Below are 144,179 nucleotides of genomic sequence, written 5' to 3'. Positions count from 1 at the left end.
CAGCCCTTTATTGTGCTATGCTGAGCCATACCAGCTGTAGGGCCACCGTGGAGTGTTTCTGCACAACCCTCTGAGCCTGGGACTGGGGTACACAGGAGACCAAGGGAGGCTGGGAGTCCAGACTCTGCTTCATGGGCCACGACAGAGTTAAGACTACCCCACCCTACTTTCCCCTGCCATACTCCGCTCACCCACAAATGCTGGTGTGAGCGATTTGTGCAGCATACTCTGCTCCTGAACTGCACATTGCTGCCAGGAACACTCCTACAAGAATAAGCCACTGCATCAGAAATCACACCCTGGCAGCCAAGAGCTGGTCATGGATGTGGCAATATGCAGGGAGTGAGCTCTCCCTAAGCAAAACTGACCCAACAGGCATTAGATGTCCTCACTACCCAAAACAGGTAATGAGGGAACAGGAACAGGATCAAGAGGTGCTCTTTACTTGTTCAGTCACACTGGCATAACTAAGCCTCTGAAATGCCTGTCTGTGCTAGCCACCTGTCCTTCCAACCCTGCTAGTGATTTGGCCAACAGTGATGTGTCATGACAGGGCACCCTGGGCACACTGAGTTGTTTCTGTTGTTGTCCAAATTGGTGTTGCTTTTATTTTTAGATCAGACTGGCAGCTTTTAACTGATTTGAGTGAGAGGTTGATATTAAATTCATATTTTGGTGTAGAGTGGTGTGCCACCTCCTTTCCTTCAAGGTCCTGGGGAGGTCCTTTTGGTTTCTTTCCTTCCCTGTTCACACGAGTGGGCACCTCCAGGAAGGACAGCTCTGGGCTGTACCATCACTTGAGTCTGGGGGAAACATAGGTTCTCTATATAGGGCAGAGATACAGGGGCAAAATGGTACTGCTCACCTGCCCAGGGAAGTTTGATGCTAGGTTTAACGGAGGCCTTCTACTATATATAGACATGGTACTTGGCATTTGTGAAGGAGTACTTTTGGCCCTGTGATAATCTCATAGATGAAGGAGAAGAACTTCTTAGCATGGGACTTGGGAAAAATGCTTGTTTGCAAGTGGGAAATATATGAAAACCTTTTCTATGTCTTCAGCATGTCTGTGGGAAAGAGAGGATAGACACTTGTGTTTCTGTGTGTGAGGGATGGTGTTTTTATTTTACCACAGGGCCAGGATGCTTGTGCTTTCTGGGTATGTAGGATGGGGAGACAGAGGTCTTGCTTATATCCTGCATATCTAGGAGAACAATGCTCTACTGTGTTGGGTGAAGACAGGACTACTGTTAGATATGTGAGGGTAGGATTTATGAGTGCTGATAAGGTAGCTCAGTTTAAGCTGAGTAGACCAAGGTGTTGTGTGTTAAGACTATTTTGGTTTTAACTCTGAGCTGTATGTGTGCAGATGGCCTTGCACACTTTCTCCCATCCCAGGAAACAGGGTTGCCTGTATTAGCAGTGCTCATATGTACATAGGTGAATACAGACTGACTTACAGACTCCTGACTGCTCCTGAAACATCTGTCTTATAGGAGTTCAGAGACCTCAGTATCCAGGTACACAACCCATGGCAACAACAGTATTCACTATACCCTGACACTGTGAGAGCTAGTATCCCATCGGGAAGAGAGGGTGATGGCCTTTTCCCTTCAAACACATCCTAAGTTGTGAAAAAGTTGTAGATCATAGCTGTGATCCAGATCAGTGTCAGAGGGGAGAGACGATGAAAAAATGTTTCCGGTTTCCAGCAAACATGGTCTGTGCAGGTGTGAAATGGCCCCAGAAGGGCTAAATCTCACCATCCAGGAAGGACTTGACATCAGACTTGCATCCCATATCTTTGCATCTCAAACCACAGGAAGAGAGCAGCAGCAAGGAATATGTTTTTCCCAAGTGGGTGGTAGATGCCTGAGAAACGGATGGCTGAGAGCATGCATGGTGGATGGGCACTATATATATAATGAAATCAGGGGGTGTGCGTGAGATGGTGTGACCGACCAATAAACCAGATGGAAGAGTAGGAAGCATGGTGTATAAAGTGTGCTGAAGAGTCCTGATCTGTGTAGATGCAAAGAGTTGTGGGATAACCATCACAACAAAGTATGCTCCAGCTGGGATAAGGTGCAGGCAGTGGCTGGAGCACGCTCCTTGAGCCAGGGACCAGGGTTCTCCCTAGGGCACACATTGCCTGGCTGTATGAATCCTTAGCTTTTGAACCCCATGCTTGCACATATAACTCCTCCTGCATAGGAGCTTAGGCTGCCTACACTGGGATTACAGGTTCCTGGAGGCATCTGAGCATCTGGAAATCCAGCACTGCAATGCTGCATCTTCATCCCATGGTGGATCTAGTCCAGAGAGTCTCACATCTGATTTTTCCTCAGCAGTTATTTTGGGATGGCAGAGGTCCTGGCCAAAGTATCAAGAGGTGATTCTGTGGGGAAGATCATGTTGCACTGCTGTAGCAGCTGACACACAAAAAGCATGGCTTAGAAGTCCATGAAGGATTGCAAACACAGGTGATTCACATCTCTATTGCACAGAGTAACTGTAGATATTTAAATCACTCTTAAGCTTATACTGCAAAGTCTGTTTTAATTATTTTCCCAAATCATGCTAGAACCATACATATTTGGGGGATTAAAGTGTATCTTTGGTACCTAAACTCTGCATGTCATCTTGTGGCTACAATGTGGAGAAATGACCATGACATATTTTAACTTTATTCATGAGCAACACTTAAGACTCTAACACGTACTTATAGCTAAGTCATGCTGGTGACACGAGGTTTATAGGGATGAGTCATACTTTATTAGGTAGATGACAGAGGTGGAAAGAAATGGACTTCCTTTCAGGCATATAACTCCATCCTCCAAGCCAAAGCAAAAGCAACAAACAATAAGCATACCCCTTAAATCACAGCATTTCATTTAATGAAAGATTTTACCTCTCCCTGCACACCTTTTTCTCTTATATTTTTATTGGGGATACATTACTACAAAATCGTTTGGCACTACTGTGCTGGAACTGAATGGCCTTTGCAAGCACAGAGGCTACGCCAAAACAGGAGGTGTAGGTATGTCACCAAACTCTGTCTTCCTGTGCACTGTTCCTGGCCTCCTCGCAAACAGAGCCATCTCAGAAAGCTTCCCCATTGCTGAAAGAGTTAAGAACATCTTGTCAAGGATATGCAGTTATCTGGAACTTTTGTTTATACAGAGAGGCAATAAAACATTCAGTGCCTCAGACCAGTGTAGGAAGGGTCAATACAAGCTCCAGCAGTTGTATATAAATTAACCTTTTAAGTATGGTCTAATCCATAATGATTCATTGACAGGAATTATTCCAGGAGGCTGAGCTGCAACAAATTGTAACATTTGTAGCTAACTGCTGCACCTCACAGCTGCTGAAAGCTGGGCTGCCTCTTAAGATGAGGTATCTAAGGGAACATTTTAAAAGACTTTGACAATGTATTTCCACAATACTTGTTAGAACTAGGACGTCTCCAATGATCTTATGTTCCTAAAGTGGAATAAAAGTATGAGGAATCTGAATATATACATGAAGGATGTTTTGAAAGATTTTTGCTGTTACTGTAGCACTGACAGAATATGAAAAGGATGCTTCACTCCTACACGCTGGAGTGGTCACCCAAGAGAGCTCATTTCTTCTCCGCACTAGGATTTAGCCAGGATAGTGCAATGCGCGTTTGAGCTGAGAAGCCTGCAGCGTATTTGCAATTGTCAGAACTAAAAGTGAAGGAAGACAAAACAACCTCTCCCCTCCCACCCTCTGTCAAACTTGCCTAATGAACAGCTCTACATGCACTGTATCAGAAACCCCAAACATTGACGGCAACACGAGGCACTAATTTGTTAGCTATCATATCTGACAAATTGTCATCATGGTCCCACTCCTTCGGAGGGTGTTGTGCGTGTGACCTGGGGAAGGGCTCTCAGGCTGGAGCTATTGGATGTATGACTTGGAAGAGAAGATGATGTGCCAAGATGGGAACCACAGAGTGGGCTGCCAAAAGAGAACAGTATAATTATCTGTGCATAATTCACGGCCAGAGAATAAGCTTTCCTCAAAAGTTGTCTGCTGTTGAGCTGTACCAGATTCATGGCTTTTTCAGTGAGTATTCACAAAGTATTGACAATCTGTGCAGAAATGTTCCCTTCTCCAAACTTTTTTCTTTTCTTTTTTTTTCTTTTTTTTTTTTTTTAACTAAAATAGACATTCCTGTAGCTCTCTTTGCTCTCAGAACTGGTCTGTTAACACAATTTATGACTCACAGAAGTATATGCTTATTTCCTTGGATAGTTACCTCTCCCTTCACATCACCTAATCCCTTCATTAATGTGATTTGGGGGGGAGGGGGAAAACTCTGCAAAAAAAAAAAGCATAAAAATACAAAATGTTGTGAGTGTTGGCTCACTGAATCTTTAGAGTCGCTGCTATACTGTGACAACAGTGGTCCTAGTTCTCAGGTTCTCAAGACAAGCAGCCAGACAACATGAGCCAAAGGAAAAATTCCTTTAATTCCTAGTTCTTTTTGAATGTATGCAACACAACTTAGCAGTTCAGAGTCTATTCAGCAGGTGGCAAGGTATGAACGCACCTGTGAGAGACCACTTATACAGCCCACTGCTCCTTCGGCCATTACTGGATTGTATGAGTTATTTCGATCTTTTACCCACATCAGAGATACCACCTTTTCATCACTGCATAGAAAAAAGATATTCTATCTCAATAATAAGTAAAAACTGTTTTTTCAAAACTGCATTCACTTTATTGAGGGACATTCAGATTCCAAAAAAGAAAGTTGAGGAAATTCTCTAGAGAGTAAGTCCTTTTGGAGGAGATCAGGGTGAAGGACTGAATGTGCTGTTCCAAATATAAGGGATAAGACTCTTAGAGAAAGGCAAAGAAAATGGAAAATGTTCCTATAATTGCTGGCAGGGAAGATGTAGATTTTGCCTGGGCACATTTCTTTTTGAGAGCCGATCCTGTTTTGTAATGGTAGATAAGAAAGAGTTGCCAAATTCATAGGACAACGAAGTTTGAAAAGTGATGGCAAAATATGTGGAACTGGATTATATTTGACAAAATGTCATATTGCTTTTAAGGCTTCTCAGGGTGTCCAGAACCATTTTTGCTCCATGTGGTGCAGATTTCCCCTAAAGCTTTGGCGCTGCTGTCTCCAACCTGGGATGCTCTAAAATGATGCTACAGCCACCCCAGAGCCCCTACAGGGCCTGGTCTCACACACTTTTTTCCAAAGAATCAGTGTTGAACTCCCGCTGACCTATGTGTAGGAAAACTCCAGGGAAAGTCCTTGCATTGCGTGGAATTTATGGGCACATGCATGGGATCTGTGCCATGCATTGGCACTTGGGCAAAGATCACTGGCTCCAGCCAGAGGCCCAGACTGTTCAGAGCTAAGAAGTGTATGTAAGAGTTTGGATCTGGGAGTAATGTCATGCACAAATGTGCTTCCAGGCCCCAATTTGCCAGTTCTGGAATTAGCAGTGTGGAGTGAGATGTTTGTGCACTCATGGTGTAAGCGCACCATGTGTCCCTGCCTTATTTTCCACTGCTTTGACAATTTATAATCACAGAATGAAAAAGCAGGACAGGAGAAAGGTGTCCTGGTTATAGAAGAGCACATCAGTCAGCAGGATAATTTATAATTTTAAGCACATGCTTAATTGCTTTGCTGGATCAGGGTGCAACATTCTTGGTAGACACTGCAAGACTTTCGCTTTCTGAGAATGTTCTTGGAAGGAGGAAACAAACACATTTCCTCTACAAATGTTTGTGGAAAATGAATAAAAAATGCATGAATCTGCCATCAAAGTCAATTCCCACTTCTTTATTGTGTTCACCAAAAAAATTGACATAGCAATAAAGAACTAAGTTGACATGAACCATGAAGAATTAACTTTTTGAGCTAGGAGTCTGAGTGAGGAAACCTTTGGGTATGGACAAGCCCCACAATTTGCATCCATATGAGTATCTTCATCACACTGACCAATAGCCCAGGGGGCATCAAACTGGAGTTACTTGAGGGGCTGTCTCTTGGAAACATCCCAGGGACATGTTCATGCCACACCTGAAACTGCTCTGGGGATAACCAGATGGCCTCAGTTTCCAGAGATTTCAACCAAAGAGCTTTCATCAGCATTAAATTCACAGAGATGAAATTTAAAAAAAAAAAAAAAGAAAGAAAAGTACTGGAAAATCAGGTGCATACATGTAACCAGCTCCAGCATTGATCTAGCTTAAATAGTAGCACTTATGAGACAGATAATCCAGCTTCTCATTGATCTTGGCAGTACTAGTAGGGGGCAATATTTACATTTGGTTGAATTGCTCTTAGACAAATTTTCTCCACAGTATTAAATACAAAGAAACCTTCCATTAACATCAGGGGAGCGGGTTTTTTCACTCATCTATGTTCTTCATCTATTAAAAAAAAAAAATGTATGGCCTGCTTCTTTATTCTGTTGCTGGTTTTATACTGGGGTAGCTGCACTGAGTCAGGGAAGTAGCAACTACATCAAAGGTTGCAACACAGAAAAGTTGTCCCCTGAATATTTGCCGCAGACAGCAGAAAGTAAGTTTTCTACTTTTTTTATGTACTAAGAAACAAGGGATTATTATCCTTCTTTCATGCAGCAGAACAGGTCAGAATGAATCTTCTTTCCTGGACCATTCCTCCAAGGTTCTTTCTTTTCTAGATCTCTCATCTCATGCTAACTCCATTCTGGAGCTTGATCCTGAGCTCAGACACCCTCCAGGAGGGACAGGTGGGATAGGCACACCAATATATTCACCTGAGTCTGTGGACATGACTAGAGTCTCCTTCACCTCAAGTAAAATGTATTAATAGGGTGTTCCTTGCCATCGTGTACTTGCAACAAGAGGTATAGGAGATGAGGTGACAATATTGGAAGCACCAGCACTAATCAGCAGGTGCCAAACAGACAGACCAGGGACAGCCATCTGGCCACATGCAGGCAGCAAGTTCCTCTCCTGAAGAATGGAGGGAAACAAGCATTTGGGTGAACAGTTCTTCAGATGCATTTTAGGCTGAAGTGAATTGCACCCTTAAAATGCCTATTTCTCACCAGTGATGATAGAGTTTAGACTCTGTAGACATGTGTGTATGATCAGACAGGCCATACGCATCATGCCTGGCCAGTCCTATCATGTCTGGCCAGTTTTGTCCTGCAGTCTGGTTCAAGACCCAGGCCCCGACCCTGCACTGTGTCCAGATGGAAAATGAAAGAATGGAGGAGTCGTCATTGCTTCATGTCCCACACTCACCCCATCACTGCTGGGAGCAGCTCGGGGCTGCTATCACTGACGATGCCTCGCTAGATGCTTCGAGCAGCCTCCTGGGAGCATGGAAAGGGGACACAGGCTGCAGGGCAGAAGACCTTAGTGGCACCAGGAAGTCAGTGTCTGTAGCATATCAGTATAAACATTGAAATTGTCTTAACAGAGAACCACACCTAGAAGTACTACAGCCCTCTCACAGTATTACCCAGCATGTGGTACATGAACCCAAGCGGTGAGACCCACAGCAAAGAAAGAAGAGTGAGTTTATAGAGCAGCAGCTAGAAACAGAGCAAACAAGTAATATGAAGGGAGACAAAAACCTTGCAGGAGCATGGAAGCCAGAACCAAGTCTGTATGCAAAGCTGACCATGGGAGATAAAGATGAGAAAATGAAGGTAAAGATTTTTACTGTCTCACTGGGAATTAAAGGACAAGAAGCAAGTGAGATGCTGTTGCCAGGAATAATGCATGAAACACTGGAATAGCTGATAAAGGTGTTTGATTAGAATCACGACCCCACAGACAGAATGAGACTCTGGAGAAATATTGTATTTTTTGCCCCACCCCAAGAAAGAGGAGCTGAGATAGACACCTGCATTACAGAGCTGCAAAATCTGTAGCTTTGGAGATGTTAAACATTCCCTAAATGGAGACAAGATCATCTGTAGGACACATGATTCCATCTCACAGAAAAGTATAAAAAGAAGAGATCTAGCCCTAGAGAAATACCTCCAGAAAGCAAGGGAACAGCTGTCCCAGGAAAAGGTCAAAACAAGGCAGCGGAGGAACGCTGCGAGCAGGAGGCAACCCCCTACAAGTAATGCAGGCAGCAGAGCCCTGTGTAGGCTCTCTGTAGCAAAACAACAAGAAAGGCTGAAAGAAAAGTGCCTGGCAAGGGCAAAGATGCTAGAGAGGTGGAGAAAGAGACATTTGCCTGGTCCTGCAACTGCCTGGGGAATTAAAAAGCAGAATATCTTTCTGTTATCTGCAGGGTGACTTCAGCAGTGTGAGGGCCCTTCTGAGCACACACCCAGCGGGACGTGGCTGCCCGCCTGCGGCACCGTCCCTGCCCCTCCGCCCGTGGCCAGGTCAGTTCCAGCTGGGTTACGAAGCCAGCTGCAATGTCATTTAAAGACCTGATAAGCAGCAATTCTAACCTGGAGAAATGTGACCACATTGTGGTGATGTAAAATAAAACCATCCTGAGGCCACTGGGCAATGCTGGCAGTGATAATAAATCCATGAAACTAGAGATGTTATCGCTTTGAGTTTATAATAGTTGGCATTCAAGATTACCACCCGGTGCAGAACACCAGGGCAGTGCACGGCCTTGCTCCGATCACAGTACAAACCCCGAGTACCCTCCGTCTGTCACAGGAGACAGCCTGTCTCTGCGGGCCATGTCCAGGATTCAAACAGGACAAAAGGGCACAGCTCTGTTCCCTTTGCCCTGTCACGATGGCGAAAAGATATCATTGCCCAGAGAACCTGGCCCAGACACTTTCTGCACTGCGATCGGAGACCTCCTGACTGTGCGTTGCTGTGCGTCTTGTATAATGGGTAAAGCAGGGATAAAACACTCTATACTGACCTGGTAGCTTTTTACACTTGTTTTTGGACATGTGTGCCTGTCTGAACAAGGTACAAGACAGAGATAAATCAGGTCCGGAGCTTATACGTTACTGTTTCAGAAAGTGCATTGTGTATTTTGCAATAGATCTTATACTGTTAATTTATATAATCATCAAAAATTATTTCCTTAACTTGTATTTTAAATAGATGGCTAAATTTGTGGTTTGCCTACTGTGCCTGGCACGGGGCCACATGTTTTCACATATCTCGTTGCAGATTACGTGTTGAGTTCTAAAGCAGTTATGCCATCTCATACCTGAAGCAGCTCCATTTGAACCAGTTCAAGGGAAATCAGAGTGGGACCGGCCGTCTCTTTGTTTAGCATCAGTACATATAAACACCTATAACCTCCTATACAGGTATGATTTATTTCAGTGTAACTGACATACTAAAATTATCAATGAAAGAAAGATAACACAATAATCATCACTTTCTCACAGTTGCACTTTCAGAGAAATCAGCTATACCCTTTTTAATGAAATCTGATTAAAAAAAACTTTGCCTAAGTAAAACTTGCCTCTCACTATCAAAATAGCTCAACTGAGCTGTGTTAAAGACTACATAAAACAATTCCTTTGATAAATAACAGGAGGGAAATAGGCAGAAATTAAGATGTGCCATCTTTCTGATAAATTTAAGACAGCACAGATAACCTAACTCTAAAACATGGCCTCATTGAACATCTGTATTTTTATTCCAACACATACTAAAAAAAGCATAAAACACATATTTAAATGTGTATTTTGTTGCAAATACAATTTTGAAGCATGAATTAAGAAAAGACATCTATGCAAAAACAGTGGATAAAAAATACATTATTTAATTCTCTTTGAGTAGTTCTGTTTCTCAATATTCTTCAATGGAGATTTTTTGTGCTGGCAAGATACAAGCAAGATTCAAGAAGACAGTCCCTCCCACAAAGTGCTTATACAGCATAAATCAATTTCTTGTGTACTGAGAACAGTCATCTCCTTCTGTTCTAAGTAATATTTAACCTAGAATCTAAGAAAAAAAAAGAAGTTTGTTAAGCTGGATGCTGATACTGATGTTGACCATGGTTATTATGAAGGGCACCTGCTTCTCATGGGTCCCAGCCCCATGCTCTGGCCAGCACAATTTTGGGGCCAGATTTTGAAAGGTATGCATATCCCTAAAAAAATGTAATTTACCCCCTAGTGGTATCTTCAAAGGGCAGAAGTTGCTGAGAGAGGAAATCCCCTAGGCACCCTCTGGCTTGAGACAACGTGCAGGTAGTAACTGAAGAGAGGGAGGACAAGTGAAACCACTTGATTGTGCAGGCAGGAGGAGAGTCAATGGAGATGATATGGACGTGGATATGGGGGCTCTGCAGTGATGTGGCTATTCCCTTAACCTGGGGCAGGAATATCTCTCATTGATTAGAGCTAATTAGGGAGGAATAGGGTTGAGCCTTTTCAACCTCCCCAGTAAATCTGCTTTTGATGCAAATTGGTTATAGCATGGCTCAGTGGTTCTAAAATGGATTTTGGAAGTCCTTCCTTTGCTGGTCCATTTAAATAAATAAAACAAGTTCTCTAGGACTGTTATGTACAGTAAATCTACTTTGATTGATTTGAATGAATTTGACTGATTGAATGATTTCTTTGGCTCAGCTAACAAGGTGAGGACACCAGTTTTGTTTCTTTTTAGCAGTGTCAAGGAAGTCTTGTGCAATTTTATGAATGCTGGAAAAAGAGGAAAGGGCAGCATTTTGACTCTGGATTCAACACTTTTTACTGAGGGGCCAAAACTGATCTATTGATGAGAAAGTTCAGAAGTTTTCTGACTAAAAGTATCTGTATGGGGAAAAGGATATAGTTCTTTACTCTAGCACAAACCAGTTAGTGAGATCAGTCTGTTGGGAACTAAACCTGGACAAATTCAAGCTAGAAATGAGGTGCAATTTTTTAATAGGAAAGTAATAAATTATTGAAAGAATTTACTGAAGGTTGGTGTGTTCTTGTTGTCCTCAAGTCAAGACTTGGATGGTTTTCTGAAGCTCAAAGGGAAACCATGGCCTTGGTTGCATGAATGTCTGTGTGAGTTTCTGCTGCTTTTATTATGCAAGTGGCCTCTAGCCTTCAAATCTAATAATCCACAGTACTTGAGAGCAATGGGCAGATCTCAGAAAGTTGAAAGGTTTGAATTGCACATGCCCCAGAGACATGTAATTTGAATACCAAATGGCCACAGAGCTAGCCTCTTTGGGGAATCCAAATGTTTCACAATATTCATCAGAAAAATTAAGATCTTAAGCATATGAGAGTATGCCTTTGGTGATGTAAGGTTAAATCTGAGTGGTATCCAGCAGCATACAAGTGCTCCGTCAGGGAGCAGCAGGTACTTTGCACAGCACTGTGCAATGCAAACAGTCAGAGAAGCCAAAGGCAGGTGAGCGCCAGGGGCATCAGGCCAGCCTTCTACCTCCTGGGTGCGTTCATGCTGTTGTGGCACTGAAGCTCACCCACCAAACTCTGCTCTGTGAGAGGAGCAAGTACAGTTCAAGCCTGGCCCATCATGTGATGGGCAGGAAAAGGTCAGCTTTGCTACTCTGCTGTCATCTGTTGTAACCTGGTGGGATGGAGATGGTTTCTGGCCAGCCAAAGCCCTCCTGCTCTGCATGTTTCTGTCTTAGCAGCTGCTGGCCAGTTGGGGAATGGTGGGGATGGTTTTCAGCGTGAATATTCTCATAAGCATGTGAAGCCCCTGCTGATAAAGAAGAACTAGGTGATAACCACAGGCACTCAGGATTCCTGAAGTAAGCCTGAAACACTGACTGAAGAAGCATTTGCCGTTTTAGTTCCTTTTATTGCTTTTAGTAAAGTGTCCTTTTTTGCTCTGGAATGCTGAGCCTTTTGGTTGGCACAGTCTGGGCTTTTGGCACATTTTAATTTTTTTTTTCTCTGCAGTTAGGAAAAGCTCTTTTTTAAATGAGAAGTTTTCATGAAAAAAATGCCCAAATCTTAATGAAATCTGAAGGTGGCAGCAACGAAACAGTGGCAAGGCTGCGGGTATGGCTTTTAGGGCAGGTTTGCATCACACAGTAGGGTGTGCTTACGGAGACTCCCAACCTACCGCTAACCTGAGTTTGTGAGTTCTCATGACTCGGCACAGTGCCTGCAGCTTGGTTTGGGGGGATCTGTGGCTGAGCTAGTAAGTCCTGCCTCTCTGATGGGACCGTTTAGCCCTTCACTCGGAAGAGCTGTGCTAGCCCAAAGGTACAGCTTACAAACACAAGCCGTCTGCATAGAGCCAGCCCACAGCTGTGCCCAGCCCTTGTGTCTGTGTGCAGCTCTGCAAGCAAAAGGAAGTCAGAGGTGCAGGGATGAGAGTATTTGCAGGTTTTGTCTGCAAAAGCTGATGTACCACAAAGTCATTTTTACATGATGCTACTACTGGGTTCACGTTTTATACCCTTTATAATATCAGCGGGACATGTTATGCTGAAACGATAAATTGATTTGCCTGGGTTGGTCATCTCAGAACAATGTCCAGCGCAGCAGGAAACAAGGAGATACTCTGTACTCAAGTTCAGAGATAAAATGTCTCTTGGTTCATCAGAGCCATGAGTACTATCACTGGTGTTGCTGGCCCTTATCTGAGGTCCAGAAAACCCCACCTTTCGTCATGCTAGTCCTGCAGTTCCTCCTCTCAGACTTCTCTGCAGGACGAAGGCAAGCACGGAGAAGTTCAGCAAAGTTCAGGTACCACTGTCAGGAAGCAGCAGAAGGGCGCAGCCCTGGCAGAGACTGGTAAAGCAATAGCTATCATCCCCATATTGCCATGGATAACCAGCACTGGCTTAACCATGGTAAAAATCCACCCTGAAGAACGTGTCTGTGAGGCTTAATCCTGAAAAAAGGACACAGAACAGTTAAATATCCTGGCAAGCTGCAGCAGAGAGCAGGGGATAATACTTCCAAGTGCTTCCTGGAGGCTGTTTGAGTGTGTCCTTCTGCACTGCCTGATTAAACTGCAGGCACAGCAGCAACGGCAGCACCGACTCGCCTCGGTGGGGTCTCTGGGACAGAGCGCGGTCAGGAACACCCACCCGCTGCCTAGACCTCGCACCCTCAGCCACAGCACACCCAGGAAGTGTCCAAGAAGCCCGGCCAGGTCCCCCAATTAGTTGTGTGCCGGTCGGTGGGACGGGAGCCCGAGGGGGAAGAGCGGGTCCTCACGGGCTGCGCAGTGGGGGATGATTAGGCAGGGACTGGCAGCGTGCTGCTGCCGCTGCTACTGCGACCGTACGGTGCTTCACGGCGTGGGTGCAGAGGCGTAGCAGGCAAGCAGCAGGAGAGTAGGATGCCACATGGCGAGGAGGAGGAGAAGAAAGGTGGAGGAGTAGGCAGAAGGGAGATTCAGTTTAACATGGCATGCCAGGCCTCCACTGCTGCTTCCCTCCCTCAGGCCTGCTCATCATGAATTTAATTTGAGCATGGGGTGAGGGGAATTTTGTTGGCATTGTTTAACTCTTATTCTATGTGCTCCGTTACATGGCAAACGCTGTGCGCTGTACGTACAGGCAAACGGGGTCTTGGGTGTACTTCAGTCTAAGGCCCTGATTCCGCAAACACGTGAATAATCTAACATGCAAGAGGACTTACTTATGTATGTAAAATGACACCTGCTTTTCTCTTCATTTCTGCTTATCTTCCCCCTCCCAATATACTTTTGCTTCTGGATAGCTAAATTTGAGCTCACAATGTCAATTAAAATTTGAATACAGAAAAGATAGGGTTTTTTTTTAACCTCAGTTTAGAGGTTGACCTCATCTACATATATTCAGTAAAGCAAACAAATAAATGTGTCCATCGTGTCCAGTCCCAACTACGATTCCATGTACACCACCTTCTTTAGGGGGAAAGGCCTAATGTTGGAAGGGTCAGGCTTCAAATGACAGTTGATATGCAAGGGCATTGCCATTTGAAAAGACAATCTAACCTGACTCAGAGGAAACGGAGCTTTGATTCTAGGTGTGTACTTTGGAAAATATTTGTTTGCTTTGCATATGGCTATTAACTAACTCTCTTAAAAGCTATATTTGGGGAAATGTGTTGAATTCTTGGATGACTTGATGGAAGACAGTGCATTCCTACCTGTAATTTGCAAGTGGATTCAGAAGTTTGGGAGAAGTTAGAATGAAAAAAAAAAAGTATATATAATATATATATAAGCTTAAAAATAGACTTAAAAAAATGGTTTTGGTGTGGAGGCTTGCAGAGACAGCAGACGTCTCCCTCTTTTCAGTAGATACAACATCATTACACAAAAATACAGAGACCCAAGGAGCCACTATTCAAATGTAGCCCCTCAACTTTACGACCACAAGTGGGTTTTATTTTGGTGCTTGCTTTTGAGGATGCTTTTGATGAAGCGATCAGAGTTTTTCAGATCCCTTCTATTACATGTTGCTGTTGACCTCTACCTGCTTTTAGCTTTTAGAACTTTGTTTCTATTTCCATTTCTTTAGCGTGAAGGTCGGGGATGGGAATCTCTATTTTTAAAACTTTGGAGCCAACTGCTGCGTGCTGTTGCACTGTGGCTGACTCTTACCTTCTTTATATTTCCTGTTGTGCTTCTAGATCTGAGTTGTCCTAAGTGTTTGCTGAAGAGTAAGGCTTCTGGACCCATTTATCTTGGGAATCTGGGACATAAACTTCTGTAGGGTAAAGCCTGTGCCACCAACTTGATAAATCACCAACAGATCCTGAAAAATTATTTAGGCACCTAATGACTACTGATTTCAATAGGTGCTAAGCCCCAAACTGAGAATCTGTGCACTAGTTTACCTGTGGGTTGATGGGTCCCCTTCAAAATTAGCCTCTGAGTGTTTCTCTCCCTGAGAGAGATGTGTGATGCTGTGAGGCTGTGTAAAGACCTTAAAAAGGTAGAATTTGATATTTCCATTTGCTAGTATCTCTGGCAAGCCACTGGCAATTCACACCTTTACTCAAACTCTTCACAATAATTTCCTTTCTCACTAGCCAGCTTCTTAATGTCATCACGTTAGCTATTCCTCATGTCTTCTGGGCTTTCCTGGGCAGCCTGCAGCCCCAAAGCCTAGCCTGGCTATGTTCTCTTCCCCCTGTCCAGTTAAAAGCAGTGTCTAATCTGACCTGACTAGCTTGGACTCAAAACTCTCATTTTCATTCACCAAAACCTCCAGTCTCACCTTTTTCTTAGCTGCCTTTTCTTTCCTCCCACTCTGAATTCTGGGCAGACCTCAGCTTTCTGGTATCCCCTCGCTGCTGCTGCCTGATCCTCAGATAAAGTTTCCAATGGGTTGCCAGAAGTCTTCAGCTCTGTTGTATTTCAGGTTTTTCTTCAGGTAAAGGCAGTCTGGGTTATGGCACTGGCTGTGGGGAAGCTGGCAAGTGTGTGAGACCGCGCAGCGGGTGTCTGCAGATACAAGGGTGCACAGAGGCAGGAATGAGCCTTGAGTATTACCCCTGTGTGGCGCTGGGGGAGCTTGCTCAAACCCAACCCTCTTCTTGTACAGCTCAGTAGTGCAGTACTGAGTAGTAGCATGGTCACACATATTTTAACATTGCTATTGTTTACAAAAATGATGTTTAAATATAATTGACCATGATGCTATTTGGAGATGGATTTTTGACAATTAAGAGAACTGGCTTTTAGCCTTTGTAATCTTGCATTTTCACATCTGTGCCCCAGCTTGGGTGGGTAACCTTTCAAGGTTATAGTGAAACCCTTTATGCCTCCTTTTGCTCATCACTGCAAGAAGTATCTCAGTCCCTACCCACCTTTATGAACCACCTGGTGTTGCCAGTGAGATGTAAATGTAAAAATAGTACTATTGGTTTTGTATTACTATTTTTCCCAAGGAAATCACTGTTTTCCACAAAGCATAGCACATGATTTCATGTTTATTGTGTAATAATAGCCCTGTGTTGTGTTAGTAAGTAGGACACAGATACAGCTCTTCAGTGATGTACAGTACTCCTTCTTATCTTTAATTAAATGTTATTCCCTTGTATTGGAGTATATTCTGTGATTACACATGTTTACAGTCTCTTAGTAACTTACCATCAAATACACTAATGAAAATCAGTGCCCCAAAGTGACTTATTCCTTTTGTCCTGTACTTTCCCACACCTCTCTCATGTTTTATTATTGTTTCCAGTTCCCGTTTTAAAAATTAAAGGGTTGAATTAAACACTCTTGCATGAATTTGCTCCAGCCATCTCTGCTTTTGATCTAGGGACATGTACCTATCTAGCTCTCTGCCCTTCCCCAGAACCGTAACCCCTGGGGATACCATAGAGCATGAGATGATACAATTTAATAAAGTCACAATAAAACATCCAAGGCCTTTCATACTTTTTCACTTTCTTTAACTCAATTTATTTTTCATTTCATGGACAGAGATTTAGTCCTGGTATTAGTTTATGATTTTGCTGAAAGAATTACTGAACACATACAAAAAGGAAATATTATTTTTATTATTTATTTTGTGCCATGTATACCATAGGAAAAAAAAAAAGAGTTGAAATCACTTCAGTACCGCTGTGTTTTTCATTACAAAGTTATTACATATAGAAATTACTCCAAATTATCTGAAATGAATGGAAATTATGAGGTTTAAATTCCCCAGGTTACTGCAAGCACAGCACTGGAAATTTATTTTGTCATCTTGCTGAACATAATTGCTACAACAAAATTTCTTCCATTTTACAACCGCAGCATAACTTATTTATACCAGTGTTGTTGTAATTTTACATCAATAAGTTGCATAGGAAGGAGTACACAGGTGGTAATTGAAAACAATAATTTGTAGTGGGGTCCAGGTGGAACAGTTGGCTCAGAAAAGACTTCATTTGCTGCTCAGTAAAAGCTTTGCATCTCTGTGGCCTTTGACTATGGTGCTATCAAACCTTTGGTCCATCCAGCACTGAGGCAGCCTGATCCTCCTAAATTACATTTCCAAGTGTCAGCCGAGGTGAGAGGAACAAGTGATCTATCATTGTGGCATTGACCTGTAGATCACCAGCAGAAGCAAAAGCAACGTATCTGGGGACACGGCGAAATCAAAACCGGAGAAGCGGCAAGCACGACGGGGAAAGCGGGAGCGCCTCCCTGTTGGAGCGGCGGGGGTCACCTTGCGGAGAGCCGAGGTGAAGGGAAACACAACCCCGTTGGGTGCGCGCGCCCGTGCTGGCCTGCGGGGATCTTGCGGCCGGTCTCAGCTGCTGCTGCGGGCTTTTCAGCTGAGCCCTCTTCGACGGGCACGGCAATACATGTCGTTTGTTTGTCGAAGGGAATGCTGTTATTTGATCATTTTCAATTAAGATGTGAGTAGTTGCCTGAGACACCAGCAATGACGTTCGTGTTCATACTTTGCTCCACTCTTTATGAACAGGAATGTGTAATTTGGGTGCAATACACAAGCACTCCCAGGCCAGACATCCGCACTTCTCTGTTCCCTAATTGTCAACAGGAATAATGAAACTGCAGAGGCTGGTACTGAATCTAGAAACTGATGAATTTCCCTGTTTGAGTCCACTTGCCCAAGTTAAAATAATAAAAATAATAATAATGATGCTGCATTACTATGGTTATACCCTATTCAAATAAAATACAGGAGGAAGAACATAGAAGAGGAAGGAAAAAGAGGAATAAATGAGGTGCCTTTCTCTGCTCATGTTCAGATTTTCATGATTCACAAGAGACAGGCTGAAACGTTTCTGTCATGAGTTCAAGCTGATGATTTCATTGCCACGCTCAGAGCTTAGAGGCCTTTGTTATTTTAAACAATTCAAAGATTTCAAATCCTCTTAAAATCATCTGAGGAGGTAAAGAGAAGAAATTGGTCAAAACTTACACTTGAAAGCAGAGGAGAGCTCTATGGCTCCCAAATTTCAGGATTTGTAAGTACTGAGGAGTATGTATAGATGAGGATGGAGAAGGGATTGTTTTTGTCCCCTCCCTGTGCAAACTGTGTTGCAAGTGCACCTCTAGACACAGACAATGTTATATATTTACATAATGGAACAAGTTTTAAAACTACCTCTTAAGAGGAAAATATCCCTCAATTTCTGGGAGTGTTTCAGGGTTTTTTTGTACAGTGAAACTCGTGCTGGTTCACAAAACTCAGCTTATCGCACCAAGTAGTGATGGCACTTGTTTTCCAAAGACACAAACCATCCTTGGACTGAATTTGTTAGAGAGTATGTGCCAGCTTTTTTTTTAAAAAAAAGCCTCCCCAGCAACAGTGGATTTTGCCCACCTTCCCTCAATTTATTTATTATTATTATTATTATTATTATTATTATTATTATTGTTGTTTTAAATACGGGTGGGAGCTATGAGGATTCGCAGGTGGCACCTCGGCGGGCCGGAGCTGTAGTGGAGGGGGCTGGAGGCTGGTGTCCGTGTGCTCCCCCGGCCCCAGCACAGCCGCGCAGGGTGCGGGCTGACCCCTTTGCTCTCCCTGGACGCGGCTCGCGGCAAAGAGAGGCTGCGAGAGGGTGCTGAAGAGATTTGTCATATGACTTTCAGAAAGACCCACAAATTACAAATGCAAGCACGGGTCTTGCTCTCATTGCAGCCCAGGAGGCTCCTGTGAGTGATTTCAGTGGGGACACAGCTGAACTTCTACTGTCTGAAAGTCTGTAGCACAAACAGACCAAAATGTGACTTTAGGAATGTGCCTTTTAAACTGAGGATAATAGCCAAATAGGGCCCAATCCGGCATTTTTTCTGAGAAAAAAAACAGCTGTTCTTCTTCTGCTCTTGCTTGCTGGTTCTGTGACATTTGAGGTGGGGAGGAGGAAGTATTGGTTTGGTTTTGTTTTAATTGAAATGGTTTTGTTTGTTTTAATCAAAAAAAGGCAAAAATAGGGCCCCAACACTTAGACTGTTACTTACTATGTTTAGAGCCTGGAAAGAATTTGAAAAAATGAGGGACTCTGCAGGAAAAAAAAACAAAAAACAACCAAACAAAAAACCCAACAGAGCACTGACTAAGCAGGGGACGCTGGGGAAGGTTTAGAACGTAAATATTGAGAGAATCTTGTTTTCTAAATTCAATGCTGGAAACATCAGCAAGTGACAGCCACCAAAAATGAGAGGATGCCAAATGTCTTGAAAACATGTTGAAACCTGCATCCCTTTTGCCTTTCTCCCCAAAGTCTTGGGAAAGGAACAGGGGATAATACATTATCCTCTTAAGCCTTCCTTTCACTGCACCCTGAAATACACCAGTGTCATGGAAAAGGAAATCAAGTCAATAAATGTTGCAATTTATATATTTTTGAATAGATAACAAGAACAATTTTACTGTTTGCCATAAATGAAAAAAAAAACCCTCACCAAATCATTCCTCTGATTGAGGTTCTGAAGCTCTGTTTATTGCTGCAAAGTGATTTGATACAAAAAAATTACACATTTTGAGTTATTATATCACCCAGAAATTTGATGCCACTTAACTATGTAATTTTCAGAAATGATATAAAACCATTGCAGAAAAATATTCAGGGAAACCCAAAAGACCTCTTTTTATCTTTTTTTTATGGGTCTAAAATGAGAACTCGCAGAGATCCTTGCACTGTATGCAAAGGCTGAACTGCCACCTCGGGAGCTTTATTAATATGTATGTAAATACGATCTGGTTAGATCCTGTGTTTCTGTATCTTTTCACAAGGTGGAGCGGCTAACTAAGCCGATCAGATCAACACCCTGTGTTTATCCTTATTTTTTTCCAAATAACAACATCTAAAGATTCAAAGAGAATGAGAATAGCAACCTCATTTATATCAAGATTGTCTCAAACCTACCTACCTACCTTCCTTCCTTCCTTCCTTCCTTCCTTCCTTCCCTCTCTTCTCCTCCCCACAACTCCTAGATCTGTATCAAAAACAATTTACTTCTAACTTAGCATGAGCTTTCTCAAGTAAAGCCTGGGAAGAAACTAAAATCACATCACACAGAATCTGCAGCTCCAATTTTTCTTCCACTGAAAAGTTATTTGAGCAAATGGGGAGAAAGTGGAAATGCATTCAAAATGAGTCCAAGTGACACATCAAGCTTACCCTCCGTGAGGATATCGGGACTTCCTCTTTACACTGGAGCCACTGTTATTTACGTATCTGTATCTGTGCCAAATTTCAGCAAAAGGCATCGCATGGTTTCAAAAAAGAAAAAGAGAAACCCAGACGCTAAACATGGGAGTGCTGAGAGTTCTTGACTCAGCATGCCTTGTTGTATATAAGATAAAATGGAATATTTAACATCATATTAGGCTGTTTTCCCCTATGATACGGATGGTGTTTCTAGATGAGAACTCTTCAAATCTTGGGCATATTACGAAGACAGGAAAGATGATTACCTTAGTACAAGACATTTGGTGCGCGCGAGTGCATTTTTGCCTAATTTAAAACGAGGCGCTACAGCACCTTCACAGCTAGTGAAAAGCTTGCCCTCTCCTTGCGGGTTTTGCCTCTTTTGCAGTGGGGAGCAGCCGCCGCGGCGCGAAAGGCGATGCGGGGCTGGCGGCCGGGCACAGCGGACCGGGCCTGTCGCGGGCTGCAGCGAGGGGCAGGGGTCAGGCGCGGGGCTCGGCGCTGCCGGCGCCGCCGAGGCGAGGGGCCCCGCAACAGCGCGGGGCGAGGCCGGGGGGCAGCACCCCCGCCCGGCGGCGGCCCCCGGGGACCCCGGCCCCTCTTGTTTGGCTGACGGGGGAAACAGCGGCGGGGGGGGGGGAACGAAACGGCGGGGCCAGCTGCAGATGGAGGCGGGTCGAGGGATAGGTCAAGGTTAGAAAGAGCCTGCTATTGATCTGGCTTTGAACGCGAGACAGGGAGAGCAGAGAGACTAAAGGGGGAGCTGTGAGACAAGACATTAACAGCTTTCAGTGCTAATGATCACAAGTGCCAGACAGGGGAGGAAAGAGGAGACTGAGAAATCACTTTGGAATTTTTTTTCCCTTCCCTATTGGGATGTATTTTCGGAGGAGGAGGAGGAGGAGGAGGAGGAGGCAGGCTGGGAGCTCACCCCCAGCAGCCCTGCCCGCAGCCTGCCGACGCGGGCGGCAGGGAGAGGGCTCCGCACCCCCGGCGCGGCCCGCCGGGTCAATCATTGATCGCCCTTATCTCCGGCTCCCAGTGCCCGCTGGAAGACACTGGTTAATCAACAGAAGCTGCCCAGTAACTTCCCGATAAGCCTCGCTCCGAAGGGGCGCAGCTTCCTGCAGCTCTCTGAGGCACGGCCGGAGCCGCTGCGAGCCGGACTTTGCACCCCCAAGAACGGAAAGTGACCCCCCGCCCCCTCCCCAGCTCACCCCAGGGGCAGCCCCGGCCCTCTCCCCCCGCCGGGTGCCGGCCCCGGGCTCCCCCTCGGGGCGCAGGGCGGCGGTCTGGGCCGCGGCGCCCCGAGGGGCCGGGCCGGGCTGCGGCGGGCGCCCGCAGCCGGGGGCCGGGATGGCCCTGCCCGGGGCCCAGCGGCGCTGCCGACCGCCCCGGTGCCCTCCCGGCGGCGGGGAGCCGCTGCTGACACCACGCTGACTTTTTTTCGTAGGACCCCGTAAAACTAACCGAACAAACAAACAAACACGGCGAAGAATCTAAACAAGCTTAAGCGCTGTTAAACGTCTTTTACATGTTTGCTGTGTGTTAATGGAGGCTGATGCCTGCGCCGGGGCAGGGGAGGGCACCGCGGGGCTGGCCCTGCGCCCGCCGGCGAGCCCCAGCGCCAGGCCTCGGGGGCTGGGGGGCTGGTCTGCCCTGGGAGCGCGGGTCGGGGCCGGCTGCAGAGATCTGGGGGCTGACAGAGCCGAAATGCGAGATGCGAGCGGGGCGTGTGTGTGTGCGTGTGTATAGGCAAAGGCAGATTTGCTGGAGGAGGCGAGAGTGTTGCTGTTTAGCCAAATTCTACTCAAAGCTGATTAAGGGCACCGAGATGAATTCTGGTCCCCTAAGGCTCTCATGCGATTTAATACAAAAATATTCATTTAACGTAGAAAGTAAATGACACGAATGCAGAGCGGCTCTGCTAGCGTGCTCCGGGTGGAGGCTGGGTTTCTTGGGTTTCTCTTCCATCTGCCTTCAAACCCCCAGCCCTCCCCCTCCCCGTTTCCCTCGCCCTGTCCAGAGCTGGTGCTGAAAAGCACTTCGCACGAAACTATTTGCTTGCCTGGAGAGAGAGGAAAAAAAAAAATCAAAGGAGATGGGGCTAGGAGAGCGGAGGTAGAGGGGAAAAAGTTGGTTTCCAAGAAGCTCCCAAGTTAGAAGCGCACGCAGTTGGGGGCATTTACCTGCGTGTGAAATTGGAGGAAAAGTGCATTGAGATGCGGTCCCTGGGAACTCGGTGTCTCTCGATTCGTGGCTGAGACTAATTCCTCCAAGAAAACTCCTCACTGCCAGGCTTTTTTTTTTTTGGGGGGGGGGGGAGAAGAAGGTCGAAGAGGATTGTGTGTGCGTGTGCGGCTCGGGAGTGTGTGTGCGTGCGTGTGTCCCAGAACGATCACACTTAGATTAGGGAGAGAGGAGGAAAAAAAAATCTCTCCCCAACCCACACAGATATTTGTGTTGTTGTAAAACTGTTTGAAAGAAACGCAGGGGGAACGTGCTCGCAGCCGAGGAGCTGTGGCGGAGTCGAAAGGAAAGAGCAGTCCGAGACCTCTCGGGATCTCACGCCGGACACGGACCGCGGAGGAGCAAGACCCAGAGCCGAGCCAGGACACGGAGACCGGGCGGCGGCATGAGTAGCGGGCAGAGAGCGGCGGGCAGCCCTCCGCAGCGCTCCCGGGCTGCCGGCCGCGGCGTCCGGCCGGGGCAGCAGCGCGGTCGGAGCGCGGCCGCGCAGCGCCGCCGGCCCGGGAGCCGCTGCCACCGCGGCCGGGGCCGCGGCCGGGGCCGGGGTCGGGGGAAGTTTCGCTGTGCGGGAGGATGCGGATTTATCCCTCCCCCCCTTTCCTGCTAGCACTCAGCGTACCCGAGAAACAGCACTGCACAAAGCCCGGAGCTGCTCCCGATCCATGCATGTGCTTTAGTTTGTGTGTGTGTGAGTGTGTGAGTGCGAGTGGTGTTTCTTGTTCTCTTGCAGGGTACAATGTTAAAAAGCCACCGCTAGTCGCCCCCAGTGCTCCTACTCTCTGGGTCTTTTTGTCTCTAGTGCAGATTAAACGTCACGTCCGCACTTGAACTTGAATTTTATCCCATTGTACAGAGGCAGCCCCAGCCATAGAGAGACAGAGCGCTCCCAGAGAACCAGGACTCCGCCATCTTCACATTGCAATATATAATAGTAATAGCCAGCACCAGCCCAGCTGCACTGGGGGCTTCCTTCCTTCCAGTCCCAGTGCCAGGCGAGGGGGGAAGAGTGCAAAGTGGTGCAGGAGCACTGGCAATCCAAAAGCACCAGGGCAAAGCAGTGCCACTTGAACTGGGAAAGAGGAGACACAGTTTTGGCTACCCCTTTTCAAAAAAATTATATATATATCTACCCAGCAAGGGTCAATCTCTGAAAAACAAATTTTTGGCATTTTTTTTGTGTGGGGGCAATCCCAATTCCAGTACTTTTTTGATATTCCTGCTTCTTTTTTGATTTTTTTTAATTTTTATTTTTATCCTCCTGGTGGAAAAGCGCACTTGCCAATTTGTCAAGCACTCTGGAAAGAGGGAAAGAGAAAAGTGTCACTGGCGGTGCATATCCTCCTAAGTTCAAGAAGAGATTTGGAAGTCCAAGTGGCAGCAGCAGTGGAGAAAAGACAGTGTTTGAAAGAGAAAAAGCAGAGCGAGAAAGCTTTTTCCTGATGATGATGATGATGATTTTTAATTGAGAGGGGATCCCAGCTAGTGCACCACAACAGCAACAGAAAGGAGTTTTTTTTTCCCTTTTATTTTTTGAAAGAAGAAGAAGTCGATAAAGAAGAAGAAGAAGAAAGAGGAAAAAAAAAGAGGAGGATCGCCCCCCCCCAACACATCTCCCCAAACCAGTGCAGCTCTCCAGGCGATGCCAGTGTAAATGCCAGGGCAATGTCCCGTCGCAAGCAGGGAAACCCGCAGCACTTGTCACAAAGAGAGATTATCACACGTAAGTTTGAACTTGGAACCAGACCGAGCCGAAATCAAGGAGCAAAATTAGAGAAGGGGAGGAAGCGGGGGGGGGGGGACTCCAGGAGAAACCAAAGCTGGTAAATGACTTCAGAGAGAGGGAGAGGAGCAGGGAATTAAAGAGGGGAGGGGGGTGTGCGGCTCGGGGGGATGGGCTGGGGGTGGAGGGGGGGAGAAGCCCGAAGTTTGCCGTGAATTTGCAGCGGTGCGGAGGTGAGGCGGGCAGGCGGGCGGCGGGCCGCGGCGCGGGCGCTGCCGCCGGGGCGAGCGCGGCGCGGCGCGGGGCTGCCACGGGGGAGCGCGGCGTGCGCGGGGCGCGGGGCGCCGCGCCGAACCGGGCCGCGCCGCGCCGAACCGAGCCGGCCGCGCTGCCCCGCTGCTCGGCCCCGGCCCCGCTCCCCGCTCCCCGCTCCGGGGGCAGCGCGAAGCGGTGGGAAAAGTTGGCCGAGCGCAGTGCCGCGGCGTGACAGCCGGGGCGGGGGGAGGTGGGCAGCGCAGCGGCCGGGGGAAGTCGGTGGGAAGCACATGGAGGCGGCGGGTCGGCCGGGGCAGAGCGGGCCGGGGTGGCCGCGGTGGGGCCGGGCCCCGGCGCGGGGCAGGCAGGCTGCAGCCCTGCTCGACCCAGGTGCATCGCCGGGGGTGACTCTCCTCCAAGGCGGCGGGGGGGAGGATGAGGTCGGACGGGGCTAGAGGCCAGGCAGGGGCTGCGGAGGGGCTGGGGGGTCTCTGTCGGCGGAGGGAGGGCGCGGGCAGCGCCGAGGCGGCGGACGGGGCTGCAGGGCACGAAACGGGGGCCGGGCAGCGGCGCCAGCTCCGGTGCTGGGGCAGGAGCGGAGGCTGCACTTTGCCGACGCTCCCATTGTCAAATGAAAACACACACACCCCCAAAAAAAGAAAGAAAAAGAAAAGCGGAGGGAGGGAAGGAGCCCCCCCCCGCTCCAGCATCCCCCCTCCTCCCCGTTCCCCACCCCTAAAACCTCGGGAGAGGGGCGAGCGCCGGCAGCGGAGCCGGGGGCAGCTCCCCGCGCCGGGCGCCCCGCTCCGCCGCCCCCGGCCCCGCGGGGCTGGTGCCCGCGGGGGGAGCCGCCGCCGGGCGCGGGGCCCCAGCGCGCCCCGCCGCCACCGGGGCACGGGGGGGGGGGTGCGTTACCCTCCGGAAAATCCTTAGGATCGGACCGGGGGGGGGCAGCCCGCCGCGGGCAGGTCGGGGGGGCGGAGGCCGGGGTGGCCCCGCTCCCCACCGCGAAGCCGGCCGGGCCCCCCCGGCGGAGTCCGCAAGTTGCTGTGCTGCGGGGGGCGGCGGCGGCGCCGCCGCGCACGGAGCCGGCCCGGGGCTGAGCCTCAGCCGCGGCGGATCCGAATATTTATGTTCAGATTTTAAAGAATTTAAATAAATAAATAAAATATTCCCCCGGCTTCTCTCCCCTCCCCTGAAAGCCAAGAATAGGAGCCATCTGCCAGGAGCATTTGGTGCTTGCGAGCTCCTCTCTTTCTTTGTTACCGGTGATAAATTTCTGTTTGTAAGATTTCCTTGGGAATCGATATATATATATATATATATATATATATATATATATATATATATTTCCACCTCCTGTGAGTTTTTTTTCTTTTCGTAGGGGAGGGCTGTGGGGGGGACGTTTTGGCTCCCGAAATTTCAATTTCTTTCGCTCTGTCTTTCCTTTTTTTTTTTTTTTTTGGTGTGCTCCTTTATTTTTTAACCCGTTCCTCCCCCCCCCCCCACCTCCAGCCCATCAGTTGGTGGAACACAAATGAAGATGCATCTGGTATTCAGCTCTGTTTCGGAGGGGGGGGGAGTGTTTTTAATTCATTGTTATTTTGGAGCCAGATTTGCATCACCATAAAAGGTGGATCCCCCCCCACTCCTCCCCTTCGTTAATTGCATTTTGTTTTTAACCATCCGGTTTGGAAAATGCGTTTCCCTTTTTGTTGGTGGCTTATTTTTTTCCTTATTTTTTTCTTTTTTAATAAGAAAAGCATCAACAACCAAACCCTCTGAATCGCCCTGTGCGATTTCTCCCACTTCTTTCCTGTCTCAGTTGCGAGGAGATGTGGGGTGTTGAAAGGGGGTGTGCGGAAAATCTGGTTTGTTGCGCACGTCTGAATTTGTTTAAAGGGGGTGAAACATTTCTTTTCTTGCTGCTGTTGCTGTTGTGTGTGGGGGGGGAGGTGGGGTGGAGAAGAGAGCCAGGTAGGTTTGTTCTTCCAATTTGATCTCGTTTTCTGATCGCTTTACTTGGAAGTAAATAATGAGGCAGGAGAGCATTAAAAGGTGCCGAGGAGCCGCGTGTACAATGGGTTTAGCGGGGAGGCTGGGGCGGAATGGAGAGCAGAGCGGCGCGCAGCTTCCCTCCCTCCCCGCTTGCATTTATCTGCCTCTCCATCCTGAGGAAGCTTGGCGGAGAAATCAGGCTGCATACTGAACAGTGGCAGCAAAAAACGAAGGTATCCCTGGGAGGAGGGTGGGAGCTGCGTGGGGGGGTGCCGCGGCTGGTGCCGAGGTTGGGGCTGGGGGCGCAGGAAGCGCAGGCATGTTCGCACAGACGCCGGGCCCCAGCTGCAGGCGGCCAGGAGGGGGTTTCGCAATCCTCGGGAAGGTGTAATTCGTGGGGGGGGGAAAAAAGCAGCCCAGGGAGGCTGCTGTCCTCTGCAAGGGGGAGTTTGCAAAGTAGCCTTGCAACGGAATGGGAAGCCAAAACACTTGCAACAAACTAAACCCAACCCCAAGCCAAGCCAAGCCCCCAAAGCTGGGATGGATTGATACTGTTTTGTGAAATCTTGCATTTATATCATGTTTAGCTTTGGCTTTTTTTTTTTTTCCCCCTTTCCCTCTCTCCCTTTTTGGCATTTGTCAGGAGTTGCATTTCAGGATGGATTGGAAGTCTGTGCCAGGCAAGAAAAGAGATAGGGAGAGGGAGATGGGGAGGGAGAGAAAGAGAAAGGTTTTTCTGACGTTGCTTAGCTGGAGTTTATTAGGTTTCATGCTCTTGGTGTTCAGAGAAACGTTTAGATCCTGAGCGTAAGACAAACAAACACAAAAAGCAGAGAAACTGCAATGTAGTTGTGCTCCAGAGTTCCAGTGTCTCATTAGCACGGTGGTCTTTCAAGACTGCAAAACTGAGTGGCCTGTTTGTCCTTGCCAGGCTCACCCAGGCAGCCCTGTAATGGATGCATGTGCAGTACAAAAAGGGGGGGAAGACATGGAGAGAAAAGAGCAGCTCTGGACCTTTCTTCAGTGCTGGTGGACGGAACAAACTTGGTAGCTGTGCTTACTTAAATGGGTGGACAAAGCAAAAAGCGCGATTAGAAAAGAGAAGGCTGTGCTGGAGGGCTGCTCTGTGCAAAGAAACATTATTTTGGTTCGATTCAAACTGCTGATTTTCCAGCTTAAAATCTTTTTTTCTTCTTTTTTTTTTTAACTTGAGAAATCTGTTTTCAAACTAGTGCTGCATTTTACATTTGAAGGAAATGTGAAAGGCGAGAGCATGTGAAAAGCTTGCTGATAGCAGTTTTGCAGAAGGCGGCAAAGCAAGAACATTCTGTAGAGCAGCAGCAAAGATTGGGAGGGAAAGGCACAGTAAAATCCTACAATTCCAGATAGAGACAGGTTTCCAAAGGAGACCTTTCAGTACCTGGTCAACAGGTTCCCTAGGAAGAGTAATAATTTCCTTTATCAGTTTTTATTTGCACATTAAAAATAAAAAGAAACAGCAACATTTTTTTGCATGTTGAAGTTTTTGCAAATTGCTTTAAGGAACTTCACTTAAAATGCATTTAGCTTTAGTGCAATTAATGCACTTTTTCCTACAGAAAAGAAAAACTAATCAACTCTCATACAAAAGAGAATGTAAGCTGTTACTAAAGAATTACAGAGGAAATTATTTTGGAGATGGCTTCTTTTTTCATAATACCTGCATAGTTGTGTATAGAAAAGCCTAACGTTTTTAAAAGACATTACATGTGTCAGCTTTAAATAGGTCAGGAAAAAAAGGGTTGCGTTCTGGTGATTTTCAGGTTGCCTTTTATTTGAATATATTTGTATTGGACTCAGGATAAAAAAAATACTGGCATATTTTCATAGTTTTCTGGTCTTTTAAAAATATTTTTAAAAACTGATGCCGAGTAACTGGATTGTGGATCTAGATTGTTTAGTCCTTCTTGGTTGATTTGCTTGGTGTCTTAAATAGATGTACAGCGGGTGAGAAATCATTTTACATTTTTTGCTGGTCGGCAGATGCAGAGCATATTTTGTCAGGCTTATTTAAATATTGAGAAATAAAAGTCTTAAAGATTTTACAACCTGGCTGTGTTTAACAGGAACGGTTGGAGCCCTTGTCTTGTGCAAAATGTATGTTTCTCTGTAGAACAAAGGGCCGTCTTGTGGCATATTTGACAATAATTATGACTTAGAGGAGTGCGTGCTCGTAGAAGTAGTACAAATTATTGATATCAGTTACCGACTTAAGTTGACACCTCTTCTGCCGCTCTTCCCAGAGCTGAGCTTGCTGCTCGCGTATCTTTTCGGTTCAAAATGCCTCGCACAAGACATTTATTTCTCTTGCACGTTTCCTATCTAGATTGCTTCGCGCTCGGTATTGTTTGTTGATACAAAATACTTTCCAAAATAAACTTTGCTGGCTTTTAGGTGAATCGCAAGCCGGCGCTGTGGCCCCGGCTGTAAGTGGCGGGTGTTGGCAACTAGGGGGAGCTCGTAGCCTGTCTCATGCAGGGGCTGGCTCAGCCCTGCTGGCGCTGCTGCCTGCGATGCTCTGCTCTACCCTAGGAAATAATAGCTATATCTGAGACAGTTTACGCTGCTGTAAAATGTTTTCCGTGTAAAGCTGTAGTATTGATTTTCATGCGAAGATCTATATAGTGCTAGCTGAGAGAGGGGCTGCAAGTGAGACACGTCTATTTTTAGCTAAATCATGGCTGATTAATTGACTCCGTCAGACAGGAGTTTTTAATTAAAATTAGTTTTTAACAATACCTTTTATTGTCAGCATATAATGTTTACATTCGCAATTTGTTGTTGTCAGATAGCGGTCGGAGTAACGATACCTGTACATAAGGGTATCTCTGTGCGTGGGGGGAAGAGCCCATATACATCCATTTGTTTGTGTCCAGTGGACATAAAAACCCAGAGCAAGGAAGCTGGACTTCTAGAAGAAAGTGTGTACAGCAACAAAGCAGACATACACATACACGATTTGCTGTGCTTACATGTCAGAAAGCCACATGTACCCCTGCCGAGGGGAGCCGATATTGGATAGTTTGCCGCACTTTGATCCTCAGGTCCTTATAACAAAAACCCTGCAGTTCTTGTGAATGAAAATAAGTATTTTTTTCTAAAGAAATAAAATCACACATGTCATGTAGAAGTTGCTGTTGAATAGCTCATAGGCTGCTCCCCAGGACTTGTGCTGTTCTCTGTTTCAGTCTGCTTGTGCGCCGTGGATGGACTTTCGTGGGACACTTTCTTGCCCAAACATATAATTTCGTGGCATGCACATAGCACACTTTGATCACTGGATGTCAGGGGAGAATGTTTACTTCGCCCAGTCCGAGAAATTCATCAAGTCATGGTGTTGTTAACATGGTAAAAGCGTATTCTTATTTTTAGGGCACCCTATGTGGATGAAGGTTATCCCGTGACAGGAAAGCGTGCTTCATTCTAACCTGAAAGAGAAATAAATTAGGTCAGACAAAAGATCAGGGCTGTCATCAACTGTACAAAAACCCTTCACTCTTGAGTAGAGAGGGCCAGCAATTTATCTGATGATTTCTCTACTTCATTTAATGTTTGAATTGAGCTAGTTGGGAGCATATAGACAGCAGCCAGCTCCTTTGGCAGACCTGCGAGATGAAGAGCACAGCGTCTCCTCCGCCGGCGACGCTTGCCTTCTCCAGCTGTGGGGAAAACCTTCCCTTCTCCCCTCCCGAAACCTCAAACTTTTGCCGATTGTGGCTTTGCTTCCCTTCCCCGACTGTTAACTTTTGCTAAGAGGAGCAGCAGCGCCCGTCTCCTCCTCCCCATCCCCCCTGCCCACCCCGCGCGCACACACACACGCTCCCCTTCCTCCCGCTCCCTCCTCTGCCTCCCACCCGGCCCACTCGCCGAGACTGAGACCCGTTAGAAAAGTCTCCCCCAGGAGACATGCTGCACCAAAATGGCTCTCCGCTTCCCTGCCAGAGCTGCTGCTTCTTTCGGTTGCTTTGCCGCGGTGCAGCGGTTTCTTCCAGGTTGCTCCGCGTCCCACGCTCGCTTCAGTTGGCCATCGAATTTGGTCTTGCCTTGGTAGCCTCAAGAGAAAGCGCGTGGAAAAATAAACGGTGGTTGGGGGCTTTCTGCCTGCTTCAAAGTTAGTGATACTGTAAAAGCACCTGGTGAAGTATCAGCATTGAATGTAGATAGCTTTGTATGTATGTATCTTTTTAATGATGGAGGAGAAAGACATCAGTAACAGCGTGCGCTGATATATGTGTGATTCATTCAGCTGCTCTTACTACAGCACCTTCCTCTTTTGTGTTTATTTACTTTCTTAAAATGTATCTGTGCAGGCTGCACACCGTTCCTCTGCACCCATGGTTGCAAGCCTCAGAGGCAGTTGTGTGTTCAGCATCTGAACATAAGTTAAATTTGCTCGCTGCTCTCCCTCCCGAAAAGCTGTTGCCTGCTCGGTACTGTAGACCCTTGCTGGAGCTTTAAGTAGCAGCTTTTTTTTTTTTTTTTTTTCTCTCCCAAGGAATATATAAAAAATGCCTAAAGCAGGCTATTCGAAAACAAATTAAAGCAGAGGGACACACTTCATGCGTTGCAGGCACGCGCCGGCAGAAGGGGGTTAGAAGAATATCATCATTTTACTGGCAAAAGTGACACCAGATCGGGGATTTGATTAATGGTGCAGTATTCACAGGGACTTAGTTCTGTATTTTTGACATATGCAAGTCTTTTGTGTAGTTGCCTCAGTGCAAGAAATTCTGATTTTTTTTCCTGGAGCAGCTGATAATTTGTGTCTGTGCTGGATATGCCCAAGGTACTATCCGAAGACTAAGCACTAGACAGCACAGTATAAAAAAGGAATCCAAAGTTAAGGGAGAGGGAAAAAAAACACTGGTTTACTTAACTTTTTTATGACCCCTTTTACTAAGCCACTGGAATAAGCCATAAATTTGCTGAATGTTACAATGAATATGCTTCAATGAAAGTAAAAAAATGGCTTAAGAAAATTGTCCGTGAGCAACAGTGCTTTATACACAATTGAGAAACACAGTCTCTTCTGAGACTGATATTTAAAAAAAGGACAGAGTTGTTGTGTGTTTAATACACGTTCAAAACTAATTGCTTAATTTTGATCATGCCTTTTAAATCTTGGGGTAAGAATCTGTGATTCAAATATTCTTTTCTAAGCCCGTTAAAAGACTGTATCAAAATACTGCTCCTTTGCCTTTTGTGGTACCGAGTGCTTTTTTCTCTCCTTGCTTGTCATTTAGTTTTAAATAAAACAAATCTATTCACTTGGGAACAAAGAATGCTTTTATATCACATCATCACATTGCATTTTATCTGGGAAGATTTACAGCTTCTGCCGTCTATAGAAGAGCCTATGCATTTTACGCTCTCAAAAACAGTAAATATTTTTTTATGAACGTATAGTTTACTTGAGACACGCCACTCCCTTCGGAAATGCTCTGCGTCGTTTCTGATGAAATAGCGTCTGACAAATGTTTGAGATTCAAGGGGATTCTTGGATATTCTTGGCTTTTGTTCTGTTTGGGTTCTGCGCTGTTGCTGTGCCGTTCCCCTTCTTATTTTCCCTGCACCCGTGGCGCGTTTCCCGTTTTTTTCACGGTTGTGGCTGAGTTTGCCGCGGCTCAGGTGCGTGCGGGGGGTTAAACTGCTTCCTGAGCGGCTCGGGACACTTCTGCAGCGCGGCCTTTGCTGGCCACCCTCTCGCTCGCAGCTGCGCGGCGTTTGCCAGCGCGCCGGAGCCCAGCGCGCTGCTTCCCTCCACCCTGCGGCCGGCTGCAGGGACGCACGGGCGGCCGCGCCGGCTCGGCACCCCTCCGGCCAGGGGCGCCCCGGCCCCGGCCCCGGCCCTGACTCGACCCGGCGCAGCGCCGGCCGTTCGGGCCGCGGGCTCGGCGGCTGCAGCAGGCGGCTGAACGGGCCGCGGGGAGGCGGCGGCAGCGGCGGCAGCGGCGGCAGCGGTGGCAGCGGCGGCAGCGGCGGCAGCGGCGGCAGCGGTGGCAGCCGGCCCCGCTTGCCGGGCCCGCGGCGCGTTGCCCTTCCTCCCCGGCGCCAGCTTTGTGCACGGCACCCGGGCGCCGGAGTCACTTCACAAGTGACACGGAGCTGCTGGCCCCTTCTCGGCTCTCTGAGCAAGTCGCCGTCCTCACCTCTTTCGGCCAGCGCAGCCTTGGACTTTAAAAAAAAAAAAACAAAACTACGAGCAAGTGTTTTCCAGTCCTCTAGATCAGAAAAATTAAAAATCGATGGCAAATAAGCAGTGTCTCCTAATGCAGAAAGTGGTGCCGGTGCAACGTGTAGGCACAAACTAAACTCTGCACCTTGCAGCTGCAGAAAAGGGTCTGGAAACAGGTTATTGATAAACTTAGATGGTGAGGAGCTGCATCGCCCGCTTTCAGAAGTGTTAGTCTTTGTGCAGCTCGGATCCTGACACCGATCTCTTTGATAACCCAGCTAGAGAGTGTGTGATCAGAGCTATTTCCGTTAAGCATGTTGATGTTACAGTAAATGTGACATGTGGGTGTTGATTGAAGGGACATCATTTTCAAGTACGCTTTGGGCAACACCCTGAAGAACAAGTCGCTTATTTGTGCTCCCTTGTGAACTAGGCTGAGCTGCACAAGGTCCAGATTTGCTTTCAAGGTAGCGGCAATTGCGCGCAGAGGACATTGCGTTCGTTACGCCGCAGCACGTGCGCTGGCGCCCGGCCGTGGCGGGGCGCGAGCGGGGCCGAGGCAGCCCCGACCGCAGGCGCCGGGCTGCCGCCGCAGCCCCAGTGCACCCCGGAGAAAGGCGGCCAGAGGGGCGAGCCAGCGCTTCGCCCGCCGGGGCTGGCGCAGGGTCTGCGTGGGGCCGGCGGGCATGGGGCAGGCCAGGTGCCGGCGCAGTGCCCCTCGGCCCCCGCGTTACCCATCCGCGACTGAGCCGCAGGAAGCGAGCGCGGGGAGGAAGGCCGACACGCAGCGCTTTGGCCCGGGACCAAACTGTTCCCGCTTCCCCCTTTCTCTGCCTCCCTTTGATACCGTGTGAAGGGGAAAAACAAGAAAGAGCATAGGCTGACGACTTGTCGTTTTCTTTGTACCTTTGGTTCTGCAGAACAATAAAAATACGAGAAAAGAAATTTCCGCAACCTGGGCCCGGCCTCAACCAAAGCCCGTGAACAAGCGTCTACGGGTTTGGCTTTTGAGGCTTTCAAAACGGTTTTTAATAACACTGTCTTTTTCACTATTAATGAGTATGATTTTGAGACACTTGACAGGCAGAAAGTACTTGGCATGCACATTTCTTCTCATACTGGGCGTAAGAATATTGTATGCGTGGGGCACATATGCCGAAACGACATCACCATGCTGAGGCAGGAGTGCTCGTGGCTTTGTGGCAGTGCCGTTATGGAGTTAAGAAAATTGTCCACCCTATTTTGGTATGGTAGACAGAGCGCTCTGAGATGCAGCGTAGAGTCCGGCCAGCAAGTGTAATGCTTTCCAGTGCAAGGCAAGTAACTTAGCTGGTCCAGCTGCATGAATTTCGTGAAGCCATCGAGTGACACCAGTGTCGCTGATGCCCCTCTGCTAAGCCCATCCCCGGCTCTCCGTGTGCTCCTTAGGAAGGCACCGTAGAGCAGTTCGGAGGCTTCCCTGGGTGTAGGGAAGGTGCTGGGCACACCTTAGCACACCTGGAAGAGCCATGGCATGGGTCTGGGCTGGAAATAGCTAGTTTGCATTTTTTTCCTTTTCCCACATAAGGGAGATGAGATATTTTCCGGTCTCCTTTTTTTTTGTATGGCTTGATTTTTCCTTCTTAAAAGAAAAAAAAATTAAATAAATACTCATGAGGAAACACCCTCCTCCCCCTAGACCCAGCTACCAACAAACAGAAATAAAACCACAGAGTTAAATTCAAATGATGTGAAGCGACTCATTTTAAACCCACAGACACAAGTGGAGTCAGAACTCTAGATTGAGACTGGCCTAAATTGCCCCATTGGTATTAAAGGACTCCTTAAACAGCATAAGATCTTGGCTGCTGTATTAACCAGGCATGACCTGATGCGTTATGGGCTGGACTTCCAGGCTTTTTTCTCTTTTCCTTTGTGGGTTTTAAATCTCTCCTGTAATGTTATTTGAATGTAGGTTTTTAATGGCTTAATTGGGTTGTCAATAGGAAGCCTTTTCTTTTTTTATTCTGAGTAAAAAAATGCAAATTGACATGGATAAAATGCATTTGAAGATCTATTCAGTATTTTGTTTTTCATTCTTTTATGTCTGTTTTCCACCTCCTGAATGAGAGAATGTAATACAGCTTTTGCATTGTTGGGTATATGACTGGTCTCATGCTTGATGATTTATTAAGCTAAAATCAGAAATAGAGACGAGTAAAAAATCTTTGATACTTTGGAACCCAATTACTACCGATCACGAGGGCTCCGTGTACCAAGAAAATGAAAAGCTGATTTTCAGTAATGTGAAGACTGCCAAAATATGAAGGAATACCAGATGTTATTTTAAAAAAGTGCCATTGCAGAGTCCTTGGAAAGAGAGAGTGAGAGAGTGTAAGTGAATAGGCATATGTGGATTTAACTAATATTCAAATGAACTGTAGAACTGAAAAGAAAGAATTCTCAGCAGTTTAGCTGTTAAAGCCTCCTTCGTGTTTCCACAGATGCATGGTCAGGACCCTTATCAAATGCAGCAGTTTTGCTATGTTTTCTGAAAGGCACAATTTAAATCACAGAAAAAAAACCCTCCTCACATCAAAAAGATAATAAAGTTGAGATCTATGCTTTTCTTTTTATTTGTTATATATATGCCAAAATTCAGCCTTTGTAATTTGAGAGACATACTTTAATCTGAAAGCTTTACAGGAATGCTACGTGAAACTAGTAACAAGCGTTTTCCCCCTCTGCCACTTTTATTTCTTATGACCCTTGGTTCAGTTCCTATTTTCATGTTGTCTTTTCCAGCTCTTTGTCCCATCTCCTGTGTGTGTATGCGCGTGTGTGTGTCTCCGTGTGTGGGTTGTTTTTTTTTTTAATATTTTGACACTCTGCTCCCCCTTAATAGGAATTCTTCCTAGAAATAGTGTGCACATTTCTAAAGGACCCTTTTCACAGTCCTTTTCTTTTGGCTCTAAAATGATGTATATGTAATTGGTAATTAAAGGTGCAAGCTCTCTTCAATATAAACAATATTGCTCAATGTTAGATCATTAAAGGGAGCCGAAGCACTAAATAATTACCTTTTGCATTGTGACACACTGTTCACAGACATCCGCTCTCTTCCCAGCAGTCCCTGTTCAGCACAGGGTTATGGTTACATTTTCACTAAGGCAGGGCATCTTTTCATAAAATAAATTGGTGAATTAATTATGTAGTATTGTCTTCAAATTCCCTTTAAACTTAGATTAAGGAGAAAAAGGTAATTAATGGTTTTCAGAAGGGCTTTGTGTTTGGTAATCTTGTTGCGAGTTAGTTTAAGGAACTCGAGCCTTCCCATGCCCATCTTCGTTTCCAGCAGAATGGTTCACGCTCGGGCACCTCTTTGGGCTCCCAGTCCTTTTCCCACTGCTGCTGGTGCTGCTGCTTGGTACTCTGCTGTTAGTGAGCTCTGATGCAACTTGTAACACAGCTGGTAGATACACTAATCAATTATTTATTCTGGAAGGGGAAAACAGGGGGCGATTCTTTTTCTAAACTGTCTTTTGCAAGGCTCAAGCATTTTTTTGCTGCCAGGTAATATATTTCACCTTCCACCTCTTGTCTCTTTTCTATGTGCTTTTTTGCAATTTGCTAAAGACCAGGACAAGAGTCCTTTTGTTTTCGGCCAGGAGGAGGACCCAGATCTGTGTTATAACATCTGTTTAGCTTAGGCTCACTTCTCTGAGATACTGCTTTCTCCAAGAAATTCATAAGCAAACTGTTGTTGCTAACAGACAGCATTTTTCCTACTGTTCTTTTAATCCTGATTCGATTATAGGTTTCACTCACTGATTTACATACTGTTAGTTCCTCTGTTTTGTTCAGCCCAAATCCTATAGTCCTTTCAGAGGCAAAACAGCCTTAGGCAAAAGTCAGTGGAAATTTTGCCTGAGTAAAGACCAAGGTTTGTATGATTTGGCAGTTACACAGTAGAACAAGAGAAAACAAACCAAAAAACACATTTTGCCCCAGAAATGGATTGTGATCCATAATTATTTTATAATGTAAGAATTATCTACAAAATAACCATTAAAAAAAGAAGCTCTGTGTGTGATTAATTGTGAAATGAGAAGTTACTTATTTCTTAGAAACTGATTCAGGTCAGTCAGAAATGCTTTCTGAATCTTTTGCGGGTAATGGTATGAAATCCATCAGGTTCATGGGCAAGATTCATACAAAAACTTTTAATAACCTATATAGCAACTGTATAGGTATTTGGCATCAGGCAAATGAGTGGAAGATTTAAGGTTCAGCCAATATTCCAGTATATTAAATAAGTGCCTTATTCTTTCTCCTGCTATATATGCTTTTGAAACCCCTTAACTTCTCATTAGACCATATCCTGCTTACCTTACTCTTGCAAATGGTTTGCCATAGCTTGTGCTAATGGGTGGCCATTTAACCTTGGGACTATCTTTGTAAAGGGACAAGGTGGTACTATTTTTGTATGCTGCAGGGAGCCTGATCCTGCTTCTTCAGAGCACTGAGGTGCTTCTTCCCCTGCTTTCGCCCTCTCACTGAAATCAAAGGAGAGGTTTGGGTGCATAAGATTTGCCGAATGGGGCCTTTGCCAGGTGGCGGGGAGACGCTGTGGGAATGAGAAGGTGGGATACAAACGAGGAACTGTTTCAGAAAGTGACTTGGGGCTCGAACATTTGCAAAATGGCTCTTTACTGATATTCTTGCAGTGCTGGCAGCAGTGGGAAGGAGCTGTCAGGAAAGCTATGCCAGGTCAGCCTTTCCATTTTGTTTCAGGCAGGCTTGGTTGCAAAATATATTGAAATCATTATGGGAGAGTGGAAAAGCTGAAAAATAAAAGAAAGATCTAATCAGGCTTGGCTTCTTTTGGGGGGAGGCTGGGCCTCTTGTGATGCATCCTTCAGAGTCTGTGAACATTCAAAGCAATCTCTCTCTCTTCTCCCCTCGTCCCTTTCCTCCCTTTCTTCTTGTCCATGTAAAGCAGAGGCTGACCATGTGGAACCGGCAATCGCCGACGAGGATGAGAGCCTGGCAATAGCAGAGTCGGGCAGCATCAGCATCGCCGCAGGCGGGACAGACCCCGACTTGTTAACCTGTGGACAGTGTCAGATGAACTTCCCGCTGGGAGACATCTTGGTTTTTATAGAGCACAAGAGAAAACAGTGCAATGGCACTGGTGGTGCCTGCTATGAAAAGAGCATGGATAAGAGCAGCCCTCCCCCCTCCTCACGCGCCGAGCTCAGGAAAGTGTCAGAGCCAGTGGAAATCGGGATCCAAGTCACACCCGATGAAGAAGACCGTCTTCTCACGCCTACAAAAGGAATTTGCCCCAAGCAGGAGAACATTGCAGGTACAGCATGTTTTACACTCAATCAACTGCCTAGGTAATCTTTTAACGAGAGCCCTCTAGAAAGCGCCATGAAACGGAGGCTTCAGTCGCAGGTCTTTATAGGAGCCATCAGTCTGGAGGACCCTCACGGCCACACAGGGATCAGCAGGGTGGCTCACCCCATGTTTAATTCAGGGTAGCTACCTATCTGTGCAGGACAGCTGTCTGAGAGAGAGGTCTCTTCGTCTTCTGGGATAGCAAAGAGCCAGCCTGCACACACAGGACAAAGCACAAGGTTGGGATCAGAGAAGCCATTTCAGGAGTGTCCTTAAGCAGGTAGCTGCGGTAGAGGGATAGGAGAATTGGGTGATACACTGAGTTCAATCCAGTGTGGATACCCTGTATAACAGTCAGACCCAGTGGGACGGGCCAAATCCCAGCCCCACTGAAGTCAATGGAAGAATCTCGTTGGCTCCAGTGGGAAGAAGATTTGGTTCCAAGGGCTGAAGTGGGGCTTCACTGAGTTCTTGCTTGTTCCTTCTGCTGGGGGTAGGTTTCAGCTTCCTTGTCTGAACTACTGACTGTGCCACCTATCCTGGGTCTCTGCAGATTGCTGAAATTGGGTGGGGGACTCTTCCATTCAAATGCACACCCCAAACGGGGCTTTTGAAAGGGGAGACGAGAGCACGAGCCAGCCCAGGTGAGCAGATTACAGGCATTTCTTTTTCTAAAACTCTTGGGTATCTTAGAGAAAGTGGGTGTGTACGTTAAAGTTGCTCCAAGGCAACTGTAACGTGGTGTAGTTAACATTTACTGATCAGATCCCCAGTGGTCTCACTGATGGGCAGGCCCGTGATGGTATCTACCTGCGTGAGCTGTTCTGAAACAGCTCCTGCAGAATGCACAGTGTGGGGCAGCTTCCGGCACGCAGAGCATTTCTTCCCTCTGCAGCCATGTGCTCCTCTGCAGCACAGTACGCAATGCTCATGCTGGGCGTAAGGAAGGCTGTGCTCCCTGCTAGAGAGTGGGCTTTTTATATTACACAGCAGGATATCCCCTCAGCCTGGCCTTTTTGTTCAAGTGGGCTATATCCTTCCCGTACAGAAGACCAGTGGCAAATTGTCACTGCTGTCACTCTCCCTATTTCTCTAGGAATTGTCATATGGGATTAGAGCTGATGGTCCAGGGTCCTGCTTGTAGTAGAGATGTTCCCCCAAGGGGATCCACAGAAGGCCTGCATTAGTTACATGTGTGGTGGCAGAACCTCTCTTTACAATTGAAGCTTAAGAGTTTTCCTGCTTGTGGACCTCCTCCTGCCATTGGAGGTCTCTGATTCAGTCCCCTTCATCTATCATGGGGTTGGGCATCTATCATTGGGCTTCATCATGAAAAGGAAGATCTGGGATTTGAACTGCTGCAGTCTTCAGATCCTCCAGATCTCCTCTCTTAGAGGGCATATGCAACCCATTGACTAGGCTGTTGTCTTCTATGAGTCCTTCATGGGTGCAGTCACCATCTTGGCGTGGGAAGGCTGGTAGCTTTGGGGGCATTAGAAGTGGCAGCATCCTTTGTAGCATTATAAGCAGCCCTGCTGTAAGGCCTGACCCAATCCTTTGGCTGTTGTGAATGTGTTTCCTGGCAGACATGACTCCTTCACAGTATAGCAGCTTTCTGAGGGCTAGATTTCCTTCCCGACTGATGGGAGCAGAAGTATTGAGGACCTTCTTCTTCAGTCTGCTGAAGGCATCCTGAATGGTGCTGAGCACTCTCAAAAGTTGTTGGTCTCTGTGCAAGCCGATGGTGCTCAGCCCTTTCAGAAGATGCCCAGTGCTTAGCAAGGTTGGTCATGAAGACTTATGCTGTAGCCGTAGTCCAGATCTCATCTCTTATTAATCTGTGTCCAAGTTCAGTTGATAATGCAATACTTCAATGGCTATACCTAGCTCAGAGGCTGCCGTTCAGGGTCTGTGAGTCAACACCAGTGTAACTAGTGCCTTTGCCATGCTGAAAATCCACTGGGAGGGGGATGGGACATTCACATGTGGAAAAGGCATAAAAAAAAAAAATAATAAAAAGCCAATCCAGAGCACCTAATCTCTTTCAGACTAAACTGAATATCAAATGAAAATATGTATGAAAGATTTTGAATTGACAAAAATAAAAGCGTTTATCATTTGATTGGCATTTTCTGAGCAGTGCATGGAGATAGGGACATCCACTAAACAGTGCAGTAATCATGCTTTCTCAATTAGGAGCCCAGCTCTGAGATAAAAAGGTGCAGTGTCCTTCCATATATATATTTTTTAATAGCAGCGGATAGTTTTCAATAGTAGGATAAAAGCTTCACATTACAGCCATGGAGAGTAGCCATGAAAAACCCACAGAAGTCATTCACTGGAAAGGCTTTAGTGGGATATACCAAACCCCTTATTTATATTTCAATAGAAAGGCTTTCTGCATTAGCCAAGAAAATCAGAATCTGCATTTAACATTAAAGGTATTTCCCAGTGAGCGGCTGTAGAGCATTGTTGTTAGATTTGTTAAAAAAAGAGACTAAATACGATTTCATAAAAGGGAAACTTAATCTCTAAGGCAGCTTTCTCCCACCCCGCCACCCCCTCCCTTTATTTTTTTATTTTTTTGGTAATAATGCAACAGCCTACAGTATTTTTACTTTATATGTGACGAAAGATATTCTTAGCCTTTCTGTACTGCGACAGGAAGAATGAATTTCTTTATTCCACCAAGAAATATGTAAAATAATCCCTTAGAAGTATGGGGAGATATGTTTGTTCAAAGCATTTAAAATGTTATTTTAATCAAAGGCACAAAACACTCTACATGCTGTGTCAGCTAAAGGAGACCATTACATTTTAACAGCAAATCATGCTCTTTTTCCCCCTTCTAGCTAGCCTCCCCCCCACTTTGAAACTAACTTTTTTTTATCAAATAAAAAGGAGAAAAAGATTAAAGAATAAAAAAAACTTCAGTGGCTCAAATGTATAAAGTAATTTAATATGGTGGAAGCATTAATTATTTTAGCTTAATTGAATTCTGAGGACTGCAGTAGTTGCATTTTTGTAGACAAGCTCTGTTTATTATTTCTTTGTGTAGATTAACAGTAAAGGAAACATAGATAACTTTCAGTTATTTATTGTAAAATAAATGTGTCAATTCATGTGTAATGCAAGCTGTTCAAAGATAATTGAGTCTTTATATTTGAAGAGGGAAACCAGAAATCACCCACTCGCCACTCCGGGTCCCTGAAATATGCTGCCACTGCTGCTGCCCTCAAATAGGTTTCAGCTATTCTCCTTGATCTTGTGTTATTTTTGTAGACCTTCTTACTCGGTTGAAATGATTTGTGCGGCCTTCTGCTGTGTGACTAAGCCGCAAAACGTTACAGCTTCCCATAGCTGAGTGTAGCGAGGGTAAGACGAGCACTAAGCTTGGCTTTGCCATAGCACCTTTCTTCTCTCTGGGTGTGAGGGTGCTTCAGCTGGCACGCCAGGATGCAGCACCTCGCAGAATATTAACTCTGACGCAGGGTGCTCTGGTGTTGTGAGGTCTTTGCTTCTTTGCTTCTTTCTTTCTTTCTTCGTGATAACTCCTCTTCCTCTGGTCACTGAATCCCTCTTGACCTGGTGGCAGGACTCGTGCGGCTGAGAGGGAGGCAGGTAGATCTCAGGAATCTGCAAGAATTTGCATGTGCACAGTGCAAATCTCCAATTGGCATTTCTAGATTTCGGTGGAGACAAAGGCAACTTTATCTCTGCAATCAGCTTTTAAAGACCTTGTGATAATGAAGTCTGTAATCTTTCCCTGACTTCTAACTTGCAAATCCAAGCTTTTCAAGGCACTTTAATTTAGTTACCCCTGTCCGTAAGGTATGTGATAGTATGTTACCTGGCTCTATGAGGACGTGACTTGCTTAGGAGCAGTTTGTCCTGTAAAGCTTTGTTCGAAATTAGCTGACCTGTCTGAAAATCAGTTTTGCCTCTCATACAGAGGCATATGTATCAAGCAAATATACCAGACTGTTGCTCAGCAAAATAAAGTAATGCCAATGAATTAGCTAGGAGTTATCAGTCACTGCTTCTTTTGCTTTATCAGTTGCAGATACTTTGGAAAGTTTTAATACCACTGTATTTTATAACCCTTTTTAATTTTCATATTTATGAGATCTTGGTCATGACCAGTTGACCAGTTCTCTTGGAAGAAGGCCCTCAAGGGTGACTCCTGTTGTCCTTCAGTGGTGGGTATCTCCTGTCCTCCTCTAAGCTCTGCTGGCTTAGCTGATCACCAGTCTGTTCACTAGCAGGGTTCTGTGAAATAATCCAGATTAAAGAAAAAATACCGGTCTGCTTGTTTTTAACCCTGGATTAATTGACAGAGCCCAGGCAATGACCAGAGGAGCAGCTAAACCGTCAGAGCAGAGGGGCAGGGGACCTTGAAATGAAGAGAAGGGAGCCTCCACTGGGAACAGGGACCACTTAGATCAGATCTTCTCCAGCTTCACTGGTTCATCTGATTGTTACCTTTTTCTGTGCTCTGGGCAGCTTACCCTCCCAGACAGATAGCCAGAAGAGCAGCAGAGATTCATTAAGACAGCACAGTTAATTTCTGCAAAGACAGTGCTAGGAAAGGGAGGGGAGTTGATTTGAATTCCTCATTCATCCAGTCCGGGTCGCCAATGCTGGGCTCCATACATTATGTACTTGAACCTAGATGTGCATCGTGAAAAAAGGCTCCCTGTCAGATGCAGGATTTAACTGCAACCCCTGCTCCATGAATGTTCATTTCAGGCTTTTGAATGGTAAAACTGCCAGTGAGAGAAACTAAATAACTTGCATGTGCTGGAAGCCAGAGATAAACACCGCCGCAGGTTGCCATGAAATAGGCTATTTGATATATTTAGAATTGTTATTTTTCTCCAAATTAAGATTAGTTAAATCCATGTGTGTTGTGTGAGTGATTGTTAACTCAATGGCATGGATTATCCTTTTTTCAAATCATGACAGCTAATTATTATTGCTGTCTACTCTGAGACATTCACTTACTTACAATGTACCATTATGGACCCGTGCGCCCATATTAACTATAGGACTCAGACAGCCATCGTGATGCCTTCACACGGAAGGGAAGGAAAATGCAAGACGAAAAACCCTGAGCTTGATCGCCAGAGATGTCAGGCAGGTTGGGAACAGGTGGCCTGAGCGGCGCCGAGCTGGCACGAGGCACTGGAAACCAGTCAGCGTTGGCCGCGCTTCCCTTTCCCAAGCGTGCTGTGGCACCTGATCCTGCCACCAGTAGCTCTTCAATACGGTAGTTCTAGCAAGATTAATTTGTGAAAGGGAGGCTAGGAAAAATGCTACGTAGGAAAGAAGAGTCGTCCAGAAATATGTGGTAACAGAGCCTGAGAAACTTGGGTTACAGTTGAAATGCTTTTTGTGAGGTTTTTCCAGGCTTGTTTCTTCTGTCGCCTCTGCCAGGTTTTGCCTGCTATCAGCAGAGTTACCTGGCCTCCTCGGCCATGTGGGAGATGAGAATCTGCAGCTTTATCGGGTATTTAGCAATGTGTTTTGCTAATTGGTGTACCTGAGCAACATGGGGGGGGACTGGGTGGGGATGCGTGCGGGGGAAGGTTTCAGCCTCGGCTCCTCTGAGAGCAGGGTTTGCCGCGGTTTAATGAACCGAGTCGTTTGCCTCTGGAGACCTCAGCTGAGGTCCTGACTTGGGTCGCGAGGAGAAAAACAAGTCGGGTGATCTCATCCACAGCCCTGTTTGCGCACATGGCCGCGCAGGTGCCAGATAAGGCATGTCGGAGGCGCGCAGCTCCCGTCCGAAAAGCAGAGCGGGCCCACGTGGGGTTGCCCTGAGCGGGCAAGGGGGCTGCAGCCCCGGCAGACGCTGCACGGGGCGCTGCCGTGGTGGCCCCCCTGCCCTCGCACTGCAGCCCCCTCGCTGCTGCTGCTCCCAGGGGACGTTTCCAGAGCGGGGGGCAGCGGGAACTGCAGTAAGAGTGGCAGACTCGAGGTTTCAGCCTGCCAGTGAGACCGGACGGAGACGCGTGTGGGGTCTGCGTGCCGGGGGGTGCGCCCGTGCCGCCGTGCCGCCCCGTGCCAGCTGCTGCCGAGTCAGGAGACGGCGTGCAAGGCAGGGTGAGCGCGATGCTCCACAGCCAGCGGTGTTCCTGGAAGTTGGCTGCCGCTGGCCAGGCCAGCTGCTCCGCTGGACGCCAGAGCCTCTCGCCTCGCGTTTCCGTGTGTCTGGCTGGGGGAGGAATCAGTGCTCCCGAGGGATGTGTTTCTGCTCCTGACCGCCGGCGATGCTCCTGGGTGGGGTCAGGGTGGGAGAAACGCGGGGGAAACGGGGAAACAGGACTGAAAACAACGTAGCAGCCTGGCATCCCTTTCCTCTGCGAGGGGACGCGCGGGCACTGCCACACTGTCCCAGTTCCAGGCGTGCACATGTGTCTCGGCAGCTCTCGTGCCGGCACTTTGCTGTGAGCAGGTAGTTGCACAAGGAGAACCCAGATGGCCCCATAGCAGCCCTTGCTGCAGAGGGGCCTCTTCCGTTTGCCAAGGTGCAGGGTCTCCTGCAAAGGCACCAGTAAGGCCAGTAGTAATCCCAGGAAGAGTTAAAGGTGAGAAACCTGCTTATTATGAAACCCTTTTTTTCCCCTTGCTTGAACTCCACCACACCCATGTGGCGCGGCTCCAATGTTGGCTGTTCAGCCCTCGGTTTCCAGCTACCCCAGGGGCAGCCGGCCGCCCTCCCCGCTGCGGTTTCGCTTTGACGCCGCTCCCAGCGTGTCCACAGCCCCTGCCCCGCTCCCAGCCCCGCCGCTGCAGGCACGGAGACATCTGCGATAGTCAAGTGTGAAATCAATCACACAGGATTTTAAAAACAGACTAAAAAACACTGAGGAATGTTATGCCCTCAATTCTCCCTGCTGGTTTTTGTTTTGTTTTTTGCTCCTCTCACCCTCTTGTTTTTCAAAGTTATTTTCTGCGTTCTGCTGCAGTTAGCTGAACTCCTGCAAAATGGGCACAGCTGAGTAACGGTGCAGGAGGAGGGGTGGCAAGCGGCTGCCGCGAGGAGTCCGGCTCGCCCCGCTCTGCTCCAGGTTCACCTTGGTGTAACTCCCCCGAAATTGGTGGTGTGGTGCCAAATTGATTGGGTCGCGCAAGCAGGCGCTTGCCCCCAGCATGCTTGCGAGTGTGCAGGGTGCCGAACTGGAAGAAGAGAGCTCCCTATTATTATTATTATTTTTTCTCTCTCTCTCTAATCTCGCTTAGTTATAGTCATCTTAGGTTTTACTTGTGACAATACTAGGTAAAACCTTTTCGACAGAAGTGCCGTTTTTCAGGCTGATGAGAGAAGATTTAAGAAGGTCATTCAGTACACATGGCCGGATTCTTTTTGCTCTGAGATGGATGTGTATCTTGAGTAACGTTGTAAGAGCAAAATTTATACATTTGTGTCAGATTTGCACTGCTGTTACCCATTTTTAATTCAGTGAAATGACTCCAGACATTTTCAGCAGTAGAGCCAAATCAAAATGCCACCCAACAAAGTGTTTCTTTGCCTTTTTGGGGACCTCTTATGAAATTACTTGGGCCATGTGGGAGACCAGAGAGAATGTGTATTTCTCTGATAATTGTCGGTATGGAAAGATAGGTAGATTTTTAGTGAACATATGATGCTAAATGATGAAAAGGCACTGGTCAGCTGGTAATTAGTCATTTTTCCTGATAATTTTGCAAGCAACTGTCAGAAACAAAATAAGAGCAGTGCCCAATTATCATATAGGCTAGCTTTGGCATTTGTTTTGATGTGACTAATAAGAATAGACTTGAATGCTTAGTGGAGTATTGACTGCAGGAAGGGAGTTTGCATAAGTTTGCAGGGAAATTTTGCACTGGAATCTAGCAAAAGGAAAGGCAGTTGTTTGGAAGTATTATAATGTGGAAAAGCTGGCCTATAAATACAAAAAGTTGCTATTACTCTCCTAAGGTGAATGAATATTTAAAGGCACAAAAAATGGTTGCTTTGCCTTAGCAGGACAGCAGTGCTGCTCTAGCGTGAGGTAGCCTCCTTTCATGTCTTTTCTATGCACTGTTTTGCTTTCTCAGCTCATGTTTGAACTGCACTGCCTATACACACAGTGACCAAATCGGCTGTGACATAAAGGTTGAACCTTTCTAGGCTTTTTTTGAGATTAGAACATTTTTCTATCATAGCTGGAGAAAGAAAAAAAAAGAAGTAATCATACTTTTTGTACAAGAAAGGCTTGGATTTCTATGTCATGTCACATAACTTCAAAGGGCATAGATCTGGGGCTGAGTTTCAGCTCTGGCTTTGGTGGCTGAGCGGGAAGGTGGGAGAGCGGAGGGTGAGAAATAGAGGAGAGAGGCAAGGTATAGAGAAGAAACTGTTTCTTAACGGACAGCCCAGGAAGCCCAGGGAAACTGGGTAGCTCTCTGCTTGGGAGACGCGTGCGTTCACTTCAGCGAGAGCATCATTTCCAGCCTGGTTCCTTCTCCCCGTTCCCTCCCACCCTCCAAATGGTAATTGGTGGGCTGTGCGGTATAAATGTTAAAAAAAAAAAAAAAAAAAAAAAAAAAGAAGTGGGTGGGTGGGGTATCTAGGGATTTGGTGTCTAAGCTCAGGAGTTAAGCCGGAAATCCCAGAGATGTAATGAAAACAAAACGGACTTTTCACTCGCGCTGTGGCATTCTGGCAGTGAGAACGCTTTCGTGAGCCAATGTTTTCATTGTAGGTTTTCTCGAGAGAAGTAGTGGAAACGAATCGTTAACCCCTTAACAGGAATAAATGCGGTTGCTGCAGCAGGGAGAGCAGAACGTTCTTGGCTCTCCGTTGCCACACTGGAGAGCTTGGGGGTGTGTGTATGTTTGTGTGTAGCGGGGAAGGTGGGTAGATACCGCTTGTAAGAACTTTAATAATCTTAATGGCAGATGTGAAGTGGTTACTTAGTGGTTGTTGTTTTTTCCTCTTTGCATGTATGCCTTTGCACGAAGATTCAAGCATGATCAGCACAAACCACTGCTGAGCCCGACAGCTCTTAAACTCGCTCTCCTCGCTCCTCTCTTCTGGCATTTAGAAGAGTATTTCTTGAGCAAGAAAAGGGGGACACTACTCTTTGGTCCCTCAGCAGAGTCATAAAAGCTACAGATGGAAAAGGCCTACCAAGCAGCAGATTCCAGTTTTCTTGGAAAGTGGAAGTACAGGATGTGTGTGTGTCGCAGGCATGCTACTTATATATCTTTAAATGTCCAACGACTTGGACGGGATTCAGCATTACAGGAGTAAGCCCCTTCATTAAAAATGAGGGGGTTGGGGGAGGAAGGGAGATGGGAGTGATTAATCTAATTTAACTTAACAGCCACTTTCAGTGAAGAGATTGTGTACCCCTGTCCTCCCGGCTCTGACTAGACTGCATTTTATTTTGGATACTTTATTTCACCTTTTGATCAGGGCTGGTGCTTACCATATTTCTCTCTCCACTCTCTCATTAGGGTCTTTTATCTACATGTATTCTTGCAAGCAGCATAGAGCATCAGCCCCTGCTCTAGCTAAAGAGTATCTAATCTACCCTTTAGCAACTCGGAAGAGCAATTAAATCATTATACACCTTCCTGGTGACCTAGATCCTCCGGTCCAGTCCCTGCATGCAGGTTCTGGGAATCGGAGTGCTCTGCATAATTTGGGCGTAATTGCATAGCCGCTGCAAGGGGCTGCATTGCTGCAGCTGACCTTGGCCCGTGCGTCTGGCCTCTGAGTAGATGCTTGCTTGCTTGCTTTCCACTTTGACAGCTTCCCCCCCCTCCGCACGCCATCCCCTTGCTCTGCCCCAGCCCACTCCTTGTCTATTCCCGTCGTGAAAGCACCGTGCCGGAGAGGTATTTGTGAATAAAACTGCCTTTGCAATGAACAGGGGCTAAGGAGAGCGTCTGTTCTCCTGCGCTTCCCTGCTGGAAGGGGGAAAAAATAAAAAGGAAAGAGATGCTTCTGAATTTCTACATTTTTTTATACCACACTGCTTTCGTAATGGTCATTTAAACAAGGTAGAGTGGTGGGGGAGGAGAGAACAAGACAAGACTGCAGACAGGGATTAAACAGCCCTGTTCTTCTTTTCAGACATTTATTATTTTCAGAGTCAAACCTGTAGCCAGCTAATATAACTGTAAAATCTCCTTTGAATTATTGGCAAGGCACTCTGAAGTCTTCTATTGTAGCTGACGTTCTTGTGTGCAGGCGAAATCCAGATTTGAATTTAGCACCTACTTGTTTTATTTTCTTTACTAAAACAACTCCCAGCTCATTTTTTTCCTTTCAATACCCCCTTTCGTTTCCCGTTTTCTAGAGTGCCCTATTACTAGCTCATAAAAAGAGTTAGAAACTGAAGGGAAGTTTCCTGAGCAAGAAGGAATTTTTTTTTTTGGCCTTTTTTTTTTTCCCCCTATGGCTTGGCCTGGAGCCAACCTGTCTTTCAGCAAGTAGCGAGCCCTTCCAAGTTGAAATTTATAGAGCAGAGTCCAGGTTCAAGGGCTGGAGCCCGCCAACAGCTCCAGCCTCTTTGTTACTGATTAATTCTGCAAGCAGTTCAGCTGGTTTGCTCACTTCTGCCTCCTCTTCACAGCACCGCATCGCTTCCGAGGCGGCTGCCGCTGCTTCCCCCCTCCTCCGCTTTTCAGCAGCACGCTCTCCCCTCACTTAAGACTCCCCCCCGTTCATTTTAACCCTATGCACTCCAAAGTGCACCACAGCAGCTTTACAGTAAAATCAAAAAATCCTTTGCCTCTGCATTTTTTTTTTTAAACTTCTTCCCCCTGCAGCTAATTTTAAACGTCTGGAGCTTCCCACTTCACTTCAGCTCATATTAACGATTGCTTCTTGGCATCGTTTGGAACCAAAGTTCCCAGGTTTTAATTAGTTTACTCAAACGCACGCAGCGGGGCAAAATAGTTTCTTTCAGCTTTACCTGCAAAGGATGTTTCCTGTCCCAGCGAGGGGGTTTCCCTCGTGGAGGGCTTTGAAAGACAGAAGTTTGCAAGTGGTCTCAATATGGGGCCCCACAAGAGCCAGTGTGGGAGGTGAGGGGGAGAAACAGCAGGAAGAAAAAAGGAAAAGAAGAGTTTGGGAAAGTACCTTAAAATGAGGATGGTCCCAATCCTGCAACAACTCAATGTCAAATCATAACCTTATTGACGTCAATGGGAGTTTTGCCATTGGCTTTAGCGGAGCCAGGATTTCATCCTTAGCCTGTGCCGAGCTGTAGGTACACAAACGGTCCTCCTGCATTCAGCGGGATTACTGATGTGCAGAAAGTTAAGCATGTCTGTAAGCGTTGGCAGGATTAAGATCTGTGCTGGTATTTTCAGACCAAGTGAAATGCATGTGGGAGGTTTTTAAAGAAGAAAGTGCATGGGAGTTTTAAAAAAGGAGAGTATATATGAGCCTGCCATTTTTAAGTGCCTTGGGGAAAAACCTGGGTTGCTATTAAAAATACCAAAGGACTAATGTGTTACTAATTGTGACACAATTAAGTTCTTAAAAGTATTCGATTGTGAGTCCCAAGAAAATAAAAAGATGAGGATGAATAGCCAGAAATTCAGGCCTGTATTTCAGTTCAAACATTTCTTTTTTATTAACTAGAAATAAAAACAAGCCTAGAGGTTCAGTTTATTGTGCATCTTGGTTATTCTGCTCCTAAAAGTCTACTTTTAAGTAGGTTATTTAAAGAATTAAAAAAGAACAACAAAAAAAAGAAGCTCAAACCCAGTAGCTGTCTGAGACCCCTATATGTGGCTTTACCACAAAGCTCTTAAATTCTTGTTTAAACATTTCTCCAAAGCTGTTACTTAGGAAATAAAAATGTGTGCTGTTTGTCTATAGCAGATTAAAAGTTTACCTTTAATGTGACAGCTTCTCAAATCTAGTGTCGGAAACATGTGTCTATTTTATAGTATTATGAAACAGGTCTGAACCAGAAAGAATATATTTAACTAAGAGAGAACAAGATAGAATTTGTGGCTTTCTTTCTCTTTAATGGTTTATAACCAGAGACCTTTTCTACGTCTGCCTCAGAAACTTTTGTGCATACAAATGGCAAGCACATGTAAACCACACTTTGAAATTTAACAGTTAACCTTAAAAAATCTTAAGTTCAGCAAAATGGAGCTTTTTTTTTAGTCTATGGACAGCTCTTTGTAATGATCTGGCAGAGGAATCTAAAAGCTTTTTTTTTCAAAACATTCATAATTTCAGCACTGGAAAACTGAAACACACACAGGCTCTAAGAAGGCTTTCACATCTGCCTCAGCCTGTGTGCTGATTCCCTGGGGTCCCATTTATAACAATCTAACAAGATAGAATCTGCCTTTGAGTATCAGTAAATATGGCTAAAGATCACAAAACTGTACTCATAATTGTTCAAGACTAAAAGGCAGAATATAGTGTTTGATTAATGTTTATGGTACAGGGCTTCTTTGCGGAAAGAAGATAAAACAATCACCCCCCCAAAACCCTAAAAAACCCAAGCCCCCAATCCAGCCCCCTCACACTTCACTAAAGAATGCTACCCTCATTTTGCAAAGTTCATCATTTAAGGTGACGCACTTTATTTTTGATTTTGAAGTTGATTGAGGAAACCCGATTGGAGCTGTTTCTTGAAAGAGATGCATTATGTACTTCTCCGTTACCAGCGTTAATACACAGGAGCGAAAGACATCTTAGCTGGCCACCAGAAATGTCCACCAGTGATCCTCCAGGGCAGGGATTTTTTGACAGTGATCTTGGACTGGCCTCATCCTTTCTCTGTCTCCCCTGTGGATGAGGACAGAAATCCTTGGTCTGCAGTGCTCCTGATCTGACAACTAGCAACCATTAGAGATATTTAAGCAGGGAGAGCTTGTGGATGCAGTGGTGTCCATAAGAGATCCCTGGCAAAGGCACCTGCTTGTGCTGGAAGGACTGATGAGCTCTCTTCCAGCGCCGGAGCCTTGCTAGCGCTCATCGCAGGCTTTGCTGAGGGCGATCGGCAGCTTGCAGCAGAAGTTAGATAGGTGGGGTGTTGCGCTGGCGTGTAGTCTGTCCGCACTCCGTTCGCAGGAAGCTTGGGAACTCCTATTGTCTTCCCTGTTGGGAGGCTTCCCTGCTGTCTGGAAAGGTTTATTTTTTTGAGCAATAGTGGGTGGAGAATGCAATACAGATGGATGTTTCTCTCTCTCATTAGCTCTTTTAAGACACTTGTTTAAATGTGTTCACTTAGCTTTTCAAGTGGTAAATGTCAGTTTCAAATATCACTGTTTAAAAAAAAAAAATTGCTTTTTGAAAAAGCCCAGGCCAGGACTTTGTTAAAATGCTGGTCTAGAAGTGGCGAAGATGACTCCGGATATGCACAAAGGGGAGAAGATGTGGGGAAGAGTTTGTGCTAACTTATGTTCAGGGCTGCTCCCTCTCGGAGGCTTCTGCCAGTGCAACCCCCCCACCGGAGTCCTGATGGGGGGAAGGCAGTGTGCCAAAAGCGAGGGTGGGAGAGCTGCCGCCGCCAAGTGGGAGGAACTGCTTGGGGCTGGGGGGTGGCTAGGGTGCCCGGAGGGTGTGCTGACTGAGGCATGGTGGACTTCTAGAGTTAAAATCCTGTGTTTTAAGGGACAGGTTTAGGGTGCAGAGAGAAAACCTGGAGGGGGAGATGCATGCATTTCCCTGCAGAGCTTGGTTCTTATCAGAGGAGACAGTGTGACAGTTCTGGGTGAAACACCAACTTGGGTAAGCAGAGCACTTTGCTAGCAGAAATGCCGCCCCCATTAATTACGGAAGGACCTTTGCACTTCTAAAATCGTGCTCAAATACTTCTGGTTTCCACCCACACCACGCTCCTGTCCCTGCCTTTCTCCCAGCAGTAGCTGTGTGGTGGCAGTGCCTGAGTAGAGCCCCAGCAGTGTCATTTAGCCCTTCTCGAGGGCAGGTCTGGGTGGCTGGATACCTAAAACACAGGGGACCACCAGCCCTTTCTCTAAACCCGCAATCTCACCTTCGTCCCCCTGCGTGGAGCAAGGCCAGGAATTTTTAGTGCTCATCTGGCTAGTTGATGTCACTTTTAACCCTCCCATCTTTTTGCCAACACCAGCTTTAAACCGCCCACATGAGATATGCAGATACGCGCTCTCATTTCTCAGACGAGGCAGAGAGATGTGAATGGCTTGATTTTCCCAAGTGCCTGGCTGCGTCCGGCAGGGCCCTGGGGGAGCCCGCGGTGCTCAGCACCGCTCTGGATGAGGCCGCGAGTGCAGCGGTCCACCGTCGGTCCACCGTCGCGGCAGGGAGCGGGTGGCACAGCGGGGCCGCCGCCGAGAGAGCCTGCCCTCCGCTCCGCTCAAAACCCTACCCTTTTGTGTGCGCACCGATACTTCTGAGCAAGCCCAAATCCCTCCGGGTTTCGGGGCTGCTAGCAGGCTTCTGCCCGCCCTCCCCAAAGTCCTCAGCGCGGCGGTTGCATTAAACAAACGCGAAATCGCAGGCAGGGCCTCGGGCCGGGCCGCGATCGCGCCCTTCCCCTGCCGCAGCCCGGGCACCACCGGCAGGGGTGGGTGGAGGATGGGAGCTTCTCCCGGTGCCACTTCCCAGCGCCTCGGCAGCCTCCCTGCCGCGGGCACCACGCCAGAAGATGGCTTCTGCCTCTTAATTGAATAAGGATCTAGGGGAATTTCACTTGCCAGCCTGTGATAGGGCCCTTCCCCAGGCGGGGGAGGAAGGCGCCCCCGTCGCCCAAGCCCCGGCGTTGGGTTCCTCGGGCGGCCCCTGGTTGGATCCCGTCGGAGGAAACGAGGAGCCTGGCTGTTCACGGCGGCGGGGTCGGGATCGGGATCAGACCGGGCGTCCTCGCCTCAGCCGGGAGTCAGGACTCCTTCGCGCCGCGTCCCCGTAACTCCTGCGCTGAGGAGGAGGAGGAGAGGGGTGGGGGGGGAGGAAGAAAAGAAAAGATCTGTGACAAAATCCTGCGACACCCACGTAAATATTGTTTGTATGAATTGGGTCCTTCATCTTTTGTTAGCAGCAGCTTGTTAATTAACAGCAGATTAGTGCTGCTTTCTTCTGACACATGAATATATTTTGGGCTAGAAAATACTTGTACTCAATAAAACTGTGTGACTGAACAATTCAGAAAGTACCAGCGGAGCGCCGTAATGGATTCCCTTTTTATCCCCTCCCCCCCGCCTCCTCCTCCTTCCCTAAATGCAAGCAGATTTCTGCAGTCTAGTGTAGAAGAGACATGTTAAACACAGCTAAATAAATCATGTTTACTCTTGGCGTTCTTGGTAGTGAAAAATCTGTTGGCTGTTTTTACTTCCTTATTTCTCAGCATTTGCTTCCTACCTGTTTTTGAGTGCGTGCCCAGAAATAGTAGTTTTGTCAAATGAGTGGATTATGCCAACCAGCAGTTCTCTCTGCCAAGGAAGCTGCTGGATCACAAAACCCGGTGACTTCTTTTTTTCAGTGACACCGCGATTCTCCCCTTTTGCCCCCCACCCCGATATTAGGATATAAAATAAAAGTATTAAAATCTTCAGAATGAGAAAACGCAACTAGATCCTGGCAGTTTAGGATTAAGGATGTAGGAAAACTAAATGATTAAGGAAACTTGAACTTCTGTTACAGAAGCCACCTTTTAAAAAGACTGTTTGTGGAGGTGAAAGCACTGGAGAGAGCAATAATAAGAACCAGACATTTTTCTTTTCTCATTATCATTGCTTGCGCACCCCCCCGTGGGTGTGGATTCTGTTTCGGTGGGTTTTATTTCTACGGAGAGCTCTACAGCTGGGCGGGAAAGGTACATAAGCCTCTATTTTAACCAAGTAGGCTTGTGTGCTTGGCTGCTGCAGACTGCAGGTGATGCTGGCTCGTTACCCTGGTTAACGGGGCTGGAGCAGTGTCCGTCGGTGGGCCAAATGCTGCTCCTCGCACCTGCTGTTCTTGCTGATCCCAGCAAGCATTCCCTTCCAGGGAGGGCTGCAGCAGGGGCTGAGCGCCCTTTTGGGGGAGACCTGCCCACCCACGCACAGCTGTATTTACCTTTGGGGCATGTCTGATGCCAGCAGGGGAGCTGCAGTGAGTGGAGGTGAATGTGGCCCAGAAGGTAACTCCGTTTCCAAGGGACAGACACTTTCCTGGGTATTAAGCAGTCGTCTCCAACTTCAGATAGCAACTTTTCTAATCGTATGGGCATGGTCCCATTCTCCTTTATGCTGTTACCCTGGATGTCTGCGATCCCAGATGCAACTGTAACAAGGATCAGAAACCTTGCGGACTCTCCCTGTTTGATTTTAAAATTAGAAAAAAAAAGATTCTTTTTCCCCATTAGAGCTTTGCATGTGTTTACTTTTTGATCACAATGGAGAGGCCTTATCCCCTCTCCAGAGGAGCTTTATTTCTGCTTTCAGTGGGAACAGGGATCTGGCCTGTGATGAATATTGGCGTTTCTGTGGTTTATCTAAAACCCCACTGCTGTTGCAATCACGGCTGCAGGCTGGGTGTGTGGAGGGCTGCGGATGGCGGGAGTTCTGCTGCCCCCTGTGCTGCTGAGCGACCAGGCTGCTGCGTGGCTGGGACGGGGCTCGGGAACCGGGCACGGTCCTTCGCTCAGCGATGTGTCCTTGCGTCTTTACGGAGCTGGGTATTTGCCATAGATTATTAGTGCTGTCAATAACACCGTGTCTTCAGAAGCCAAATTAATTCCTTCTTCCACTTTACTAAGTCCAAGAAATGCCAGAGCAGTTTCAGAACAAGGGAAAAAATAAAACAGAATCAAACTTTGTATGTTATGATTCCTCTGAATTTCTGGTGGGAATACTCTGTGATAGAAATGATATTTCCACGGAGGCTTCGGCTGCCAGTTTGTTTAATTACATTAAATAGTGGTATAAACCTCGGCAGAACATAAACCTCTGTTACAGCCAGTCATTAGAATATTGAATCATAAGGAATAATGATACCAGTGCTAACGCGTTATAACAGTCTTTATTATATTAGTGATTGGAGTGTTATTTAAAAAATAAAGTTTGTTGTGGTGGTTTAGGTGTGCATGCATATTTTTTCTGATCACCTGTTAAGAGATTGAAGAATAGATTTAAATTTATTACAGGGGAATAAAAGAGACGCTTAGAGGAAGAATTATTAGATCACTGCTTGTGATTTTACAATTTGATTCTACTTGTACTTAAAGGAGGTTCATAACACTTACTTCAGAAATGCCATCCACATGTAGAAAATTAGGGTTAAAAGGACTACTTTGTTGAAACTAATTACAGCCCAGTTCAATATCAATATCTTAGGGATTTTGCTCATAATGCAAGAGGTTATAGAAAGATTTGGTTAGATCACTAAGCTCCCGTTTGAGTATATTGATATTTGCATCAAAAAACAAAACAAAAACCCACTAGCCTTTATTTACTGGGGTGATAAGTATGAATTTAATATAACTTCCTCATTCGGAACATGGCTTTAAGGAATGTCTTTTGCTTCACCTTGGTTTGTACATATCTGTTTTGTTCTCATTTATTTTTATAAATATGCTTTCCTAAGTAATCAACTTTGGCTTCCATTTCAAGCAGACCTGATAGTAAAAAGCCTTTTTGTCTTGCACTTTTACCTTATGAAGAAGGATGCTATTCTGTACAAATACACTGGTGAATTAGGAGTTATGGGAGAAACTGGTCCAGAGAAAATAGACCCATGAAAGAATGCCCTGTACTCAAAATGGTTCTTACTTTCTTGTAGTTGATTTTACTCTTAGTAGTTTCATGTCATATTGAAAGGAACAAGGGGTTATTTTTACTGTACTCGAGATTTACCTCTCCAGGTAGGGTTCTGTCATCCTGTATAATTAATACTTGTAACAGGCCAAATTCTGTTTGGATTGATGTCTTCAGATAAAACTTTTCATTGTGCTATTTAGCAGCAGGATTGTGCTGCAGGTTTGCAACTTGCTTCCTTATGCAAATGAAATGTCGATTCATTCTAGATTATTTCCCTTTTTTAACTTACATAATAGCCTGAACTAGATTCTTTGGTTGCTGGTTTATTTGTCTGCTTTTTTTCCTTAATCAAAACCAACTTGTTTGGTTAATTTCCTAGCATCTTTTCTATTTAGAGTGCATTTTTTATTTACTAAGTTGTACTGTTGTCCAGTAAATTGAGGAGTGAAGCTGAAGATCCTCAGGGTTCCCCTCGTTTGGTGGATTGTTTTACAATCTCCAGCTGATTTGCTCTGCTCATTTAATTTGACAGTTTCAGTTATCAAACTTGAGCCCACTTGTACACACATGGCTGCAATGCTTTTCCCCTGGGAAATCCAAAACTCAAAGGGAATCCTCATTTTAAAAATCTGTTGCCTTTTTGTTTCTTAAGATTGCTTGCCCTGCTTTGCTTGTTTAAGTTTGCTTGGTGTTAGTGAAATGCTCTGCTGAATGTGAACAGTGCTCTGTGCACAAGGGCAAATCTGCAAATTATAAACGTGCAAATTAATGCCCCCCCCATGCACACATACTCTGTTAAATTACTTGTAGCGTAAAGCATTCATCCACACTAGACAGGTAAACCGTTTTTCACATTGAAATTCAGCACTTATAAGGTGCCTACATTTGCATTGCTTTCGGCAAGGGGTGAGCCAGGAAAAACAGGAACTGTGATTCTTTCCCAGAGTTAATTGTGCTTGTATATTGATCTGTGTTTTGTACGGACCTTGACATCACCTGATGGCTCTCCTTCCATTTCCAGCAGTGACAGAGTTAACAGCGCTGCTGTTTCCTATATTGCTTGTACAGAGTGTTTCTAGTTTCCAGGACACTTGACAAAATCAGGTTGATGTCCTTAGCCGGTTTTCACAGATGGGGAGACTGAGGCACGGAGAGGCAGAGTGACTTCATCCATCCATCTCTTTCCTCAAGTTCCCTCAGCGTCCAGGAGTTCACTTTGCTACCAAATAGTTGAAGAGCTCCTAAAGTCTCACTTCTGCCTAATGCCACCACTGATTTTTTTTTTGTGTGTGTGTGTGTCAGAAGGGGAAAAAAAATTGAAAATATTAGTAGAAGGCAAAGTTTGGGGCAAGGAAGACGTGCTCATCTGAGCAGCAAATCCCTGCTGTCGTCCCCTCCAGGGGCCGCGTGCTGCCCGAGGACGCTTGTGAGCGGTGCAGGGTGTGCAGATGTGACAGGGCTCAGTCCCAAGCGGCCGCGTCGGAGGTGAAGCCCATCGGCGTTCCTGACTCCTGGTTACCTGTGCTCTTCCCTGGCCAGTTTGGCTCCTTCCTGTTAGCACCGTGACCATAGTCTCGTGGTCAAGCTCCCAGATGATTGGGAGGGGTGTTTCTCTCTGGCTGCTTGTATATGTTCTTTTGCCTTCATGACAATCCTTTGAAACAACTCTTTCCATCCGCTGAGTTCCTTTATTAATTCCAGGGCCTGTTAAATTGCTGTGATCGTCTGTTTGGGGTGGTTATATGTTTTAATTATATCAAGAATATTTGCTGGCGTATAGAAATATTCACGGTATAATCAGGACAAAAAAATTTAATCCCCACAAGGATTTTTATAACTATCGAAGCTCCCCAGGACTTAATTATAAGAGTTGGGGACCAAAGTTGGGAAAATTGATGAACTGTTTATTGTCAGCCCTTTATGCCTGTTGGAAAACAAACCCCACAGATCAGGGTGATTATTGTTATTTGTTAGTTTAGTGCGGTGGCTGCGAGACGATCCGGCTGGGATGGGGGCCCCGTTGCGCGCGGCGCCGGCTGCGTCCCACGGAGGGACAGGGACGGAGGGAGGGAAGGGGGAGCCCGGCCGCGGGAGGCGGTCGGTGCCGCGGGGCGGGCGCCCCCGGCCGCGGGGCGCTGCCCGGGCGAGGCAGAGCTCCCGTTTGCTGGGCCGCGTTTGCGCTGCAGCGGCTTGGCGGCGTGCTGCGTTCGCGGCCCTGTCGCGGCGCCGGGGCCCGACGCGGCCGTTATTTCCCCTCCTCTCGCTCCGGGCGCGCTCTGCGGCGGGCACCGCGGGGAGGGGGGAGGGCACCGTGTGGGGGGAAGCGGGGCCTCATTCAGCCTCCGGGCCTCGTTTTCCTCATAGTCTTAATCAGGATAAGCGAGGATGTTCGGTTACCCCCCTAGTTTTGTTAAAAACGACCAGGGAGGGGACGGGAGCGGGTGCGGGTCCACGGCGAGGCCTCCGGGCCCGGCTCCTCGGGGCGGGTGGGTGGCCGCCCTCGGGGCAGTGGGCCCCACCGCGACCCCGCGGGCCGCCAGAAGCCAGCACCCTGCTTCCTAAAATGCGGCTTTTGGCCCTCGAAAAGCAACCTTACAGGGGGCTGGAAGTCCACATGGTCTGCTAGGTAAGTTAAAAAATATGTATACTGGGGGCCTGCCCTCGCTGTGGGAGCCTCCGAAATACCATGTGCCAATATGTGGACCTTCCAAAATGCGGATTTTTGCGCAGTGAGAAGAGTTGCGTGCTCAAAACAGGGTATTTAGATATATTAAGATATTTATTAACCACACGGAGTGTTCCAAGCTCGGTTTATTTATCTTTGCAAAGTACTTCCAGATCTTTGTGTGGAAGGCACTAGAGAAATGAAAGGCGTGTTATTATTGTTATTATTGTTGTTATTATTATTATTATTATTACAGCATCCAACTACTGACAGGCAACCACAGCTGCATGCACAATTCAAGCCACTGAAATTTAGAGGCTGATTTTTACAATATTGACTCTTAATATTTTTCCACATTGACTCCATATGCTGAAATGTGTGTTCACCTGCCCTGCTGAAGTATCATTATTCTCCAGAAATATGTAAATGGGGTGCTTTTAAAGAAAGAAAGAAAATGTGTGACATAAATATTAAGTATTCACATTTATATGATAGAACTTAACTGCCATTTAAGAAGGGTTTCAAAGCAACCAACTGTATGAGCTGTTAGTTGCTTCTGTGTCATTAAAAGAGAAAACGCATTGATTAAAATAAAGCCAAAGAATCTCATAGACAAAAGATAACATTTACGGTGTTTAAGGGTCTGATGCAAACTACCAAAAGCCAGGAAACGGAAAGCTGAGTTTCACTGTCAAGCTTCTTAATCAGTGTTGTGCATAGCCGCTGCAGCATATATGTTATGTAATATAACACTTCACCCTCCCACACGCACCTAGAGACAACAGGCATGTTCGATAGGTCTTGGCATTATTCGGAGGAAAGACTCTCGGCAATACCTCTGCATGGTGTTTAACCGTATCTTTGCTTACATTTAGGAGTTTCTTTTTTTTTCTTTTTTTTTCTTTTTTTCCCCTTTTCTTTCCTGTGGTACATAAATAGTGGATATTTTTGTATCTCTAAAACTGGAGCAGATATGGCAGGGGGAGGGGGAAATCCCATTAGCTCCATGATGTGTTCTCACTGCAACTCTGAAGGTTCCAGTCATGGCCATTTTGTGCATTTTGTAGCATTGTCCTCATGTTATTATATATATATATATATATATTTTTTAAGTAGAGTTGAAATGTTACGTTCTGAAGACATCAGCTAATTATTAAATGGTGCTTAGACTATGCTTTCTTTAGATTTGTAGAATAGGAAATAATTAACCAGAGGTTTTAAAGATCTGCAGAAAAGCCAAACAGGCCCGTGAAACCCCAGGATCTAATAACAAAGAAGGTGAGTCGGTTTTCCAATGCCCTAAGAGTTTGAAGACATCCTTACTCTGTTCTTTGAGAGACAGAAGGAGCTCAACCATATTCCCTTTTTGTATTAGGTAGACATGAAGTTAACTGCTTTTCCAAAAAAGAAGAAAAAAGGATGTCATTGGCTGCTAATTAGATATATTTTAACTCGAAAGTCATTTTAGCAGCTAATATTGTTATTATGTGCTTCAATGTGAATCCTTAGTGAAGCTATTAAACTGTGAGAGCCTGAACTTATCAGACATTTTGTAATGTGGCTGGATTTTTGTATCCTTGTTCAGAAACCTGTGGGGAGGGGAGGACCTTTCTCAGTCAGACATGGAAAGCACATTTTTTACCAAATGATTACCAGGGTGGATAGTTGAGACCTTCTTGCACCCTCCTTTTTCCTGGCAATAATATTTCTTTTTTCTATTGCACTCCCTCCCTCCTCCCCCAGACAGTGGACAAGCCTAGCTATGCGTTCCCTAGCCGGTGAAAGGGATTTAACTGCAGGGATTGGCTTCAGTTATTTCAGGATGCTTCTGACTCTTGCCTGTCATATACAACAAGTTGGAGATTCTCAATAGCTGGTGGGCTCTCAGCATCAGGCAGACTAATGCTTTTGGAAAGCACTAGCCCACAGCAGACAGGGGACTTAGGCATCATTTTCCTGTCAGTTTCTCACCCAGGATGCTTACTTTGTAATTGCTGGGTTGGGTTTCTCAGGGTACGAATTTTTTCCCCCAGTCGTACTGCATAGGTTGTTTTTATTCTCCTTTGCATTTAAAACAAAGTGACTGATACAATATCCAAACTGATGAAAAAGAATGGATTTTTTCTCCTTTATTTGCTCAGATTTGAATTGGGTTATCTTCCTATCTTGTTTATGAAATTTTGTGCTGTCTTTACTGCACAGACTGTGACTCCCAAATCTTCCACAGCTCCATTTCCATATTCCTGCGTGCTTGTTCTTTGTTAATCACTTGGCAAGCGCTTATTTGAATATTAAAAATTTCTTTAATCATCAAAGGCAGGAGCACAGCTTCATGAATATTCATATTTTTTTCCTCCTCAGACTGGATTCTAGTTCATTACCCTGCAGTAAAGCCAAACAGTCATCAATCGCGCTCATTACAGCCGCTGGCGTTTTGATTGGCTGCCTGCTGCTGGTAGCTTTCTCGCTCCCCCATCCCTCCCTTTCTCTTCTCCATGAGCTGTCGTGTACCTGCCAACAACAACAAAAAAATATCAACAATGCAAGAATAAATTTCTCCGGTTGAAAAACAACTTTGCAAACTTGTCAAACAGTCCTCGTCACTTTTTTTTTGTGTTTTGTTTTACACCAAAAATTAAAAAAAAAATTAGAAGGGAGAAACTTGAGCTTTAGAGATGAATATTTGTCAAGAGAGTTGACGTAAGTTTCATTTGCATAATGACTTTGTACTTCTGCATTAATAAAATTTGCATATGAAGCCATGTTAATTACTCCTGATCATGCTTTTTGCATTCATGCATAGTAATTTTCTCCGACTTGTGAGAATTAATGTCTTGGCATGGGGGGAGGAAGGGGGGGAGTTGGGGTACTGTCAAATTTCTGTGCCAGTGCCCCTCACTCACTCTTTCTCCTTGCTCACCACGTCGCTGTTCTTGATCTATGACTCATTTATGCATTATCATTTGAAATTCTTGGGAGAAAGAAATGTATCAATTCAAAGGGAATCCTTGTCTGCCAAAAAAAAAAAAATCCTTGAACAAAATATAGCAAGAAATCCCTTTCCTGCCCTCCCTCTTCTCTTTCCAACTCTGCCTTTCAGTTTCCAGCTCAAGCAAAGTGGTAGTCTTAACAGAACCTCCTAAGTCAGTGCAGGAGAACTGTTCCAAAACTGCCGTGTGTGTTGGGGGGAAGAGGTAAAGATGGGTGTGCAGGTGTGTCTGGGTGCAAGCCGGATGGTGTGTGCTCAAGTGTGTGTACTAGTGTAGCTGCATATGCTGTTCTGTCTTTCTGCCTTTACTGGGGAACTCTCTGTGTATCTGCCACTCGCAGGATGTGCCTGCATTGCTGTGCTAGTTGCTGTTGGAAATGTTTGTGCCTCTGTGTCTCAGTACCCCATGTGTGTGCGTGTGTGCGTATGCATGTGTGTATGCACGTGTGCGGGCACACGCTTCCTTCTGTCAGTTCTGTTGGTGACTGTGTGAAAAGACATGGTAGAAAGATTAGGCAGAAATGTCAGGTGGGAACGGTGCATATGAGAGGATGTATTACAGATGAAACAACTTGTTTTAGGAAAAACTTGGAAAAATCTGTTGGAGAGATTAGGGAATAGATGTCTTGCACTTTTGGATGTCTCTGTTCAAGGCTGCTGCAATGGTACATGTGAACTCTGTCTCAAAACCTCTGCAGTACTCTCCCTGAACCCATCATGGGCACAGGGCAGGAATGAGGCTGCAGCCTGCACCCTGAATTTTTAGCCACGGATTCATTAGACTGATCTTTTTCTCTATATTAAAAGAGAGTTCTTTTTAACAACGGGAGTGAACTTTAGTCTCTAACGAGCTACTGATTGATTTTTCCGTCACCAGACAGACACACAGAAAAACTTGGTTCATGTCCTGTTAGGTGGCTTATGTGTCTGCCTGTACAGCTGCCTGTCTGCCTGTGCAGATATGCACATAACCACATACCAAGGCAAACACACAACACCCTGAGAGACATGCCAGCTACATAGCTACATGTGGCCATGTTCACACACAATATAAGACGTAAAGCAAATTCTCTTAAATTAAATTCAGGTCCCCTGGTCTGAACGACTCAGATGGGACATTGTGAATGCTACTTGCAGCTCCGTCTTTGTGCTTAGCTCAGGGACTTTTCTGCAGATGTGCCTGAGGAGTGTGGTGTTTTACATATACCGTGTCATATGGCCAGTCATGCCTAGGCTCAGGGAGAGGGACAACAAAAGGATGCAATTTATGCCTTGATTGTGGCTTTTGTCATGTTCATCTAGGCTCTTATGCTCATTTCCATCTTCTGGGGTCATGTCCAATTTACCTTATTTTCTTCTTTGCAAGTTTAAAAATAGCAGAGAGCAAAAAAATTACTCTTAGTGGTGCCTGGGAGTCAACATAACCTGTGAGCTACTGCCATGTATATGCAATGAGTATATGCTAAGCCTTTTTAAAGCATAAGGACAAAATCCTCCTCTGCTATCAGCAACGCAGATCTTTTATCTACACTGACAGTCCCTTTGCATGTTTCGCACTCATGCTACGTGCAGAACTCCCCTCACATCCATGCAGAATGAATGCAGAATATGTAATTGAGATCTGCAGTGCAGGTGAGTGATTTCCCAGTGCTGATCAAAGAGGAGAGTTAAGCCTCAGACATCCTGTCAGTGTGTGTGCAGAGATACAGAACTGCACGTGTGTGCCCGCTCACCCCAACTGGATCAGATTTTCCAAAACAGCCTCCAAAATTGCAACACAGTTCTTTTTGCATTCTGCTTTCCCTTAGCGCAGGTTGTGGTTGTGCCCTTTGTGGCAGCCAGGGGCTCACAGGAGTGTTTTCTTTTTAAAACCTGTGTGCAACATGATGTGGTTGTTTGGCCATAGTTTTCCAGAGACTCCTGTCCCTCACCTGGTACTGCGTGGGCTGAGTGGAGAAGTCTTAGCATCACTTTAGGACAAGCATCTATCTTTCTACCTATCAATATGTGTTTATCTTTTTATCTGTTTGTTAATTTTTATGTATGTCTATCACCTGTTTCAGTTAAGCTGAAAAAGGGTAGAGCCCCCATGTTCATTTTCAGCTTTATGCAGAAGAATCCCACAGAAAAGGAACTGGAGGGGTAAAACCCAGACATGTTCTTAGCAAACACAAGCTAAGTATTTCTGAGTATCACTGTTAACCTTTCTATAACTATAAAGAGGTGTAGCCTAACAGTGGTGCCCTCCTTTTTTCCACCCCTTTCCATGAGGCCAGTGGATACAATTTCTCTCTTCATGATTTGCCACTTTGTCTGATTTTATAGGGCTGCCTGTTATTTGTGACTTACTAAAATAAAAAAGCAAACCCTAAAGTGGTAGCAAAGAAGAGAAGGCATCACCTGCTTTGAAGTTGTTCATAGGGGCAGACTTGGCCTTCTGGTCTGGAGGCCCTGGGATCTTTATTTCTTGGCACTGGTTGCTATAGTAGTGGTGGGACTCTGAAGATCTGCCAGAACCCTTTTTTGTTCTTTCTTTCCCTTCTTCCTTACCTCACCTTTCCTTTCTGATGCTGGATTAGCACTTTTAAAATTTCCTGGTATAGGAGTTGAAGGGCTGAAAGGGACCTTGAGAGTCACAAATTCAGTTCCATCTCTTCACTGGCAACCGTATCCTATAGTCCTTTCCATAAATTTGTTAGGCACCTTTTTTAAAGCAGATCTCTGGCTTTCCCCTGCTACCTCTGTTGGAAGACTGTTACAGGATCTCTTTCCCCCAGATGATTAGACACCTCCTACTTGAAACCTTAATTTCCTTTCCATGCTAGAGGAAACATGTTGGACGAGAGCAGGGAGGGCCTCACTGTACCCATGTGATGAGCTCTTAGTGTCTTCTCAGATGCCGCGGGGCTGTGCAGATTTTATCAGCTTCATCGCTAACAGAAAGGTGGGGCCCACTGGGACGAGAGGAGAGACAGTTGCTTTCAGGGTAATGTTGCATGCTGGGACCCGTGCGCCTCCGTACTAAAATGAATGCAGCTGTGGTTAATGGTGCACTTGGTGGGCCTCATACGGTTCCTCTGTGTGACTGGCTGCTTCAAAACCCTGTTGTGAGCTGTAGTATAGCATCATGGTGTGCAGAGGGCTGAGTGACTGCAGGACATGTGCCCTTAGTTATGGTGGGGCCGCAGATACATTTCAGTGTAACCTGAATCATAGCTGCCCTGTGGTCCTGCTCTAAAACCAGATTCCAAGCTCACAACTTGGACCTAGCCTGTGGTAGCCTACTTATTTTTATAATATTAAAAATATAAAATATAATTGTTAGGTAATTGGAGGGAATCTTTTTTAGGTTTTCCTTGTTCTGTAGAAAAGCTTGTTATTCATATATGTTACCAGAGCAGTGGAGCGGCTCCTCTACATATAGAAAAAAATCTCACGTCTGACATCTGTTTCCACATGCCTAGCTCACAGTCCTGCCCAGAACATAGCATAGGTACAGTTTAGATAGTAGTTATCATTACCTGGTTGTGTAATATTTCCAGGGAGATCAAACAGTTGCTAAAGCCAAACAACTGAGCCCCCCAAATAAAAAAAATCCCTCCTTGTCCCATGAGCCACAGAGATGGCTTCTATTTAAAAAGTCCTCACAATAAGAGCACAAATTTTATCCTCGATGCTTGAAGCTCAAGTATTTATACAGGGAATTTAGACTCTTCACTTGTGGTTTTGGCAAAAGCTTCACACAAATGTTTTGCACTGGTGGTCTCTTAGCCATTTAAGATAAACGACAAAATCAAATGCAGTCCTTGCAGACTAGAGTGCTGGATGCTGTGCCAAGGATGAAGTATCCCGGTTTGCCTCACATGTGTAGCTGTCAGATCAACATGTAGGCCTAGTTTCCGAATAGGGACTCTCGAGGTGGAGAGGCTCCCTTATAAAATGTTGCTTTTCTAATGTTGGAGCATGGATAAATATTTCTTCTTGCTGCCACAATGTTTGCATGTTTATGCAAGGTGCGCATGGATGCACAGGCAGAATTGCTGCCATTAAAAAAAGAACATTTGCCAAAAAATACCCCACAATTAGCACACATATTTCCTGATCTAAATACAGGGGGAAACTGTGGTTTCTGATCTACCACTGTGCGGTAACTGTTGGCAAATGCCAGCTTTTTAATGGCGGCCACTCCACCACATATCTTCATTTAGAAACTGCCCTTGATTAGTAGCTACCCTTTATTTAGTAATTAAATGGAAGGCATGGTTTTAAATAAACAGGGTTGGATGCTCAGTGGATGTAAAGCTGTGCTGTTCTCACAACTTCTCTTTAAAACTCTGTTCATTTGCGCCAGCTAGTGTGTGTGCATGTGTGTGTTTGTGTGTATCTGCCTGTTTGTATTTGTGCAGATGTATATAGATATTTACAACTTGTATTTTAATTTTTTTAGCCGTGGAGCTCTTCTTTGGATTGGTGCCAGGAGGAGTGAGTGTTACTAGTGGAGCAGGAGAAAATTCTAAATACAGCTTTTAAATGGCAGGTGATTCCTAGATAGGTTAAAAATAAATAAGATAGTTGGAGGATACAATATCAATTTTTAGCTATTAGGAAAAAGGTTGCTCCGTTCTTTAAAGGCTTGACAGGGAAGTAGTCTGCATAATTGGGGCATGCAAAATGCATAGCTGGCTGCAGCTCAAATGGGAAGGCAGCACAGTGGCCCATGAATGCTTTATTCTGGGAGCTTGATTCCTGGCACCTCTGTGAAGCCATTTGAGCTCTAAGTCACTGCACTTTGTCTGCGCTGGTGTGTCAAGCCTGTTTCAGCAGTAGCTCGGCATAAAGCCTACCCAGTCTTGTGTCAGTTAAATGCATTAACACAGCCATAAAACAATAATCCCCTTTTTGATTTGGTCCCTAAGCAAGCGCTGGTGGCGACGTTAAGCGCCTCCAGCTCTCCTCCGCACTGCATCCACCCTCCCTCCAGCTCCCTCATCGCCTGCTTCGTCCCCTTGCCGTGCCCCCTCCTGCGGGCCCCTCGGCCCGGGTGTGCGTTCAGAGCGCTGCTGTAGCGCGTGGGGGTTTCGCTGTTCCCCGAGGTCTCTTCTTGCTCTTCTCCCCAGCCTGTTTCTCCTCCCTGGCCTTCGAGTGAGCCTTGCCAGTCTCAGCCTGACCCAGAAATCAGTTCAGACGCAGTGTGTAGTGAGTTAGGCAGTCAGCCTCCACCTCGCCTGTTTTCCCTGATGATGCCTCCTCTGTCCCTTCAAACTTAGATCCGACTGACAGTTTTTTCTATTGTTTTTTCTCCAGGGCCGTCCAGGCCTGCAAACCTGCCGGGGGCTCCCATAGCTGCCTCCTCCCACCCTCACACATCAGTGATCACGTCACCTCTCCGCGCACTGGCCTCTCTCCCGCCCTGCCTTAGCCTGCCCTGCTGTGGTGCACGTGCAGTCTCAGTTGGCGGGACTCAGACTGAGATTCAGACTGAGACGTCAGGCACATTTGGATGTCATTGTCAGTTGTCAGGTAATAGAAACGTTTTTTTTTTTTTGTTGCTATCTGAAGGTCAGTAGTGCTGCCAAGTGATGTCATCTTTACTGTGGGAGAGCTGCCTTCACTGGGTTGTGTGGGGAAGGCAGTGAAAATGCCCTGAACATCCCCCCCCTTCTTCCTTTTTTCCCATCCGCCATCACAGAGGACGGGGAGCGGGAAAGGGTGTGTGACTCCATTCCTTTTTTTCCCTTTCCCTTCCCTCCTGTCTGCCCACTTTCAGATGTCACCAGCATCCGCGGCTGGTCTGTTTATGCCACATTGTGAACAAATGTCTGAGAATCCTCACATAATGTGATACCCTGGTATCAAGATTTCATCTCTCTGGGCTGTTTATTTTAAGCTTAATTGGATAACATTTAACATCTGAGGTCTTTTTTTTTCCTCCCTAATCATTCGTATTAAAGGCTTTCCTCAGATTCCATGTGCATGCAGGATGTATGTGCTCCATGCAGTTTTTTTCCCTCGCTTTCAGAAAATGCTCCTTGGTAACTTGCCACACATCCTCCTCTCTCCCCCATCAGTTTTTCTTTTCCTTTATTCCTTTTGGATGCCTGACTTTTGTCATCGCAAAGAGGGGAAAGTGATGTGGAAATGAGGGTGCACCGAGCTAGCCAAAGAGGACACTGACATATTGTTGCCAGACCCCATCATTTCAGACCCAGAGATCTTTTTGAAATCAGTGGGTGTTTTTGAGCGTGGCTCAGCTGTAAGATTGGGTCTGTGGTGAACTGAGTGCTGGAGAGGTGAAAATGGGGAGGGCTTAAAAGAAAATACGGCTGTGGCAAAATCCTCAAGCGCTTACTTGCGGCTCACTGTGGTGGGCCAAACCCTGCAGCCCTCATTCATGCACGCATGCATGGGGATTTACTAGGGAGGCCACAGAGTGATGTGGATAAGTAATGCATGAGGACCAAAGGATTTAGACAGATAGCAAGGACTGTCGTGAGTACAGCTTTCAGAAAATGGCTCTTCATGTCCCACTGAATCTGGCATAACTTCTGCTCCGCACAGCTTTTTCCTTCCACAAGCATTGGCACCACCTGGCTACAACACACTTTGTCTCATGAGAATACCCCTGTGCATCCCTATTTGATGCAATAAGGCAAGAGGAAAAAGTTTTGCAAGGAATTTAAGTTTGCATCTTGGAAACCTCATCTTGAAAGACAAAATATTCTCAGGAGGAGGCTGAACACACTCTGCAGAGTCCTTTTCTAGACCCATATGTGAAGCACAGGTGGTTCGTGGAAGGCTACCATGGCCCCCTGGGTGAGGCTCAGTCTGCACACGGCCTCTTCGGCTGGGGCACGAGCTTGGGCTTGCAGCAACATGTTACACGGGCAGCACAGTCAAAGCATCCAGGGGATTTTGTCTGATTTCCTATCCAAGTTGCTGTACTCACCATGGGGGGTGGATGCTGTTTTAATCTGGCTCTGCTTCATCAACCTCAGTAGATTGACACTGGCCTGGAATGAGTGTAGAAACAGGCTCTTCTGAATAGTGAACTCTGTGTCAGAAAGTGAGATAGCCCCCTTGTCTCTCCTCTGAGTACCCCCTCTTCCCTCCTCCCTGTAACTAGTAAAACAAACTGGAATTTATCTCATATTTTCCTTTTTCTCTGTCTTCACTGATAAAGTATACACACACGTATCTCTGATAGGTAGGTGAACTGGACACCCATGGTTCCCAATTGCTTCTGATACTAACAGCTAGTGGAGAGGGAAGAAAGTAAAACTAAAAATAGAAAAGGAAGGAAGGAATAGCTCATTAAAGAACATGGGAACACAAGGCTTTTGTACTTTACCTACTTTCAGTTCTCACTTTATAGTTGTGCACTGTTAGTTTTTGGAATTGTCCGTTTGCTCAGAGAACGATGCCAGCTCTGCGGAGTGATAGACCTGTTATCCTGGTTTCCTATAATTACTGCGGCAGTCTATGGCACTTAGAGAATAAGTTATATCAAAGTGCATGCTACATGTTTATGACAGTAGTTGGTCAAGTTCTGCTTAAAAGAAACATTTTCTCCCCTTGAAAAGGAGACTTGTATCTACTGTAACCCCTTCTTAGCTCCCTTAGTGTTCGCTGTAGATGAGCCTGGGCATGATTAAAACCCTATAGCAGGGGGAATAGGATCTTTCTGGCTCCCAAAATACTTTGTGGAAATGAAAGAAAAGCGATTTCTATGTGTTGACTAATAACCTAGTGATGGTCCTTGTGTTGTGTCCTCTTTTTTTCATATAGCCATTTACAGTAGTCACTTTGCTACAGCTTTAGAGATCTGCTTGTCTCTCTGACTTGATTAGCTTTTTATTCTGCCAGCCCTGTTCTTGCTTCTGAGAAATTGTTTTCTTCTTTGAACAAAAGCCATCAACAGTTCCCGCCTCTCCCCCTCCTTCATCATTTCTTACCTTTCCTGTTTTTCAGCATTCATTTAATTCAGGACCTGGAGTTTTTCAATACAGTTTTCAAGCAGGCTGCAAATATGAAGACTTGAAGTTGCAGGTACTCCCAAATCTCTGCTTGGTGCTCACAAATCAGGTCCTTAAGAATCTCAGCAATTTTGTGCTAGACAATCTAAACTTCTGGCTGCCTGTGGAATTTGGGATACTCACATGTAAATGCTGCATTTGGAAACCTTAAACGTAGATAAGAGCAATTGCCTAGTGTACTGCTAAGTAGTGCTCAGTTGTGCAAAAGGGGAGTCATTCTGCTTCATTCAGAGCTGTCTGTGATCTTTATAAAATGTGCTGCTGATAGTAGTTCTGGGAAGTCCGATCTGGGTGTCCACTGTGTCTCTAGTTGCTGGTTGTGGTCCGTTCTGTCTTTGTTCTTTTCCTTGTGTTCAAGGCACCACAGGATGAGGAATTTGCAAGTAAAGGTCTATGTTTTTCAGTATGATTCTTTAAAATATCTACACATATCGCTGGAACAATCTCTCTGTCTATTTATTTATTTATTTTTTGCCTCAGAGGCTTCTGTCTGTTGAATTGGGTTTTCCTGTTTAAATGTTTTTAGTGCCTATTTAATTAGAAGTTGGAATAGAGTCATGAAATTCACAGGGTTGTGTAGCTTGGATCTGAAATATAAATGGGCAAAGCATTCATTTTGCTTTACCCCTTGCCAGATTAGGGTGATTTTTTTGAGCCTGCTTTTTATTTCATTTCAATGAATTGCAACTGCTTAGCGTAACTGTAAAATGCACACAGGTTTTTTTTTGCATAACAGAGACATGCAAATGATTGTTGAGAGACATAATTATGTAAGGAAAAGTATATGCCTCTGTGCATGCACACATACACTGCGATGCTTTTTGTGGGGCTATTTTTTCACAATACATCTTCATAAGGCTCTTTTTATGATGCTGATTTATTAATATTGTACATTAAGGCTTAAATTGTCAAAGCTGCCTAAGAGATTTGGATGCCCATTTCCCATTAAAGTTAACGAGAAACGAGCTTTGAAAATCTCAGCACAGAAGTGCATGGCACTTTACAATGTGTTCTCCAAAGGAAAAAGTCCCTGCCCTGAAGATCCTACAGTGCAAAAGCCCTAGAAATGGAATTCTAATTGGCATAAGACAAAGTGGATTGTAATGATACAGATAATAATTTATCCCTTATGCCTGCTTTTAAATATATTCCTGATCCAGAATCTTTGGACCTGGGCCCATGACTGAGGATTTTATATACCTCTGTAAAGATAATTAAATCTGTCTAATACACATATATTCAGCTAACCAGTAAAACTGCTTCCTTCCCACATGTAGGCTGACAGAAGGAGGTGGAAAGCAATTATGATACTTAGTTGCATTTATAAAAACAGTAAGTGGGCATGGGCAGCACTGATTAATGGACAGGATTGTGAAGTTAAAGGTCTAAAATAGAGGAAGGCATGGGTTCGTAGCTCAGAGAAGTGGAACCAGCTCCTATTAATTCAAGGAATCAGCTGTATTAGTCATTAGGACATTCTGCAAATCACACAGTCATCTTGTAAAGTTGGTATCAATTTACTTGGCTACTGAAATTCTACTTACTACATCTTTTAGTCTGGTGTTTTCTTGGCAAAAATTAAGGAACAATAAAGATAAAAGAAGTACCTGTAAGTAAATAATAGATTTTAAAATAATATTTTCCCCTCCTTCAATTATATCACAGTATTCAAATTGTGTTGGTTTTATAACCACAGTCAGCCAATGAGAAGAGTTAGATTAGACCACCCTGCTGTAAAAGGCTTGATGCAATTAATACAGTCTGTCTAGAAAGCAGTATTATTTCAAAAAACTTTTATGTTAATGATATGGTATGCACTCGGCACATTTCATACTAGAAAAAGAAGCAAGCTTTTGTTCACTCCAGACTGGGTTTTATTAACTCAGGAGGATCAATGGAAAACAAAACAGTAATCAGAGCAGAGAATGCAAACTCATCCAGCAAAAACCTCCTAACTCATCAAGTCCCAGGATGATGGCTGATATGTTACTCCTCATTTTTGCTGAGTGGAATCTCAAAAAAAATAGTCCTCCAAAACTCAATTTCTGATCAGCTCTGGGTATTTTTTTGAGAGGAGAAAGAGGAATTGGGGATTTGTATGTGAGAGCAGACAAAGACCTAGAGTTGCCCTGAGACCATTTGTAAATGTATCTTTTCATTTTGCTGCATAAAGAAAAGGTTTGCATAAAGAAAAGGTCTGCATAAAGTACTGGCTAACATTCAGGAGAGATGTCCCTATTAGTCATGGTTACATGTATTTATTTATTTTAGTGAAATATTTAACGCATGCTGTAGTAGAATTGACACTTATGGAGTGCAGGGATGTATGAGAGATGTATATACTGAAAACAGCAATGCATCAGTCTGTATGTATGTATCTATCTTTTCATCTATCTGTCAATCTGTGTGTTCATCCATCTATCCAAGTATTAAAAGCATATGTGACCTGTCTGTCTATGCAGCTCCTCTGTCTCACCAGATATTAAAATCAGATCTAAACTCAAAATAGATTTGTCTAATCACAAACTTATTTTTTTACTACATGGTGTGTTTATCAAGAGACGATGAAGGGACTTTAAGACAGCAAAGAGGCAGCTAAAATTAGGGTGCTGCATGGGGCAGCAGTGCTGGCAATTTAAATGTGACTTAGGCTTTGTTCTCAGAAGACACCCTATCAGTGTAACTTTGTAAGCCCTAATTATGTAAAGTTAAGAACCAGCGGGGGCAATAGTGGTATTTAAAGGTGCTTAAAAGTGGATGCCTGCAACTTCCAGACATCCAAGGAAAAAGCAAGGCTCCTAATTGCAATATTAAGGGGTGGAACTGAATCTAGTAGTCTCAAGACAAAAGGGTTCAAGGAAACATTGCCTGCAGTGAAGACAATGGCTCCAACATTTAGAGAGTTAACTCGATCGCATACCACTACGCTGAGCCTGAGAGTCTGAACTCTTCAAACGTTCCAAATGGAGAGCTAAATCAAAGAATCTTGTTTCAAATCCATCCAAGATGTTGCTGTTTTTCTCCTCTGACAGGAGAAGCATTTGGAAGTGCAGTTTCTTTCTTTTTTTATAGCTGTCTTAAAAAGGAGTTTGGATGTTTAGCACAGCTGGTGCTCATTACATTATGCACTATCAATAAAATAGCATGTGTAATTAATTTTTAATGCAGTGCTGTATGCAGCGCTTTAAAGCAGTTACTGTATGGGGAGAGCCGACACCGGTCACTGACATCAGAAATATTGAAATAGAGGGCTAGATTTTGCATTTTTAAAGGGTGTATGTGCGAGTGGGGGAAGGGTAATTCCCAGCCAGCAATTCTCTGGCCACAATCAAATTTAAAAATATAGGAACAAGATGGATGAAGGTGATTTTGTAATTTACTTATTGGAATAGACGAATTTATTTCCTTTTAGAGTTTGCTGAATGATGGTTGGGTTAGGGATAGGTGACTTCAGAATATAGGTAAGTACCATGGGACTGCACAGCAAACAATCCATCTTTGTTAAAGCATGAAGACACTTTGTGGCATCAGGTGGGAGATGAGGCAAAAGGAGAGGTTACGAGAAACCAAAGGAAGGACATTTCTGTTCTTTCTCATTGGGTAGTGTTTTTTTTTTTTTTTTTTAACAGGGCTCCTTTCTTGTGCCTCATTGCTCACATTAGTAATAAACCCCCAATTTTTACTCTTGATTCATTAAATATTTGGAAGTATCATTAGTCTGGAAGGGAGTGAGTAGATTGGTCAGGAGGAGGCACCACCAATGGCAAGCTGACTGCTGCTCTGATGGAAGACCCAAACAAATCAGAATCTTCTCTTTTCCTGGCTTTTTTTGCTGTACTTTCCAGAAAGCATCAACATCAATAAAGACTGCATTAATGGGGTGCAGTAGGCAAGGTTTGGGCACCTCCATAAATGCAGACAGCCATCCTACCTAGAAACACTTTTTTCTCAGCAGTCTGAAGGAGGAGCAGATATATTTTTGAAGTTGAAATATGGTGCATGGTCATATTCAGCAAAGGGCCAGAAATCCCTTCTGTCTTTTTGCAGCAGGAGCAACAAGGTAATCATCAGGGGTGATTTGCAGCATAGGACCAGCCTCTCCCTGCTGTTACCTCTTTTCCACCCTTTTCAGGCAGTTGTCTGAATGTCTCTTGGTGAACACTTCCTAAAAAGGTAAAAAATCAAATTCAGAAAGAGAAGGAAGGAAGTAATCACTTATGAAGCAGCAAAATTTGGGGTAATGTTGTTTGTCAGATACTTTGCCATTTGGTTGAGCAGCACACTGTGTTTTTTAAGAGCTGATTTTTTTTAATACACATGTACTAGGCAATATTTGCAATTATTCTTCCTCTTAGTAAATTGTTGTTCATTTGTACATAGCATATGCCAAACGGCTAGCTTGTACAACCTCCCCTGGCATGTTTAGGACAAGGTTTCTTCTACTCCTTCAGCAGTAGATTTTTGTCATCATCTTTCTTCTCACTTTCCATCGGATAGGTGCAGATGTGTTCATATGTGTGTATGTGTGCACCAGGAAGTCAACTCGGCTGTCCAGTTTGGGTGAACAAAGATAAATCTTGTGTGCACAAATATAACTCTTAGTGTCAAAGGGAAGTAGGGCAAACCATGGCATATGGTGTTAGTAGCTGTGATGAGGACTGTTCTTTAGTTCACAAGCCAATGTGGAAAAGACAGAGGCAATAGTGAGGAATTGTACATTTCATAGTGAAATGGCTTTATTTTATTTTATTTTTTAGAGGAATTGGATCACATATTCCTGGGGCGGCTCAGATTTAGGCCAGGGAATGGTTCTGCAAAAAATTACCCCATGTCCCTCCAGAGCTGCCTGATTCAGGGGACTTGGGTTATTTCTTCTTTTCTGAGTGCTTCATAAAAATAAATGAAAGGAAGAATTCTTTGCTCAAATGTTCAGAAAGCGATCTGAGTCAAAGAAGCCGTGTTGGTGCACCTTGCGCATGCCTTGTTGTGCTCCTGTGTTGCACAAGGCTGCATGTTGGTCCTTCTTTTTACAGATCGATAAACAACTGTTGGGAACATACTCTTTTTGGTGCTTGGTTTCTTCTGGACAGGCTTTTTACAAGCATTTTTGCAATACATACAGGAATCTGGTGGGCTAGAGTGTGGCATGTGCCTTTGCTATCCTTTTTTTTCCTCTTGTTATTTCTTAATCAATCCATTTCCATGGGTGCCTCTTCCAGGCAATGCAATCTGCTGTAGCACAAATTGGGAAAGCCAAGTTCAATGAGTCAGTAAAATATGCACTTGGAAGGAAGCAGGCAAAAATCCCGCATAGCAAGGGCTTACATTTTTTATGAATTCAGCTGTAAGAGTTAGAGGTCCTGGGACTTATGGAATGAGGTTAATGCAGGCACTAAGCAAGGCGGTGGGGAGACACAGGCATTTGGAATCACACCATAAAACCGTGCTTTTTAAATTGTTATCTTTGTTAATAACATAAGGAATCTCTGGTTAGAGAGAGGCCAGTTTACACAACATACCTGCAGCTTTTATGCTTTGTCACTTGGCCATTCAGAGCCAATTATAAATATATTATGTTCAGTCCATCCCCTGGAAATTTGAGGAGAGCCTCCGTCCTGTTCTTTCTGCGTGTCAGACTGTCTCCTTATATGTCCCACATTGACCTAAATTATTTCAGGTGAGGTCCTGATCTAAGACCGATCCTTACATCTCTTCCATGGCCATTTGACAAGTGTGGTGCTTTCAGGGCATACTGTACTCTCCGTCCACTGAAGGATTGGTTATTGACTGCAGCAGCACACAGGGTACTTAGCCAAGCATCTTTCTAAGAGACGTTTTTGGATTTCAGTGGCAGCAGAGAATCTGGTTTGTGGTGAAAGTATAGTGGCTTAAGTAAGCCATGAAAGTATAGTGACTTAAGTAAGAATCAGAGTATTGTTGGAAAAGACGTACCATTTAAAAGCGTCCACAGTGAGCAAGGTGAAAAATAAAAATTAATGGAACTTAGTAAGACCTCAGCATGACAGCAGGCCTTTTTGCTTGTAAGGGAGCTGTTATTATTTCAGTATGTATCTTCTAGAAGAGGTTTGGGTTATTTTCTCCTGTCCTCTGGTTGAACAGGAAGAGTGTAAGTTCATTTACTGTGGCACAGACAGGCTTCAAATGCAAAGTCTGTCCAAAAATTATGTCCGAGTGTTTATGGATTGATTAATCCAAATCCTTTGTAAAAACGTGTGAATTGTTGATTAAACTGAGAGTAGGATCGTTGTGGTTTTGCCTACGGTGAGGACAAGATTAGTGAGTACCTTTACTTTTGTGCAAAGCCTTATATAATTTAATAAAAAAAATGAAATTCCTTCTGTATTTTTGTCTCCCCCTTTAACTGAACTAATGCCTCTTTTGCAAAAGTCAATGTAGAATGTTTGAAATCTCTATAGCCTATTAAAGCCAAACTCTGTATTATCATGATCAACAGATATGTAGAATAGTTGTGAAATATTAAATATATTAAATTTCTTAAAACCCTCCCCCTCCCCCCCCCCCCACCTCAAGTATGCCTTGTACTTCTGTGCACATTTTCCACAAGGAGCAGTGTGAAAGCTGATGTTCACCTGTCCCTCCACCCCCGTCAAAGTCCATTAGTGCAGTTGAGTACACTTGTAAATGTCTGAGCTCTTCTAATATTTAGAGGCTTCTAGCCAGCAAATCTGCTATTCCCCTCTCCGCCTTTTGAGGAAAAGACTGATGATCGGGGTTTGAGGTGGGCACTTGAGGTTTAATTTTAATTCTGTGGCTTGATATCATCCAGATCTGTAAGGGAGAGTAAAGATGTGTGGGAGACTGTACCATCACTGCTTTACCTAATTCACTCCCTGCCCTTTCCCGTTAAATTTGCCAGGCCATGCCTTGTGATTATAAGCTAGGATTTCTTGAACTTGTTTTATCCTTAATAGGTAAAGACGAGTGAATGCTGGTGTTCTTTCCTCACTCTCACTCTTTCTTCACAGATGTCTTTGTTCTCTCGGCCGGCTCTCCGGCTCTCCCGGCTGGTTGTGATTGCCAGGGGAGGGTTCCCCATGGGATTGCCTTGCCCTGGGATTAGTTCTGCGCACCCTCTCCTTGGCAGTGCGGGACTGTATTGCATATACCTCCCTCCCAATAAGGCACCGTGAGTCAACATCCTGGTTGCTGGGCTCTCTGTTGAGAACAGGCTGCTCTGGCCGTGGCCGCCCTGGCCGTGGTGGTTCTCCCCATCCACACCTTTCCCTTCCCCTACTCTGCCCTGAGTTTTCGTACTGCTTTCTTTTTTAATAGAGTATTTCTGCTTCCCCGCAGGTAGATCCTTCATTCATTGCTGTCTCTGCCACTGGTCCCTGCAGTAATAACTACAGCATTTTTTTAGATCTCCCTTTTAAAAATCAAGTCCAAAGTGCATTTGCTTTCTTTCCTTCCCCCCCCCCCTTTTTTTTTAAGTGGAAATGACTGCTGAAAGTAAACACAGCTTGCAATGTGCAGACTCATTGGGCTAGCATGAATTTCCTTAATAAGTTGGGGTATGCGTGTGTGTGTGTGTGTGTGTGTGTGTGTGTGTGTGTGTGTGTGGTTTTTTTTCCTTAAATCTTGGAATAAGAGCTCTGTCTCTTTAAATCCTAACTCAAACTTTACTGGCGATTTTACAGAGCCTGGTTTCATTTATAGTGGAGCCAGACTTGCTGTGTGAGAGCCGTCCGCATGCTGGAATTAGTCTTAAGCTCGCTTCTGTGGCGTTGCCAAATTCCATGTTTGTGTTTTATTTAGAATTCTTTTCACGGCCAGTCGAATCTGTTCAGGCACACATAGGCAGTGTTGCGCCCCATGGAGAAAATAAGCAAGTTTGCGTTTTCTTTGGCATAGGCCATGGCCACAAAAGACTGCGGTCTAAAAAAACATTTTTTAAAAGCTATTTTAACCCATAACAGATGTATAAAGTAGGCACATGCATGCCAGCTTCCTTAGTTTTAATTAAAAAATAATTACGGCTTTAATGGGATGCTAGTGACAAATTTGGATGAATGGTGGGTGACATTATCTCAAGGCTTGCTTCAACTTATAAATTAGTGCATTTCTCTTGGCCAGTGGTACAGATGAAATTAAATGAAGGAGCAGATTAATATTTCTTAAAGTTACATTGAACCAAATGAAAAATCAAGTCAAATCAAAAAACAAGGCCCCTTCCTCCCTCTCTCTCTCAGATTCCAGTTTGCATGAGATCACAGAACATGGAGGAAAGGTTTTTTTCCCTGGCTGATAAATGATCTGGCCAGCGATACACTGTGCTTGGCTTTGCAAGGTACCTGTGCCTTTCATAATTTCACATTGGTAGCTACATCACCAAATTATTGTGATTAATGTTAGCAGGCGCTTCTATTTATAACCATATCTAACTAGCTAACACAGTACCTCCAAGCCAGGAAATCTTAAATATAAAACCATACATACGTGCTGTATGTTGCAATGGTTCTCTCTAAATACATCAGCTAACTGGCTGCCTTTTGGAGTGTAATGCTGTGATTCTTCACATCTTTAGGCTATTTTCAGTTTGGGGCTTTCAAGGCTCACCAGAACTGGGCTGGATGCACAGGTTTGCACAGGTAACAACAGTTTGTATTTATGAAGAAATAAACAAAGGAGTAATAAACATGTAATGAGCTAACCCCAGATGTTATCTCGCCTGTTATTACAGTCAGGTGTATGTGGAGCTGGGGAAGGGAGAGGAAGGAATTAGTTTGGGAGGATGCTCGGCTGTGGATATCGAAGGAGAAGGAGAGGTTGGACTGGTTCACTGGAAGAAGCATGTTCTTCCTTCCTATGCAAACCCTGTTCCCGCTGATGGGAACCCTGAATAGGTACTAAGAGGAGAGACGATAAAACAGTCAGCACATTTTTTTGTGGCACACAGCAGAATTATGTTCCCTCCCTTCACGGTGCCTGGGATTTCCTCTGGAATCGCTCTCCTCCATGCAGAACTTTCCAAGTGCAGAGGGTACCAGGCACGAGATGGGGCTTTCTGGATGGGAACAGATGATCAGCTTTGTGATTGTGTTGCCTAGAAAGACGAGGATCATTTTACGTGTGGAAGACCAAACTGTAATGCCATTCTCAGACATATTCTATCATGAAACTTCTCATCTGCTTAACATTTAGCCTCCATTGTAAAAAAAAACAAACCTGAAAACAAAAAACCCAACAAAAAACCCCAAGCGCTGCTCATATATATATCTAGATGATGAGAGCTCTTCTCCACATAGGAACCGACAGTTGTCCATAACAAATACACTACATTGTGTCTTTGTTAAAAAACAGAAGCATTTTTTTTCTTGGTTGAAAGAAAAAGAAGAGGAAGAAAACATTGCATGTTTGGTGCAGCTTCCACTAGGCTAGGCCAGATTTGTCATGAAGGCTATGAATGTTTTGCTACTAATTCCCACGCAAATGTCCCACGCACTGTCCCCCGTCTTGCTTTCTGCCAGCTGTCTGCCATGCTAAGCAAGAGAAACCCAGCAACAGGAAGCTGCTGTGCTTGGTTCAAGCTGGTTTGAGAATCTGAGCTCAGAGTGATCTCCTTGATCTCTCATCCCTCAGAGAGAGTGGTTTCTCTTCTTGGTGTGCAGGATGTCCATCACCTGAAGTTGAACCAAGCCATATTCTCCAAAGATGTGATTCTTAGGGCTAAACCACAGCAAAAGAGAGAGAGATTTTCCTTTGTGAATTGAATGAGTATTTCTGTGGTAACATTTCCCCGAGCTTGAATTCCTCAGAAGTGAAAATGAAGTTCTAGCATTAAAAACATGAGTCATACGGTGCAGATGAGAGTCATTTCGGCATTCCTGGAATTTTTGGAAGGGAAACATTACATTCACGTTAATCCTTTCAATTATACCTTATTGCTGAAATAATCCAAAAGGCATTCTGCAGTAGAGCCCTCTGCTATTTGGTTACAGTTGAGTCTTTGAAAATAGCACCTGAAAGCTTTTAGACTCCTGAGTTTCAAGATCTTAATTTTCTTTTTATGCTGCTACACACAGGATGGTCTGGTGTCTTTTTTATTTACTCCTTAGGACTTTTTGTTTAATAAATAAGGCTAATTTGATTTGTTCTGATCTGTCTCAAGTATCTAATTGCTGCTGTAGAGAATGATTAATGTCCAGTTGAAAAGATTCCACATCTATAAATGAGAATTGAAAGCAGATGTTAGTTTGATGAACGTGTGCTGCCCATTCCTTGTCTGCACTGGCTTGGAGAGCAGGCTGCTGAGATACCACTATCTATCAAAAGAGAGATGTTAGGTGGCAACTACAGTTCAGAGTCACACACCTATCATGTATCCCAGGTATTTCTTTTCTCTGGTTGTGAAATATCTATACACAAGATAGCATTATCCTCAAATTGACAAACTCCAGGAAAATGCTGTATGAATTGATTGCAAACAGGAATTGAGTCTCAGTTTTTACTCACAAAGTTGAGTCGGTATGCTGTCCAAGGGCAGGTAAGTCCAGTTTCCAGTGGTATTGCATGCGCTGCCCTGATTCTGAAGTTAATTCAACCCATGAAAAAGATTAAGTTGATACTGTTCTCTTTTCTACTTGTGGACTGATGAAGTGCTCTAGCATTTCTGGCAAGCAAGGTCCAATGCTTCTCAAAGTTTGCTGGTCTGAGTTCATGCAGATTCGTGGAAAGCAGACAGCAAAAGGAGCAAAAGATTGAATTGCCTAGGCCCAAGATCAGTTTTTGTAGCCTGCAGACAACTATGACATCCACCTGCACACAATAGGAGAAAGAGCTTTTTGGATAAAAGCAGGTACAAACAGTATCTTTTCACGTGGGGTCTCCAATTTAGTAACGTATGATGCTTTACATTTCTTTCACAGGCAGAGTCCTCTTGGCCCTTCAAGTACATCTCCCAAGCCAGTGTGTAAGAGAAGGTTAGCAGCCAGTGCATGTCAGTGTGGAGGAGGAAAAATTTTGGCCAAGGGCAGGCATTTCTGATAGCTGCAGTAGGATTGTCAGTGTTTCCAAAAAGCAGAGCACTTGGTTTTTAAAGCCCCTTTTAAAATACCTTTGCTGGACTGTTAAAATGTTCTCCAATATTACTGTGAGTGAAAGAGAAAAAATAGTTAGCTTTTTTGTCGCTTTGAATTTTTTGTGAAATGGCCTCTGCATTTGTTTTTTATGTTAAGTCACCATTCAAATAATGCCTATGACTATAAAACTGTTTCACAGATCGACAAAAGCAGATGTCAAGTCCAACACAAATCTTCCTTGTTGTCTTTAATTCAGGCTGGTTTGGGATGTGTGTATATGGGAGAAGAGAGAGGGAAGAAGAGAGATGTGGGGAGATGGAGGATGAAAGGGACAGAGAGAGGACTTGGAGTCATACGAAAGGATAGAGTGGATACTGGCATCCCCGAGCTTGGGTTACATCAGCTTCTGTACTGTAGTGATGTAAAAATTACACCAAAGAACAGTACTTCCAGCGTGGCCTTCCCTTTCCCTGGTACCTGAATGGCACTGTGCACACAGCAGGCAGGAGGTGAGACAGGGGAGAGATTTGTTTTACTTTTAGCTGGCTTTTCTGTTTGTGATGTGACAATAATGACATTAATTTCAAGTCTAATTATTTTTTTTTAAACCCTTGGTTTATGTTTCACAGATAATAGTGGACTGAGCAGCTACATTTTCTGCGTTATTGGGGTAAAGCCTGCCCTTTTAGTTATTTCTGATCATTTTTCCTGACATATATCTACTTGACTGTGCTATAATCTCAAGAGTCCCCAACTGATATACCTCAGAAGGTGCCTGGAAATCTGTAAGTGGACTGAAATAAAATAAATGCTAGTTGTCTCTCTACCATATCATATTTTCAGGTTATAGCAAAACAAAACCTACTTTTATCTTCTTTCTCTCTCTTCTTTTCTCCACTCTCTTTGAAGCTTTATTTTCTTGTAGGGAAAAACGTTACAATGTATTTGATGCAAACACGACAATCCTAAATTAGCCGGTGAGCTACTCATCCTGAGCTATGGGCCTAGTGGCTTCACCGGTCGGTCTGTACTGCGTGGTAGACTTGATTTCTGTGGGCTGCAGTGGAGCCAGGACTTCACCCTCAAGAATGGAGTACAGCTTGCAATGCATTCAGCAAAATACGTTGCAGTGTCTCTTGTAGTTTCCTGACTGGTTATTTCTACATCCTTATTTGAAAGTTGGAGAAAACATCCTTGAGAGAACATGTAGAGAAAACGATCCTTTGTAACATGGTGGCTTCTCCCCATTGCAGTGAATCCAGCCTCCTATACCGAGCTGTGAATGCATAAATTTTGCAGGACAGGACTTGTCTGTAGCTTTTTATTGTTTCTGGAAGTGGTCACTTGAGTAAGTACACATGTGGTATGAGTCAGTATTGGTTTGCCCTGGCTCTTTCTTAGCAAGTTTTCCTAGGAGTAGAGGTGTGTCTGGCCCTAAGCAAATTGTGGAACTCCCTAGTGTTGGCAGTTGGAAAGGTGTAAAGGGATTGGGATCGTCATATAGAGCACAAGCACAACTCAGAATGGAGGCTCGGCATCAGAAATCTCATGTTCTGTCTGCACAGGCTAATACTCTCTTGGCCTTACACAACTGAGGGCATGCTGTAAGTTTTAATCATGCATCTAAAATCAAAGGAAAACACTACACACAGTGGACATTCCTTGGAAAAAGCAATGTTACTAGACCAACATCACGTTTTCTTTACAGCTGGGAGAAAGAAAGCATTCCTGTCCAGGAATATCAGTGTTATCCATGAAAGGACCATGTATGTGGCTAAAAAAGGCAAATCCAGGTTGAGAAGTATTATGAGTGGATTTGAGAATTTGCTCTGTATTTTTATGGGTATTGAGTGAAAAGTATTAACAATAGAAGGGGATTCTTGTATCATAGGTCCTCTTCTCTACAGTCTGGGAAACCTAAATCCAACCCTATTTCTCCATAGAATTTCCCCTGTGATCTTGGGAAAGTCCCTTAATTTCTCCATTGAAATTCCCCACCAATTCAGTAAGGAATTACAGCTTTTCACTCCCTCATGCGAGTATTATGAGGATAAATATGTGGAAGTTTCTGAGGTGCTCAAATACTGAAAAATAAAAAGCAATAGAAGTATATAAAGTGAATGAGAATAATTTAGGTTAATTTTTGAGGAATTGCTCTTCCTGGGCTTTATTGAATATGATGAAAGTGAGACTGAGGGCCATTGATTGTGATTGGTATTTGTCCAACTGTTATTGTGAATGTTTTAAAATACTCACAAGTGTATAAGAGGTACTGCTGTTACTCCTCTCTGTGAAAATGGTGGATCAAATTGTGCTCTCAGGTACAACAGCTGAAGACCATTGCAAATTAAGCCATTGGAAATCAATGGGGTTGCACATTTGTAACTGAGATCAGAATTTGGCTTGGTCTGGCATGGTGCTCTGTGTGTTAATTCTTGCATCTAAACCTGGAAGAAATGGCTTTTTTATTACAGCAGTACTTGAAGAGACCCCAGGAAAGTAAGGTGTAAATATTAGAGGCTGCCAACAGCTAGTGGCAGTTTCGGCCTAATAAACTGGAAGTAAATAACTTGGTGATTAGCTGGAATTGGCAGACCACTTAAACACAGCTCTGACTAGGTACATGGCTTTCCCTGTTCATACCTTAATGCTGTATAACAGCATGGATAGATGCCTGGAAGATATATGAGCCTCAGCAGAACTTGTTCTGAATCTACGTTGACACTTCTATTTGTGGATAATCTTAATGATAATAACAACATCAAGAACAATATGTGCTTAACTAGAACCTTTCATCCTGAGGAGCCCAGAGCACTTCTAATTTGAAAAGCGTGCAAGCAATAAGCAATAAAGTACAAGTCATTACAGTAAAGATAGTTTTTCAGCTCAAATGCAGAACTGGGAATCTAGTGGAATTGGGGTTTCTTGCTGCTGCTGCCATCACTGTGAACTTGGTCAACTCCTTTTCCCCCGTGTGTCTCCTTAGTGGGGATGTATAAGAGCTAATAATATGTGAGGCTTAATCTCAGGCAAACAGGTATGCCAATAAAGAAAGCAGTGCAAGAACTTAAACAGGATTATTGTGAATAGACTTATATACTCAAAGGAATTCAACCCTTGGAGATCCACTTTAGGAAGAAATATAATTGAGTGACAGCCAGGGAACAAATGAACTCTTTTGAGGGCAGGATCTAGACAGAGTCCTTTGGAGTTATCAGAAAAATCAATTGCTATTGATTCAGTGGGCCTTAGATTGGGCTTCTTGTTCACTGGCTACCATTAAGTTGTATTTCAGGAGACAACAGGATGTTTTGGCAAGGGTGGTGAGAGAAAATTTGGCACAGTCCAGTCGTTTTTGCCATTCCCCTGCTCCTGGCTCACTTTTCTCTTTTCTTATGTTTGTGTACCATGAGCAGCAAAGGATGTATTCTGGTTCAGTTGTCATTTGCTGCCTTTTCGAGTGCCACTTTGAGCTCTAATACACAAACTTATAACATTTTGTTGTCAATCTGGATGCCCTAACTTTTTCCTTTGCAGTGATGAGGTTCCTGCTGCAAGGAAGAATTCCCCTCTTCTAGGCAATAAAATGACCAGACTGGGTTGGCATTGTGTTCTCGAAGAGAAAAGGACATAAAATACACAAAACACTGCCAGGCTCCCTGACAGAATTAATACTTCACAGTATTGTGTCACTCCTTTTGCAGCCTCTGCTTTTCGGTTACCCATCCCTCTTAGTCATTTCATGAGTCATTTTTTTTTTGGCAATGGGTGTAGCGATCGGATTTGATTGGAAAGCACCAGGATACATTGGCCAGCTTTGTTATTTGTGAATAGTGGCCATCATGTTGACATGTTGATTCCTAAGAAGTTAAGCTGCGTAGGGATCAGAGAGTGCACTGTTTCTTTACTCTTTTGCTCTCTGAAGCGTAGTCTTTTGGTGGCTTAGAAATGGAATAATGATCCTTAAAAATGCTACAACTTGCCTGAGATTATGTAGCATAGTTCATCTTTGTGGTTTCTCCTAATCAACCCGCACAGGTAAGTATGACCATTTTACAGGCCGGAAGTAAAAAGGGCTTGGGTAAAGACTTGGTTAGTAAGTTCCCAGCCTCTAGACATCTGCTCTGGTCATGTTGCTACATGAACAACAGGCATAAAGTAAATACACAGTTGAAAGCGATTTGCTTTGGTTTTGGATGAGGCCTGTAAACCAGGTTAGCAGTTATCAAATTATCTTGCAGAAGATCAGACTATTTTGGCCCAAGATAGTCAGAGTTGAAATGCGTGACAAAAGTATGTCTAAGTTTCCTACTTAGGAGGATTAAAACATATGCATAGAGATACTGGAGCATTTCTGATCAAATCATGAAAATCAGCTTCTAGATTTTATTGTGACTGAGAACATGAGAAATAAATTTTTAAAGAGAAGAAATCTAAAAGATTTAAATACAACTAATTTTATCTTGAGATTAAGTACTTGATACCTTGAACCTGCTAGGAAAGCAAACCGGGGTTGGCTCTACAGTGTGAATCTTCGGGTTTTGAAGAAGCCAGGAATCCAGAATGGCTGCTTTATGTGGGATTTCTTCATTTCTTCAACCTCTTGGCGAAAGTCAGAGCTGTGTTAAGGTAGGTGTGCACGGTATTTTGCAAGCAGACATGAGCTTGTTCTGCCCATGCTTCAAGCCAACTGGATATAAGCCAGCCCTACACCGGAAGCAGTACAGCTGTGTGAGTGAGGATGTTGAGCCCGAGCCCTGTTTCTCTGCAGGGCTTGTTAGCTCGGTTCAGTGTTGTACTAACCACAGCTACGTGTCGTTTGCATTGATGCTGGCTTGTGTCTGGCCAGGTTGGAGTGCAGGCAGGGTGAGCCTTTGTCAGCCTGCCAGATACCATGTAGACATACCCTTCCTCACCACAGGTAGCAGTTTCTCAGGCACTTAATTTTCGTTGAAGTCAGCATGAGCAAACGTTACTCATCTTGAGTAACAGTTGCCAAAGGAGGTCCTTTGTGTAACGCATAGATTTAGCAATCTAGGTATTGACTTAGCATTACTAATGTTTGGTCTGCCTTCTCCCAGGCCTTTCCACTCTCTTGGTCACTGTCAATTCCCTTTCCTGCTAGCTGCTCCAGTCCATGATTGCATCTGACTGCTGTGATACAGTTGTCAGCCCTGAAGAGGTCTCTAGACTTTATCGCTACTTCTCCCTCAGGCAATGCAGTTCACCACCAGCCCTGAGAGGTTGGTTTGTAGTCTCCTGAAATTGTTGAGATCTCAGTAATGCAGTATGTTGATATTACCCTTTTTCTTCACCTCGAGAAAGGGAGTGGCAATTCAGCCGTAAGAGAAAGGAGAGACTTCAGCAAGCGGATATTTCTTCCCTAGGGAGGATAATAAATGCTTTACACTAAGAAAATACAAACTACGCTTAACAGAGTAAAACAAAAACAGTCAAAAAGAGGTTAGTGTTGGCTGGTGTCTCCAGGTTGTCTGCACTTTGTTTGGTTTTTATAGTTCAAAGACTTCTAGAAGTACATTTTACCTTGTTTCCTTTTATTGCTTGTTGCTACTAATGCACTAGTATTCCTTTCTGCTTGGCTTTCCACTAAGGAAACTTAAACTTCATGGTGCAAGAAAAGCTTGAAATGGCCCAGAAAAAATCTTCTTCCTTCACTTTTTTGGGTGCTAGCACTGATTTTCTGAGAAAAAATACATGATCTGGGTGTGAAATTGTGGCTTATACAACCCACTAGAAACTTTAGGGTGACTTCTGTCAGGTTGCATTTACAGATTTGAGTCCTGAGAATTAAGAAGAATAGCACATGTTCACTTTGCATCAGTTATTAAAATTCCAAATTGTGTTTTTCTTCCTACTGGAGATAAACCTAAATTTTCAGGTGTTTCTGTGAAATGGAATTTTGTGTTCAGTTTTTTTAGGCAAAACCATGACCCCCTTGGCTTCTGGGTCATTATCAATGTTGTTTCAGCATCTTCCTCCCAGATCATTCTCTCTCAGACAAAAGATGGAGTTGAATCTGGGTCTCATAAGTACCAAGCAAGTCCCTGGTCCCTAGACAGTTGTCTTTCTCTTACACAGTCTTTCTGATGAAAACTTCACTGGAACTTAGCTCTTAATACAGCTCATCTTATCTGTCAAGAAACTTTGGTAAAAGTGTTCTGAGCACATCCAATCCACAATCTTCAAACTCCTTTTAACTTTAACCATGTTGAATCTGTAAGATAGCATCTTTGGTGTCCTGTGAGAAGGAATAGGGTTTGTACGTCGATTATATTACTTGGCTGGTGCAATTATCCTGCAAGAGCTTTTTTTTAATGTGATGGACATAAGAAAAGCCTTCCAGTTCTCTCTTCTGAGTCCTGCATATTCCAGCTAGATTCCAAATAGAATCTGAAAGTCCAGAACATGGGTCACTCAGCCCTGAGGGGTTGGGGATGCCCTCTTAGACCTAGGAGGAAAACAGTGGACATACCTTGTAGAGTGAATGCACTTCACAGTTGGAGAGATATAACCTAATTTGTCAGCTGTCACAAAACACACTCATTTTATTGCCATTGCTGCAGTTTTGGCTAGAGCTCTTCAAGCCCTGCAGGGTTCAGTTCATGAGGGTGTATGTGAACTGAACCCTGCTCTCAGTTTGAGGAAGGGTGGGTGGTGAATCAAACCTTTCAGGTTTGTTTAGAGGACTGAGTGATAAATCCTCATCTGCTCCTCTACTCACTAAGGAGCCCCTTAGTACTTTTACTAAGGACTTCATAATGATCCTGGTAATACTCTCTCTACTTTTGTGTTTCTGGCTTTCTTTGCTGATGTAGAACTTGGATAGAGTCATGTAAAGTGCTGTAGAGTGCTTTCCTGTCCTCTTGTGCCCTAGGTGCTGTCATAAATTAGCTCTGACATTATTATAAAGTAGGTTCAGGATCTGCTCCACACTGTAAGTTACATCATTGAAGATTTGATCTTCTCTTGATAATTCACATTTGGAATCTGTCTCTGTCTCTCCACCCAAGTTCATGAGAAGTGTGGTTTATAATTTGTAGAAAATCTGATAGGGATACAGTACAGCTTAAGCTATTGAGAACAAACACCAAAGCAATATACTGATTTGTTTACGCTCTTCGCAGCAGGATCCATATGCAAAAATCCGCAACCCAAGACCCAGCAGGCAAAACCTTATTTGTGTTCCACTGCCTTGATGTGGCATGTGCAAGGATTTGGTGGCATTTTGAAGTCACAGTTGTGTCCCTATCAGTGAACAATCATATTAATCTCCTTCTTGAACAATCATATTAATCTCCTACTCAGTTTCAGTGTTGGCCGTATTCTGTTTTTGCTTATACCCAGTTGACATTAGCAGGAACTATATACTTGTAGTGGCAAACCTTATTAAAGACGAGATAATAAAAGAACAGGATTTTGTATGCGCTCCCAATTACCTTAATGAGTACATATATATTTACTTTGGCAGTAGAGACATTTTAATGTGGCTCCTCAGCTTGAAACAAAGGAGCTCTCTTTCTCCCTGCTCCCCTTAGGTGTCCTAAGAAGGAATGATCATAGCCTGGGAGTGACTTGGCTGTATGGTCCTTCTCACTTTTCCCACCATGACAATATCATTTCTCCGTTTAAGTGCAATGCCGAACATGTGGTTTTGAGTTGGTTTTCAGTGGAAGACAAACAGACTTACTCTCCCCTTGATGCTAGAGATAGCAATAGTGCTGAGAAGTCAAAATATTCCAGTGTTGTTCTAATTGTATTTGAGTGTGCATTTGTTTCATAACCTGTTACTGCAGGAAAGAATCCCCTATCCATGATAGCTTTTTTTTTTTTGGTTCTTTTTGCAAACATGAGAGTGAAGAAGTCAGGGGGAGCTCTTCCACAACAAATATAGCTTTATAGCATGCTCTGGGATCTTTTGGAATCAAAACCTTCTTTTTTTAATTTCATTCCAACAGTCCTTATTATTAAGATATTCATTCTTATAAAGGGATGTTAAATAATTAAGCCTGTGGAAGGGGCAACATCAACAAATGCTGGAATATATTTAAATAATGAAGAACATCTTTGATTTGTACATGTAAAATAATTGTGGGCCGATGGCAGGTTAAGCATTCATATTTATTAAAATGTACGTGCTTCTCCTTTAGAGGAAGAAGGTTGTCATTTCCTATGCTCACCCTCAGCCTGAGTCACTTCGAGGCTTCCTTCTTTTCAGTCAAAAAGAATCAACTGTATGTTGTGGTTGCTTCCCCCAAAAACACTTTGATTGTCTGATTCTGTTTCAGCTGAGAGCGCTCAAGTCATTCTTCTTCATACAGGAGGGAAGAGGGGTGTAGAAATGACCCAGTCTGTAACCAAATAACCTGGCCTTTAGTGTAGATTCCTAGTGATTCAGAATATTGACAGCAATCAGGAGTCTCAGGCTGTTGAAACTTCCCCTCTAATTGAACTGGGAAAGGTAAACCAGTTTCAGTGCTCCGCACACTGTAATTGCAATAATTTAATTTAGCTATTTAACCTGTAATTCAGTGGTATTTATTAAAGAGCATAGGAGAAAATGAGGCCATTAGGAGCCAGAGATGAATACATTGAAATGAAAATGAACACTTCTAACTGCTAGTTGACCTTCGTTTTGTAGCAGTTTTTATTAGGCTGGTCACGGTAATTACCGGGACGTGAATCATGGAGAAAAGTGAATAATTCTGTAATGAACATTTTTATTCATTATCTCACGTTTTCAGGAACCAGGAAAGTATCATGTAAAAGTATATCCAACATTCTCCTTTTGTTTGTTTTTCGACAAATAATGGTTTGTGGACAATAGCCCAGTGCAAAACATCATTCCACTGTGAGAATTTGTGCCATGCTAAATTGATGGGCCCGTGGTGTTCAGTATGCAGCATGCAGGGCTGCGTGGCACACTTAGGGAGACGGAGCAGTTTGTAAATCAAGCAGGAACTGTGATAACACAAGTAGGACAAGCCAGTTGCTTATATGCAAAATTAGGAGGGCACGGTTTGGGACAAAATCTGAGATAGTGAAAGTTTCAAGTGACTCCTGTCAAGCAATTCCTCTCGGCTCGGATACTGTCACCCTGGCTCCTGTCAAGTGGCTGTGTTTTGTGAATAGATCTTTTTCATTATCAGTGAACTGTTTTCATGGAGCAAAATCAGCATCCGTGGAGGCCTCCAAATTGTTTTTGTAAGGCTAGCAGGAGGCCTCTCCCAAGAACACTGTGCAGAGCAGCAGGGCATCCTCCATTTCTCTCCTCCTTCAGCTCATGTTGGCATTTCCAATACTAACGTAGCTTTGGAGAGCACAAACTGCATCACAAGGGTTTCTCCAGAAGAGAATGGGTGGAGGGAACAGGAGTGGGTGGACTCGTGGCTCTGCCTCTTGCAAGCACTGCTTGGGGACTGCCATCTCGCTAGGGAGCTGGAGAGGACGGGAGGGATTCTGCGCCCCGTGAGGAGGCAGGAGCCTACACACTGCCCTTTACTCTTGCCTGCATGCTACATAGCATAATCTACTGGGTATCCTACCATGGCAACCCTTCCGGCCATGTTGTTTCATTAAATCTGCCCCTTTGCTGCAGCAAATAGGTCAGGGTTAGCGTCTCTGCAAGGAGGAGAATGGGCACAGTTTTGCCAGTTGTGCTGTGATTGATATTCTGTTCATTGTTCTTGAACACGCTGGTCATTCTTTTTATCACTCTTGTTTTCTTACCAGTGTTATTAAACCAGCCAGAATCTACAGGGACCTGGCTTCCTGCAATCCCATAGTTCACAAGATCCGGAGGGCTTTTTTGTTTTTGATGGTTTTTGTTTTGTTTTGTTTTATTTTTTGTCTTTTTGTTTTTGTTAATTATTGCCTGATGCAATGAGATGTAAATTCAATGAGTGCAGTGCAGTGAGGAGGGTTACTCTTGGAAGAGTTGATAACTGTCTGAAATCCCTCCAGCATATCTGCACTATCCATGGCCACAGTAATTCTAACATGGATGAAGAAGGTGATTTTATTAATTATAATCATACATCCTGATAAGGATGTTAATAGTTTCTGGTCCGAAGCTCAGCATGCTGGAGATGATCTTTGCTCAACATTCTTTTCTTTACTTAAAAGTGGCCAAAAAACTTGTACTAGGCAGCAGTGATGAAAAATTCCAGCTGTACTAACCTGTTAATTTCCCAAAGTGTATTTTCTTACTTGAAGCTCTCTGATTTAAAGTCTGACAGTGAAATGGAATACAGATTTCATTTAGCTTTAAAGAATTCCAGTGATGCACATTCCCAACATAGTTTTCCTCATTCCTTTCGCTGTCTTCACTTAGAGGCACATCTTGGTCCCAAAGGCAGATCTCTCACTGTGGCTGACATACATAGACTTGAAGCTTGGCATCCAAATGGTGGGTCTCATGCTGAGGTTATATTCTGTGGGTTTAAGGTGGTCAAAAATGGATGGAGGTGTAAGTGGTAAGGTCACACAGTATGAATACTTTAAACATTCACTTGGGGTCAGAAATTGGATGTAACTTAAAAACTGAGTTTGAGGGAATGTTCCTATGGAGAGGCACCAAGGAGCTGGGTTGATAAAGGGAATGTGATATTTTCCAGTTGACTGCTTTTCCTGCTCTATCCCTTTGCCTGTAAACTACCTCTTATTGCACAGCCTAGAATGCCGGTCGGCTAAGAACTCCAACCAATTACAACCAATTTTCTCTACCTGATGCTAGATTTAACCTCAGCCTCACCAAAGAGTATAACCTGAATGCTTTCTGGGGATTGGAAAGCATTCACCCTTCTTGGAATTTGGCAGCATGATCTCAGGGTGCCTTGCCAAGTCTTTTGTGGGGGGTTTAGTTACCTATGACTAGTTTTCTTTAGAGTAACACCACATTCTTATGGGTCCCTGTTGTTAAATGGAGATGTACAAATGCATGTCTGACCACCCGCATTCAGTAATCAGCCAGAAAACTTAATCTTGGGCAAACCTAATAGGGTCAAGTTTTATTACTAACAGTTTTCATCTGTGGTGGCAAGTTAACCATTATGGATAATATGTGAATGCTGACTCAGTATTGCCAGGATACTCAAGGATTTGAGAAGGCTTAAAATAGCTCAGGCTTTTAAAAAATTAACGGATTCTGGGCTGCATTCCTTTTCAAGACATTTATTTCCCTTGTTGATTCAAATGGGTAGAACTGAATGTCTGTAGTAAGGATCTGTTTGTTAGCCCATCTCTGCTGTCTGTGATAAAAGAGTTAAAAATTCTTGCTGTACATTTTTCTACGTATATATCAAAGATATTGTACTGGTGAGAGTTACATACATATCTGTACAAATAGACATACATTCAATATACTCCTTATATATACAGTATCGATTTTATACACGCACATTATACACACACACACACACACACACGTTATTACCTATACACATACACACACACGTGTGTGTGTGTGTGTATAGGTAATAAACATAATTTTACCATTAAATGCCAGCCTGTGATAATCATATACTTTTTCTAGCATAGAATCTCTTTAAGCTGTAGACCCTGCCACTGGGGACTGTACTATGAGAAAATTGACCTCTACGTGAGTTATGTGTCCTGAGTCTAAGGCAAGGGCACACATGGTGGCATCAAAATCAATTATCTCACAATCCATCCCCCAGTGGAATGCGCTAGTGCAGTTAGAATAGGCCCATGAAAAAGATTTAGCTATTTTAAAATGTTTTCAATGACTTAATTCTTATAAATAATGTTATGGCATTATACAAAGAAATAGAATAGTGGTGGTGGATTAAACTGTGCTAAGTGTTCTGTACCTGCCAGTGGACACTCTCTGAGCATTCACTAGCTGGGGATGAAATCTCCTTGGGGTATCGTATCACCACAGTTGCATCAACTGGGATGACTCCACTGATGCTATGCAAGTGACCGTCAGGTAGACACATCTTCATTTCCTCTGTGCTTGTCATCCTCTTGTATGTGTCAGGGAACTGCAGAAAGTCAGGGAACAGCAGTATGAGTGGACAGAGCTTTTAAGCTCAGAGGACGAAATTCTACCTTCACCTAGCCTTGCAAACCCTTGCCAGGACAAAACAACTGACTGAAAGAGCAAAGGTATTTAGCTCAGAAAACAGGTATGGCCTCTTCAGCCAGAGCCTGATCACCCAAATGATCGTAGCTAGTTTTGTCATGTGCTGAAACTTTGAAACTCTTCAGTTGTCCGGTTGCTTGGTTACAGGATCATTTGTCATGTATTCTGGTAGTAGGGTGAGAGGTGGGGGAACCGGAGGGAAGGGGGGAGAAGATTACGTGTGCTGTTGAAAATGCAATGAGCACATGTGATCATATCTAATTCCCATTTATATTACTGTGGACATCCCTACTGCCCAGCTGCCCTCTCAAAGACTCAGAGCTATGGGATTTTTTGATGCATGAATGAAGACTGGGAAGAGGGCCAGCATGCTGTTCATAGGCTTCTTCATCATTTATTACCTTCTAGTTTTAATTGTTTTCCTGCTTCTCTCGAGATATTTATCTAGGAGAAATTGTACTGTGCAATGCAGACACGCGAGGTGGCAACTGAAGATTGCTTGTTAGCTCAGTGCACCGTACAATAGATGGATCTTAATAAAATAGAGAAGACTATTTACATTAATAGAAGAGGCCCATTTATAAACCTTTTATTACTTAAGTGCACAAGTTTGACTCCTATTTGTCTGTTATAGAGGTGTAGGTTATATAATAATCACCACATAACTGCATTGTCTGTATCCCTATAGTAGTGAAATCAGATCTCTCCTTATGCCACTCCATTGCACCCTATTGTGTCTGCAGGGCTCCATTTATCTCTGGTAAAAGCCTCTAGTAGGTTTACAGTAGGGCAGAAATTTGGTCTGCTTAGCTTCTGACTTCAGCACTGGAAAATTAAACAGAAGTCACCAGAAGAGAGCTTGGTAATAGGTAAAACAAAGGGGTAGTTGGCAAAGGAGGGAAAGACATTTTACTTTGTAATTAGTTAGGAAAAGATAGGAAACCCAAATAGAATGTGTTTATTGTAGACTGAGATTTGAAACTACTGTGTGCATTTAAACAGCTCAAAAGCTGGTGATTCTGGGAGGAATTTGGATTTCTAATTCCCTTTACCTTCAATGGAGATTCACTGTCCTTTTGAAAGCTGTGGGCAGCTTTCAGATCTCACCCTGAATGCCATTTGGATTCCCTAATCCCTGTATGATTGCTGTGCTGCAGGCAGCACCTCTGGTCACCTTTCACAGTCTCCATGCCACTTCCTGGCTGTCCTCTGTTGTGCTGCAGTTCTGCATCCTACGGCCACAGCCTTCCCTCTGTAACGAACTGGCCAAGGCTGCAAGGGATGTGGGGACTGGCACAGAAGAACTTTGCTTTCAGTCAACCTCTGTCTCCAAATCCTGACACAAACAAGTAGGTGGAACCAAGCAGGGAGGAAGGAACTGACAGTGTGGAGCCTTGTGAAATACGGCTCAAGCCTTTGCCTTCACTGGCTGGTGCTTTGTGGTTTCAGAGCACCTCACACTGTGAAGGAGATGTGACGAAACGCTCAGAATCTCGAAGGAAGGTCAGGCCTGCAGACTGAAGCAGGAGTGACCACTTTGATTTGAACAATAAAAAGATGCAAGTCCCTTTTCATGCTTTGAGAGCTAGAGAATTAGGGGAGCTTTCATGCCTCTGTCCCATTTTAGTTTTCAGGAAGGCAGGGTTTATGTATTACTCCAATTTCTTTTTTCAGATATAAAATTGCAGTCAGAAAAATTGTGTGTGCATTTAAACTTGGAAGAATTGAAGGCCACTAAATGTAGTGGCTCTTCCGAGGTGAAGGAGGTGGCTTTAAACTAGCATTTTGGAATCTGTAACTCAAAAATTAGTTTATTATTTCTCCCAACTCTTAAATGACTTTCAGTTCTCTCACCTCTTGGGTAATGGATAGTGCTGCTCATTTTGTCATCATGAAAGTTCACATTATCCACCAAAACAGTTATGACTTCTCTGTATATCCTGTACCTAACATTTACAGTTAGTTAGATGGGAGTGTATTTGTTGACTTTGATGGGTCTACAGAGCAGTCCCTATTGCCAAGGTCAGTAGACAAAGAGTATACACCAGATTTATCCACTCCTCATCCATCTCAACAGAGGGATAAATATTGACTCAACTGTTCAGCCTTCCTTCCCTTTCAAACCCCCTTCCCAGCAAAACCCAATAAACATCTTTTATGCATAGACACATATGACCAAGCTTAGGTAAAAATACCTTGTGCTTGTAGATATGAAATTGAATCTATTAATCTGAGTAACAGGTCACCTCGTGTGAGAAAGCACACATCATTAGGTCTACAAAGATGATAATACATAATATATAAATATATATCATATGTATTTCCTAATAAGTTGGGAAAAACACTTCATTGGCATATATTTTTAATTTTCTACTGAACATTAAAGTATGTGAATCAGCTTGATTTAAAAATACCAAAGAGCTGAAATATCCTAATAATAAATCTAAAGGTGTGTGTTAGGAAAGAGATGTGCAGCTCGCATGACTGATGAGATATTAGCAGTTTTGACCTGAGCTCTTAGTGACTGATATTGATAACACTCATTTACAGAGCGCACTGAGGCTCCTGTGCCACACCGACTCTGTTGAAGTTGGAGTGTGTGAGTAGCTCCACTGAGCCCCGTGTTTCTAAATGGGATACCCTGAGCACTCAGAATCATTTTTGTGAATCATGCCTCTATATTTAAAAAGTAGGAAATGCCTATTACATAATGCTGCCCAGTCGCTGGCAATACAACGTTGTTGTCACGTATTCTGAAGTGCTTCTCCTCATTCTGCGGCAACACTGAGTTGGGACTTCTCTTAAGGATTTGTGGGCCTCACAGTTAGGAAACATTTTCCTGATAACCGGCCTACACTGTCACTGGCCTAATTACATCCCATTACTTCTTGTTAAATCCCAGTGGAATCCCTGAAACAATTCCTTGGCATCCTCGCTATCTGTCCCCTGTCAGACGCTCCTGGATGCTTATTTGGTTTCTCCCTCCAAACTCTGGCTATATGTCAGCCTGATTTCGGTGTGCTCTATGCGTCTTCTGGGCCCTTCTTGATGTTTTGTATCCCATATCCCTGAATTGTATTTTTTGTAAATCTGGTGTGCCATGATGTCTTGGTTAGAAAATAACCTCTCGATAGAGTTAAGCATCTGCCTGAGATTGATAAAGGCAAGACAGTTCAGACTGAAGGTTGTCAATTAATCCCTCTGTCACTCAGCTCTGCCTGCCTGTTTCAGGGGTCTTAGAGAAGGGAACGCTGCTTGATCCAGAGACAGTGACATTGAGTTGTGGAAAATACCCTTACTTCTGAATTTGCTTGCTTCAGTCAGCCTTAGTTATGTACATGGGCCAAATTCAGTCCTCAGTTACACCATTCTTGAGTGTTCTTGAAATCAGAATCTGATCCATAGCAAGACTTTAAATAGAAAACTGTTTTTACACAGAATAATGACCCAATACTGTGTATATTTCTGTGCACCTTGCTAATTGGAGGGTGTTGTCAAACTGGAGGTAATTCAGAGAAGAACAGCAAAAGTGATTAAAACGCTGGAGGGATCATTTCATAGGGAATGATGAAAAGAACTAAAAATATATGAGCAAATAAGTATGGAGAAGGTACCTGGGAATATGATTCAAGCATTTCAGGAACATGGGGTGATTCAGTAGCGTGAGCACCCTCACTCTACACCCCCAATTCCGCATTTCAAGAAAGTTTGGAGTTAGGCTAGGAAGTGTGTGGAGTCAATGGGACTTCAGTATCTGCTCGATGCTGAGTACAATACTTATGCATTTCTAAAATGAGAGCTACGGCCATGAATCATAGGTAAACTGAGCTAAGTGTGAAATGAGCATTAGAAAAAACTTCCAGACCGTGAGTAATTTTCAGGTTGTGGAGTATTCTTAAAAGGTACTGGTGGAAAAATGTCGAGCTTCAGCATTATTTCTGCAAAGTTCTCATAAGCCCATCTCCCAGTATTTGATGAATAAATCTCCTTGGCTGGAGACATTTAAACCTAGATGAGGAACAGAACAAAAAGTTATGCAGTAGATCAAAAATGAGGAGACAAAACAACTGAAAGGAAAAGTGGTTTGGGAAAGAGCTTCCATTTCTGATGGCTGTGCCCAATCCTGAAGTTTTCCAGGAGCTTCTACTTAGAAGATAGTCTCCTAGGGAATCAGTAAGGATTTGGCTGAAGTAAGAATTGGGTAAAAGCAGAGTTGGATTTTGTTGCCCATCTCATTCGGGTAGTATTCTGCGATGGTCTGCTGCCATGACTCACTCAGGTTGCACTTAGCAGGGCAAGTGTTCCCATTGAATGCATGTGAGTCAGGCAGTAGACTTAAAGCAAATGGAAGTAGTTTTTCACACACACGTAATTAAAGGGTGGAACTCATTGCTGCAGGACATTGCAGAGGCTAAAAGTAACATGGGTACAGGAAAGGATTAGGCAAATTCAGGGAGATAGGTCTGTGTATGGTTAAAAAAATGCTAATCTGGTCTGGATCAAAGAAAGGCTTTGAAAGTCCCTAAAACACTGACTACTAGAAGCTGGGAGGTCTAGATAGTGAAGGCTGAAAGAGGCTAGCTTCTGCTAGCAGCCATAGTTGAAAACAGGGTCCTGGATTGAATGGGCCTGACCCACTGTTTTTATGCTCTCATGAGCAAGAGTGGCAGGATCTGGCTCATGTGAGTCTCTCTGATTTCACTCTGTCCTTGCAGAGAGCTTGAGGATTCAGTCTAAAGTACCATCCTATCTCTTACAGGCTTCGCATGTGGAAGTGAAGGCAACGTTTAGGTCTGGCCTGAATGCCATCTTATACGGGTTTAACTAAAGGGGGTTTTCATATTGATAATCCAGAATACTTCTGGGTATAGATTTGAACTGATGATCACTTCAGTTTAGCTGACCTGTTTTAGCATACCTGTATAAATTTACAGTGAGAAATTTCCTGATATAGCCAGTTTTAAGCTGAGAGAAATAGAGGCTACACTGGAGTTTGTACTGGTTAAAGTGAGTCCTTTTGATTAAACTGGTGCCAAATTCTGTGTGGACAAATCCTCATATTGTAAAAAACCCACAGATCCTCCCTTTCCTCTGACAATCATATCAGGCTGGTGAGTCCTATGGACCCAATCTAATAGAAATGGAATTTTTACCATGCAAATCTTATTACCTAAAGTGCCAATGAAACTAATGGGATTTTGGGTAGTAAAAAATACTCTGTATGTGATACATAGTTTGGAATATAAATTCATTGGGGGGGGGGGGATTTAAGAAAAAGGAGCTGTTACTGCATGTGTTCCTTTGTGTCTTTGGAGGGCCTGTTTTTCCGAATGCCCCTCACCTCCCCCTGGCTTTGGTGGGACCACAGTGGTACTTAGTGTTTTCCTGCAAACACAGAGCTCCTTGCAGAATTTGGTTTTCAAAACACACCACTAAGTGTCTGTTTGTTTTAGAATTCATTTGGGGGGGGGGGGGGAACAGAAATAAAAAATATCCCAAGTGTTCCACTCCAAGGACAAACATCTAGAGGAACTCATATTTTTCCAAAGGGAACCATTTTTGCCGTGGAGGTTGGCTGAATGCATCAAGAATACGGGGCACATTTGAATGTATTTTGACAATCCTTGGATAGAAAAAAGGCTGAATCTATTTAGATACCCTTTTGGTTTACCATATATATACATATTTTATATATATATATATATGTGTGTGTGTGTGTGTGTGTATATATATGTGGCCTTAGGCTGCCAACCTGTGTGGCAGCTCTCAGGCTGAGGACAGTGTCAGCAGATACAAAGTTAATAACTGGATAAAAGTTAATAACTGAAACACTGCAAACACTGCAACCTTTTAAACTGTCTCCTATAGTTCCTCTGTGTTGAGATAACACAGCGCAAGTTGCAGAGGGTTTAACCCCCCCCTTGTCATTGCTCGGGTAAAATTCCTGCTGACTTTTCTAGGAGCTTGGTTTGTGGGAAGATGTGTAAGTTTAGGCCCAAAATCTTTTAAAGTAAAATCTTTTTAGTAGCCCAGAATTGTGCCATTTTGATGGTGATGCTGAGTATTTGGAATTGTCACCCTGGAAGCAAAGACTCAATAAATGATACCTTTATTTTTTTTGTGCTTATTTTAATGAAACACGCAGAAAAGGCACTTTAGAGAAGTGGAGGAAAGAGAAGGAGGTCAGATAAAAACAACTGCAGTCTGATGTTCGTTTTTGTGCCGTTGATAGTTATTATTCCCAAAGAAAATAATGTCCTTTTTTATTTGCTTTTAACATTTCGCCCTTGGCATCTGTTCCATCCATTGTGGACTAACCTAGACTCTGTTCTCTGACAATGGGTTAAAGCGAGCACTTACTGAAAAGCATTCTCTGCTTAATTACTTTTCCTTCTTCTGGAAGCTATTTTTTTTTTTATAGTCACATGTTAATTGTATATTAGTAGGCCTTTCTGATTAGTTGAAAACATAATGAAACCTTTGTAAACAACAAGGAGAAAGAGGGAGAGCGAGCGAGAGAGCGGGGCGGCGGGGGGGAAGAGAAAGGCACAGGGAGAAAGAGAGGTGCGAAGTAGGGGCTGCACCGGCGGGGGGGAGCTCGTGGAATTTGGAAAGGCAGAAATAATGCTCGTGGAAATGTCTTTTTTTGAATGACAACTTCCCTCGCCCAAATTAATCAACTTACCTAACGAGAAATGAGATGCATGGAGATGCAAATTGCGGTCGATCTGCAAAAGCAGGGTGGCAAACGCAGCAAGTTGGATTGGCTTGGAGGGGGGCTGAGCTGCAGCTGTCCACTAACAAGTCAGTGCTATTTGCAGAGGGCACGGAGCTGAATAACGGTTTTGTTACTGGCTTTTTCTCTCTCAGCTGTAGGTAGAAATGCTGTGTTTGTTTCCAGTGACTATTTCGGCGAGATAGATGTCCTTCTCTTTTATGTCATCTGCCTGTTTGACTCCAACAGTTGAGTTCTGTGTTTCTGATGCCGCTGTCTTCCCCTGACGGGGTGGAAAATTGGATGCCCAGGGACCACAGGATCAGGTGCTGGGTCTTGAACACGCAGGTGACACCAGGAATTATCAAGTTATCTGCACTTTCAGAAGGAGGGGGGGAAAAAAAAGCAAAAAAGAAAATAAATTGTACTTAGGACCCAATTCAGTGACATTCAGAGCCTCCTCAGTGCAGATTAGATTCAGTGAATCAGCTGAACCAGGCCCTCTTCTCCGAGTTGTTTTTTTTTTTTCTCTTTTCCTGGAAAGCTGCTCCTTAAACACAATTCACATTGGTTGTTTTTAAAAGGACCATCCTGCATTTGCAGCTCTCAATTTTGAACGGGCAGAGCCTCCCCCCTCCAGCCCTCCGCCCCCACCCCCTTCTGTTGCTGCTTTAAAGTGCTGTGCTTATAGGGATTTTGCAGCTCTCTGTGTGTTATTAGAAAACGTGTGGCTGGGACAGTTAAAATGGGAGTGCTACTGTATGCAAGAGCAATGTTCACTGTAAGCAATCCAAGGAAATCCTGCCAAGGCAGTATATGAACAGCAGCCAAACAAAACACAGGCGCCTTTCCAGTGAAAACCAGCACACTTCTGCAAATAGAGGAAAAATTGACTTTCTGATTTGGAGTGTTTCTACAACTAAGAAGAATTACTACAGTGATTGTTCTAAAAATATTTTTAGGCAGCACATTCTCAAAGGGGTTGGGATGCTTAGCATTGTTTAATTATGCTTCTCTTAGGTGATCAATCTGGATTGTGTAGAAATAAAATATGAAGTTTTTAGGTTCTTCTTCTAATCCACATTGGCATTATTTTCTGCAGTGTAATAGTGGCATAAAACAACACCTATTTAAGGAGCAAAAATTGTATTTTTATCTTTGCAGTTAAGGAAGTACGATTGTATATTCATCTTTTGCAACTTCGTAGTCATGGATTGCATTTTAACTATTTAATCTAGAGCAACCCCCAAGATCCCTACTTCTGTAACTGATGTTTTCTTTTGTCGTCTGAAGTATTTTACACTTTATTCTCCCCCACCCCTCTTAATATTTAGATTTTTAATGTTTCTGCTCATTTTGACTCTTTGTTCACCCAGTCTGGGATTTTCCTTTACAGGACTTGGAGTCCTGTAGGAACTCTTTAGTGCAAGATGTGTCTGCAGACACATTCTGGCACTCAAAAAATTTCCATAATGATGGAAATTGACTGGGATTCCACAAATTTGTTTATTGCCAAGAATAAATATGTTATTAAAAAAATGTTCTGCTAGTCTCAGCTACAATGTTTGCAAAGAAGTCTTAGTAACAGAGCTTAAGAATGCAGTCAGTTTATCTAAACTGAGCAAAAGAAAAAGATCTACAGAGTATTATTATTCTTTTTTCCTTCTTAAAAACAACATAATATCAACATAAGAAAAAGCAACAGAATTGTCAAGGATTAATTTCAATTTATGCATTTCTCCTATTTCAATTGCTGTAGTTCATTTAACTAAAGATGCAAAAGATACTTTAGTAGGTATGTCTCTGTTTATTCCTCTAATATATTTACAACTGACTTCTTTAGGCTTATAGCTGCTATGAGCTCAGTTCTGTTCTTTTAACTGCATCACCACAAACCAGGTTTGTTGAAGACAGTGTCTGGAGACTAACAAATCCCAATATGGAATAAGACCCTCATCGAGAGTCCATTGAAGTGAGTGGAAAGATTCACATTGACTTTGGGCTTTGTGTTAGGATATTAAACATTCATTTTCCATTACACTTTTGAATTTAACTATTCATATTCAGGATGAGATATTCTATAGTCAACAAACCTTAAAACTGCCCTAATTTACTAAATTAACTTGTGCCATATTTCCCAGACAGGCAAGACTTCCAATAAGGTGAAACTGTAGTATCAGATTCCCCCAAGATCAAGCCCTATATTTGAAGAACTACTTGCAATGGTTGAGGAAGGAGAATCCATCTATACCTCTCAGCCCCCTTTCTCATTTGGGCATATTGCTATATTCATAACCATATTTACAGAGCAAATCACTTTATATATATATACATATATATATATATGCATATGTGTGTGTGTGTACATACATACATACATACATACATACATATATATAAAATAAAGCTTGAAAGGGTAAGCATTTCTGCCTTGAATGTGAGAGATATCATCTGCTGTGTTCAAATTAGGACACGGAATTTGTGGCATATGCCATGTCAAGGCACAGCAGCAGAGTTCTGTTTCTTTAAATGTTGACGCATAACAGTGAAACCAGGTGAGGTCTGGCCCCAGGTGCTGGCTTCTGCATGCATTACTGAACAATTTTTAAAGGATGCAGACTGGGTGCTTGAAGGAGAAAAAAATAGGTCTTTTTCTAAATAGTTTTTTTTTACGAAATATGGTGTAGGTTTAATGCAATGATTAGAAAACCGATTGATTTAAGCTTCATGCATTCCTCTAACAGCATCTCAGTATAATCCAGTCCTGACCTGTCTCCCCTAATGTGCAGTACTAGTTGTCATGGAGCCCCAGTTATGCCAAACTGGAGGAAGATTTTTCTGAGACCATGAAACTCATTTCACTTGTGACCTTGCACAAAAGCTGAATTAAGAGTCTCTCACAGAATTACTCTCAAAGGTAAAAAGCCTGGATGCTGAAGAGAGGTGCTCCAAGGATTGCTTCTGCTTTCCTTGTCTGCACCTCTAGAACCTACATGGCTTTGAAAAAAAAAATAGCTCCTTAGTGTAGGTTTTTCCTTCATTCTTTTCAATGTAAATCCAGTTTTGAATCATGTTGCCTTTAAGTCCATAGGTTCAAGTTCTGTGGTCACCAGAGATGTTGCATCAAGGTAAATTTGCAGAGAGTTTGGTGAGTGGCTTATGCTGAAAGGGTGCGGCTTGTAAATCTAATTCGAGGTGTAGTCTGTTACAGGCAAAAATTATTGATACACAAGGAAGGTTTTATTCAGAGACATCTGTAGGTTGGCAGCTGTGCCAGCCATGTCTGTTCTAAGTAACGGAAGCCATGCAGCCGGCAATGTTAGCGTTTTGGGGATGAGTGTTGAGAATATTGGTCAAATTGCACTATGACAATGCTTTTATTATTTTTATTATTGCTGTTTTGCAACTGAATTTGAGATGAGTGTCTGTATATGTCTGCGTGTGCAAGCGGGTAAGGTGCAGAGGGAGGGCTGTTATTTTTATTTTTTTAAATCACACCTCCTTAGCATTTTGTATATATCAGCATTCTAGCAGAGCGATTTGCTAATTGCACTGGAAGACCCACTTTAAATTCAGGAATACTGAAACTTTGAAACTGTAACATTTTGACTGGCGAGAATGACCAGTCTTCTTTTCTGTTTCGCAGTGAGCTAGTTGAAGGAAGCTGGCATTGTCGCAGAGTGAAAGCTCTGCAGAAGTGCCGCAGGTTTTTCATATGGAAATGTGAAATAATGGGGTGATTAAATAGAGCTGTATATTAAAGTACATCTGACATTAGAATTAGCATAATGTGCTCTAGCCCTAGGCTGAGTACTTTATTTGCCATCTGCGTCGGACCAAAATCCCCTGGGGAAGCGCTAAAATATTCTGAATAAACTCAGCCCGAGTTCTTATTGAGAGTAAAATACCATTTGTGGCACGTCGTATTGATTCGTCTTAATTGCGGTGCAGAAAAGAACATTCAGTTGCTGATGACTTTTGTACTCTGTGACAAGTCGGCTGGAGTTATTCTAACACTGCAGTTGGTTAACCTGAACAGACTGTCGTGCTCAGAGAAGGAGAAAACCTTATCTTCAGCAGCATAAACTACAGTATCATCTCCCGGCTTTACTCCTTTCTATCTGGATGCGGTATCCTTTTTTTTCTCCCTGAACACTGCAGGCAGCTAACTGGAGGAGAAATGGGGCTTCATTGAATCACTTCAAGGAGATGCACGTTCTTACCTAGTTATTCTCCACAGTCCCCCTCCCCACATCTTTAAAATATCCAGAAACATCTGACCAGCTTTCATCTAAGGGAGTGAAAATCAGTGGAACTTGTCCTTGAGGATCCATCTCCGGAACCATTAGTTCAAGAGATTTATTATGTATATTTTGTAAAAAGCTGTGGCTTCTCCTGTGCATAAGCCCACAGTCTTAGCCTGTTGTAATGGTTTGATTTTTGTCAACTCTCCACTCAAATAGGTTGCTGAATACCTTTGAAAAAGTGCTTATAACATGCATAAAAGATAAATATTTCATCTGAAGGAAAATACTTTGATGCTCCATGCAATTCTGTAACATTCATAACGTCCAGTTTTTACCCTATAATTGCCTATCATTATACACAATTTACATATTCAAACATTCTCTACAAACCTTAGTCTAGCATGTTTTTATTACAAATTCAGATCAAGGGAATAACCTTTAACTTCAGAGACAAATGAGACAAATTTACAAGTGCATGTCTGCTGTTTTCTTGTGTTTTATAAATCCCTGCAGACCTGAACACTTTTGCTATAACGCCACTCAGAACAATATACATATATTACTACTTGTTTGTGGTGCTTCAGTAATGAGTCCCCTTTGTATTAGATAACCTATATAATTCAGCATCTAGGCCCTCCATAACGTCAATTATCTCTTCATAGCTAAATGTACATTCCATTAAAACAAGATTTATAGCCTTTATAATACTTCTTAGGATTGAACGTGGAGATTTTGTGGATTTAAAGAAGCAGAGATGGGAGTTAGCATTTGTTAAAGAAGTAATGAATTAAAACAAAAATGCTATTTCATTTACTAACTATGAATAGGCACCTAATGCCCTTAAGAAATAGTTGTAGTAAAACAGACAGAAGTACTCCTGGGGAAAAAATCAGGAAAATTTGTTTTCACCCTTTGGCTTTTTTATTGTTTCCTAATTTACTCTTTATTTTTCCATTATATGACATGGACAATTTCCTTTTTGTATCCTCCTTTAAGTTCCTATTCAGATTACTCAGAATTCTGACTTGTAAGATGAGAAAATGGCACCTTAGAAAAGTCTGTGGGGAAAAAAAAATCCCAGCACTTGCCAGTTTTCAAACAAAACTACTTACAGGAAACCAATTTAAGGGGAAGCTGCTGGCATATTTCATATGTTGTGGAAAAGACTGACATTATTTCAAATGCATTTGAATACCTTATGCAAAGAAAAGGCCTAAAAGTGTCCTTGAGCAGTACAAGGGTTTTTCATGAATGCTCTAAATGGGGTACTATATATAAAACCAACAGCCATGGATATTCCTATGGCCTTTTCATCTTACTAATGGGTACAATTCCCCCCCCCCCCCAATTAATTTCCCTGTTTTCACTGATACACTATTTCGTACAGTGGGTTTGTAAAGCATCCTTACAATCTGCTAACTGATGTTGTAGCTTCACAGGAACTAACTAAAAGACACAAAGCTGTTTGGATGCTAAAGATGGAGTCAATTGAAACTGTTGTATCACAAAGGGCTAATTTAAAAGTTAACTCATTCACTATTGATCTTTTAATATTGATTTTTCTGTTCACTCCTTACTTTTCACACTTCTCCCTTTCTCTGTTTTATAAATTGCCTTTGTATTTTAGAGTTTAACACCAATTAGAAGAAGGTGTTCAGAGATGACAAACATGTTTTTATCTTCCATCTTAATACTGCTTCTGGGTCAAAATCCCTAGATTGTTAGTTCTGATTTTTGCTATGCATTTTTTTTCCTTTTCTGCACTTCTTATACTTCTGTAGGCTGAACATTAACTTCCAGTAAGCCACAAGCTCTTTTTAGGAATGAAAAATTTGACATCCAGAAGGAGGTTGCTCCAAATGACTATTGACATTTTATACTTAAAAATATAATATTACCATTTTGTGATGCACTGTAAATTAAACCGAACTGTGCATTCAGCTCATTTATGTGAATCTGGCAGTACAATTCTAAGGTATGATTAAGTCTTACAGAAAATGGGACTATTGAACAGAAGCTGCATCTTCAGCCAAAGTTCGTCTGTGTCCATTAAGAAGCATCTATTTGCATTATGCATGGCTGTAGTGTGCCTGCAGCCATCTCCTTTTTTGTAAGTGTAAATGCCACAGACAACATATAAAATGCTTTTGGGGAAAATTTACCGAAAAAATCACAGCTTGTTATATTCATATAAACCTAGTTAAGATCCTTATTTTTTGTACCCTGTTATAACTTAATCTGTAAGAACTCAAAGTCTGCACTGGTGGTCAGTGGAGATACTTCAGATTCATTACAGGGTAATTCAAATCAGAGTTTGGCTAAGAGTATGATTGTAAGGTTGATATCTCTAATTCTTTCAAGGCTTCATGCTCTTTGTTCTTAGAATTAAGAGAGGGGTGACTATAGATACACAGCATGACAGTCTGGCTGCTCAACTATGTGATTGGCAATTAATCTTTTTGGTTTTCAAATAATATGATAAAATAGTTTATTAAACAAAAAGATAATATTCGTTATTACAGGAATGATAGACAATTTGCTGTCATGCCTAAATATGATCAACATAGCCCTGACCACTGAAATCAATGGAAAGCACAATTGTGTTAGTAAACAAAATAGGATCCCAAAAGTAGGGCAGATTTTAATCCATCAAGGACAGATTTTGGCAGTTGGCTTTAGCACAGATAGAATTTGGCCCTCTATTAAAAATATTAGTGTATTTTAATATGGGCACCAACCAGTGCTATTGTAGATTTTTTTCAACAAGTAGAAAATGCTCTCAAGAATATTCTCGTTGCTAATTAAAATCAATGCTGGGAATGAGAGGGTCTTGTGAGGTTTGTAGGTTCTCTTGGCATAAAGCTTTTTGCATAATCTCTGTAGAGAACTAGCAGTCTCAGTAATAGAAACAGGATGGAGAAAGCTGTAAAACATGCAGGCAATGTGTGACAGACGACTCTTGAATGAAGTTGTGATTTTTGTTCTTTTTGAAGATTGCACTGGGGCAGAGAGGCTATTCAAGGGACAAGGTAGAAGAAGAGAATAGGGCCACGTATGGTCTGAAACAGAGGGTTTAGTGTGCTTCCCATTTACTTCTCCTTTCTTCAGACACCACTGTTATTTTTGCATCCACCTCTTAAAATCTTTTCATCTTTGTTTCCCTGTCGCATTCTTTCCTTTCACTGAAGTCATGCTGAGATTCCCCTTTTCCAGGTTATTGCAGGCTCTGTGGCCCCTCATGCCTATGTTCTAGCACTAAACCTTCAACTCCTCTCCTTGACTGAGGATGCCCTTCAGGTTGGCTGAGCTTCACAAGAGAGAGTGGCTTTTTATCTGGGTGGAGAATTGGAGGCCCTTAGGTTGTGAGACTGCAGGCATCTTGCTAAGTCATGAAACACCAACTTTTTTTGCCAGTTGATGCTTACTTTATGAATTGTAGGTGATAGTCCCCATCATCCTCAGCAGGAAATGCTGCGAGACTCTCTAGAGCCGTTTCTTCAGATGAGGCAGCACAGGGATGGATGCACTGTGTTAGTTCTGCAGAAGGTTAGAGGAGTTCAGCTGGTTTTACATCTTCAACTCGTGTTGCCGTCATCATAAAATTAAAATGAAGAGAAGTATAGAGAGAAATAGTGCCATTGCATTTGGTGTTTAAGGCTGGCGATGACTGTTGGACTGGCAGTGATGATCCCGACTCAGGCTTGGACCCTACTTCACACTTATGTCTCTCTTTTATTAGGACTGTCAGTCCCTCTGTAAGTGGAGATAGCAGCACTTTAAACATCCCAGGGAATGGAGTGAGGGTAAAGCATCTGATATTGTGAGTGTTTAGTTATGGTAGCATTCAGTGATAAAAATATGTAAATAAATGTTCTTGCCTATTTTGCATAGTTCGATGGCTTACGAAATGTCTTCCAGCAGAAATGTAACGGTTTCATTTTCGACCTGTGTTACAGATATTTTTGTATAACAGATCAAGCTGGTATATAGTTCACACTGCAGGCACCTGGAAAGTATTTGGCTCTTGCATAGGTGACCTGTCAAACCCCATATAACCATACATTTTCTTTGCTATGAAACACTAAATCTTTTCAGTATTTAATGCCCTTCTCTTTAATGTCGGCTGGTCTTATAAGGAGACTTGTTAAACTAGTGTTCTCAATTATGGCATTTTAATTTAATAATAATTCAATTAAAGGAGTGCTTTTTATGGAGCATCTACACTACCTTTATTGGTATTATTAGAGTAACCATCATAATAAGAAGGAGTAATTATTTAAATGCTCATTAAAAATCAAGTGGTGGAGAAGAGAGTAATGTTGGTGGAAAGATGTAGGAACCTGATACATGTCTGTTCCTGAGTGCTACAATAAAAGGTGTCCTTTCCTTAAAGCTTGCAAGTTTCTACTTTTCCTGAACTTCTAAAGGTGCAGTAAAGCAGCATTAAAATTCCTTAACGTTTTTATTGCTGCTGTTGTAACTTTGTAAAGGGAACCAGAAACATTAGCTAGGAAGTATTGCTAGAGGTAAAGAATGGCAGTAGTTATGTGGACCTGACTTGGTATCCACTGCAGCCCTGGCAGGGGTTATGGGCAGGTGATTAAAAAGGGGGGAGTTCATTCTCTGTTACAGCTAATGGAATTATTCAGGCATGCTGAGGGAAGAATTCGTAAGGTACAGGATGTCACTATAGCCCAGCAGAAAATAATGAATTCTCAACAGTTCTTATCTCACATTGATTATTGTTTGATAGTATCCAGAATAACTCAGAATATTTGGAGGGAAGTTTATCTTTAGGGCAAAGGCGCTCAGCATTCAGGGTATATAGAAAGCCTCGTACCAACTGGACAAGGAAGATCTGTGCATCACTGAATAATACAAGTCAGACTGCAGAGGACAGACAGATAAGTCAGGGAATTCAGGCAGTCTGGTGCAGTGGGATGAACGTCCACGGTCTCATGCTAATCTTGTTCTGGGCTGGCCAAACCTACCTGTCTTTGTTCAATGCCCTCCATAAGGGCAGAATTTGGCAGGCAGAATCTGAATTTAGCTTTGTTTTGTACCATTCATGCAACAGAAAAAAGCTCATTATTGCTTTGACATTTTGAACGGAACATAATTTGTCATGCAGTAATGGAAGGAACACATTTTAATATTTCTGGAAAAGACCATCTTTTGTCATTATATGCAGAAAAGGCAAGAGTGTTCAATAAATTCATAGTTTATAATTACCTGCTTAGGGAGAAGAGGTTTTTAATCTACCAGATAAAAACATAGCAAGATCTAATGGCTGGCAGTTGAACTCAGCAATTTGAACTGGAAATAAGACAGTTTTTTAATGCTAAGACTAGTCAACCATTGCCACAGATTACCAAGATAATGTTGGACTCCCTCTCACTTGGAGTTTCAAAATCAAGTTGGAGGAAGGGGGCTTTAAAAGACATGGGCTGGTTCAAGTGCAAATCTTTGGACCAGATGTATGGCCTGTAAGGTACAGATTAGATTTTTTCCTATGTTCTTCATGTCCATGTAGGTAGGACAAAATATTATGGTCTTAAATTGTGTCAAGAAAAATCTAGATTAGGCATTTGGACAGACTTCATGATAGTAAAGAAGAACAGCAGTGACGTGAACTTTGGGAAGGGGTTGTAGAATCTCCATTAATTAGGGTGTCCTTTGAAGCAGGATAATTGAGCGTCTTTCATAGGTATGAACAGATACATAGATACGGACCTGCCTTGGGTCAGGAATTGGACAAGAGAAACCCTTGAGGTTTATCCTAGTCCTCTCATTCTTTAATTCCATGGTTTTTTCTAGCCTTAAAATCATGGATTTCTAGATATAAACCTGTATCTCAATAGGATCCAGCCCTACAAATCTGTCTCAGGTCTGAACTCCTGTGGCTGTACTTGTTTGGATTTAGTGCAACACTGAAGCCACCATCCTGGAAGCCATCCTGGAAGCCATCTCTAAGGATGTGGAGGAAAAGAAGGTGATCAGGAGTAGTCAGCATGGCTTCACCAAGGGGAAATCATGCCTAACCAATCTGATAGCCTTCTATGATGGAATGACTGGCTGGGGAGATGAGGGGAGAGCAGCGGATGTTGTCTACCTAGACTTCAGCAAGGCTTTTGACACTGTCTCCCATAGCATCCTCATAGACAAGCTCAGGAAGTGTGGGTTAGATGAGTGGACAGTGAGGTGGATTGAGAACTGGCTGAATGGCAGAGCTCAGAGAGTTGTGATCAGCGGCACAGAGTCTAGTTGGAGGCCTGTAGCTAGCGGTGTCCCCCAGGGGTCAGTACTGGGTCCAGTCTTGTTCAACTTCTTCATCAATGACCTGGATGAAGGGACAGAGTGCACCCTCAGCAAGTTTGCTGACGATACAAAACTGGGAGGAGTGGCTGATACGCCAGAGGGCTGTGCTGCCATTCAGAGAGACCTGGACAGGCTGGAGAGGTGGGCGGAGAGGAACCTCATGAAGTTCAACAAAGGGAAGTGCAGGGTCCTGCACCTGGGGAGGAACAACCCCATGCAGCAGTACAGGTTGGGGGTTGACCTGCTGGAAAGCAGCTCTGCCGAGAAGGACCTGGGAGTGCTGGTGGACACCAAGTTAAGCATGAGGCAGCAATGTGGCCTTGTGGCCAAGAAGGCCAATGGTATCGTGGGGTGCATCAGGAAGAGTGTTGCCAGCAGGTCGAGGGAGGTGATCCTCCCCCTCTACTCTGTCCTGGTGAGGCCACATCTGGAGTACTGCATCCAGTTCTGGGCTCCCCAGTACAAGAGGGATGTGGCACTACTGGAGCGAGTCCAGCGAAGGGCTACAAAGATGATTAGGGGACTGGAGCATCTCTCTTATGAGGAAAGGCTGAGAGAGCTGGACCTGTTTAGCTTGGAGAAGAGAAGGCTGAGAGGAGATCTTATCAATGTGTACAAGTATCTGAAGGGAGGGTGTCGAGAGGATGGGACCAGACTCTTTTCAGTGGTGCCGAGCGACAGGACGCGAGGCAATGGGCACAAACTGAAACACAGACACTTCCATCTGAACATGAGGAAAAACTTTTTCACTGTGAGGGTGACAGAGCACTGGAACAGGTTGCCCCGAGAGGTGGTGGAGTCTCCTTCTCTGGAGATATTCAAAACGCGCCTGGATGCAATCCTGTACAATGTGCTCTAGGTGACCCTGCTTGAGCAGGGGGGTGGGACTAGATGATCTCCAGAGGTCCCTTCCAACCTCAGCGATTCTGTGATTCTGTGATCCATTGCTCAGAGCTTATGGCCTGGGTGTCTCATCTCAGTACATGCATAGATACCTACCAACCAATGTAAAGATGAAAAGATAGACTTGAGCCATCAGTCCCTAAAATAATACCTATTTACAGACTGTAGGGTTGAATCCACGTACAATTCATTGAACAGTATTAATGAAGTCTTGGCTTGTGCTTAACTCTAAGCACATGAGTAATTTCATCACTATCCAACAAAGCACTTCAGCGTATGCTTAAGTTTCATTGATGTTGATTACTCACATGCTCAAAGTCAAGCACATACTAAAGTGATAAAGACTGCATATGGCAAAGCCTATATAGCTAGTTGTCATAAAGTGGGTATTTAGACAGACTTCAGTGCAGGTGGCGAGGGATTAAGATAGCTATATATCAAAAGTAGCCTTATAACAAAGAGTTTTATAGTGTAGGTGCACTGCATTATTAAATATAAGGATCATTCCTGAGCAATACATGGCTGTTTCTGGGCATGTTTAAAATATTTAGCAAGTTTTTGAATATAAAACTGTTCGGAGTGGATCTTCAAAGACTTTTTGACATTGTTCTGTTCTTAAAAGTGAGGGTCTACACTGCTCAGGGCAACTTCTAGGCAAGATAACCATGAAGTGATAATATGCAAATGAACATTTTATTTTATTTTATTTTATTTTTTAAAAGGGGAGTCTGGGGAGAGTCTTTGAGGGTTGTGAAAGTTAAAAAATATATATATATACACACAGGCACACACACCCAACATTCAGGAAGCAGTCAGAGCATGGTAGTCAGGTAGCCTACAGTCAATTTTGCCGTCACGTAGGGGTCTCCTCAAGAGGAGTGTTTAGGGGCATAAAAGCTGAACAAAACAAAAAGGAAGACACGACTGTTGTATGACTGATAGCTTGTCAGTCTTATATCAGTAATAGCACTAATTTCCTCTGTTTGAAAGAAAACTGAAAAGGAGGGGGTTTACTTTCCTCACTTGAATTTCACAGAGGTGAAGTTTTGGAGAACAAAACAAAACAAAACATCTCAGTTCCATATAACATGTAGTAGCAAGCATCCAGCCAGCTGCCATTTTGAGGGTAATTTTTTTAATCAGCCATTTCAGTTTTAGATTGGCCTTGATCCTCAGCCTGTTCAGGAATTCTTCTTTTTGCATATGTGCCTTTTCTGAAGTAAACGTGTTGCTGTTGTTGTTGTTGTCTAATACACAGCTGTTTTCTTCCTTCTGTCAGCTCTTGAACTAAGTAAGGAGAATACATGCACACACACACACTCACATACTCTATTTTTTAAATTAAAAAAACCACAAAAACAAAAAAATGCATGCTATGACTTTAAAAATGAAAGAATCAAACAGCTGTGGGTAATAAATCGATTAATTAGAGTGGATAAAATGAAGGTGAAGGGTGCAGAGCACTCTTTAATTTGAAGATATGTGACCTTGTAAGATGCTGCACTTCATTTGCTATTAGATCACACTTCAGAAGGGGCTTTATTAAAATCTATTCTAGGGTGAACTGAGGTAAAACATATTGTTAAAAAAAGCTTTTGACAGAGTATGTTATATACTTTAGTCTGCTTCAGTGATTTTTGTCACTTTTTATACTACACATGTTGCTGTGCAAGAAAAGTTAAAGGTCTAGACATTTTCATCATATTTCTGTAAGAAACAGAAATTTAAATATTTGAAGTAATAACACGAGCATTTACTGTTGCTTTGGCTGCAGAGCTGACATAAAACTCCCTAACTGCCTCAGTGCTGAGGAGATTTTAAGGGATAATGTATCAGTTCCTTTCAGTGTTTGTATGTGGCTTTCATTAATGTCAATAGTAGTTATGGTCACTTTTTTCCCAAGCAGAATGCAGTTCCCAAACATGCTTTTTTTCCCAGTAACAGTTGTTAGCAATTAATCAAAGCAAGGGAGTACATTACTCCTCGGTAGTGCCCCGCACAACCCCGTGTTACGGGCTGGGGCATGGAGGCCCCGTCAGTCAAACGGGAACGCGCGCGGTGTTGTGTACAGCTTTTGCTGGCGGCGGGGGGCCGGATTCAGTGAAATCGGGGTCTGAAGCTGCTGTCCACAGCAACAGCCCAGCTAAATCAGGAGCAGCGTAAGAAAGCTGCTCCCCGTTTATCACATATGTTTGTAAGTAAGCCTCATTCTGCTAGGTGCTCTCTGCTTTTATAGATGTTCTTTGGGTGATAAGATTAGACAGACTGACAGGCTGATAGGTAGGTAGATAATCTTTATCCTCCTTGTCTAAGGTTTTGTAGAAGCAGCCGTTCCTGCAACAGCCAGAAGAGGGGAATTCATCAGTTGGCAGCAATCCTTCTTCTCATGCTGTGTCTTAATTTAACAATTCTTTTGGTTGCCGTGAGTCTTAAAAAAGGCAGTTTTGATATTATAGTTTTATTCACCTTATAAACGCTTTTGCTTTCAAGCTTAAGCAACAGGCTTCTGTGAATCACAATACCCCCATCTGGAAGTGGACTGTGCAGTTTGACCGCAGGTGTGAACGCCTCCGCAGAGGCTGGGAGCAGGGGCTCGGCTCAGGCCATTGCACGCTTACAGGTCAGGCAGGAAGCGCGGCTCAGGTTTTGAACTTCCAGGAAGTTTAGTGCCTTTGGGTGCAGTGGGACCATCACTAGCCAAAATACACACTTTTGTAAGCAAACAAACAAACAAGCAATTAATTTTAGATTTTTGAAAATGGGGAGGAAAAACTCCTGTTTTTCAGGAGTCCTCCTCCTCATTTAAAAAAACAAATCCTGGACTGTGATTTTCAAATTGACACATACTTATGGATTTATCAGAGTTGGAGCCTTGCAGAGGAATTGAAAAGGAAAAAAAAAATGCTTTGTGAAGATAGCACATAGTTTATATTGTGCCCAGGACTGGAATTTTCTTGCTAGCAGAATTATGACTGTAGTGCAGACTTGTCCACACCTGTCTTTTATGTAAAGCTGAATCAAGGTTAAAGGAATGCTTTCCACCTCTATGCAGTTGTTCAGAGAGGCTAGAAAGGCAAACAGAACAATGTTTTTGGCTCTGGTGAGCATTTCTGCGTTGAAGGGCAGGCTCAGGCTCAGAAATTCTTGGGACCCAGTTCAAGCACGGCCCGACATTTGTTACTGTTAATTGCAACTGTGCTGTCGGCTTTGATTACCGGATGTTTCATTTGAGTGGCTTCTTGGTGTTTTGGCAAAAAGCATCTCAAAGTGGTTTATGCAAGGGTACGTTTTCCAAGCTCCTGTTGACTTTAATAGGACTTGTGCAGATAAATACCTACATAGTACTTTAAAAATGGAAGGGCCAGTATGACTGGAGCATGTATAAATTAAATACAGCAAGATCTCAGGGGACTGCTGCATAAAGTATATAAAAATATAAAATGAAAGAGTGAAAATGATACTGAAGCTTCTTCCAGGTGCCCCATAAAACCTACAACATCATGTTTTGTTTGATTTTCATATGTAGTCATAAATCCCTTGAAACAAATTCCTTTCTGTGAATAAACATGTGAAAGGATTTGGATCCTCATGCGTCATAAAGGAAGGTTTTATATGCAAGTTAGAGAATATAAATGTATATAGCACCAGTGCGTATGTGTGATATTTGTCATACATGTTAAATGAATAAGCACAGTGAGTAAATGTGCTGTTCAACAATTTATATCAGTCAATACATTGCAATTAAATCCTTCTTTCAGAAATGCTAAGGAGGAAATGTGTTAGCAAAATAAAGTGCATGCCAACTGTATTGAAATGTTCTCCACTGTATTATTTTTTAAGTGTTCTTTCTGTTTTTCTTTTATAGGTAAAGATGAGCCTTCAAGCTATATTTGCACAACATGCAAGCAGCCTTTTAATAGCGCTTGGTTCTTGCTTCAGCATGCCCAGAACACACATGGATTCCGCATCTACCTGGAAACAAGCCCTTCAAACAGTTCCCTTACTCCACGCATCACCATCCCTCCTCCTCTGGGACCAGAGACTGTTGCACAGTCCCCGCTGATGAATTTCCTTGGAGACAACAACCCTTTCAATCTCTTACGGATGACAGGACCCATCTTGCGTGAACACCCTGGCTTTGGTGAGGGTCGGCTCCCAAACACACCTCCACTTTTCAGCCCTCCGCCTCGTCATCATCTGGATCCACATCGCCTTAGTGCCGAAGAAATGGGGTTAGTTGCCCAGCATCCCAGTGCCTTTGACAGAGTTATGCGTTTAAACCCCATGGCAATTGAGTCCCCAGCGATGGATTTCTCCAGAAGGCTTCGAGAATTGGCAGGAAACAGTTCCACCCCTCCTCCAGTCTCGCCCAGTCGCACCAACCCTATGCATCGCCTGTTGAATCCTTTCCAGCCAAGTCCTAAATCACCTTTTTTGAGCACCCCGCCACTGCCACCAATGCCCCCCAGCAGCACTACGCCTCCCCAGCCTCAGGCCAAGAGTAAGTCCTGTGAATTCTGTGGGAAAACATTCAAGTTCCAGAGTAATCTTATTGTGCACCGACGCAGTCACACAGGAGAAAAGCCCTACAAATGTCAACTCTGTGACCATGCTTGCTCCCAGGCCAGCAAGCTAAAGCGTCATATGAAAACACATATGCATAAAGCTGGCTCCATGACAGGCAGGTCAGATGATGGACTGTCCACCACTAGTTCCCCTGAGCCAGGCACAAGCGAGCTTACTGGAGAGGGACTAAAATCCAGTGAGACAGATTTCAGGAATGAGAGCGATCCTTCCTTGGGCCATGACAATGAAGAAGAAGAAGAAGAGGAAGAGGAGGAAGAGGAGCTTGAAAACGAGAGTAGGCCAGAGTCAAGTTTCAGTATGGACTCAGAGCTGAGTCGCAACCGAGAAAATGGTTCCAAATCATTACCAGACGAAAAATCCCTTGTCCTGGGAAAAGTTATAGAGAATGTAAGTCTAGGTGCCATCCAGCAATATAATGACATGCTAGCTGAAAAACAGAAAAGGAGTAGCTTCATGAAAAGGTCTTCTGACCAGCGAGACTTGTGTCCTCGAGATCTCTGTCAGAGAGATACAGGTGATGAAGACTCAGTGGTAGGAGAGCTGGACCGCACTGAGGAAGGGACAGTCAATGGAAGAAACTTTGGCCCAGGTGAACCCTTCCCAAACTTGTTCCCTCGCAAGCCGACACCTATCACAAGCCCCAGTTTAAACAATTCTTCTAAAAGAATAAAGGTAGAGAAAGATTTGGACTTGCCACCAGCAACAATAATACCTTCCGAAAATGTTTACTCCCAGTGGCTGGTAGGGTATGCAGCATCAAGGCACTTCATGAAGGATCCGTTTCTAGGATTCACAGACTCCCGACAATCCCCCTTTGCAACTTCTTCCGAGCACTCTTCGGAGAACGGGAGCCTGCGTTTCTCCACCCCACCAGGGGACATGCTAGACGGGGGGCTCTCAGGGCGCAGCGGCACGGCGAGTGGAGGCAGCACTCCCCACATCAGTGGTCCTGGCCCCGGGCGACCCAGTTCTAAGGAAGGGCGGAGGAGTGATACATGTGAGTACTGTGGCAAGGTCTTTAAGAACTGCAGCAATTTAACGGTGCACCGTCGGAGCCACACTGGAGAGCGGCCTTACAAATGCGAGCTCTGCAACTATGCATGTGCCCAGAGCAGTAAGCTGACGCGTCATATGAAAACGCATGGCCAGATAGGGAAGGAGGTCTACCGCTGCGACATTTGCCAGATGCCCTTCAGTGTTTACAGCACCCTGGAGAAACACATGAAAAAGTGGCATGGAGAACATTTGCTGACAAATGACGTCAAAATTGAGCAGGCAGAAAGAAGCTAAGGCCCCCCACTAGGTTAAATTTCAGGGGTCTAGGTAACATTTTATTTGTACAGTTTAACTATTGCCAACTGAGAAAAGATGACCTAACTTGCCTCCGTAAACATAACTTAGCATAACTATGGTAGGTGCCAGACTTTGGCACTTAAATATAACCTGTGTCTACAAAGTTCTATTAAACCCGAGGGTTGATTAAGGCAGTAAAAATTGTGGAGCCTTTTAACTGTGCAATAATTTCTGTATTTATTGGGTTTTTGTAATTTTTTGGCATGTGCAGGTACTTTTTTTTATTCTTTCTGTTTAAATTTCTTTTAAATTTTTGTTGGGTATCCCTTTTTAATTTTACCCAGTCGTAGCCTGAGATTACTTGCATTGTAGGGGAGAAACATATCTTTTTAAATTATAATTTTTGGGCCGCTGCTTTTTTGAAATTTAAGCTAAGCGTGTGTAATTTCTTGTGAAGAAGCCAGCATTTTAACAGAGATCTTTCTTCTTTTCCTTTTTTTCCTTTCCTCTTTTTAAATAACCTTGAAGATTAGGGAAATCAAAATTGTACAGCGGATAACAATCTTTAAAATTAGCACTTTCTTTTGGAATTGGATCTAATATGTAGCACTGACAATGTTGCTAATGATAGAGGCCTTTTCTAGATAGATTTCATCATTAAAGTTATGTCAACTAAAAAGACATGAGTGCAGGTATTTTCAGAAGGCAGCTACATTCAGAAAAACATAACATTCTTAATTGTGCATTATTATCAGATAGTTTCTTCTTGTTGTTAACGCTTTGGCAATGTAATGGTGCCATTCTGTCACTTGTTGGGGTATCTTTCCCTCCCTCTTCCCACTGACAATAAAAGTACATCTGAGGTATTGCAATATTCTCTTCAAACCTTGGAGGAACCAAATGCCATCTTTTTCTCTTTTTGAACTGCACAAACACAAATCTAACTGAGTTCAGGACATCTGTACATGCCTCTTCCTTAGCCCAAATTTGCTGTAGTTAAAATAATTACAACAGGATGACAAATTCTCAATAAAAAAACTCAAATTTTAGGAATTTGGTTTATGAATAGAAGTATTAGAACTATCTTATATGATGTACAATGATGTTATTGTAAGGAAGGGAAAAAATAAATTTGACTTGAATTACCTGTATTGGCAAGATTCTGTTCCTGCTGAAGTCTGAATTGACTGAATTAGAAACAGAATTGAATTATGTTAGGTGAAAAGCATTACAACATAAAAAAAGTAAAGAAAAGAAAAATGCACCTGCTCTACTTTCAAATTTTAAATTTTGTAAAGCCTATTAAGACTAATATTAACAAACAGTGGACAATTATGGTTAGACATTTTAATTATGTTGACCCGCACTTTAAAGCTTTTGTTTGTGGTTAAGAGAAAAATGGCTTCTCAACAAGAAATTACATCATATTCTTCTACTTGGCCCAAAGGTGGGTTAAACTGTAAGGGAACAGCTGAGATTAAGTGTCAGTGTTGCTAAGCATGGCATTCACAATACTGGCACTATAAAGAAAAATAAATAAAAATAATTTATTGGACAGTTTTTCTACTGCCATTCAATTTGACGTGAGTGCCTTGAAAACTGATCTTCCTATTTGAGTCTCTTGAGACAAATGCAAAACGTTTTTGTGAAATGAAAAGACTTTTAAAAAAAAAGTAAAACAAGAAAAGTACATTCTTTAGAAAAAAAGAGCCACATTTACTTAAAAAAAATTACTGTTTGAAGATAGTGGACATGAAAATGCCATAAGACCCAATCAAATGAAGATGTATACCCAGCACAACTTCGGACATCCATTAGCTGAATTATTCTCAGCCTTTTTTTTTTTTTCAGGACAACGCTGCTTAGGAAATGGAATGGAAATGATTTACTGCTGAATTAAAACTCAAATGACACAAATTACAAGTTGTTATCATTGAATGAGAAAAACAATTCAGGAACAACAGCTAATTTTTTTTAAAAGTTAAATTTAGTGCACTCTGTCTTAAAATACGTTTACAGTATTGAATACATACAAGGGTAAAAAAAAATTGTGTGTATGTGTGTTTGAGCAATCTTTTTTTTTTTCAAAGTTTGCTTAATAGGTTATTAAAAAAATGCCATAATGGCCATGTGTATATTGTTTTCTTTTGGTGACGGGGTTTTAGTATATATTATATATATTAAAATTTCTTGATTACTGTAAAAGTGGACCAGTATTTGTAATAATGGAGAATGCCTGGGCATTTTACAAAACCAGAAAGAAAAAAAAAAAAACTTTTCTTTTTTCCTTGAAAATGTTGCAGTAAAATTTAAATGGTGGGTCTATAAATTTGTTCTTGTCACTGTAACTGTAAAGTCTTGAGTTTTAGTAAATTTTTTTCTGCCTTGGGTGTTGAATTTTTATTTCAAAAAATGTATAGAAACTTGTATTTGGGGATTAAAAGGTGATTGCTACACCATGTAGAAAAAGTATGTAGAAAAAAGTGCTTAATATTGTTATTGCTTTGCAGAAAAAAAAAATCACGTTTCTGACCTGTACCTATTTTTCTCTTTTTTTCTTCCCCTTTCCCCTCCCCTTCCCCTTCTGGAATGGATATTGATATTGGTTGATTCATATGATGTAGGCACTTGCTGTATTTTTACTGAAGCTTGTAATTTTTTAACTGTACGCTTGTCCTTTTAAAGGGATTTAATGTACCTTTTTGTTAGTGAATTTGGAAATAAAAATAAAAACAAACAAACAGGCTGCCATAATATATTTTTTTAATTTGGCAGGATAAAATATTGCAAAAATAAAAAAAAATTTGTATGTGAAGTCCTTATTGTACAGGAAAAAAGGAGGTTGTTAGACGACCTTTGAGTAAAAGAAACAAAACAAAATAATTAAGTGCTTTTTTATTTTTATTTTTGTTGTTGTTGTTCACAAATAATTTTAGTTGTATATATATATATTTTTTGTCAGAAATGGCCTACAAAAAAGTGCTGTTCCCACAGGGCTCTAAATAACTTCAAAGTTGCCTGGACCCCTTGCATCAAGGTTTTACCAGGTATGGTTGAACCAGGCTGGATGGTTATTGCCTATTCGTGTTAGATGAAATTCGGTTTCCGTAAAGGTGTCTGAGGTGACTTCCCACAGCTTCCCCGCAGGTTCGAGAGGGGGAGAGGAGATTTTTTTCCCCCTTGCAAACGAGAAGATGTCAAACACATCTTACCTCTCACTGCCGCCTCCCACTCAGTGTCCCCCACCCCCTGCCACCGCCCGCTGGAAGAAAGTCATTGTAGTCTTTAGAAAGCAAGAGCTGTTGCACCTGCTCTGACACCGGTGAAATGCTCTGCTGTTGGTACAGTTGTAACCGGCTTGAAGTAAAATTGGTCCAGGCACAAGCCCTCCTCTTCCCTGTCAGAACAGGACCTATTCCATGTACAGGTCTTGCCAGTCCATGTTATTATCTGCTTTGCTGCTGTTCACTCCTAATTGTACATTCCATAGATTTCTGAATGTTTGGGACTGGGATGAAATTCTGTGCCTTTTGCTTTCTCTCTTCTTTGCTGTTCTTTCTCTCTCTCTCTCTCGCTCTCTCTCTCCCTTTTGGGTCAAGGGGAAGACAGGTGACGGAAGAGGCGCTGATCCTCTAGCGAAGGGGAGAAGGAGAAAATGCGCAGCCCTGTTTCGGGAAATGACGGTAAAACATACAAACAAAAAAATTACTGTGCCAAATTCTTCCTCTGCCTTCATCGGTGCAAAACTGCTGGAGCATTTGGAGAGGTATGGGTGTGACAACAAGGACAATTTGGTCCAGCTGCCTAACAGATAGATATGTCTTCCTGGCTTGAACATTGTGCCCTAAAGACTTCTGGACATATTTTGGATCTCAATTAAACTGATATAAATCAGGAATTATTCATCACTCTTAGGCCTGGATTGCTCCAGCATAGCCAAGGGTGGAATGTGAGCCCTTAAAGGCACATTTTCACTTTTGGGGGAAAATTTTGATCTCTGATGTTTGCATAAATCCAGAGTAATGTCACAGAATTCAGCAGAATCCCTTAGCTGTATGCCAGTGTAATGAAGATCAGAAGTTACCCACAGGTTTTCAGTCCACAGTTGATTGATTTAAGAAAGAACTCACCTTCATTTTAGTGTAAATTGCTTAGGAGCGCCAGTCTCCCTGTTTTGTTTTGTTTTTTTAATTATCCGGGATAGCTAACACCAGCAGTTGCCTAATTTTGTGACTTAAATCACTGAAGCTAACAGTAAGTCACCCCAAAAGCACAAGGTTTGTGTTTCTGCAGACTGTAGTGATAATGAAATAGCCCTCCTTTCTTCTTGCTTAGGAGAACCATAGTCTACTAGGCTGTAAGCACAATATAACAGACGTACAATAGCTAGAATGCTGCCATAGTTCTCTTCACAATTTAGATAGTTTATTATTATTATTAAGGTGGAATTTATTACTTCCATTGTGTCTAGTCCTGCTGCCTTTGAAGTCCAGAGCAAAACTCCAGTTGACTCCCATGGCAACAGGACAGGCCTGATTACCTGTTCTGGAAAGAAAAATACTGATTTTAAGGAAAGAGTCAAAAAGACAGCATTTCATCCCAGTCCTATGTAAAAGACAGTCCAAGGTTTTGTTTATCACAGGCAAACTCATTTTTATGGTGCTCTTTGTATTTTAGAACTGCAAAGCAAAGTAACGTTGATTTAAGTTGTTTGCATTTGTACCGGCAAGGCAAAATATTTTTATTACCTTTTTCTATTACTTATTGTATGAGCTTTTGTTGTTTACTTGGAGGTTTTGTCTTTTACTACAAGTTTGGAACTATTTATTATTGCTTGGTATTTGTGCTCTGTTTAAAAAACGAGAGCACTTTTTTTTTTATTATGGATAAAATGTTGAGATGGCTGGAGGTCATTTCAATATGGCTTAGTGAAATATTTATTGTTCCTTTTATTCTCTGTACAAGATTTTTGGCCTCTTTTTTTTCCCTTATTGTCACAATGTTGAGTTCAGCATGTGTCTACCATTTCATTTGTACGCTCGTTCAAAACAACGTTTGTTCCAGTTTCAAGTTATAAAAATAAATTGGACATTTGACTTGATCTCCAAATCTTGTCTTTCCTGTTTATTTGAAATTGAGGGGTGGGAAGAGGAAAAAAGGAATGGAACAGAGTGAGAAGTTGAAGCTTCATTATGGATGTTGGTGTTCATGCAATAGTCTCTGTTAGATCTCTTGGGAGTCGATTGGGAGATCATTCTTGTTCAGGGAGGACATGTGAGCACTTGCATAATGCTAAGCAGGGGCTCAAATCCTGCTTAAGTCCCTTAGTGTAAAGCAGTTTCCTGAGTTGGGGTCTTGAGAGCAACAGGTAGATTAATACTTTAATCAATCAAATTTTCCATATAAAATTATGTTAAATTTGAGGCACTTAGAACACAGTTTTCTGAAGACATCAAGAACTTTGCTCTCCAATTTCCATTCCCATAAAGTTAACTGCATGCTTAACATGAAGTGTGCTAACAGTTGCATGCATCTAAGTTTGCTAATGTGTTTTCCATCTTTGATGCCAATGTAAATACAGAGAAACACCAATTTAACCAGGCGCTGAACTTGGGCTATAGAGTGTGTGAGACTGTGAGATTCACCAAAATGTAACTTCAGCTACATGTCTTCTCCTCCTAGGCTAGGGACAAAGGCATGCACATTTAAAGGAAGAATTGTGCTTAATTTGCAGTTTGAGGATAAAAGCTGACAGTTACAGGCAGTCAGCTGTCCTGATACTCTCTATCAAGCCAATCTTAAATGAGAGAATTGTATTCAAACCATTATTAAAAGGTTCAGGAAAGATTTGGAGTGTTGGAGACCAGAATCTGATTTCTTGGAGGCCCTGGTCCAACAAACCATGTAACTGGCTTGTGATTCAAAGCAGGTGGGTAACTGAAATTCATTTCAAAGGAACTGCTCCTGGACTTTAAAGTATTTGGCTTGACTCAGAAGTCAGGAGGGGAGGTTAAGTGGTTTGTGCTACAGAGAGCACCCACAGATGGTCCCTTCCTGATCTCAGGCTCTCTGAATCTACAATCTAAATTTAGGTTTGTGTGTAAATGCTTTGTTGGATCAAGGCTTTAGTATAATATAAAAGTTACAGTCTTTGAAAAGTTGCACTTGTGAAAAACCAGTGAAAATGAAATCAGAATCCAATTCTGACCAATTAAATTGGTTTGTGGTTCATACTGTAATTCCCCAAATGCCACATTCATTTTGAATGTGTTCTGCAGTGTTCTGTAAAGGGGGTTACATTGTACTTCTAAATTATGTACGGTTTGCATTTGAATAGGGTGTTTTTAACACCCCACAGACATGACTTAGTCTACTGGAGCTTTACACTATTATGACATTTTGTCAGCTTTGATGGAGTTGCAGGCCTTGCAGATATTGCCAGGGTGTTTTAAGATGTGACTGTTCCTGCTGTGCATTTTGGCCTGTGGCTGGACAGGCTTGGCAGTGCAAGGGGACTTTCGGTCCATCCACAGCTTCTGCTAGGAGACATGGTATCTGCTGGGCAAGGAGAAGCATGAATAGCCTGGACACGGTAATGCCTTAAATCATCACTGTTAGATGTGCTAGAGCTTGTAAGCCCTCATATGCAGTGGTGTGAGGGAAAAAGCAGGATTAGGCCCTTTTGACAGAAGAGATGTGAGAAGTTGCACAAACAAGGCAACAAACACTTAAATCCAAAGGAGTCTTTTTGTAGCATCATCAGGTTGGATGCTCTTATTTCTCGCATGCTAGCATAACTCAAGGATTCTGTTAAAATCAGTAAAGGAAAAAGGTTTAAAAAAATCTTTGGGAAATCTGAATCAGACCAATGGAGTTCAAATTTTGGTATGCAATGAAAGGTACTTTACACTCTAAGTCATCATTTTTATAATGAGGGAACGTTTTTTGAAGGTGATTTAATTTCCCTAGGGCCTTATGCTCACTTATATAATTCTACACCATGTTACTTCTTTAGATTCAATAGATTTACTACAGATTTACATAAGTATACCTGGGATTGAATCTGGCTCAGTGGATTTACATAAAAAAACTTTACATAAATGTTAAGAACATATAATGGAATAGTAGTGGACATCATTGAACTTCCTAATTGAGCCATTTCCCTCAGAAAGTGGAGTCAAAGAGTTACTTTTACCCTGTCAAAGGACAGAAACATACCATGTGATCTGTATGTCCAATTAAAACAGCTTGAAAACTGGGCACTCAAAATGAAAGGCTTGTGAACAGACCAATAATTATACACCAAAATCATTCAGGAAATAATTCTGAATAATGAATATATTTGAGAAAATTGTGATCTATTTGCAGACAACTTGTAAGCAAAAAAGAGGCAACATTTGCCTAATAGTTGATTTGCTCTGAATTATTCTCCTAGCTCAGCTAAACACTGACCTTTAGCTACTCAATGACAACATGTATTTCACTATCTGACAGATGACAGACTCTTCTCTCCAGGAAGGGATCACAAATGTTAGAAATGGAAAAGACCTATTCACTCTGTTTGCCCAGCCACTACCAATGCAAGATTATTTCTTTCAGTACATTTCCTAAACATTATCTTATGCAGAACAGAAATATAATTTTATATCTACCCATTAAAAAAAAAAAAAGGTTTGTAAAAAAGGGTTCTTAATGCAGTTTTGTCACTGTCCTTTTCCCCATGGGTTTAATCATGGATTATAACAATACAGTACTACGTTTATTGAAAGCGGACACATGCCTCAGGGCTTAGTTGGACTGTAGTTTGAGGGTGAATCTAGTTCCAAAAAATATGGTTCTAATTCTTCTGCTTCTCATACTGATCAGGAGGACGCTATTACATTATACAGACAACGTACTGATTAACAGATTGCTTTTTCTGCACAAAAGTTGGACATAGGTTTGCTTTTATTTGTATCTTTATTTATTTCTTAATCTGTCAGGATACCTACAAAATATCTCCTGTGCAAGTGAAGACCATTTACATATTTTCTTGTAGGGCTGGCAGACACCAGTGCTGGTTATGGTAAAAGTCATAGGTACCATCAGAGAACATCAAACATAATGAAAATGAGAAGGAAGACAATTAAGTTTTAATGATTCCTATATTCACCCATAAACTAGCAAGCAATTACAATGATTACAAAAATACGCAGTGCTGCTCTTCAAAAATGGTTTTAAGCAACAGAAGAAATGTTTTTAAGTCTGTCCAAAGACTACCAAGGTATATATGTGTGAGTATATAAAAACTTGTATGTATACATTTCTGTGTACATAACTTTGGATTCAAATTTCAGGTGCACTTGTAGAAAGCTAGAATATAATATTTATTTCATTTGAATTTCTCCCAATTAACAGACTTGCGTAACCGAGGTATGATTTTAGTCTATTGCACTGTATACTCAAGATTGCCAGTGACTTTAGTGATTAAAAATGGATACTACAGTAAATGAAGACAACCCCTCCCTGAGCAGAAATCTTAACTGGAGTAGCCATTGCATTTATGTAAAGTCCATATAGCATTCTTATAGTCACTTAAATTCCCTAAGCTGCTTTTTTTTACTGGAAAACAGTAGACCAGAAAGCAAAGCTCAGTGACTAGCCAGACTAATCCAGGGCATATGAAGTTTCCACAGTACCAAAGTACCGGTAGGAGGTATGTCTGTAATTTTTTTTCACACTATTTCTTCTTATCTACATGAAAAGATAACTATGACTTCCTGTGTGTTTGGGGGAGGTGGGGCTTCTCTCTTCATGGGGCATGGATCTTTCCACTGCTGTGAAATGTGGAGAAATGGGTGAAACTACAATAAATCACAAAAGCCAAGACAAACATGGAAATGCTCCAGAACAAACTCTAATCATTTAACTCTCCATGGTGTGGGGGTGCGAAGCATTTTTGGAGTGAAGAAGGAGGTCAAAGGAGTAATGTCTTTACATGATGTATTCCCAATGTGAACCATCAAGAAAACCAGGGAAAAGTGATATTGATAGCAATGGTAGTTTCTATGCAGGATGTGGCTGCAGCAATCTCATCAGAAACCAGGCATTTATTACAAAATACTTTAAATTCTTAGCAATGATGTAACGTAATGCAGTGTCACTGAAAAAGGCATCATTCCTGCAAGCTATCCCGAAATGACTGACAGAATGAAATGATACATTTACAGAATCAGAAGAGAGAAGGAGATGTTAAGAGATATAAACAAGGCAGAAAATCATGTTTCATATGTTAATTATGTTCAGATGAAAAGAATGTGTTGGAGGATCATTGATGAATCAAGCCTGTTAGACATTTCAAAATACCTAAGTGAAATGGAATTTTAAATCCTATTTTAGAGGTAACTTGGGCTCTAAGACCCACTGATTTTTAACAAGCTTTGCATTTCCAAATGACTTTTGAAAATAAGGTCTATGGTTCAAAGTTGTTTTAGAAAAAAATCTCCTATCACAGATATTATTCTCATATTCCAATGTCTCAGGTTATTATTTTTAATGTCTGGGCACTTTTGAACATAGAGAAATTGGAAAGCCAGACTTATCCTGCCTTAGTTTGTGGCTTAGCCTTATCTTTATTGAAGGGTGGCATAGGCCTAACTCCCCGTATATTAGGGCTAGAAAGCTACCATAAAACCCAACAGTTGGCAAAAATTGGGGGTAAACAAAGAAAGGCCAGGACAGTCATTTATTTCACTGGATAGGAAGGACTACAGAGTCATTTACAGATCAGTACAACTCATTAGTGTTCCAGTTGTGCTAGAGAGAAGCTCTCCGAATGAGACCCTGATGGAAACCTCCCTACCTGTAGGAGGTTTAAATTTAGATCTGTAATTTGGCTCATTGCAAAGACTTTTGAAGTAATAGTATGGAATTGTAGCCTTTTAAAATACCCAAACTACCAACGACTAGCAAAATGAACCTTCTTGCTGAGGAAAACATATTTTCAGTCAAAAGGCAAGTCTGTGTCTGAAAAATGGCAGCTGGTGAAAATCATATTTGCTGGTTTTGAAGTTTGGTCTGTAAATAATTTGAAGTTTTCTCCTCTGCCATGGTTTATCATCTCTAAAATAGTTGCAGTATAGCTCCTATGGGTGCTCCTCATCCACTCTGGTGCAGAGTCGAATAGTTTAAACAGTTCCCACTGACAGACTAAACTAATCTGAGGAGAGGACCTCAGCAGTACAATTTCAGTTGGCACAACTTCTTCTGCAATAGATGGTTGACCATGGCTGTAAAATGTCTTGTTCAACTGTGACCCTATGATGCCCCACAGCAGAGATACATAAAATAGGGATAATGACCAGGAAGATGGATTCTTTTCCCAGAAATGGATCTGTAAGCAGATTTTTTTTTTTTTTAGCAAATTAGGGAAATGGGTTTTATAATTCTACTTTGTGTGGGAGCAAACCATCATGGGACAGGTTCTTATCCAATGTAAATCGGCATCACTCTATTGTGCCAAGGCAGCTACACTTATTTACAATGGCTGATGATCTAAACTAATCACCTGAGAGTTACTTTAAACTTTTTACTGTCCACACCACCTTGGCAAATGGTTTTAATATCTAACATACTTTTCAGAGAGACTGAGACATTCTTCAAATTTTTTAAAGCAAAAGTTTTTTAAAACCAAATTACCTTGATTGCGTTCTGATGCTAAGGATGGCTTCTCCAGTAAGTTAATCCTCAAACAGAGTATTGGAAAGCAGTAGCTCTTGGTGATTTAAATAGACTGTGCATGTCAGTAGGAACTTCTGTGATGTATGTGAATGATCATCCTGCAGAATTAAGTAGCTTTTTTTTGTCATTTCAATCTGATGTAATCTATCAAGCAATTTTTCGCAGAAGTATGTGCTTATCTTGATATGCAGGAACTCTGGCCACAGAGTTCACATTATTAGCCCCACTCAGAGACTTTTTCTTTTATCAACTGTGTACTCAGATGTGATTTCCTGTTACCACTTTAATCCTGGTGATGAGTGATTCCTGAATGTAAAGCCAGTATGTTTCTCTTCCTGATGCTACTTTCCCAGAGATGAGATTTTGGTCATTCATCCTCTGGCCAGACAAGACTGGACTTTGCCTTCTCCCTAAACTGTTATTCAAACTAATCTGTACTTTGTCTCAAGGGAGGTTTCTTGGTTCCTATGAAGCCCTCCTACTCCAAAGGGTCTGTGTTCTGCCCTACAGTTCTCCCACACTAGCTACCTAAGAAACTTAGCCAAAAATGATTTCAGATCTTCTGAACAAAAAAAGACACTAGAGCAACCTGCATACCTACAAGTAAAGTGTTTTGCTTGCATCCATGTCTACCAGCAGCGCATCATATTCCAGTTCGTTTAACTTCCTACATGCTCCTGATTTTCTGTCCTGGGCAGCTTCCCAATTCCATGACTTTCCAAATGCCTCAGACAGAGCAGAGCTGGTGGTTTGGGTTGTGCATATCTGAATATGGATTTCAGGCATGAAGAAAAAAAGTACCCCATTTCCTTCAAGTAAGGTGATGTGCACAATGGCACAGTATGTGTGACCCACCAGTAAAAGTGACAGGATCGCTTTGGATCAATGAGAAGTAGACAGAAGAACTCCACCCCGTACAATCATCATTTTTTGCTAATATACAAGTAACTGTCTGTCTCCGAGCACTCTTCCAACATTTGGGGAGGCAAAGAGCACAGCCTCTAGCATAGGTTGTTATCATCACTGGGTGTAAATCTGGTGTAACTAACTCAGTTGTGGCCTGCATATTCAGTTCTCTTCAAAGTCCTGAATTAATGATAGCTTAGTACCTAATTTAGGAGAGAGAGAGAGAGAGACTCCCCGAGGGGAACCAAGCCGTCTCAGAAGAGCTGCTCCAAAGTGGAATACTGATCAGGCAGGTTTTCAGGGGATCGATACTGGGAGCAGTTCTGTGCAATGTTTTCATTAAAGCCTTGCGTACTGGACTAGAGAGAACACTTATTATGTTTGCACACCAAACCAAGTTGGGAGAGATCGAAAGCATGTTACAGGCTGGTGATAGACTTTGAAGTGATTTTTGATTTTAATATCTCACTAAACTCACTAAACAGCCCTTGGCCAGCAAAAAGGGTCTGAAGGATGGATCACAAGTGACACAGAGAGAACAACTCCATGGTGGGATGTATAAATGAGAATAGCCAGCAAATGACATGATGTAATCTGTCCACTCTACTCAGCATTAGTAAAACCTTTCAGCCTCCAGTTAAGGGTTCAGTTCTTACAATTCAAGAAAAATGTAGGCCAGTTGGAGAGTAGTCTTGAAGAGAGTAAAAAAAAAATGATCAGAAGTCTAGAGAACATGTTTGATGAGGAAATATTGAAAGCATTTAGATTGTTTATCCAAATACAGGGAAGAAGGAGACAAAGTGAAGGGGGGAGGCACAGATGATGACAAAATAACTGTTGTCAAGTAAGCAGAAACTTGTTATAAAGATGTTTTCCTCCTCCATTGCTTCTACATGCCCCTCCATGGTACAAGGAAAAAGGAACATATCTGTTTCCATACCTTCATAGGGAACTTCAGCTTATGCAGCTCTAAAGCCCTTTTGCGCCTGGAGGTCAGGCTTGCCTTACAGACCTGCCATCATAATTCCCTTGATTGGCAGCTTAAAAGATCAAAGATTTAATTTAAATGTGTACTAAAGCAGGGATTTCAATGGCAACACTTACCTTCACAGGAAGTGGAGAATCCAGGATTTATCAGGAGTAAGTAGAGACCTGTGGACTAAATTCAGATCTGGCGTAAGTTAGTGCAACATAACCTTTGAAAGAGTTCCTCTTTCTTCCACCAGACCTGAATTTAGCCCTTAATTTAACTCAGAGAAAAATGCAAATTAACCTAATTAAACATACAGTTCAAGCAATCAAGATACTGGTTTTATAGTATATTGATCTATTTTAAAATATCAACGTAGGACAGTTAAAAGCAAAGGGGGCAATTAATGTCTTTCCCCGGAAAGGTGTGAAAGGTACCTGTCAGGTTTCATTAAATGTGTTTATTCTTTCCTTTCAAATTGTCTCTCATTTGAGCAGACCACTGTTCTGGGCTAATGGTGACAGAAGGCAGCAGCACTGCTGTAAGCATCCTACACAGCAAATGTAGCCTATTAGCTAAAAATGGTGAATCCTGAAAAAAATATTTTATAGTTGATGCTTTGGAAGTATCCTGTACATCTGAAACCCTCTTAGAAAAGCAACACTGGAGTTTACTACCTATGGCTTTGTAAGGATTTCTTCTTAAACACAGTGTCTGTCCCCAAAATTTAACATTTCTGGGCTGTAAAGATGAAGGGTAGAAAAAAAAGCATTATTATTGCAGCTTTATGAACTGGGATCTGAAGCTTAAATGACTTGCTAAAGATCATACAAAAAATGTGCGAAGTAACCTAAGCTTTGTACAGATCTCCTGAATCCAAATCCTGTAATTTTTGATCCTGTTCCATTAATATTAAAAGAACGTCTATCCTCTGGTAGATGAGTTGTTATGGCAAACGACATCTGAAGGTGTAAGAAAAGATGTTGTTCCATATAGGTCTGAGCCAGAGCCTGTCAGAGCTGGTGGAAAATCTCCTGTTGGTTTCCACGGCCCTGCTAAAATCTGCAGAGATCTTTCTTAACAGAGCTGAAATGCTGTCTTTTCAACTCATGGCTCATCCATAGCCAGAGAGCAGTAACAAAATGCCTATCACATTAACTAATGAAAGGGGCCACTATTAGATTGTCTGACCACTGGTCTGAATGCGACTTTGCAAGGCAGTCTGTGCTCTCAGGTTCATGAGTGCTCACCTTTATTGGTCCACCAATGCAGCTCCAGCACCCTCGTGATCCGCACAAATCCACATAGTCTGGGCCAAAGAGCAGAAAATATTGTAAGGGAAAATGTAATTTTGTTGGTACTAACCTATAGCATAGCTGGCCGACAGTCCAGAGAAGGGTCTACACTCTGGAGTGTGACTCCTTCCCATGAGAGGAGACTCCCCCAATAAAGAAAAGAAGGAAAATTCCATTACATAAGAACAGATTATGGAAAATCTCAATAAGAAATCTCATCCCTTCCTCCTGGGCCTGGCAGCTTGGATGCATGTGTCACCTCCAGGCTGGATTATTGTAATGTGGAGCTGTGAAGGCAGGGCATTGACTCTAGCTGCTACCAAATGCAGCTGTCTTTAGGGTCTAGGCTACAGTGAGCTTTTCAGGCCCATGCTCAAGTTTCTCTTCTGGATCTCAGACAGGCTTGGACACCAATTTAAGATGCTGGGTCTGATCTTCAAGGTATCAAATGAAGCAACCTCTAGTTACATCAAAGTCCAAAACTTGCACTGTAAACCAGTGTGTTGGCTGTGCTCCCTCACATCACAGGGCTCATGGCAAAGTTCATGAGAGCTGGGGACAAAAACATTGATAGGGGAGGAAATTTGGGCCTCTTTCCAGGGGACATCAGGTGAAATCCAGATGCTGATGCTTTAGAAGAAAGACCACAAACCTCCCTCTTCCAAACAGCCTCTTTCCCTGTAGCAAAGAATAACATTTCCCTGTAACTAAGACTGACTACCTCCATCCAGCCAAACATCTCCCTCTCTAAAACCCTTCCACCTGAGGAGAATAAATCAGTAAACTGAAAAATAAAGGAACTCCAAATAGGTCAACCTTTGCTAACCAACCAATCATGATACAAAGAGTACAAGCAGAGATTTTTCTGTCACCAAGGGTGACAAGCCAAAGATGCTTTGCAATCCATTAGTGATACAGTTGTAACTACGGATGTTCAAACAATGAATAGGTAGCTTCTGTATGGTGTATAGCCCAGCTGTTTGATTGGTTTCTGGAGAGAGATGGAATAAAAATATTGGTAAGCAAGATGGCAGTGATGGTGTTGATGGTGAAGAAGAATAAGTGCTGGAGAACCTGCTATATACAGGCAGTAAAAGGAGCAGAAACTCCAACATCAGCATGTACAGTCTCATGGGTTCTATATATACAGTTTCTATATAGAAGGTCCTTCTTTCTAAATTTATAATTTTGCCTGCTGGCCCATATCAAATGAATCCCCTCCTCATATCTAAAACAACCTCTATGACAAAACTATATTCTGTGCTGGATGACAAGCTTAGTCTAATAGCTCTTCCTCATAATGCTTACAATCCCATTTGTTCTTTCTCAAGCTCCAGCAGTCTCTCAGATACCTGCAGGCACACACATGCACATGTGCACGTACTCACGCAGATTTTACACAAATTTTGACTGAGGCCATTGGGACCCTGTTTGGTTGAAAGAAGAGGAGAGTATGAAAATTCTGGATTTCTGCAATGTTCTTCATGCTGGGTAGGGTGGTAAGGTACTGGCCCATCTTGAATGAATGTGATGTAATGCAAGTGATGTAGTATGATTCGCTGGACAGAAATGAAGACTGAATCTCCAGGGAGAGTGATTGGGAAATATTTCAGATTTTTCCTTAAGTTAGGTAACCACCCCAGCTTCACCAGGGTCAGAAAGAATTAGCCATGATTGTATATCCATTTCAACCTCATTCCATCCTAAGTGCAGTACCCTCTGCTGGCTGCCTGTGTTGGCATACATGGTATCACACAACAGTGGTGAGAAGGAAGCGGGAGGAGAAACCTGCACATCAGTGCTGCCCTTGCCCAGGGAGGGGCAGGGCCTTCCTCCACCTTCAGGTGGAGCATGGCACAACACAACAGTGTTGGAGTACAAGGGGTCAACCTCACCTCATTCAACCAACACGCCTGCCCATCACTGCAAAAGAGAGTGAGAAGGAGCTGGAGGGTCTGGGGGGAACTTTTGTACTGGAACTTGCTGCAGTGGAAGGGATGGATTTGGAGGGGAGACTAAAAAAGGGAGAAGAGGTGTGGGCAGAATGATGGACAAGGAAGATGGTCTTACTGTATTTTCTGGTGAAACCTGTACTGTGCTTTGTGTGTACTTCTGTAAATTCCACCAGAACGAGTACTGCATGGCTGTGATCACAGCCGTATAGTTTGCAAATAACCAACAAATGTGAGCAGCCATAAGTCTCTGAGTTGTGACCTTTGATGGTGGAATAGATTTCCCCCGTGATGTTGAGATTCTTTGACAGCTGAGCTTGACTCCGAGTTTACATGTTTTGTCAGGCCAGCATCTCTCAGGGTTTGTGGTTAAGGTGGCCTTGGTGACAGTCAATGTTTCCAGTTCAGGCCACAAAAGAGATGCTAGGCAGCAGCATCAATTCTTTGGATATTTCTCCAGCTGAAAATCTGCACATCTCTAAGCCTGACATTTTCTTCTCAGTAGTTTTTAATGTTATATGGATTTTTAAGAAGTATAATTTATGCCAGTGCCATTTAATGATGCACCTTTAACCAAAGATAAAACACTACCCATGTTGCTTCTGATTTAGCCTTTTTGGCCTGGTTGCTGCAGATCATTTTAGCAAGGGAAAGGTTGTCTGCAGCATGAATCCCCCAACCAGTGAAACTACTTTGTCTTAATTACCTCAGGACGAGAGAGTGCCCCTGAAGCAATCATCTTTGTTTGTTAACACACCCTATCTGCTGCACTACTTCCCATAAATAAAACATGACCAAGATTACAATGTCATGTTCCCGTGGACTCCAGACCCTAGTAACTGCTCAAGTAGAATGCACAAAAACATCCCACAGCAACCTGCTGCATATCAGAGGGCATATCGAAGGAATGTTATTCATTCCTAAGCAACCACATGCATACTGCTTTCTAATATTAAACATGATGTTTGCTCAAATGTTAACAGGAAGTGTAAGAAATACATACTTTCTTGCCTTTGACTCTGGTAAACAGCAGATCCCAGGCCAGATCTGCAGCTGCTAAAAATCAGCAGAAGCTCCAAGATCTGGCCCAAGTGTTTACTCTTTGCAGATTGCCTAATTGGAGCCCATATCCACAATGTTAGCAATTACCAGGATGTTTGCAGGAGAGGGTGGTAGGTGATGTTTAAAGAAGGTTTAAGAATTTACAAGCAGTTTGTTTTGTTTTTCTCTAGGTTTTCTCTGTAAGTGTTTGTCCGTTAGTGCTCCACCAGTGTTGCTGTGCTCCCCATGCAGAAGGATAGCACTTGATTGCTTAGGCTAGGACAAATGAGTACTATAAATAAATAGATTGATCTCTTAAATATCTAGGAGGGGAAGGTAACAGGTATCAGCTGTGAAATATTTTCCCTGGACTTTGATGCTTAGAGGAAAATTGGAGGATCGGGTCACTCCTGCACTGAATAGTGTCTTACTCTGTGGTTGAGCTCACTGAAATTAAGGGGCATTGTAGAGATAAAAATGATTTAATGGAGGTTAACAGAAGTGCAAAATCAGCTCCTCCGAGAATAATTTAGGGTTAGATTAGAGTAAGGGGCAGACTAAAGCTGCCCAGGGTAGCACAGAAATGCCCTACTGCTTGTTAAGAGGAAAGCATATTTTGCTGCAATCCTTAAGAGGCTTCAGTTTGTAGTGGCCTGGTCCAGTTCAGTAGGATAGTAGGGAGGAAGGACTGTTCGGTGAGCTGGCACCTTCAGCCTGTTCTTTTGTGCCACTCTGGAGCTGTGTGATGCCTTCAAAGGGGTTGAGGAGGGCACTTCTGCCCTTCTGGCTGTACAGGCCGCCTCTGTTACCAAAGTGCTGTTAGGCCTGCTTTGCACATCTATGCATGCATCAGGTAAAACATGGCCCAAGTAGAAAATCCATGTATTCTTACTCTCCCCTGACCTCTTCTTTCATTAACAATACTTTCTATTCTTCTATCTTCTGTCCTAGAAAACAAACATTAAGCCTGATATGAAACTGCCTTCCACTGGTTCACAGATCCACTACAATGGTCATTGGCAGTACTTGCTTTTTCAAATGCTTCAGCGTGGTTCCTATTTAGAGAAGGACCACAGGGAAGATCAAAGGAGTGAAAAGAGGACAAGTTAGAAAACTAAGTCTCTTCTGGCTGGAAGAGAGATAACTGAGATCTGTAAAATCTTGTGGGTGCATACAGACATTAACTAACGCTACTGAAGGAAGGTCAGAAGTTGTTCTTCACTCAGCACGCAGGTAAACTGTGAACTCCTTGCTGCATATTTCTAAAAGTTTACATGTCTTAAAAGGGAGGCCTCATAAGTTCACAGAAGAGAAATCCCTGAGGATTCCTGAATACACAGAAACCACCTCTGGCCTAGGAAGTCCCTGAGCCACAAATGGCTGGAGACTGGAAGACCACTTAGAGCAGTATTGTACATGTTGCCTTGCTCTTAAACTCTTCCATATGCATCTGACTATGACCACTGCTGGAGAAAGGAGAGGTAGACCTTTGTTCTGACCCAGACAAAGCTCTTGTGGTCATGCTCGGGGCCTGACACTTAAATCAGTATGGCCTATGTATTATAGGCTGCTGTATTTTCTTTGTGGCACCTTTCTAAAATTTTCTGAAGCATTCTTCCAAAGCTGTGGGAATTGAGGCCATTTTCTTATATGTTCCTGACTGTGATGCTGTGTTTGTTCAGTCAGAATATCTCTGTCTATGTGGCCCTCATTATGCAAAAAAATATTGCTCTATGTCTAGTCAGTTCACAGTATCTCTGCTCAGAGAATCGATTGTACCAACTGTGCTTTTTTTTTTTTTTTCCCCCCTAGGGAGACAAACACCTCCTGCAATGGGAACCAACAGTTCTTTTTATACAGGACACCAACAGACATCAGAAAGGGCACACTGCTGTCTGACAGGCTGTTCCATAGATTATCAAAGGCAACTGTCTGCCAGTGCCTTGACCCACTGTACACTTTGGTCAGGCCAGGCATTTTATTCATTTGTGATTTCAGAGGTGCTTTTTGAAGGCAAAAACTCTCTTCTTGGCTAGTTGCTCTAAACGCAGTGCTCTAACTCTCTGCAGAATACTCCAGGCCCTTTAATGATTTTTGCCCTGTCGCTTACTGAGTTCTGTCTTCTGCCTGGCACTGCAGTAAAATGATATTTTCCTCTCTTGTGCTTTCTTCCCATTACTGTACTTTCAAGTTTTGTTTTGTTTGTTCAGTATTGTCTTGGTAAGTTCAATATTTTTTTTTTCTGGTTTCCTCTCTCATCTTTGTTTTTGTAGCCTTGTCCTGATTTACAAAAATCTGCCTTATTTCTTGAGTTTAAATCTCTACATCTCCCTTCTTATCTTTTGCAGTTTCCTTGTTTCCTCAGATACAACCCTGATCTTTATCTGGTATCTCTCTTGCAGCCTCTCTTGGCAACTTTCTGCAAAATTTCTACTATTTCTTCATTTGTGGCACCATTATTCAGACGGGTATTACTCTGAAATCCCCTGGCTTTCACCAGTTGAGATGGCACACTGGAAGTTATGTAAGCACTGCTTTTTTTGTTTTTGTTTTTTTAAGATATCAGGTTAAAATGTATAAAAAGAATGGGATGGAAAGGATGGGTGACCAAAGTAATAGCACCATCTCTAGTCTAAGTTTTCTGCAAGAAGAATCTGCTGGATAACAGCTTTGTTTTGCAAGGAAATACAGAAAAAGAAAAAAGGATCAAATCCCTACATTGCACCAAATCAGTGCAACATAAATCTTGCCAGCTGAGGGTTTGGCCCTGCTTGTTAATTCATTCATCTTGCTCAGAGACCTATCATCTGCAGAATATTTCAGTCATTCTGCAGCTGGGGAGATAAACCTGTTGGGGCAGATTTATATGTCCATGCAGAGGAGTAAGAGGAGTAATTCTGCAACTGCCAGTGCCCAGGTGTGCAGCGCTCGGGGTGGAGCTCCTCCTTGGCTTCCTTCTCCCACAGGCAGGTGTGTGGGCAGTGGCCAGGAGGACTTGGTCAAGCTGTTGCAGGTGGGACTGTGAGCCGCTGCTGGACAAGGCCGGCAGGAGACGGGGCTCTGCGCCCCTGTGCAAGCAAGGGGCAGGAGGGGGACTGTGCGCCTGGGGCTGCCTCTGAGCGGCTCTGCCTCCTGGGGCTGACTCACCTTCATCACCTGCTGCTGTCTCAGGGCTGCGCCTGGAGGCATGATCTGGGCCATAATTTGCTCATGAAAGGATCTCGGGTTCATCATGCAGAAGGTTTAAGTTACTGATCTCTGAGTCCTGTTAATTAAAAACCTAGGAGGAAAGGAGGAAATATAGGAGGAAAGGAGACCCTAAAATCACATTTTGTCCTATGTAATTATTGGGCATTGGAGGCCGCTGCTTGCACATGCTCTCACTGGGGGAGACTCCAGACAGACCAGTGGAGTTAACAGATGAGAAACTGGCCTTGTAAATCTGAACTGCCAGTTTTTGCGACAATGAACAAAAATGTAATTGTTTAACCAAATGTATGTGTCATAACTTGGTGACCTCAGTGAATATATTTTAATTAAGTCCTTTTGTTGCTTTTTACCCTCTCCTCCCCAAGCAATTCCAAGTTTTTGAAAACAACCAACCAAAGTCTGCTGTGATTATTATGCATCTGACAGAACTGTGAATAACCCGCAACTACAAAAACACAATATACCAGCTCCCGTCTTTGGCTTTTAGGCAGAACTAGCTGTAGCCATTACTCTGGTAATGAGAACTTCTCAACTAATAGTGTGATGTACTGCAATCATCCCTCAGGGCAAAGCTGTGTATCAGGCTCTCAGCTGCTCTGAGCCTGCACCATTCCCCTCAAAACTGTGGAGCCAAGCTGATACATATTAGTTCAGGATTTGGCCCAAAGACATTTTCTCTTATCTTGGGAAAGGGACGGTCTGTAATTGTACCATTCAAGTTGGAAACGTGGCCTAAAGGCATTAAGTGCAGGAGACTGCCTAGAGAATAACAGGAGATGAGCTGTAGGTGGGACGGAACTGTGGCAGCCTCAATAACTGGTTGAAGAAAAGATTTGAACAGTGGGGTGGGGAAGATTGCTGCTGAGGTGAAATATGGGATAGACTGAAAGAAGAAGGGTGAGGAAAAAGGAAAGCATGGGAAAGAAACCCAGGCTAGAGAACTGGGTTGGACAGTGAGGCATTAGATAGGGAGCCTTTAGGAAGAGCAGGGCTTTGCGGGAGCTGAGGTGCCAGCGGAGAAGGATATGGGGGTGTCAGTGCTGGCACCTGAGTGACAAATGGGAGAAGGGGGAAACATCTGGAGACTGGAAGTCATTTTTGCGCAGTTGGTGTAACAAGCCGTAAGACCATCAGGAGGTCCTAGCGAGGTGGGAAGCAATGTGGCCCAAGGTAAAGGACTGCAAGTTAGGCTGGGTGAAGTGTGTTTGAGTTTTCATTGTAGAGGCAGGAGAAGAAAAGAGCTTGACTGAACAGATAATTATTCTGCTTTCACAGACCTTGGAGAATTTTCTAAACTCAAAAGAGGATCACAGAGAGGCAGACCATTGAAAATAACTAAGTGGATGATCTCATTCCATTATTTTTAACTCCATATACCATTGATAATTAATTTGTCTGACACCATATTGATTTTCTGTCTCTTGTTTTATTGTCAGTGTTTTGTTTGTAATACATAACTGGTGAAGTTACCATTAACCCATATTGCTCTGTCCAAACAACATCTGTGCCCGTTTAGAAGCACAACAGAACTATGACGTTCTGAACTGAATTACCTTGCAATGTACAGTAAAATGCTCATGCCTGTACTAATGAAAAAAAATGGAAAGATGCTTTCATGGATGAAGGTAGAACTAGAACTGATGCTATACTGAGACCTGTTTGGGGAACATAGTGGTGATCTCATCATGAAATTATTCCTGTTTTGCCCATATCTAAGACAAAAGATCTGTATTGCACAGATCCAAAATATTCTTCTGTAAATTTCCACCTAACCAATTAGCATTTCTAAGGAAATACTTGTGTTCAAGCCAAATCAGGATACTTTGCATTTCTTGAAAGGACTTCCCCTCCAATAACATTAAAAACCTTGAGATGCGTATGCTAAACGTGATTCTGTAATTTTTCTTGGTAGCCTGACATTGCTTTCATTGTCTTAAATGTAAGCTTTCTTGCTTCTAAAACAATTCCTCTTTGAATATACCAGATAGCAATATGTGTATTTACACACATGCACATGTGTGCGCACACATGCATATAGCCTCCTTCTTCTTTGACTTTTGTTTTCAGTGCCACGCTGCACACCTCAGCCATCTGGAGCAACAGTTGCTTTGAGTAATTTGTGACAAAATGACCAAAAAGCCAAATCCAAACAAGAAGCAATGCCCTCCTGTGCGCCTTTGCTTCTGCACCCTCATTTCTAAGTGATAGGTTATCTTTGGTGTACCATTAAAACATACAGGGTCAACTGGAGAGCGTCACGCAGAAGCACCCTTCCAGCCATGACAAGAGCACTCACAGTCCCCTTCCTCCTCCCAGCTGTTCGTTCAACCCAGATACCCTGGCCCTCCAGAATGTTTAATCCACCTGCGATTTTCCTGTTGGCTGTCCAAAGCTGTCCTTCTCAACTGCCAACTGCTCTCATTGCATTCTGGACAAGCTGACTAAACATCCTCCTCCCTCTTGTGATATATGCCAGCAATCATGGCCGCACAGTGTTGTCACATATTTTGAACGTGTATCCTGGCTTTTACATAGCATTATGGTCTGGAGGAAGCTGAGTACTTAAGTTCATTCTTAACCGTAAGTAGGTTCTGTGATTAGTGTTGGTGCGATTTGTGTTCAGACTAGCACTGGGAATCCGACAGGAAAGCCCAGGTGTCTGTGAAGGAGAGGTGGTTCCTAGCTCTCAACCCCAGCCTTTGAATGTGTGTGGAGCTCAGTGTCTTAACTTAGTCACCAAAATTCTCTGCCTGAAGTTAGATGGTGTGAATATTTGTCACAGAGGCTGCTTCTGACGTTTAAATAAAGCTTGTGTTTCTTTACCTTCCTGTCACAAGTATCCAGCCCACATTTGCATTTTTCTAGTGCTTAACACTATCTCCCCAATGAATCTAAACTGGCTTGTTTCAGAAGACAGCAATTGTCTCCCAAGATGTGAACTAGCACTTGTCCTGTTGAGCCCCCTCCTTATTTCTGTTGCATCACCTATGTTTTTTCTCTTATTGTCATGGCTCACAGTATGAGGATCTTTAGGCCTGGTCATTTCTGATCAGCAACGGGCCTAAACCACAGCTCCTCACTGGAGTTCCCTGGGGGACTCCTTGCATTTTCCACTGCAGTTTGTAGAAAGCTACATAAAAGGCATTCTGGTGGTGGACACTGATAACTCTGCTCTTCTGGCTCAAGAGAGCACTCTTCCATTTGGATAAAGCTCATCTGTGCAGGAAATCCAGCCTTAGGAAAGCTCTCAGTCAATGAAACAAAAGCCTAAGAAACTAAGGACCATCACGAGCCTCAGAGTCTTCCACTCCAAGTGTGAGATATGCTTTTGTGACCTTGCTTTATCCAGTATGCAGCAACATGTGCAGACAAAACCAGAAAAAAAAATCCCTAGGAAAACAAGAGGTCTGGCACCACATTCTCCTCCTCCATGGGGAGATGGTGAGAGAACAAAGAACATGTGATGGTTGTGAGACAAATCACTTAATGTGATGTCCTCAGATACTCAGACGAGCAAGTATCCAAGCCTGAACAAGACAGAATGACACCTGAGTTTCTGCATGAAATTTTGATGGAAAGTAAAGATGCTGGGTGAGTGTTTCAGTGCCACAGTACTCGCCTTGGAGTGAATGTTCATGGATCATCAAATTTAGTGGTTAGTATAGACATGTTTTCCTCTGGACATTTCATGGCATTCCTGACTTTATTAAAATCATGTGTTGTACTGCTGTGTTTTTTTTTTTTCTTCTTCTTCCTTGTATGTAGAATGTCCTAGTTTGACTGCTGGTCCGGTGGCTATTTTCCAGGAAAACTGTTTTGTAACAGCTGGCGCACGTTCCTTGACTTTAGCTCATAGACTATCAGAGTTGAAAGTCTGCCTGTAATCATGTAGTGGAGACGGGACATGTTTTTAACTTACATAGTGAGGCTGAAACTATGACAGCAAAAATCACTTTCCCTACAGAGAAGGCTCTAGATAGGCAGAGAAGAAAAGATTGTGACCAAAGGAAGAAAGTCTTCTTCTGCTACCACATTCACTGACTAGAAGTCTATAGCTTGCAGGTACTGTCTGTAGCTGATGTGACTGCTTGCCTGTGGGAGATGATTTTCTCAAGCAAGGATAACAAGAATCAATTTCAATACTTCCCAAAATAAGGAGCTGTTTTCAGTGAAGACAACAAAATTTTCAGTTGCTTTTTGGAAGAGGGACTTTGAAGAGAATTTTTCTGAAAGCTAACCCTCAAACAACCAACAGCCATCATTTAATACAGTTTCAAATAAATCGCACAGGGAGAACTCAAACGATGAAGGAGTTTTGGAATTTCCTGCCCATAACCATTATACATACTGGGCCAGATCTTCAGCCATTGTGGTATTGTAGTGATTGTTCAATGTGATGCTTTTTACAGTTTGTGAGAATCTGTCTTTGTGATTTTTCAGAGAACACAAGAGGAATTGTTCACTCAGCAAGAGGTGTTTGTGACATATTCAGATGAAAACAATTAATGGATTTCTCTGTCCTTCTGAGCATTGCCTCAGTCAGTGAGATTTGGGAAGATCTGCAATGGGAGGGCCTGAAAGGGTTATTGGTTAGTACAGGAGCTGCTTCTGTCTCCTTCACTTCCTCATCTGATTACTCTCACATGATTTACATTGTTCTAAAAGGCCAGACCAACAGTTTTGACTGTGGGTAGCAAGTCCTAGCTGTCATCCTGAGTCTGAGTTGAGACAGGACAAATTCTTGCCTGAGATGTTTGAGCCTGGCTCGTGTTGCCCTCCACGGAAAGTTGCCCTCACTGCCTGGGATGCGAATCAGAGGTTCTGCTCACTCATGGCAATTTACTGCTGGGCAAGCATGCCATATATACCCAAATCTGCCCACTGCATTCGCTTGAATACTGTGACTGGGGTATTCAGCCCTTCAGTTTTTCTCCCTTGTGGGCATCTCCCCCTGTAGAAGATGACTGGCTTTCTGGGAAACATCTCCAATCAAATATCTGCTAAAATGAGACAAACTCTTCTAGCTTCATTTATATAGATCCAGTCTGCTCAGTGTAAAGACTCAATCTGGAAAGTGGGCTCTAAAGCAGGTCATTAACAAAGAAGTTGAAAATTATTTGAACATGAGTCTTAGCAGGGGAAAACTGTAATCTGAATATGTGTTTTAGCTCACTGCAAATATTTAGTGGCTGTAGCTACACAGAATGAATCCAGTGACTTGGTCTCCTCCAGGCGGTGGATGTCCTGATATGATGTGTGAGCTGCATGTTCATTTGAAATGCAAGAGGACACAACCCTGTTGAACTGAAATAAAATGGGACATGGTAAGTAGTGGGATAGTTGTCTGCCTTCTTGAAGTCAGCATGTTTGGCCTCATTATCATCTGGGCTTGTGTCAGGTTTGATGCTTTGTTAACCATGGCTATGTAGAGTTTAACTGACTTAGTACACTGGCAGTGTGTTCATGTCTATCCACAACACAGCATATAGACATTATGTTACGTGATTGTTCTTACGCCGGGCAGAGGTTGGTCTGAACAGAAAAGTTGATTCAAAATATCAGAATTCTCTGTTGTAGATAATAAGAAATGGAGGTGTTAGATTTTGAGTCACAGTGTACAAAAATGCTATGGGAAAAACATCATGCATTGTTCCTGCAGATAAAAACAAAATAAATAAGAAAACAAAGGCCAGCAGAAGCCAAAGAAACCACTAGAGAAAATTGTGAAATACACTTTAAAGAGAAAAAAAAATAAGTCAGCACAGCACTAACAGGTAACGCAGAAGGTGACACGTAGTATGTCTCTTCAGAACCCCAGACAATGCCCTCTCTTTTACGGCTGTTGTCATTTCATTTGAAGGACATTAGTGGATTCATCTTTACTGCACTCATGGAAAGAAAGGTGAAGAGGCAGCGCCTAGAAGTTATACTTCCCTGAATGGAAGTGTTAAGGGTTATAGGATAAGCTAAAAAGGTGAACTAAAAGTGAAGTGATGTCCTTGGTGTTTGATGTTCTAGCACAAAAAGAGAGAGAGCAAAAGCAGTGCATAGTTCAGGTTTTAGTCCTTCCTACACATATAGTGTCCTCTCTCACGAGGCACTTCTTGAAAGCAGAGTTCTCTAAGATCTCAGACATAAATGTGAACACAAGCAGCCTATCAAAACATAATATCCCTTATTAGGAAGCCACCTTTTCTAATGTGCCTTTTGTCATGTTTAAAATAACAACATTAAATACGGCTAGTTTATACACTTGAAATTCTCAACATTTATATAACTTAATGCCTTTTAATAGCAAGTTCTTTCTTTTATATTTTTCTGTGAGCTCCCAATTTGCTGGGACAATTAAGGTGTTTTCCTTTGGGTTTAAGAGAGTTACTTTTTTCATGCCAGTATTGTACAAAGTCTTGTGTTTACCTTACAGGCCTCTTGATGTTGGTGCCAATGCAATTTATTCTTGTGATGATAAGAGACTGGCTTGTTCATGGTTCTTCTGCTAGCGGGGTGTTTTGAAAGTCTTTCTGATGTTTACTGGTTGTTTGTCTGTTGTGTTCCTTTCCACATCCTGCTGACTGAGTCTTAGTACCACCTTCATGTTAATGTTCTGAGTTTGTAATAGGTGTGTATCTGTGATATTTGTAAATAATATGGCCAGCCACTGCTGTGTTGCATGATTGAAGCTTTATCTGATCAACACATGTATCTTCCTCCCAAATATATTATTTCTCCTGAGACTACATTTGATCCCAACAGGGTCTCCTGATGGTAGTTTTGAGATGTCACTAGTTCAACAGCTACTGTACGCTTTCAACTTCGGAGTCTTTCTTTTTGTCTTACTTTCCTGTCACTGTTGGCTCTAATAATGCTTTAACAACTTAGGGACTATAGGCATGCATTTAGATACCAAACTGTTAAGGACTTGTGTGGGAGAGATCCTCCATGTATCTTCTTTTGCTTGTTGAGGTTTTCTGTAATAGGCCAGAAATTTTTTCCTTTCTCTATTTGACCAGCTTTCACATTTCCTGCTAAATTGTACAAACCCATTGCTAGCAAACTAGTGTCTATTTTCTGAAATTACACAGTGTGGGTAACATTCCTGATGAAATGCTTTACTGCTTTGTTTGGGATGGTCACTGTGGTAGTGTCTGACAGTTCATCTAGTTTCCAGGAGAAGGGTTTTGTACTGAACAGTTGAGCATGAGCGTATCCCTTGTTTTGACCAGATCACTTCTCAAGATGCTGCTCTCTGCAGTGTCCTGGCCAGATTCCAAGTCAGGGAATAATTTTCTGTCTATAAAAATCCCTCTCTAAGTCATAAACAGTCAAGTCCTAAAGACTCTGGAATTTAATTTTTCAGGTTATGTAAATGCCAGGTTAAAATAATGAGGAAAATGTCTGAGATATTTTTATTCTCTTTTTTATCTTTTAAATTTTGAGAAAACTGACCTTCAGCTTTTGTAAAAGATCTGGAAAATATTTTGGAATGTTGAATGTGTTTCTCCTATTTTTTGTCATGTCCTGTGTTTCAAGCAGCTGTTGGGGTGTGTATCGCACACATCAA

The 144,179-nt window shown here is 43.2% G+C and overlaps 1 protein-coding gene across 2 annotated transcripts; it reads left to right on the top strand.

Moving 5' to 3' along the window:
* The first annotated feature begins 23,848 nt into the window (after positions 1 to 23,848).
* On the top strand, positions 23,849 to 119,404 carry BCL11B (BCL11 transcription factor B). 2 transcript variants are annotated; one of them, XM_067294948.1, is made up of 4 exons: positions 23,849 to 24,015; positions 37,464 to 37,829; positions 66,550 to 66,765; positions 114,511 to 119,404. In XM_067294948.1, the coding sequence occupies exons 1-4, from the start codon at positions 23,958 to 23,960 to the stop codon at positions 116,520 to 116,522; spliced, it is 2,652 nt and encodes an 883-aa protein (XP_067151049.1). In that variant the 5' UTR covers positions 23,849 to 23,957; the 3' UTR covers positions 116,523 to 119,404. The 2 variants fall into 2 exon arrangements, with proteins under 2 accessions (XP_067151049.1, XP_067151048.1); XM_067294947.1 differs by having other exon boundaries at positions 37,461 to 37,829.
* Positions 119,405 to 144,179: the final 24,775 nt, after the last annotated feature.

The sequence above is a fragment of the Apteryx mantelli genome, chromosome 4 (genome assembly GCF_036417845.1).
Source record: "Apteryx mantelli isolate bAptMan1 chromosome 4, bAptMan1.hap1, whole genome shotgun sequence".
NCBI lineage: Eukaryota > Metazoa > Chordata > Aves > Apterygiformes > Apterygidae > Apteryx > Apteryx mantelli.
The sequence above is the reverse complement of the archived record's forward strand: the minus strand, read 5'-3'. Positions and strand labels throughout refer to the sequence as shown.

Bases quoted from the DNA above. Each gene is read 5' to 3' on its own strand.
- BCL11B (XM_067294947.1), top strand. From the start codon at position 23,958: ATGTCCCGTCGCAAGCAGGGAAACCCGCAGCACTTGTCACAAAGAGAG. The intron at 24,016-37,460 runs GTAAGTTTGAAC...GTCCATGTAAAG, and splicing joins ACAAAGAGAGATTATCACAC to CAGAGGCTGACCATGTGGAA. The intron at 66,766-114,510 runs GTAATAGAAACG...TTTCTTTTATAG, and splicing joins ATGTCATTGTCAGTTGTCAG to GTAAAGATGAGCCTTCAAGC.